This window comes from Mustela putorius, unplaced genomic scaffold, assembly GCF_011764305.1.
Source record: "Mustela putorius furo isolate JIRA1106 unplaced genomic scaffold, ASM1176430v1.1 tig00537301_pilon_pilon_pilon, whole genome shotgun sequence".
Lineage (NCBI taxonomy): Eukaryota > Metazoa > Chordata > Mammalia > Carnivora > Mustelidae > Mustela > Mustela putorius.
The window spans coordinates 625,919-770,097 of NW_025422439.1; positions in this window are offsets into that span (position 1 = coordinate 625,919).

Consider the following 144,179-nt stretch of genomic DNA (forward strand, 5'->3'; position numbering starts at 1 on the left):
CTAGAATACCCAACACATTTCCACCTACGTTTTATTGTCTAATCAAATTATATGACCACTGTTATTTGCTTTTTCAGCTTCTATAGAGGAGATGAGTGAGGGAGAATGCCACCAGGAATGTGTGGTAGCTTAGGCATTCCACAGTGTGTTCTGTATATCATCCTTGCTCTCCTGGGAACTTTATAAGTCATCACTGATACCAGTGTAGAGTACACTGTTAGACCCAAAGAAAGAATAACGTAAAATAGGAATTTCAGGAATAAATACATTCCGTTCATTTCAATAGGCATTTAGTAAGTGAGGCCCACATGCTAGGGACTGTGTAGGTACAGATCAAGCAACATAGAACCTGGGGGCTGGTGGACAGGTACCCAAAATATAATATCCCAGTTTGCTGTGGTACATGTTAGGGTATAGTACATATGGGGGTGGGTATTATTTCAGGAAACCTGAACAGGAAGCTCATGGCCCACTTGAGTGGGCTGGAGAAGGAGAGCAAAAAGAGCGTCAGAGAAAGCCAGGGTAGTTCAGATTACGCTCAGGTAACAAATGACCCCTCTGTCTCACTGTGCAGCCAGAGCTCATTTCTCTCTCATGCCATGTGGCCTTTGGCCGAGCTATAGCTCTGCTCTATTTTGGCCTCAGCCTGGGACCCAAGCCGAGTGAGCAGTTTCTATCTGGAGCAGTAACAGAGAGAACAGAGAACACAGTCACCACACTTGGGCTCTTACAAGCTTCTTCCTAGAAGTGACACATGTCACTTCCGTTCATGCTTCCTTGGCCAAAACCAAGTCACATGTTCTGCCAAAATTTACGGGGTGAGCGTGAAGAGTCTTCCATGCAAGAGGCACAGGGTGGTGAATAGTGCTGCTGTGGACCACAGGGGGCTGGGGCAGTATCTCACTGTGCTCTCTGTGCCTTCGGGGTCTACCTCCCCAAACCTCTCTTCCTCGTGGCTAGTCATCGATCTCGTTTTGTGTGGGAGAGCTGTGGTCTGAGCTGAGTGTCCAGAGAGGAGCTGAAGGAGCCAAGAGGCTGACTTCATCTCCACCTGGTCCAGAAAGGGAGACTGGGAGAAGAGGCCTATATCCAGAATCAGAAGATCCTGGCAGGAGGCAGCTTTGGGGATGTAGAAAAGTGAATTTTATCATCTGTATCTTTTCTAATGCTCTTGGGATGGGAGCTCTCCCAGGACACTGAAGCTCACAGCCCAGACCCCTGAGAAATCATTGTTGGCAGCCAGTACTAGGTCAGCAGGTGCCAGTAGTGAGGATGGACTCTTGTGACATGTCCATGGGTGTCTGCAGAAGCCAAGGAAAGTGTCCTAGGACAGTGACAATGACCAGACCTTGACATGTCGGTAGAAATAAACATGCAGGAATATGGATTTAGCACACAAAAAGCCAGGTTTAAACTCACTTTGACCTGAGTATTTGGAGATTTGGGGGAAAGACTGTCTTCGATTTTTTGCCTCCTTAGGTGTTTCCATCTCTCTTGCTTTTCAGTCCTGCCTCCCAACTATATTTATGTACCTTGCATTCATATCCTCCTCTAAAACTGCATCTGAAAAATAAGTTTTAGGCTTGTCATTAGGATACTCACAAACTCTGATTCCTGTCTCTAGGCCCCAAGAATTATGCCCTTGGACTCTAGCATGGGAGTAGGTAGGTCTGGTCTTTGCCAGACTATATGGAATTTAGTTTTGTTCCTGCATCTGGAATTTTCTTAAACCTTCAGGTACTCGTTAACTTCTCTGAGCCTCAGTTTTCCCATTTGTAAAATGGATATGCTCATCGTAGCTCTCCTGCTTGCCTCAAAGAGCCATCTGGGGAATCTAATAAGAGACTTTATTTATTGAATATCTACTGAATAACTGGTTTATTTGAGTGTAAGTTAAGTGAGAAGACATTGTCATTTATAATATTTAAGCAAGTGTAGGGAATTTTTGCTGCTTTAGTTATTATATTTGGGAAAATTAAAGTTTGGTCCACAAAGGTATAGGACTATGGAAAATACACCATTAACTCTGGCATTAGAGCTTCTGGTTAGGTTTTCAGAATATTCTGAAGCATCTCCAATTGTCCAATTTGGACCATGAACCTTCTGAAACTGAAACTGCCCTAACTTGGGTTGCCAACCCTTGGATTATGGAGGGGCTTTTTATCTTGTGTCTCTGACCCCAGTCTCAACTGTTCCAATCTGTTCTATGTGCAGCAGACAAGTGTAAAGGCATTTCACCTCTGCTGAAAATCTTCATAGCTTTCTGCTTTTCCAAGAAGTCCCCATTTTCACATCCTTCCATGGTCTTTAAAGGCTGGCCTCTGTCAGTCTGTCCAACTCATCGCTTGATACATCTTTCCCAGCCCCAGCAATGCTGTCTCTTCCCACACATAAGCCCACAGTCTCTGTTATAGTCTCTCTGATATTCACGAGCCCTTAAAGAGGTCCCAGAACCTTGAAACTTGGCATACTTCTGTGTAGAACTTCTTTGTTCCTGTAACTTCTGACTTAGGTTCGACTCAAATGGTGTCTTCTAGATTTCTGCTTGAAAGTCACACCACTACCGCTGGGGAGCCTTGAGTTACATATGTGTTTTTCTTCTTCCTTCATAACTGTGTTTGCTATTATGTATTGTCTGTTTCCTTTATAGACTGACGCTAAAATTTGGGCACTTTGAGGACAAGGACAGAGTCACACTTTTTTAGTTTTTCTCTCTCTCTTTTCTTTCCTTAGGTGGTACATGGTTTCCTACTTTGGGCCAGATGGTATTCTAAAGATTTTCACATCTTTAGGCAAGCAAGCAGTAAATATGAATGATGGCCTCAAGCAACCAATGAATCAAAGGTTCAGTTCAAGCAGACTCTGCCCTCCCTCCCATTGAAAATCATTTGGAATGGAATCAGGAATATCTACACCCTTTTTAACCTTTGCTTTGTGCCATACAGTTATTCTTTTTCTGATGTAGAGACTTACTAGTGGAAATAAACTGCCACATTTTTCTAAGATATATCATCTAACTGGTGAATCACCCAGGCCCTTCACCTAGCTTGTTAAATGGCGCTTTTTTTTGGCTTCTTGTTAGCTTGCTCTCCTGGGTAGTGGAAAAAGCATGAGCTAGAGTTGGAGGGGCTACCGTGCTCCTATTTAAAAGATGTGTCCTTTGGGCAAATCATTTATTCTCATTGAGTGTCACTGCCCTTATCTATAAAAGAATGATAACATGTAGTCTTGTGAGGAATAATTTGGAAGATATGTAGCAAGTACTGTGACACAGTCTATGGTAAAGAATGGATTTTTTAAACATGAGGCTGCCTGTGTCTTTCACTCAGCATTTACCCTGACAGTGTAAAACTATAAAGATCGTGGAGGGTGACTGTAAATCACGGTAAGTGGATATTACCTGCTGAGAAGGTAGAGAGTTGGAATCACTGACAAAGAAAAGTTTCATATTACCCTTGGAGTTGTTGGGCGAATTACTAAGACTTATTTTTCATATATAAAATTGATATATTTCATCTTCTGTGAGAGTGTTGCGATCACTAACTGAAAGAATGAATGCCAAGCCCTTTACCAAGGCACTATCACATATGGAAGCCTCAGTAAATTTTAGTGATGATGATATTATATTATCCATCTTCATCCCATCAATGTGGACAGCCAAACTGCACTTTAATTCTGAGATTCTTTAACTCAGATAGCTGGTCTACACTGGCATGGATCCTCAGGGAAATTGACAGAGTCCAGACACCCTTATGGACATGACCTGTAAATTAGGTACTTGGACAGAATGTAGTGAGACAAGAACCAGACCACACATCATTTTATTCTCAAGTCAACTGCAGGGCCCAGAAGAGTTTTCTGTCACTTCTGAACTTTCCTGGGATGGGCTTTCTGTGCGAGGTGCTGTGGTTTTGTTGCTCTCCCTCTCTCATGGGTCTTAAGGGAAAAACTAAGTCACTGGCAACAATGACAACAAAAATAGTGGTGCCGGGCATTGTTGAGTTTTTCCATGGACTCCAATTACACATCATTTCCGGTTATAAAGATGAGTGGAGGTGTTGGATCCTGTTGCTTAACCATGGTGAGAAGGTCCTTTTACCAGAATGCATTTCTCAACATTGTACAGTGGCCAGTGATCCGTGGTGTAACCTTGAGTAAGTCATATAACTTGGCGTTATCTTGATGCTCCCCATAGAGGGGAGAGATGGACACCATACGTGAGGCAGTTCTAGGTCATGATTAGCACTCAGACTCTGACGTGGAGAGAATCAGGCTTAGAGTGCAGTGCCACACAGACCAGTGTGTGACACTGGGCACACAAGTTGACCTACTTGAGTTTTGGTTTTCCCTCCTATTAAATGGGCATGAGAATTGGTCTAGCCATATAGAGTCAATGAGAGAATTAAATGAGATCATGTATGTACAAAGTTTTGCCCAACTACTTGGTACGTACTAAATGATCAACCCCCTTTTGCTACAGTTACTATTAGGAATACTTATTGGGGGTGCCTGGGTGGCTCAGTTGTTAAATGTCTGCCTTCAGCTCAGGTCATGTACCCAGGGTCCTGGGATCGAGGCCACATCGGGCTCCCCGCTCAGCAGGAAGTCTTCTTCTCCTTCTTCCACTTCCCCTGCTTGTGTTCCCTCTCTTGCTGTGTCTCTCTATGTCAAATAAATAAAATCTTAAAAAAAGAGAGAGAGAGAGATTCTACTGGGCTCAGTATTGTCTGAGTACATTATCACACTCAAATCCTCATAAGAACACTGCAAAGGGATATTATCCCAATGTCAAATATGAGAAAAATAAGACTTAGAGAGATCAAATAACTCATTAAAAGTCCAATGGGGTAAGTGGCAGACCTAGAATTTAAACTGAAGCCTCTTCAATGCCAAAGTTTATCAATGGTCTTCCTACTACAAGATACTGGCCAGATGACACTTTACTTTCCTTGACAAACACTGAGGGCAATGATTAATTAAATGGAATGAATTAATTTAATATCCACAAATATTTAGAGAGCACCTAGTTCCAGGCAATATTGTTACAGAAAGAAAAGGTGATGGCTTGATCCTTGGCCATAGTTTGTTATTTATTTGAGGATATAAGACAGGAAGATTGATGGGAGTGGTAAGTATTGCATAAGGCTCTGAACCTAGGTATTCCTGGGATCATAGATAGTGTCTTAGTTAACTCAGGCTGCTGTGACAAAAATGCCATAGACTGGGTGGCTTGAACAGTAAACTTTTATTTCTCACAGCTCTGGAGCGTGGGAAGTCCAATGAGGAAGAGCCAGTAGATTCTGTATCTGGTGAGAGCCCACTTCCTGGTTCACAGATGGCTGGCTTCTTCTGTGTCCTCCCATGGTGGAAGGGGCAGGAGATCCCTCTGGGGTCTCTTTTATAAGGACACTAATCCTGTTCATGAGAGTGCCACCCTCATGACCTAATCACCCTCAAAGTCCCTATCTTCAGATACCATCTCATTGAAGGTTAGAATTTCAACCTATAAATCCTTCAAAAGTGGACATAAACATTCTGTTCACAACAGACTGTGATTTCTTGATCATGTGATCAAAACATCTTCCAAGACTGGTTGAGGAGCTTGTTGGAGATTCTAGGAGAGTCAGGAATGCTGCTGTATGTGGAAGGCCAGTCACCCAGTCCTTGGTGATATGGAACCACTGTTAAACAAAAACAAAAAAACAACCCAGGAACCAGCTCAGGTGCCCCTTCTCCAGAAGGTCTTCCCTGATGCCTGGACCCATGCTTCCTGCATCCCTCTTTTACACACACACTGCTTCACCACTTGCACTTTACTAAACTGTTGCTTCACAGGCTGTGGGCTCCTTGAGAACAGTTGCTGGAGAAGCAGTTTCTTCTTTGCTACATTCTCTCCATAGCACACTGCCTGGCACAGAGCAAATGCTAAATAGAGTCTTATTCCCACAGACTACAGGGAGGAATGAACATCTGCTTTGCTGAATGAATTCCCTGAATCCAGGCTGGTGATTTTTAGGAAGACGTTTGCCAGTCATCCTTCTGGCAGAGGGATGACAAGGGCTGGATCTCAGAAGAAAGAGGCATGGGACAAGTCCTGAGCTCTCCCGACAGCTCTGAGGATAGTGACCCCACAGCCACAGGTCTTGGGAGCATTGCCCCCACCTTGTCACTCTTCCTAGATGTTGTTTCCTTGGGTAGCCAGATAGCTTCTTGCCTCAGGAAGGTCCCTGCTTTGAGTTATCCTGCAATATCTCTGGCGCTGTCAGAGATAGCGCCAGAGATATTGGTGGTTCAGAACTGGTGGTTCAGAACTAGGAGGTAGAAATACAAGCTGAAGTTAACACCCATCTTCATTTTTCAGAGCATGCTGTTTGCTCTAGCTCATAGACTCTTTCTCCTTTTCTTCCTCCACTTTGATTAACTCCAACTGCCCTCTTGAGCTCAGCATTAAATCTTCCTTTGGGAAGCCTTTGTACCCTTGTATGTCCCCTCATTGGGCCTCCCACATGATAGCCCTACTCGTATTACAGATTAATTGTTCAATTATCTTTCTTCCTACATTGTCAGCCACCTTTAGCTTTAATTAGTTTACCAGATGAGGTTATCACTTAGAGGACTTCGGAGACATGAGAGAAACCTTTCAGAGGACTGACAGTTCTTGATGGAGAACAATAGGAAGTAGAAGGAAAATGTGTCCAGTGGGGGGTCTCTGTGCTGAATAGCACTGAACAGCTTTATGAATAAGACCCAGGAGGAGAGGCCTAGAGAGAAGGAATGCAACAGTGGAAAACTTTAGTCACTTAAAAAACTTGTCCATGAGCCAGTCCTGAAATCAAATGTGATCTCATCAAAGCGTTTTGCCCCTTGATCATAGCCATATATTCTTGTGTGTGCGTGCATGCCTGTGTTTGCTTTTCAGACTACAAAGTGCTGTCATATAGTGTTTCAACAGCATTGTGTATTAAGCACAAGAGTTCCTCTCATTTATAAATGGTGAGCCCTACAGCACCAACATGTGCTCTGAGCCTTCTGACTCCCATGGCAGCTGCTCTAGTCCCTTTTCATGCCTCTAATCTGAAAGGTCTTCAGATCCTAAGGGGAAAAATACATGACTTCACTTCTTTCCTCAAAGAATTCAATGTGTCTTGCTATCTGAAATAGTACCATGAAGGTTTGTGATGGCATCCCACAGGAGGACAATATAGTATTCTTCATTGTGGTAGAAGATGGCAAAAACCCATCCTGTGAAAGTGTAATTAAAAGAATAAGGGAAGAGAAAATACAAATATGCAAACCTCATGTATCCACAGAATGGGTATATTTGAGCCAAACTGGGGGCTCTGACTTTGCCAGCATCCAAAGGAAAAAGAGAGACAGGTTTAGCTCTTTGTTCTTAGGAAGATAAGAGTTCCTGAGCCAAAGAAATCATTTGCAAGCACTTAGATGTCAGAGAAGTCTTTTCAAGGCGTTTTAGCATTTATTTGACAAATACATAGTTACCAGTTACCCTGTACCATGCTAAAATATGGGTGAGGGGGCAAATAATTGTCCTTGTCCTTGTGAAGCTGAGACCAGTGGGGAGAGATACTCAAAACCATATTCTTTATAGATCATGATAAGGGCAGTAACAAAACAAGATAAGGTGATGGGAGACAGTATGGGGTCATTTGGTTTATTTTGAGAGTTCTGGTGGGTCTTTTAATTAAGTGTTGTTTTAGCTAAGAAGGGAAGGGTGACTAGATTCTCCCAATATGGAGAGCTTGTGGAAGAATGGCTTCATTCTCTTCAGCAGAAACAGCAGGTTCCGAGGCAGAGAAGAGCTGGAGGCATCCCAGAAGCTTAAGCAGGGCAGTGTGCCATTGTAAGCCTCAGAGGACAAGGGGGAAGACCCTGAGATGAGCCCTGAGAGCATAAGGGGCCAGACCCCCAGAGTCCTGTTGACCTTGGCAGGACTTGGCCTTTATCCTGAGGGAGCCCCTGAAACTAGAAAGGATTTTAAGGGAGAAAGTTGAGTAACTGATTGGATTTACATTTAAGACAATCCCTCTGTGGCAAAAAGAAGCAGGTGGGGCAGGAATGAAATGCTGGAGACTAGGAGATTATGGAGCCGTCCTGGTCAGAAGTGAGGGTGGTCTGGAAATACAGAGAAAAATGGCTAGACTCCAGACACATTCTAAAGATAGGAACTTGACAAGCTGGATGCAGCCATCTTATAAGAGGGGTAGGGGATTGCTGCTGCCCAGAGAGAAATCATGAACAATGTCCCTCAACCCCTCATTCCCAGAAGTCAGGATCTATGAAAGAAGGTTGGGGCAGAAATCCAACTTTCATTTAAATGATTAATAATGTCCTTCCTGCCTCAACTTGCTGGCCACAGGGAGACATTTAGAGAGAATATTCACACTCTAAACTCAAACGTGCCTTTGCACACAGCCATTGCTGCTCACATCTGGAAGTCTCTAGCAAGTAACTGAAAACCAGCTATTTTCAGTTCTTTCATAGCTCTTTTTGTCCTAAGTGGGAGTTTGGTCCCACAGCTGCTGTGGTGAGAAGCAGGTTTGACAGCTCCTGGCACAGTGAAGCATAGACACTGTCCACCGAGTTTTCCCTGAGTAAATGTGTCTCCCTCCAAGGACAGATGCTGGCACTCCTCTGTGACTCACTTCTGAGGGACTCGGTCCCATCGTGGGTTTGAAGAAAAGAAGGCTGGCGCCAGGCCCGAAGCTGGTGACATCATGGCTTCTTGCCTTGCCTTTTAGTAGTTGCCCCAGTGGGCACATCTGTGCCCGGATTTGTTGGCTTGTGTCAAAAGACAATGAAGTTTTGTTGCCCGTATCGGAAACGATGACTTCATGGTTCTTTTAAGGCGGAATAACTCAGAATGGAGGAGGTGGGGGATTAATGGAGTTAAAGGGGAGCACATTACAAAGTTTTAGTTTTGTCTTGCATAGAATCTGGAAAGCTTCCTATCTGCAAAACTGTAAAGCCCAAAGCATTAACTGTGTTGGCAATAAGGACCCAAATTTCTGCCCATTTAGCTAATTGTCTAAGAAATTATGAGTCTCCAAGTCATTGAGGTGACGTGGGTCGACTTATTCTTTCCTGTGCTGAAAGCATGATGTAGAACTGTGGCTTTTAACATTTTTTGACAGTGATCTATAGCAAGAAGCCAATTTTATTTTGTCACTCTGAACATACAGGTATCCTAGAAACAAGTTTCATGAGAAATACCACTACAATGTGTATGTAACACACAAGGACAGTTTCTATTATAATTCAGTTGTTAAATCACTTTATTTATAAAAATCTGCTTGTGGCCCAATATGCTGGTTTCATGGTACCCTATTCAGGTTGTTACTTGCAGTTGGAAAATAGACATGTAGACGAAAAGACCCCCATAATGCGGTATTGGAGGTCTAGGTTCTATACCTAGCTCCCCACATAAGTGCTATGAGGGTTTTCTGAGCCTTGGTCTATCAGTCAGTGTGGGCCACATTTTGCTTCAGTAATAAGCCACAGCAATAAGTAATTGGCCACTTAAAATGACAAGATGATTTACTATCATGGACACCAGGCACGCTACAGTGTAATGACCCAGAGACCCAGGTTGCTAGGACCTCCATGTCAACTGACTTCCCCATTTGTTGTGAAAGAAATGGGACTTCCAACCAGGACAATTTCTTGCTGTCTCCTGGGACAGTCACATAAGCAGGGCTGGGTTCACTACTGTGTGGCCTCTGTAGTCACACAGGGCCCAGGGCACAGAGCGCTTAGCTTACTGCTCTCCTGTCACTGTGTTTAAGTTCTTAATAGTTTTTGAAGAAGCCCTACATGTTCATTTTTCAGTAGGCCCCCAGAATTATTAGCTGGTCTGTATACAATTGTTTTGAATTCCCATTTCCTCATCTTTAAATGGATTAATAGGGCAAAACTCACAGGGCTCTTAAGAGGACTAAAAGAAGGAAGGCAAAGGCACCATGCACGTTAAATAGAACTGTTGTTTTTAACTTGCGGACCTCATCTTTAACTTTCTGTACTACTACAGAAAACCTCTACCTCACCAAATTAGTCACCTCACCCTGAAATTCAGTACTTCTTTATGCTGCTCTCTTCTTCCCTTCAGTTTATCTGTTCATTACTTAAGACTCAAATCTGGTGGCTCCTTGGGACCATCATCCATGACTGCCCAAGCTCCTCTCAGCACCCCTACACCATTAATTATGGATTCTCCTGACCACCTCTCTTCACAGCCTAGGACCCCTTAGTTCCTGCTCAGAACATTTAACAGCTTCCTAATTAGTTGTCTCATCTTCAGTTGGCCCTTCCATGTCACCCTCCACAATGCAAGGGTCATCTGCCCATTATTTAAGATCCCGTTTCTATCATGCCATTTCCATATTCAGAAAACTTCAGTGGTTCCTGTCATCTTAGGATGACAGGTCTTTGTCCAGCATTCATGATCTATCTCTGAGGCCTCCTTCTGGTATGATTTCCTCTGTTCCCCCCATGAACGTTGTGCCCCTGGTCCACACACTGTCTCTGGAATAGAGCTTCTCCTCCTATCTTTGGTTCTTTGAGCATTCTCTTTCTTCTACCAAAGTGACCTGCCCCCAATCTTCTCACTGGGAAGAATTCAACCCACATTTCACTGCTTAGCTAAAATCCAGCCTCCTCAATTTCTTGCAGGCCCAAGATGAAATTCTGAATTCCTACGATATTTCTTGGAATTTGACATGATGTATTGGGCAATTCACTTAATTCCTGGTTGCCATTTCAGCTGGGTATGTGTTCCAGAGAATAGGGAGAATTACAAGATATGTCTATTGTGTCAGCAAGGGAGGCCCCTGGAGGTAAAGCCTCCAGCAGAGTTTGCCTGGGGCTTTTCCTGATCCCCTCCCCTGGTCTGAATCATCCCCTCCTTCTCTGGGCCCTCTTGGAACTTCACACATTCCTCTGACGTTTCACTTCTATTCAAATTCTTTTTTAACCAATCAATCAGTTAATTTTATTTATTTTTGAGAGAGAGAGGAGCAGGAGGAGGGGCAAAGATTAAGAGAGAATCTTAATCAGGACCCACACCCAGCATAAAGCCAGATGTAGGGATTGATCTCAAGACCCTGAGATCATGATCTGAGCTGAAATCAGGAGCTGGACCCTTCACCAATGGAGCCACCCAGGTGCTCCTCCATTCTAGTTATTTCTTGACATGACTAGCTCCCCACAAGGCATGTCTTATTCATTACTGCAGTGCTCACCAGGCATGGTGCCCAGTCAACACTCAGTGAATAAATGGATGGATAGAGTGAAAGCTAGAAAACCAGGTAGAAAGAGAAATTGCTGGCTACTGTGAATGTGTGTGGTGGGGAGGAGCCTACACATATCTCTAAGTGTAAGATCATCAGGCTAAGATAGCCATTGATTCCAAAATATTCTTGGCTCTAAGCAACGAAAAATTATTTATCATTCAAACTCGTCCATTGTGGGGATGATTACGATTCTACTCTATTCTTTCTTCATTTGGGGACCAAAGCTGATGGAGAAGCTGAGTCTGAGATGTGGCATTCCATGGCAGAAGAAAAGGAAAGATGGTAGAGGCTCTCAAAGCATCTGGGGAGAAATGACTTGTGACTTGTGCCATTTCAACTCACTTCTTGCTGACCAAACCAAGTGTCATGGACACGGGAAAGATAATAGTCTTAGAGGGATGAGACCAGTAGAGAGAGGTGGTGGGTATTTTGACAAAAATATAAACTGCTGCAGTGAGGGTAATACTCTATGTGGAGGGAATTCCACTGTGTAATGCTTATGGACTCTGAACCCACATGCATTCTGATTAGGGGGCAGAGAGGCTGATCCACTGATCCACTTACTCATCTTGGATCCAGGAACTGAGTGTGCAGAGCTCTGCATCTCCCTCATCTTTTCTCATTGGTCATGAGTTGCCTGTAGGGAGTGTTTCTATATATTCCCTTCAGGGATGGGTGGGGGGATGCATGGGTGCAGGGCTGCCTACAGCTTGGTAGGTCTGTCTAATCCTGGAGTCCCATCTAGTCATTGGTAGAAGCCACATTCTCCAACTGTAGAGGTACAAGTAACAAAAGGGATGTTTTGGCTTCCCTTTGCCTTATCCCTCTGTCTTATTTCTCAGTTGGTTTCAAGCTCAGGTGAAGAAGAGGGCATTTTTTGAGGCCCCTCTCGCACTCCAATACCAATATTTGCAGAGATACCAGGTTCTAATAATGATGTGTTTATTCTCACTGGCAGGAAGAGAGGCTTCAATGTTGCTATTGCTAGTACTGTTTCACTTAAAGACCTTCTCCAGATACAGAAGACTGATATTCTCGAATACAGTATCTAACATCCTGCTTCCTGTTCCAGGATTATCTTTTGCAGAAGGTGCTATATTCATCCTGAGTTAGTCTAGTTCATTTACAATCAGAAATCAGAGTACAGTAGGAAACTGACATGGGGGGACTGGAATAACCCTGAAACCTGACCAGTCACACTTATCTGGGCAGTGCATGGGGCACCTACAGGGTCTTCGTGAGGGGGAAATGTACTCAAAAGCAGAATACGTCTATCATTATGGAATAGGGTGTGCAGAGGCTGGACCTGGGATTCGTATATTTCTGGCATAGCAATACCACTCCCTACCAAGAGTTTATTTGCATAATTTGTTATCCATGGATAACAAATTTCCATGGAAATTTCAGTTTTTAACCAGAAGAAAGAGGGAGACATTCTGATTTGGGCAGGAAAAGGGCAAGAAAGAAGGGGCAAAGGTGAGAGAGGAGATGTCCTGATTCAGTAGATAGTGCGGGAATGATCTCTAAAGTAGGAGGACTCATGTTTATGACAAACTCAAAGATTCTGGAAGAAGCAATGCAACTTTGGGAACAGGCACCAAATCTGTCAATTCACTGCAAGGATTTCTCTCCTTATTAGTTCCAGAGCTCGGTGACACCATTGGTAAGGCTTGTGGAGCAAAACTGGGGTAAGAGGACAACCAGAGAGAAGCGGGGCTCTCGCTGAGAGTGCCTGTGTCCATGGCACTCAAAAACTTTCCTCCAAAAACCATTTGCTCATGGAGGATGTCAGAGAAACTGGGTGGGCTCCTTCTGGAGAATGTTTCAAGGAACAAGAGAAAACAAAAAATAAAAGTAAAAATGAGAATAAGAATAAAAATAAAGGCTACGTTATGGGGAACTGATGATGCTGTTGGGGACTAGTTAGGAATTGTCACATTTGCCCACTGATGGACTGGCGACCTCATGTGTATTCTCAGGCTCTGAGGCACCAGGTTATACCTACTTACCCTGTGCTGCAGGTTTGCCCTGAATGTGGGAGTGAATGCTTGTGATACACCCTAATGCATTAGTTTCCTGTTGCTGATGTAACAAATTGCACAAATTTGATTTTAAAAATTTATCATTTCATAGTTTGGGAAATCAGAAGTCCAAAGTCAGTCTCATGGGGTTACAAAATTTCAGCAGGCTATGTTTCTTCTGAAAGCTCTGGAGAAAAGTCCATTTCCCTGTATTCTCTAGATCTTGGCAATCACCTACGTTCCTTAGCATGTGGTCTTTCATTCATCATCAAAGCCAGTGATGAAGCACCTTTCATTCTCTTTCCCCTGACTCTGACACTCCTACCCCGTTTCATAAGGATCTGTGTGAAATTATTTCCATCGCAACATCTTTAGCTTAACCACACATACAAACTCCTTTTTGAGGTGTATTTGGCCTACTTTACCCTCCAAATAGTTTTCACTGTCTTTGGTTCAGCCTTATCAAGAGGAGACAAATTCAACCTTTATTAAGCACCGCTTCTCTGCTAGAAATATTTCCCACTTGATTTTGTTGAAGCCCCACAGTGACTCTACAAGGGAGGCATTTGTGATGTCTGTTCCATAAATGACGGAGCTCAGGGCCACACAAGTGAATGACTCATTCCTTTTGTGAGAGATGGAAACAGGGTTGAGTGCAAATCAATCTAACTTAAAAACTCCCTTGTCCCTACAACTTCAATCTCCAGAGCTACTCTTTCTTCATGTTTGAAATGACTGAATGAGTGATGCCATGACAGCTCAGGTCCATACTCTCTTGGTGGCTACAGGGGAGTACTTGAGGGGCCTTTCAGTTACTTCTTGATAGACGGACACATTCTCTGTTCTTGGAGTAGGGAAGACCCCTGATTCCTTCTGTCTTCCTCCTGGGACTCCGACCAGGATAGCCTGGCTTTGTGGAAGAAACACATCCAAATGGCCCAGATGAGTCACAGATTCTGCCCAGAGCTAAAATGTGATGAGGAGGGAAGGCTTTTGCTGCCCCAGCCTGCGAAATGGTTTCCATTACAGTATTTCTGCCTAGAACAGCAATTCTGTCCTTTGATCCTCCTCCCCATGACTACAGAGCCTTCAGGCCAGGGGACACAGAGGCTTGATTCAGCATTATAGAGCATTACCACTGACTGGTCCTTTGACTGAGTAAGCCACTCCCATCTCTGGGTCTTGGGTCCTATTTGGACTAAAAGTCTTGGGCCTTTTCTTCTCTTACAATTTAGAGTATCAACTGCTTGGCCAAGGGATACCATTCTCAACAGAACAGACAATATCAGAAGGACTCTGGATACCATACATTTGCAGAAAACTTTGTTATGTGCTGCACTCTCTCTCAACAGGTAAGACAGCAGAGTGCCTAAGGGCCTGGACCCTGTGTTACAAATCCAACTCTGCCCCAGGTGGTTAGATTTTCTTGGGCAAGCCTCACTTTCCCCACCTATAAAAGGGGGATAATGATCATCATAATGCCCTCTTCCTGGCATTGTTGAGAGGCCTGCACAGCAGTTAGAACAGCGTTGGCAATCGTGCAGTCTTCTGCACGTGTTCCTTTCCTCTACTTCCCTTTCCATTCTTCTCGAAGCTCCAGTAGAGGAAGGCACTTTGGTTCTAGAAGCGGAACCACTTGGCTTTTCTGGGGGGCTCTGCCACCCATCAGATGGACGACCTTAGGCAACTCAGTCCAACCCTCTGATTCTCGGGATTTTCATCTGTAAAATGAGGATAACAGTAATAGCAACTTCTTAGTGGAGAGATGAGGATTAATAAATGGGCTGATCCATATAAAGTTCCTAGCAGAGTGCCTGGCATATGGAAACTATTTATTCCCTTTGGATGCTATCCTCTTGTTGTGTGATGGACTTCTTTAGTATTTCTAGGATGTTTTGAATTTAATTCCATTTTCTAAGGTGTCAGGAAACATATTTAATATTTTGGACAAAGTTAAGCTTTTATATTGAGCTCACACACTTGTAAATATGTGTACTCAACTATGTCCTGATGCAGAACAAGTGGCATGGATTTTTCTAGCACCCTCCACCCCTTAACTCATAGCCACAATGTCTGCAAATAATTAATGCAAAGAGGAGGTTTGCAGTTGGCCACCCAAATGCATCTTAAACATTTAATTTAAAAAACTAAAAGGATGAACCCAGCAAGCTGTTATAATCTTCAAAGGATCTATTAAGGACTGAGACATATGGTGTTACAAGATATATTCAAGACTTCTGGCATTTGGCATACTAAAAAATTGTGGAGTGGCTGCTCCTGTGTGAATATCAGGAAAGGGCTGCAGAGGCTCTCTAATGCCCTGGTTTCTGACCTGGACTGACCCTGAGAGTAGAATCATATAACAGGAGACTTAGCTCAACTCTTCGCTCTTCCCGATGGAACTGAAAATTCAGAAGGTTTAGGGCAGTGGAACTATATTGCACAGAGAGCTGCCAAGAGATGGAGAGAGATTAGATTTGCTTTGGATTTAGGTCCTTTCTACCAGAAACAGAGGTAATGGAAACTTATGGCAACTAACATTTATTGAACAGTTGTGATTTACTGGATGGCTTTATATTACATTTATTTGACATCTTATAATAAACCTTAGAGGAGATACTATGATTATTTCCACTTTACAGGTAAGGACACTGACACTCAGAAAGCTCACATAACTTGCTCAGAGTCATAGAGCTCATGAATGCAAATCCAGAAAGTGAACACAGGTCTATTGGATGGATGCTGGACTATTTCTGTGAAACTGTCAAGGGGAGCATAACATCTAATATGAGTGGTCCAGACACTGATCTGCTTAAAGGCTGAACAGTGGGTCAAATGCCTTCTTGGGCATTCAAGATTTGGTAGACAAAGGCTCCCTCCTTCTGAAATGAAGACTTTATGCCTCGACATGGGTCCTTCCATTCTGCTGCTCTAAATCCCTGGTCTATTGATTCTATGACTAATGCCTCCCCTTGAAAGCAGGTCATTGACCATTATCCACTCAGAAGTTACTTGCTGCTTACTGAAGTCAATTTCCTCTTATACCAAATTCTTACTAAACTCTTAAGTGCACACAAGAACCAAGATATGTTTTTAAATTGATAACAATATTTTCCTGATTTTGATGAAAGGAGGAACAGGAATGTTCCTTACTGATTCTATACACTGAGTATTGCTACCAGTGTGATCTCAGGACCAAAGTTTGGGGATGGGGTTTTCTGCCCTCGGTCTTCTTGGTTTGTGATGTTCCCTAACATGTGGCGGCCTCCCCTACCCTGCCACCATCCACTACCCATCCATCATGGCCCAAATCACCACTGTGCTTCGCCTAAAATACTGAATGACCTAAGTGTTCCCCCTGTATAGAGCTCTTCCCTCTCCAATTCATTTAATTTATAAAAAGATTTTTGTATTGTAAAATAATACAAACATAGGGAAAAGTATCAAGTAGTATAATGAATAACTGCATTACTTAATGTTAGCAACTTTTAAAATGACATATAGGCATCCATAAAAGGAATATAAAGTATTGTTTTACATGCATTGAAACTTGACATAATTGTATCACACAATATGTATTCTTTTGTAAGTTGCCTTTTCTCAGTACAACACTGTATTCTGAGAATTAGCTATGTTGATACATGTAGATAAAACTTATTCATTTTGAATGGCTCTATGGAGTGCTTCATGTGAATATCCTACAATTTAATATATCCACTCTCCTACTGGAACACATTTAGGTTGGTTTCAATTGTTCCTAATCACAAACAACACTGCAATTAATAGGGACCCTTGTACACATCTCTTTGTGTAGAGTGAACACCCAGATATGGAATTTCCAGGTCACAATAGGCTTATATTTATATTTACTAGATAATATCAAATGCGTTGCTCTCTGACATTGCTGTACAAATTTACCTTTTTAATAGCACTCCATGGAGAATTTCCATTTTTCTACATCCTTATCCATGATTGATACTGATATGTAACAACAGGATGGGTTTGACAAGTGTTTCATTTTCTATACTTGCATTTGTTAGAAAAAGATTCAGATTTATTGGTTATGTTTGAACTTACATTTATTAGTGAGAATAATTTTCTTTTTATGTACTTTTTACTGAATCCTGGTATTTTCTCTCTCAGAACTTGCCTGTTCATGCCTTTACTTTTTTTTTTATTTTTTAGTATTTATTTTATTGATGTGGAGAAATTTTTACCCTGTATATTCTGCATATTAATATTTTGTCAGTCAAAGCTAACAAAACTTATAAATAACTTCTCCAAGACTATGACATATTGTTTACATTTTGATATCTTTATCATGCAAAAGAATTTTAGTTCTACTGAAAAATTTATCACAATTTTTGGGTTTTATGGCTTGAGCTTTTGAGGCTGATTCAGTAAGTCCTTGATTCGGAGTATTTTTTAATCATTATCTTATAGAAGTTTTACTTTTTACATTGTGATCTTTAATCTACTTAAAATTTATTTTGTTCTAGTGTTCTAATTTTGTTTCCAGATGGAAAGCCAATTGTCCTTGTACCATTTATTGAATATTGAATAGTCTATCCTTTCTGCATTTGTTTATAATCCAAGAGTCTCTTTCAATGAGCTTGATTCTGTTACAACGATTTGTTTTTCCCTCTTATATTAATAACATATTGTCTTGAATATTATACTGTTAGAATAAGTCTTGATATCTGGTTTTGGCACTCTGAATTATGCTTCTTCAACAATTTTTTGTTTCTCTATTCTTCCACAGAAGGAGTGCAAGCTCTGACTTCAGATTTTCACTGAAGTTGGAATGACTATACAGATTTTGATGGAAGAATAGAGACGTTCTCAATACTTAATCTTCTCTTGTATAAATATTTATTTAGGCTTCCTTTTATATCCTTCAAAAATTCCTTACAATATCCTCCTAAACATTTATTTACATTTTGGTTAGAATTCTTTTTAAGAGTCCTACAGCTTGTTTTGCTATTATGAAAATATCCTTAATTTCCACTACATTTTTTTAAACAGATAGAATGTTTTCTGGGAACACTAGTAGATTTGTGAATTGATCTTGCAACTTGTAGAATTCTCTTTCTTTTCTCATAGTTCATCTGTAATTTTCTAATGATATTGTCTGCAACTTAAGGCCATTTTTATCTCTGGTTATTCTTTTTTTTTTTTTTTTTAATCATGTGTTTGTTTGCTTTTCTTATTGCATTGGCTAGGGTTCTTGGACAGTGTTGAATAGTAGGGGTTACACCAGGCCTTCTTGGCTTCTTCCAGATCTTAAAGGGATTGCTTCTAGTGTTCCATCACAGAGAGGTCACACAGCATAGTGGTTAAAAATGCAACTCTGGAGTCAAGTGGATCTGAAATTAGGCTCTGTCACTTGAAAGTTGTGTGACTTGGGATGTATAGATATCCTTATATTCTTCTTTCTCTCTCTGTGTCTATAGACAGATGGATAATAGTTAAACCATGCCTATCACAAACTAAATGTTGAAAAACTAGCATAAGGATGAAAAACAGTGTTTATTGTATATTTTTGATGAAGCTTTTATATACATTTCTTTGTATTTCTACTTTTCCTGACCTTCTCCTCATAACTGAAGGTTGAATTGTATCAAATGTTTTTTCTTCACTTAAGAGATGATATGTCTGTTGTAATTAATATTCAAAAATTGTGGATTAAACTGATAGATTTTATTCCAACTAAAACATCTTTGTATTCCTGGGCTAGCAGTAAACATAATCTGGATGTGATATTTCATTGTTATTATTATTGCTGTTGTTGGTACACCATATATTAAAATATTTAAATTATTTTTTTGCATCCCCATTTATAAGTGAAATTGAGCTATATGTTTTATTCTTGCACTGCCTTTTTATATTTTGAATAAGTGAAGAGTTCTTTGGTCCTTGAAGATTAGTAAAAAGTGACCATGAATTCATTTAGTCGTTTTTTTTGGTATGAAAACATTGATTACCAATTAAATTTATCCAATAACTAATTTTGTGCAGGAATTTGTTTGTTCTTGAGTCAGTTTTCATAATTTGTAAGATTCCCCAAAAGTTTTTTACTACTATTACATTTTCAAGTTTGTGTATTTGAAAATACACAAACTTGAAATATCTACAAAAATAGTATAAATTTTCTATTAATTTCTTATTATTTTAAAAATATTATTTTATTTTTATCTATGTCTGCACTTTGTTACTACATTTTTGGGATTGTTCTCTCTCTCTCTTTCTCTGTCTCTCTCTCTTTTTTTTTTACTCCTTCATTCTTGCTGGGGTTTTATTTGTTATTTTATGAGCCAGAGTTGAGTTTTGTTTGATTCTCTCTTTTGATTCTTTGCTTTCTTCTTCATTAATCTCAAATGTTTACCTGTACTTTCTTGGGTTGAATGCTTAACATTATTTTCAGTCTTACTTAAAATTTATTAGGGAATAAATTTTCTTCTAAGTACCACTTTTTTGGCAACTCAGAAGTTCTAATATTTAGGAGTATTTTCAAATTTTCCAAACATATTTTAAAAACTATCCTTTTAATTGTTGATTTTTGTATTTGATTGTTTGTAGTTTAGAGGTACTTTGATATAATCCCTAATTATAATCAGTGATCACAAAAGCTACAAAAAGGAGTTACATTCTCTAAAAGTATCATAACATATACACTAATCAGTATATTTAAAACTGTATAATATAAATCTAAAATATTTGGTCTTCTCATGTCATATTAGACACATTTATAAAGGCAAAAATCCTAAAGTAATAGTGAGAAGGGAGGACATATGTTTGCCCTTTGGTTTTCTCAATCAGCAGCATCCCCCTCCCCACTCTACACACACAACAGGTGACTTCCGAGTTCCCAAGCAGCTGTCATTTAAAGTTCACAACATGTGTGATCCAGTGGCATTTTTTAAAGAATCACTTTGATTGTGGAATAACATACACACAGAGAAGTATATACATCACAAGTACACAGATCAGTGAATTTTCTCAAAGGTAGCCTTCCGTGGAGCCTGCCTCTCCTTCCCAGATGGAGCAATTGGACATTAACAACAAACCCAAGCCCTCTACTATCCTTTCACTCTACAGCTCTGCCCAAACCCTGGGATAACTGCTATCCTGACTTCCAACTCTATAGACTAATTGTTCTTGTTTTGAACTATGGGTTCTTTTTATCTGTCTTCTTTGGCTCATCATTATGATGTAAATTCATCAGTGTTGTGTGTAGTTCAATATAGTATCTGTATATATCCATATAGATGGATGATTAGAGACTATATATATATATCCCCTTGTTCAGATAGATAGGTGAATGGATATAGGTGGAAAGATTTGTTTATTGTAAGGAATTGTCTCAAAAATTGTGGGGGTTGGCTAAGCAAGTCTGAAGTCCCCAGAAATGGAATTTCACAAGCAAGCTGGAACCTCAAGCTGTTTAGAGTCTCTGGACTGAAGGAGCTCCTAAGCTCTCTTTTAAGGGAATCACCTGATTAGGTCAGCCCATCCAAGAGTCTCTCTTATGATTAATTTGTAATTGACTGATGAAAGACTAATCACATATGCAAAATCACTTCACAACAGATTCTAGACCAGTGTTTGACTACATGGAGACACTATTGAGGTCTAGTCATGTTGGCATATCCAAAGTTCATGACCTCAGCAAATTTTTTTTAATTGAACATGAAATAAAGATGCATCTTAAAATTGATGGTGTCTTGAATCTGATGAAAGACATTATCTTTTAATTGACTTTTCATTCTTCTTTTTACTCTACCAGTCTAATATAGATATATCCTATATTAAGTTATAAAACTCATTTTAATTATTTTTTTAATTTACAAATTTTCTATTAGATTCCTTTTTTCATTCACTATTTCTGTTGCCACTTACCTACTTTTGGTTCAGAATTTTTTGTTCTTTATTATCCCTTTGAGTATTACAACCCTACTTAATGAAAGTCCTTTAATAGATTAGAAAATTGTCCTTTGTTGTTTATTTACCTCCTGGTTATCATTCCATTCTTGACTTTAATATGGTTTGGTGTTATTTTTAATTTTTACTTCATTTTGGTTTTGAATGATGCGCTTTCTTTTTCTAAGATTAGCTCCTTCACAGGGGCGCCTGGGTGGCTCAGTGGGTTAAGCTGCTGCCTTCGGCTCGGGTCATGATCTCAGGGTCCTGGGATCGAGTCCCTCATCGGGCTCTCTGCTCAGCAGGGAGCTTGCTTCCTCCTCTCTCTCTCTGCCTACTTGTGATCTCTCTCTGTCAAATAAATAAATAAAATCTTTAAAAAAAAAAAAAAAAGATTAGCTCCTTCACATGTTTTGTAATTTGGTCCTGCAGGACTATCTGAGGAAGGAGTTCTGTTTTGTTCTGATATATTTCCCTCTTCTCCAGAAGATTTGTGATGTTTCCTTCGATCAGAACTCTGTTTCCATTTGAGATTCCTGCTCCACAGACACACTGGATATATTCTGATCAGTTACTCAAGGGAGCGTACAGTGTGGTTCAGCTAGATTCCTGGCTGGAGGGATGGATCCCCACATGCCACTCTGTTTTGATCAGGCACTGGAGACATCACCATTGAATCTCAGTCTCTTCCCTTGCTTTTGCTTTTTGGCAGGGAGCCTGACTGAAGTCTTGAGCCTTTCCTCCTATGGAGCTTTATTCCCTGTTCATCCCACAGGAGTAGAAATCCTGAATGGCTCTGCCTGCTTTGGACTGAGGGCCCAAAAGGCTGTAGCCTCAGCCCATTCCTTACCTTGATTTTATTCTATTTCTCAACAAAGACATTTATGGTGGGTTTGAGGCCAGCTATGTGTTTCATTTCCTACGTGGCAGGACTAGTGGTATTCCCTAAACTCCAGCTCCACGTGTTACCCCCCCTGGTGATAACATTTCACTGTGTTCCCAATGGACTTAGAAAATACATTACCAGACCTTTTAAGACCTTTATTCACCTACCCTCTTCCCCCTATTTGTATGGAGTTGCCTTTAATTCCCTAAATGCATCCGAATTGCTCTCACCACCAGGCGTTAACTCTGGCTCTTTGTCTGATACACCTCCACTCCTCTGTCCATTTGGTACTTAATCCTCCTGATCTTTCTCATCTCCCCCTGCACGGAGCACAACATAGAATGTGATAAGGAATAAATGAAGGGAGATACAATTTTCTAATTCATTTCATTCCTTCCTTGCTGCCCAGACGTAGCTCTGACTTGCACGTGACTTGGAGGAAAGAATCCTTCTATCTGCACCACGCCTAGCTGACCTGTCCCCAGGGCTCAGTCCTGAACTCCACGGAGGAAATCCAAAACTCCTTGACGTGAGGTAGGGGGAAGTGCTGGGATTTTGGTGTGGAAGTGAAGGGATGAGGGTCCAGAAAGGTGAGTCAGCATGCCCAGTGCTCTGTGACAAACATACCTTTTCACCCTTGCCTCATGGTGCTGGGGAGCAGTGCGCTGGCTCCCCAGGTCTGCCAGGACTCCTGGCTCTGTGGTGGAGGTCAGAGGGCACCCCCACCTCTTGAACTCACCAATCCTTGCAGATTCACAAGTGAAACCTGATCTGAGCTCCGGGGCCTGGGAAGCAAAATCACCTCCCCCAGCTCAGGGCATTTGGACACAAGCCCGTGACCTTGGCAGAAGCCAGTTGGTGCTGGGGAATCTAAATTCTCTGTATTGATCACCAGAGCAGCTGTTGAGACTGGCTTTCATGATCATCTCTCACAGGGAGTTTTCAGTGTGCCAAAATCTCCCTCATTCCCTCTCCTCCACCATTTTTATATGCAATTTACTTAAAACACTTGCCTTTCATGTGTAGGCCAAGATGGTGACTTCATAAAGGTCAGGAAATGGGGAAGTAAGAAACTTCCTTGAAAGATTTAAAATAACTTATTTTTAGTAATAATAAATGGCAAATTGAAAGATTTAAGATGAAGAGCCTGGTAGTTGGATAGTTTGGAATCTGTGATGTGTAGGGACTGTTGCCAATTATTTCCCAGGACTTGAGTGGTTTCATGTCTTTGCATTTTCTCTCTCTACTACGCTTTATTTGCTATCCCTCCTTTAGAATGGAGATATCTGTCAACTTTAAAATCTCCTTTTCCATACTGTGGTAATGGGTTGAAATTGAGCTGCATGATTCCTCTTTCCTGAAATATCCCCCGTTCAGCAGTGCAATGTGAGACCTTCTTTAGGCTAAAAGCGCAGTGAGAGAAAGGGAGTCACGTTAGCTGAGTAATCTAGAATATCTGTGGGTATTTTGAAGCTGATTTATGAGAAATGCAGAGGAGTATCTTGGGAAGAGCGTCAGGAACATAACCCACCATGATCTTTACCCTACTGCTCACCAGCCATGTGGCCTTGGGAAAGTGGTCTAATAAATGTAAGCCCACCAATGGTCAAGGTGTCAGTTTAGCTACCTATAAATGGGAAAGTAGAGAATAGTCAGTTCAATGGCTTGTGGAAAATAAGAAAGGAATTTAGGAAAGTAGAGGAATGGCAGGGACCACAGTGCATGAGGGATCATGCATAGCCAAAAACACAGCCCTAGCACAGGGTTACTGGGGAGGAAAAATAGACCAGGCATTGTCAGCACTTCTAATTATTTCAAGGGAAACCTCATATCTAGATTTTTATGTGAAATATCCTGATTTCACAACCAATTAACAACTCATTAAAAAAATTAAAACAAACTAACAATGCCCTGCTTAGTCCAAGCAGATGTATCTGAGGCTGAACACAGCCTGTGGATAGTTAGCTTGCAATCTTGGGGTGGGGGTGGGGGGCAGATGACCTTTGACCCCAGATTCACTATCTGTCTTCAAAATCAGCTAACATGCCTGGACCCAGCCCCAGATGGGGTGTCTGAGAGCCCAGTAATTGGCTGCAGCATCAGCTTCCTGTTGGAGGCTGGGGAAAAGTCTTGCCCTGAGAGAGGGTTAGATTTCTCCTAGAGTTTGGAAGGCCAAAGGGAATGTCTGCTTGTGCAATATGGAGGGGAATTACACTGTGCTGAGGACCAGGCCCTCTTGATCCTAACCTTCACTCTGCCAAAAATGTTTGGCTGGCCTTGGTTATGTTGTCTCCCTTTCTGACACTCAGTTGTTGCCTCTCTGTAAAATTGTAACTTTAGGTTGGATCAATATTTCTCAAACTTCAGTCCCTGGTTTATGACGGTGTAGAAGCCAGTCACTTGGGTGATCTTTGTCTCCTCCTACCCACCCCGTGTGGAAGTCCCGTGTGGTAGTCCCGTGTGGTACCCCTCCCCTACTGAACAGGGCTGATTCATGTGACTGACTAGATGCCGTGAAGGTGACAGCATGTGACTTCTGGGGCCAGCTTCATAAAAGACACTGTTGTTTCCACCTTGATCTTTCAGCTCAATTGCTGTGGGGGTGGGGAGGGGATTGCACCAGCAGACCTGCCATAAGGACACTCAAGCGGCACTGTAGAGAAACCTACCTGCTCACGAACAGCCAGCGTTGACTTGCCAGCCATGTGAGCCATCCGCCCCGGAAGCAGATCCTCCAGCCCCAGCCGAGCCTTCCGATGACTGTAGCTCTGCCTGACATCTTGAGTGCAATCTCAGGAGAGACTATGAGCCAGAATCCCCCCACCCAAATTCCTAACCTTCAGAACCTGGGAGAGGTAAAAACATTTACTATTGCTTAAGCCACGGAAGAATAGATTACCTCATACACAATCATGATCAGTACTACATCTGCCTACCATCAAGTCTATGATATATCTTTCCAGCTTTATTGAAGTATGACTGATGAATAAAATTGTAAGAATTTAAAAGTATACATTGCAGTGATCTGATATATGGATACATGGTGAAAATATTCACATGATCTAGTTTATTAACATCATCAGCTCACATATTCATATATCTGTGTATGTGAGAGAACGTTTAACGTCTACTCTCTTATTAGATTTCAATTTTATAATATAATGTTTCAACTGGGGTCAGCATGTTTTATATTTGATTCTCAGATTTTATTCATCTTATAGCAGGGAGTTTGTATCCTACTAACCCCCATCTCTCCTACCCTCTCAGCCTCTGGTAACCCATTTTCTACTCAGTTTCTTTGAGGTTAACTTGTTTGTTTGTTTTAGATTCCACATATAAGGGATACATGAAGTATTTGTCTTTCCCTCTCTTGCTTATTTCATTTAGCATAATGCCCTCAAGGTCCATCTATGTTGTGACAGATGCCTGTTACATATTAATGCATTTCTCGAAATGGTTTATTCTTTGAATTTGCATACACTTATTTTAAAAAGAAAAGTTTTTATGGTGTAAATGGACAATAAATATCTCTAGTAAAAAAAAAAAAAAACAACTCAAAATCTAATTTTCTTTCAATCTAACTTTTATCTAGACTATGTGGCCTGTAGAAAGTTCTAAGCCTCAGGCATCTTGTTTCTTTGTTAATAAAGGATATGAACAAGAGTTTAAGGGACACTAAATTAAGCCTGTGTCTTTGAAATAAACCAAAGGATTGAAAGGAAACCAAGCAGAGAATAACTTTCTTTTAATGAGATTTAATATTAAAATGCAATGTCCTCATTCCCCCAAACATCTTTCAGGCCTGCAAAGGAATGTTGTTGGTGGGGGTTTTCCTTTCTTCTAAGAAAACTTAATAAGAAGATCTATGCTTTTATCCAGTTCCAAAGCATCCCAAGATAGCACATAATTTCTATTTATATAAAGTGAGATCACTTACGATAAAGCCCTTTATAGGGTTTATAGCCCACCCCAGTCTTAAAAGTGTTACTACCAATATAATACCTTTTGGTTATTAAAAGATGTACCATTCTAAAAGCCCTGGCCCATTCACTGAACTTTTGCAGTGACCAAGAGAGTAGGCCTGTCCAAAGACCATCATCCCTAAATTGGCAGTTCAGGAGGCTGAAGCCCTGAGAAGGGATGAAAGACATCCACAGCTTCTGGGGTGTTAGGAGGACTGGGGTCAGAACCTGTGTCTTCTGACACCTCGTGCCTTATGCTGTCTACACAGAATTAATTTTCCGGTCTCTTCACACGTGGGGTTTGCAGCCCAGCTGGATCTTTGAGCAACTACGGCACATCAGGGCCTGAAGAAAGGGTGGCATGGCAGAGTCAGGGATGGTCTAGAGGCCTGGCGCATGGTTATAAGGTAAGGATTTTTAAGGGAGCTGAGATGCTGAGAAGACAGCAGTGCAGGCGGGAACAGACGAGACCAGAGAAGCAGCCGTCTCTGCATCCTGGAGGCTGTGGCAACTCAGAGATCCTATCTGCCACATCATAAAGGAAAGAGCACATACAAAAGTGTATGAGCACACACAAACACGCATATATACTCTAATACCCCTGGGACAGCAGATGCACCCAGCCAATGCTCCAGCCCCTACAGAGATGCTGTGGCCTTCAAATGAACACACATCTCTTGGTCTCTTTAACATCTTGGGCAACTCTCCAGCTCCTATTTCACCACTCCACTGTATAATACCTTTCAATTTCTATTAAAAAAAAAAATAGTTCTGAGTCTTCGTAGGTCTTGGATTTGTCCAGGACTAAAGAGAGAACAGTATATTTTGATGCACAGGAATGCATGGAGTCTTATTCTCTACCACGTCAAGTAGAATTTTTATAAGTATTGGGTGACAGAACCGTCAGAGCAGATGGAAAGAAAACATGTTAAAGCAGTTTGATGAAATAGTGTGGTAGCTATTTCTGGACCTAAAAAAAAAAAAAAAACCAAAAAACAAACCACTCCTGCTTTCTCAATTGTGTTCTCTGTGCCATTTAAACACTGATTACTAGAGGTAGTAATTAATTGCATTTTCCTAAGACGTTTTGCAGGTCCTGGAACACAAGAGTGAAGACTGAAAGGTTCTGATCTTCTTCTTTAACTAGAGAAGAGACCAAGGTGCAGAGAGGACCAAGGCACAGTGCAAGTTATGTCAGTAAGTTATTAGCAGACAGGGAGTAGTTGATTGTATATAGGAAGTCACATTTTGCAGAGGACACACATTTTGGGACATTTGATTGTCTTTTTTTTTTCTTTTATTAGTTTTAAATTGCTAAATGCATCTCTCTACCACTCTACCTCCCTTCAAATTTGGAAACCAGTTACATTGGAGGGGGACAGAGTTCTGTTGAGAAAGGGGTTGCATTAGGGTTCAGGCTTGAACCCATTTTACAGTTTGCTTATAAAACTGTAAATTAGCCTTATGGACTAAGATTGATGCTGTCAAATGTCAAGGGACATTCAGATGTCTCTGAGCCTTTCCTCTCCTCCTGACACCCAAAGACATAGGTCTTTCTTGGCAGTAGTCTCCTCACTACTTTCTGAGGTCAGCACGCGGATCTGCTTAGCCAGTTGTCACACCTGCTGACAGTGAGTCAGCAGAGCAAAGTGGCTGGGCCAACACTGTGTCAGCCACCAAGAGGAGAGCAGAAGCAGGGCTCTTGCACCAGATGCCAGGGGTCAGGAGTCATGCAGAACCATGGAGTTCCTAAAATGTCATCACCCAGAACCCAAATCAGAGACAAAGACCCAGGGACATCATTTCATAGGCTGTTTCTGCTTCTGCTCTTCTTCTTTCTTATTTGATCTTATCCGGATAAATCAGCTGAGCCTTGAGAGGGGAGGGTATGGGAATGGATCTATTACTTTTAGTATTTCTCGCCAACCTGGGGTAGAAAAGCTAGCTCGGATCGTAACACCTTGCCTGGTACAAACTTATTTCAGCACCAATCAGAGTAAAGAGTCAAATCATTGAATTCTAGCCAAATCCTAAAGAATGGGTCTTTCTTAACAACTCAACTATATAGTCGATATCAAGAAAAATGGCTTTTGTCAATGGCAGCCAAAATCTAAAATAGCAAAACAATTGAAAGTACCGTTTTAATGCAATATTTCAGATTTCAAATATGCGTTAACATTCTAACAGAATAGCTAAATTTTACCAGACATTTATGAAGAGATGGTAATGATGTCAAGACTAATGTGTTTATACTGGCTAGCATTTATTAAGCACAACTCTCCTGAGCACAGCACAGCCACACTGCTGAGAAATTCCCTTGCTATGGATACCACCTCTATGGCTCCATCAATTCTAGATGAGTTTGTTTTAATTTTCAGGAGATTTTATAAGGTAGTTATGACCATCTTCAGAAGCACTGATTAATTTTGCAGATGTTTATCCAGGTCTGTTACACTCTAGGCAAGGCTCTAAGCCTTTTGGATCTAAAAATGTTGGATAAGACATATATATCTCCTGTACTTGTGCCCCTGTAGGGGAGGAAACATTTAACCACAAATGATTGTTAGAAATGATACAAAGTGATGAGAAAAAGAATAATGAGGGAATTGAGTTCTTCAAAGATGATATGGAGGGATGGACTCTTTCTATAAGGTGAATTTGCCAGGTGAAAAAAGGTGTGATGACTGTCCCAGGCCAGTCTCCGTGGTGGGCAAGATGTTGGCATGTTGCAGAAGCTGAAAGACAGCCTGTACAACTAGGTGGAAAGAGTAAGAGGTGAGGCTGATGAGGTCAGGAGAAACCAAGCTGACAAGGGATCTCCTCTCTGAGCACTTCCTTTACTCCTGGCACTTGGTATGGGGTCCTGTAGGTTCTCGGGGGAAATGAGATGAAGAAACTGAGGCATGGAGGCATCAAGTCTCTTTTCCAAAGTCACACAGCTTATAAGAGCTAGACTGGGTTATCTATCTAAGTATCTATGTCTGTCTGTCTGTAGGTATGTATGTATGCATCCAGCTAGCTAGCCACCTATCATTATAGATATTAATATATATCTCCATTTATCTATCCATCAGTTACTATGAGTTAGGAGTTCAAGATTCAAGATATATGACAATAAACACAACTGTCAAAGTTTCCATTCTCTTGGATCTTCCTTTATTAAGAGCAATAAGACAAACTAAAGCATAGACAAGAGATGTAGAGTGAAGGGGGCTCTTTTAGATAAGATGCCTTATACAGAGGATACCTCCTTAAGCAGAGGTATGAATTCATCAGGAAGAAGCCATCAAGTCTATGTTCTGCTTTTTTTTTAATTAAAATTTTTATTTATTTATTTGAAAGAGCACGTGAGTACGCATGAGCAGGGGGTAGGAGCAGAGGGAGAAGCAGACTCATTCCTGAGCAGGGAGCCCAATGTGGGGTTCAGTCCCAAGACCCTGGGATTATGACCTGAGCTGAAGGCAGACACTTAACGAACTAAGCCGTCCAGGTGCCCCTGCTGCGTTCTGCTTTGAGAGAGTTTGTTGATAGTGTTGTCAAACTAAGGAAAACATGATTGTCTTCATGGGGTAGTTTGAAACACACCATGATTACTGTGCATGTCTACATGTCTTTGTGTGTGCGCCTTTGTTGGTCAAATCCTTTCCCAGATCAGAGACAGCAAGAAAAGGTTAGCTTAGGCTGTTTAAGCAAGAATTATTTGTTGGAGACTTCAAATTAAATTTTTTTTTGCTAGGTTTGGAGAGTCACAGAGACAGTGTTCCTAAAGGGGAAAGGATCTAGCTGGATAGAAGTTCACGTGTGTTTGAGACAGAGAGAGATTCAGCCTTTTGTGCCTGCACACCAGGCATCAGTTATGCCTGGACAGACTATTATGGCATTTTTGGTAGAACAGTCTTTTTTCTCATTCAGAGCAGACTTCCACAAAAGAGTGAGAGAGACTGATGAGCCCAGCAACAGTCAATAGAGATTCACGGGGAAGACCAAGTGTTGTTCAGTACTATGGGTCTGGATAACTGTACAATACTGCCATAAAAGACTGAAGATGAAGCCATACTCACCTCCCTCTTCATTTCATTCTTTCTCTCTTTCTCTCCATATTTATGTAGGTAGATGGACAGAGATATATCTTTTTTTCTCTTTCCCACAAGATTTTCTGTTGCTTAAAAGATTTAATATAGAGTAGAATGTTGGAATTGGTTAGGATTATCTGTGATAATATAAGGTGATTAGCAGAAGACCATTTGTCATGTTAAATCTTTGCAATAAATGAAAAAATAAAAGACACAATTTTTCTTTTTAATGGCTGTCCAGTGGAGCAAACCATTCAGGATTAAACTTGACAATGTACAGGTCAATTCCAACCATTTCAAGCTTCTTCATAGCCATGGCCAAGATATTTCACAGGGTTCTAGATGATTTACTGGGTCTTTTGCAATTATTATTCAGAGGAGAAAGATGGTGTGCTTTTGACCTATTGTTCTGGAAGCTGCTCTCACATCTATCTATGTTTCTGTCCATCCATCCTGAAGCCATTTATGGAATATTATGAATGACACAGAGAAGAATAAGGCATGATCTCTGTTCCCCAAAAGCTCACAGTCCACTGACACACAAATTAATAGGAAATTACAAAAAAAAAAAAAGTAGAGTAAATGTGTAATGGCAGTAAGGATCACATGTTTTGGCACTTGTGGCAGAGAGGGGAAGCAATGGAAAGAACCTCAGATAGGACTAGGGTACTTGAGGACAGTTTTTTATAAACACGGATGATTATGCTCATCCTCAAAGAAGAATGTGTGGGAGTTCAACAGGCAGAGAAGATGAGAAGCTTTCCAAGAAAAGAGAATTGTGTAAGCCAGTGCCTAGGCACGTGGGGACAGAAGAGCAAGACTTATTCAGGGACCACAGGAAGTTGGTTGGCACAGCTGGGGTCTAGACTGCATACTTGGTCAATGGTAAGGGTGAGTGCAGAGAGGGAAAGAGCAGTCAGCGGTGGGGCTTAGGAGTATTCAAGGTGAGGTTATGAGAGACAAGGGCATAAGTGGAGTGAACTTGGATTTGTTGCTGATAGCTATATGACATCAGGACCATATTTTAAATTGAAAGTATCTGGCCAACATTTCTGGAGTTGCACTGGGTTCTTAAAGAATAGTTGTTATCGAGTGGCCATTTGTTTGCAATGATTATCCCTGTAGAGTTGGGCTAGAGTAAATTATCACTTTGGGGTTTGAGGATGCCACCTAATTATTTGTATGTTGGTCCTAAAAGTATGAGTAGTCCTTTTACGGATGCTTCCTAGATAAATAGTCTTCATGAAATTTTGCAGATAACTGGAAAAGGAAAGGGGGAGGGACTTCAAAAACTAAAAGTCTCCATTATACCTCTAAGTCCTGTGAAAATTTCTGTCATATATCAGTTACTCTGGAAACACAGCCATGGCCTGATGTTGCTTCTCTTTCATGAAGGGAATGCTTTTGTTTTGAGTCCTCAACTGTGCCTGGCCCAGTGCCTGGGGCAGAGAAGACCCTCAGTTAATGAACAAGAAGCTGATTTGGGGGCACCTAGATGGCTCAGTTGGTTGAGGGATCAGCTCTTTATTTTGGCTCAGTTCATGATCTCAGAATGGGACTGAGCCCTTTCTGGGGGTGTCCATCCTCAGGGGGAGTCTACTTCTCTCCCTCTCCTTCTGCCCTTCCCTTTACTCTTACGTGTGCATGTGCTCTCTCTCTCAAATAAATGAATAAATAAACCTTAAAAAATTATTTGATAATGACCCAAACCAAGCTGTAAAAAGGCCTGTTTGAACATTTAGTAAGTCACATGTGTTAAATATGAGGAGTATCAGAATTAAGAGCAAAAAGTAGGTCATAACAGCAATATAGCAACAGGTTATCCTTTTCTGGGGATCTACTCTAAGTTGAGGCAGGTGTCAGACTCTCCATACATCCCTGACATAATTCTCACCATTCCCTCACTGCTCAGTATTGCTTTCCCCCACTTCACGGATGGGAACACTGAGGCTGACTGCAGTGACTGTGGTGATTCAACAATCTCAAGGTCGCACAGAGGAGGAAGAGAAAAGTGAACCCAAGGCTACTTGGGCAGTAAAGTTTGTGCATTTTCTCTCCTATTGCTATTGCCACGTATTTCCAGGTGTTTCTTGTGAAAGGGGAGAAGCACATTTGTTCATTGTTTCTGGAGTTGCGCCGGGTTCCAGAGGAGAGACCATTTGTCATGTTAAATCTTTGCAATTTCTAGATATAAATGAAAAAATAAAAGACACAATGGCTCCAGAGGAGAGAAAGCAGACCACAGTATCTTCCATAGTAGGAAGCGGAGGCCTTTGGCAGGACTTTATGACCACCACAGCTCTCAGAGAACAGAACTGACTTTTCTGTAAGGCCATGACCCCTAGCCCTGAAGATGAGACCTTGATGTGAAAAGTGGACAACCACCACCACTTAGGGAACCTGTAGAATATTTTCTGTTTTGGCTGGTCGAATAAAGTATATATACTTCCATCTCTCAGATCTTGAGATATTCTTTGGATAGCAATAACAGTTCCTGATCTGGATAATATTTCACATTAGACAAAACACTTGCAGAGAGCATCTTATTTGATCCCAAGTGGGCTCCATTTGGGGATGATGTAGCTGTTGCTCAGAGAAGTAGTAGGACTTGCCCAAGGATACAGACAGTGAGTGGAAGACTTGGAAAACAAACCTGGCTCAAATTATTCCAAGACTAGTGCTCCTTCCACTATGAATGTTGTCTACTACATTGGGGCAAAAATCCAGGTCTGTTGTAAGTATCATACAAAGGGTATAGTTTCTTCCCATGATGAGCATGGGACACACACTGAGGCTATTTCTGAGACATTTGTCTCTTTCTATGAGGGTCAATATCCCTGAGGTCTGGACTCCCCTCTGGGAACAAAGCATTCTTCAGGGTCTTCCTTAACTGTCCTCATCAGTGCAATATGTTTTTTTCTGTCCAACTGCCCCATTTCCATTGGCAATTTGTGCTTCCAGAGATGCCTAAGTGCTGATTCTGACCCCAATTATTCCATGTCTAGGTTATTCTTCCTGACATGTGAGTATATGACACAAGTCGAAGTTCCCCACTTAGGCAGCCTAGAGGGGCCAGCCCTGCTTGGCCAGGAGCACGTGGACTCCTGACTATGGAAAGTCTGTCTGTGTGCTAAGTGTAAACAGATGTCCCCAGCTGCCAGATCGCGTGGCCATATGAAACCAATCACCCACTCTGCACAAACATGTATCATCAGGTCAAAGTCTGAAGGTGCAACCAACTCACCCTGCTTCCCATAAAACAGTGAGTGAGTAAGGGGTGGGGGATTTGTGGAAACTGGCCAGAGCACTCCATCTAAGGGCAAAACTTGTGTGGTTTGATTGTATAAGAATGGTGATTTGGGGCCAAAGAACTGCAGCTCAAAGTTATGGTGGACACTCAGCACACTCAATGCTATACGTATGGGGGTACCAAGGTTTGAGGGTTGGAAGTGACTTCCTCAACATCTGATAGCAATCTAGTGGTTCCATCAGGGCTTTATCAAAGGTCAAAATGCCAGCCTAGCATCTGTTGCATTATGTCTGGTTGTCTGTGCCATTGGCTTTCTGGCTTCTGTACATGTATCTTCTCGTCTCTCTTATTTTGAATCCTGGTGGCCTTGGGGGTGACTTCTCTAAGCCATGTAATGCTATTTACTGGGGGTTAATACTGGGCCAGGCTAAATAGTCCATGTACTGTATTGTGCATAATAATCCCCAAATACCAAGAAAGGTCTTTTACTCTCCTATTTTAAAGGATAATCAGAAATGGAAAGAAAGTTGCCCATACAGTTTGCAGGTGGCACAGCCTAGGCTTACATCAAGATGGACTCCAAAGGCTTAGTTTCAAGGAATGGGCAAAGTCATAATCAATTGATAAGCAGTGGAAGATGGCTGGGTGATCAACATTCATTCACTGGAAAGGAACTTTCTCAGCATCTATTAAGTGCCTAGCAGCATTTATGGTTTTAAAGATGCCCATGGCATTATTCTATCCCTCTAATAAACAGTCAGTGTTGGAATCAGAAACACAAACTCTCTGTGTGGAAGTGATGTTAAGGAGATCACAGATCAGGTACAAGTGGAAGAGAGTCGAAGGTCCACATTAATTTGCTCAAAAGGTAAGAGGTGGTTTATCAAAAAAAGTGCTACTTTTCTGTCAAAGAGTAGTTGACATTCAAAGCAAAAGCTGACATGTGTCGAGAGATGGACAGGAAAAATTGTGAAAACTTAGGGAACCACATACCGTTAGGTATTATTGCTGGCTTGTTAAAAACATGAATGGAAAGCTTAAACTATGGTATCAAATATACAAGTTATAAGGACTTTGAATGTTTTGCCAAAGGAGTGGCTTTTTTTTCTTTTGCTTGTTTTTATTTTTGTTTTGTTTTGTTTTTACCTGAGGCCAATTAGGAACCATGGATAAGTTTTAAGCAAAAGAGAAACACGGCTGCCATATCGTTTAGGATTAGGCTTGACGGCTAATAATGGAAAACTCCAAATTAATACCAGCTTTAAAACAACAAAAGTTTATTTTTCATGTAAAGTCTGGAGTCAGTATAGACCAGGACTACTCTAGTGGCTCTTCTCCAGAATTCATGGTTTTTCCAACCACTCCTATATGTGGTTCTCAAATTCATACTCCTAGGCAGCAAGATGGGAGCAGAGATAAAGAAGGAAGAGAAGTGTCTTTATCTTTTTGAGCTGCTGTCACAAAATACCAGAGACTAGTGACTTACGAACAGCACACACTCATTTCTCACAGTTCTGAGGGCTGGAAGTCTGAGATTAGGGTGCCAGCAGGGTAGAAGTATGATAAAGGCTCACTTCCAGGCTGCAGACAGTGGACCTCTTCCTATATCCTCACATGGTGGGAGGGCTGGGGAGCGCTATGGGGTCTCTTATAGGAGCACTGATCCCATTCACGAGGTTCCACCCTCAGGACATAATTGCCCCCACAAACCACCCCCCGCCCCTGCCCAAAGACCCACCTTCTAATACTTTCGCATTGGACATTAAGATTCAACTTATGAACACTGGGTGGACATAAATATTCAGACTATGGTAGAAAGGCTTCATCACTCTCTCCCTCTCTCTCTTTTTTTTTTTTTTTAAGATTTTATTTCTTTTTTTTGACAGGCAGAGATCACAAGTAGGCAGAGAGGTAGGCAGAGAGAGAGGGGGAAGCAGGCTCCCTGCTGAGCAGAGAGCCTGATGCGGGGCTCGATCCCAGGACCCTGAGATCATGACCTGAGCTGAAGGCAGAGGCTTTAACCCACTGAGCCACCCAGGTGCCCGGCTTCATCACTCTCTTAAAGAAAAGTCTCCGAAGCTTATACAAAACACTTGTTATTTCATTCCGTTCATCAGGAATTAGCCACATGTCCATATCCAGCCACAAAGAAGACTGGAAAATGTCTTTACATGGACAGTCATGGGCCTATGTTAAAAATCAGGTTTTCTATTTCTCTACTAGAACTGGAGAATGGATATTTAGGAAACTTAGACATCTATGCCACAAGTAGATCTGAAATTTAAAGATCACTCCATTGTCCTTGGAGTAGAAGGACAAGGATATAGGCATATGGCTGAAGGTGTAAGACTAAGGCTGCTGGCATCTGCAGGATTGGGTAGATGCTCTCCCTTCCCCCTTTCAATTACTTAAGCTTTGACTAATTAAGGAAATAGCTGTCTTACCTTTATTTCCCCAGTACTGAGTCAGACGTGGATATATGCCTCTTTCAGCAAATGAGTCATGCTCAAGGTTGGGCAAACCTGCCTGGATATGCAGAATGGACCATAATATGAATGTGGCTTGGACTGCATTCTTCATTGACTTGAAATGCTGCTCATTGTACTTTTGACCTCAAATAGATATATCAGATTTCTTATTCTCATTATTTACAGAGCCAGGATAGGAAAGAGGACGTTTCTTCATTCATGTCATTCACATAAGCAGTGTCAACATGTTTTGTCTTATGGATATTCACGGGGTTAACTTGTTAAGAGCATGTGTTTTAGAACCAAAAATCTGTGAATTGGAAATTCACCTATGGTCCTCATCTCAGGCTGATTTCAGAGTCAGACTTCTTTTTTTTTAAGGATTTTGTTTATTTATTTGACAGACACAGGTCACAAGTAGGCAGAGAGGCAGGAAGAGACAGAGGAGGAAGCAGGCTCCCTGCTGAGCAGAGAACCCGATGCGGGGCTCGATCCCAGGACCCTGAGATCATGACCTGAGCTGAAGGCAGAGGCTTTAACCCACTAAGCCACCTAGGGGCCCCTCAGAGTCAGACTTCTTAACCACCATGACATCTTGCCTTCTTTCTGAGTATTTGTTAATTTTTATCTCTTTCCTCAACAGTCTGCCTTCAAATAAGTTGAGAGAAGTGGTCATAGCAGTTTTGATGAGTATTACTAAGAGGTGTGGCAGAACAATGGACTTGAAGATACCAGAATGCAGCCTGGGGCCCTGACTGCACTCACTTGTCTACCTACCTTCATGCAGCCCTTTTAGGGATTGACTCCTACCCTGGGAAGTATGTCCAGTGTCCCACAAAAGAAAAAAGCACAACCCAGATCAGTGTTGGATCACCCAGTTCTCACCACCCTCAGTCCACCTGGGCTTTTTTTCTCATGTTTTTTCCTGATGTCCTTGTGCTCCTTTTCTTCCAGAATCCTGTCCTCTCCACCTTTCTCAGTTTGTCCTGGTCCTACATCATGGCTTGATTCCTGGCTAGAGTGCTCCTAGAGATATGAAATACTGGGTTTCCCCACAGAACCACAAGGTTGAGATACGCATCATGTTTATTGGCAGAGCTGTTGAGACCAGACTGGCCTGGATTTGCTTCTTTCCTCTGCAACTACTACTTCTGGACCTTGGGTAAATCATGTAGCTATCACAAGTCCCTGCTTTCTTATTTGTAGGACAGAGGATAATGACAATCCCTATTGTGTGTGCTATTGTCAGATCCAATAAATTAATATATAAATATTTGGTCTAGTGTTTGGGATACAGTAAGTGCAAAAGCAATATTAGTCACTCATGTTATTTTTGGGATTGGGGGATTAAGAGATAAGGTTGAGGAGTTGAAGGGTGTATATCATGAAGAGCTATTTTATAAAGAAGCTAGATTTGGGCCAAAAGGAAGAAGGGGTTCAGTGAGGAGAGTATTTTCATATCCTATTGCCACCGTAATGAATTTCAACAAATTTTGTGGCTTTACTTAAAACAACACAGATTTGCGATCTTGAAATTCTGGAGGTCAGAAGTTGAACATGTATTGGCAGGGATGTATTTCTCCTAGAGACTCAATGGGAGAATCTGTTCCCTTGCTTTTTCTGGTTCCAGAGGCTGCCTACATTTTCTGGCTCATGGCCCCATATCACAATAACCTCTGCTTTCCTTGTCTCATTACCTTATCTGACTCTGACCTTCCTGCTTCCCTCTTATAAAAGCCTTCGTGACTACAGTGGGATCAGTCAGGTAATTCAGGATAATCTTCCCATTTCAAGATCCTCAATTCAATTATATCTGCAAAATTCTTCTTGCTATGTTAGGTAACACATTTGCAGGTTCTGAGGATTATGGTATGGATATCTTTGAAGAAGAATTATTCAGCCTGCCACAGAGAGTAACATGGTTATTTTGGAATTTTCCAGAATCGTTCTAGTGAGAACAGAGCTGGGGACACTAGTTAAATTGCCACTTTAAGATGGAGGAGAAAGGATATGAACAATTAAGCATTAGAGGCAGTAGGGTTGCTTAGGACAAATGGGTGTTGAGGAACTAGTCTCCCTAGGACTTGGCTAGTATTATGGACGGAATGTCTGCATCTTTTTTCCAGGTTCTTCTGTGCAATCCCTAACCCCCACAGTGATGATATTAGGAGGGAGAGCCTTTGGCAGGTGATTAGGTTAGGAGGGTGGAGAACCCTGAATGGGATTAATGTCCTTATAAAAGGGATGGCTATGTGAGGACACAGAAAGAGTAGGCAGTTGCATCTGGGAAGAGGGTCCTCACCAGAACCCAACCCAACGGGGCTGGCCTCTGACCCCAGACTTCCAGCATCCAGAACTGTGAGAAATAAATGTCCGCTGGTTAGAAGCCATCCAGTCTGTGCTATTTTCTTACAGCAGCTCAAGCTGACTGGGATTGTTGTGAGGCTAGGAAAGGGTGATTTCCGGATTTCCAGCTCCAGGTTCAGGAAGGATGGTGGAGACATTCAGAAACTGGCATAAACAGGGGCGGTGACTGACAAAATGACCAGGGCTTTCTGAGAAATCCTGTTTGCTCTAGCTTGTGGCCATTCTTCACAAAAGACAGAGGGCAGCCCGGCCTAGAATGGCATTCCCCACACATTGCACATTCTTTGCAACTTTTTCCATATCAGTTTCAAATTCTGAATATTCTTCTTTAAATGGTCTCTGGTAAAAGTCACCCTTGTCCAAAGCAATTAGTTTCATGAAACCACAACTCCGATATGCCTGTGTATTTTGATACACAGACAACTCATACATAATCACTGAAATGGGAATATGTACTTTCCACTTACCACCAAAAATCATCTCACACGTTGTCGGTGCTAAGCATGCCACATGTAGATGAATACTGGTGTAATGCTAAGAATACAGACTGAGAAATTCAAACCTAGACCTGAATGAGTCACTAGAGCTCTCTGGACTTTTCTCTCCTGATACATGAAAGGAGATAACGACTGAATTATAATGATTTGGTTAGTCAGTAGGAGGGAAATGTGAGGACCAGTGCTTCATAGTAAGGACCCAAGCTACGTGTATTTATATCATGATCTTCTGATGATTTGTCCTCATGTCTTTTAATTAATTCCAAGCCTTTTCATGAGGTCGGCCAGTGAAGTCTGACAAGCTCACTAGAAAATGTATTGTCTTTGTAGTAGAGATGGCAAAGTTACTTAAATGTAAAGCTATTGTTTGCCTCATGAGTCTCCTTTATCTCTGGCTCTCCTGCTTTGCTGGGGGAAGAAAACCTGGTTTTCTTTAAGATTCAAAATAGAAGTTTGAGATGGGAAGCCCTATTGCTTTCTGGACTATATTGGACTCATTCCCCTGCTTGTGGTTCTGGGTTTTTTGCTTACAAAGTTCTGGTCTCATGACCCACTTGGGAACATCACTGAGGGTCCAAAGATAGAACCAAGTGAATTTTACTAACCCGTCCAGGATCTCTCTCCACTGCACCCCCAGCCAGTATAGCAGCATTAGACTCAAAGCAGCATTTGCTGAAGATAGCACGGTTTTCATGAACTTTCCATTGATACATCTGGTTTTCCTTTTGAATAAGGCTCTCAAATCTCATAAAACTGAAGTCTTTTGAATCAAACCACAAATTCCTTATAGCTAACCTCAGCAAAACTTCCTACACACGCTGTATACTTGGTTCCTCTATCCTGACCCCATTCTTCTTTTCTCTTCTGTCTTCATTAACTTAGTGGAGCCAAGTTCACAAAGATAAATCAGAGTTTTTTTTTTTTTTTAATTCACTTCATATTAATAAAAATTATGGATAAATTTTCTGCCTTAGACCTTTGATTTAGAATAGCTGCCATTTATTGAGCTCTAACAATGTGCCAAGTCCTTTACATAGTATTCCATTTAATCCTACAACGGTCCTGCAAGGTAGGTGGTATTTTTCCAGTCATGCCAATGAGGAAAGAGAAACCCAGAGAAGTCAAAGAACATGTTCATTGTCTTGCTCCTGCTGGGTGGTGGATTTAGTCACCTTAATCTTACTTGTCAACTCCAGTGTTTTCACTTCCCATAGCTGTCTATCTATATAACACATCCCCAAGACTTAATTTACAAATATGATTTGATGTTTAAAATAACTCCTCAGTTACCTCAGGCAATTATTACCCTGATTATTGAATTCATGGTGATGCTGATTATTGCTAGGGCTAATAACAGCTGCTGCTGCTTTCTGAGTGTCATGGTAATGGCTCACTGTACCTTACATTCTTGCAATAATCTCTTGAGGCAAGTATTGTGATCCCCATTTTATAGATGTGTAAATTGAGATACAGAAACGTTTGGCAACCTGTCCAAGTACACAGTCATCGACTCGTTGCAACTGCAGATATTAATAGAAAGCAAAACTTTGTTTATGCCAGCACCTTTGAAATGTTTCATATGGTTAACACATTCAATCCCTGTGACAATCTTGCAAAGTAGATGGCATTATCAACTACATTGAACAAGTGGGGAAATGGAGGCAAAGAGAAAGGAAGTGACCACTCAAAGCCACACAGCTTGTCTGTGGGATGAGGGGCTCAAATGGGAAAGAGTATAGTCCTGGGTCCTGATTCAGAGCTTGTCATCACACCCCAATGCTGCCTGACTGTCTGATTTCAGAACCTCCTTTGCTCTGGACAGGTATCTGTGTGAGCAGATTTAAACTGTATCTTTCATCCAGTTCTTTTAGTCTCTGGTGACCTCATTGTGTCCAAAGGACAGGAATTGATGCGCACCCTGTCAGTGGTGATCATAGTTATTGAGATGGGTCTGCACTGATGTCTGGGGCTTTGGGCTGAATCTTAATGACATGTGAAGGTGACCTACAAGGACTATGGGGCTCTGCCCGAAAGCTGGCACTCTGCTAGGAGGAAGGAGCCCTACAGACTGATGGTTCCCCGTCTGTCAGGCCTTTTTATGGACAGTGTTCATGTGGTCAAAGCTAATCTAAAGGCTGAACAAAGCACGCTGTAATCTTCTGGAATGTTGGAAAAGGGGAAAGTAAGTGTTGAGTGTGAGTGGTGAGGTGGGGGAGGTTCAGCCACAAGTTGGAAAATTCACTAGAACTAAGAGGAAGTTGGCATCAGACAGTTGACTTTTCAGGAACGGAGGGCCAGGAATCGTAGACAAAACAGAGGCACTTTTCTTTAATTGCAGGCACAGGAATAGAGAAGTCAACATCCAGAAGAATCCCAGTGGCAAGACTGGGCTCTAGATAGGTATTATCCTATGTTTGATTTTTCAACTTTTTCCTTCAGTATTTCTGCAACCAGAGGGACAAACACACAGTAAGGCCTAAAGTGGACTGCAACACATTGGAGATTTCTTCAAAGCCACATGTTTTAGTAATCAAATACCTGCCAGATGTGAATTTACATTTGTGTTTGTTTTAAAGTGAAATACTTGTTTAAATCACTGTTTAGTTAAATTTCTTAACTTATGGTATTTATCTTTCTCACTCTGTGTTATTTCACTTACATATTACCTCGTAGGTCCATCCACATTATCACAAATGGCACAATCCCATCTTTTGTTATGGCTGAGTAATAGCCCTGTGTGTGTGTGTGTGTGTGTGTGTGTACCACATCTTCCTTATCCATTTGTCTATCAATAGACACTTAGGCAGCTACAACCAAGTAAAGAAAAAATTTAATCAAATAATAAATAATAACTTTCTTAACCTAGTCTAATTTCCAACTAAGAATGATACTTGATGTTTATCCCTGGATATGTGTATTTCCAAGAACACTGTTTCCTATTAGTACTCAAGAAACACTTTCCTACGTTGGATTTATGGGAAGGTACCCTCCAGCAACACGGAGGGGAAAGGAAGAATATTGGAAGGTGATTAATATTTATCTGTCACCTATGTTGTATCAGGCACTATGTTAAGTGTTACATATATACCATCTCATTTAATAATCACAACAGACATGCACAGTTGTTACTATTAATCCCCATTTTACAGAGGAACAAACCAACCTAGAAAGGTAAATCAAATTATACCAGGTCACAAAACCACAAATAATCCAATTAAAAATGGGCTGAAGATATGAACAGACAATTTCCAAAAGAAGACATACAAATGGCCAGCAGACACATGGAAAGATGTTCAACATCACTGATCATCAGGGAAATGCAAATCAAAACCACAACGAGATATTACTCTCAACTGTCAGAGTGGCTAAAATGAACAACACAAGAAACAAGTGTTGGTGAGGTTGAAGAGAAGAGGAAATCCTTGTGTACTGACGGCAGGAATGCAAACTGGTACAGCCACTCTGCTAAACAGTATGGAGGATCCTCAAAAAGTTAATAATAGAATCCAGTAATCACATACACTAACTCAGAGGGATACTCCTGTGTTTACTGTAGCATTATTTACAAGAGTCAAATTATGGAAGCAGCCCAAGTGTCCACTGACAGATGAATGGATAAAGAAGACTGGTGTACGGAATATTACTCAGTCAGGAAAAAGAACGAAATCTTGCCATTTGCAATGACATGGATGGAACTAGAGAGTACAATGCTAAGTGAAATAAGTCAGTCAGAGAAAGACAAATGCCATACACTCTCACTCATATGTGGAATTTAAGAAACAAGACAAGCAAAGGAAAGAAAAGGAGAGTGAGAGACAAACCATGAAACAGACTCTTAATTACAGAGAACAAACAAATGGTCATTGGAGGGGAGGTGGGGGGAATGGGTTAAATAGGCAAAGGGGACTAAAGAGGACACTTTACCATGATGAGACGGAGTGAGATATGGAAGTGTTGAATCACCATGTGGTACACCTGAAACTAATACAACATTATGTTGGGACACCTGGGTGGCTCAGTTGGTTAAGCATCTGCCTTCAGTTCAGTTCATGATCCCAGAGTCCTGGAATCAAGTCCCACATTGAGCTCCCTGCTCAGCGGCAAGTTGGCTTCTCCCTCTCTGTCTATAATCTCTCTCACTCTCTCTCAAATAAATAAACAAATAAATAAATAAATAAATAAAATACACTATGTTAACTATACTGGAATTAAAACAAAAAACTTAATATAAAAAAATTCATACCAGGTCACATGACTAGAACATGCAGGAACCAGAGCTGGAAGCTCAGGCTGTCTGACTTTAAAACAAATGTTCTTTTGGGGCACTTGAGTGGCTCAGTCAATTATTATTATCTCCGTCTGACTCTTAATTTCAGCTCGGATCATGATTTCAGGGTTGTGCCATCAAGTCCCCAGTTGGGTCCCCTGCGGAGTGTGGAGACTGATAGAGATTCTCTTCTTCTCCCTCTGCACTGTCCCACCTGCACTCTTTCACTCTCTAAATAGATACATGAATCTTAAAAAAATAAATAAATAAAACATAAACTCTTTTGAGGAGAGAAAAATGGCGGCAAAGTAGGAGGAACCTAGCTTCACCTCACTCCACCAACACAACTAGGTAACTATCAGTTCATCCTAATACCCCAGAAATTGACCTAGAGATTGACAGAACAAACTACACATCTAAAGGAGAGAAATGGTCACACTGAGAAGACATTTTTGCAAAGAAGATATACAGATGGCCAACAGGTACATGAAAAAATAATCAACATCGTTAATTATCAAAGAAAAGCTTTGCACAGGGGTAGCCTCATAGTCAATGAGTTTAGATGAGGCATGATTATTGCTGATTAAGAACTAACCACCAGAAATATGCAGTTCAAAACCACAATGAGATTTCACCTCACATCTGTTAGAATGGTTATTATTAAAAAGACAAGAAATAACAAGGGTTGGAAAGGATGTGGAAAAAAGGGAAACCTTGTGTACTGTGAGAAGGGATGTAAATTGGTGTAGCCACTAGCAAAAGCAATGTGGAGGTTCTTCAAAATATTAAAAAGAGAAATACGATATTATCCAGCAATTCCACTTCTGGGCATATATCTAAAGGAAATGATTAACACCAACTCAAAATATATATATACCCCCACATGTTTATTGCCACATTCTGCAGCATTATTCATAATAGCCAATATATGAAAACAGCCTAAGTGTCCAGTGATAGATGAATGGATAAATAAATATGGTACATATATAAATAAAATATTATTCTGGGGAAAAAAAAAAGCCAACCAAACAAACAAACAAAAAAAACATACTCTTTCACCAAACCATTTATACTATCACTCAGGGCAAAGCAGAGAATTAACACTTAATTTAAATCCATGCAGAGGATTAGGTCAGAAGATGCTCTCCCCACCCACCACCACCTCCCCCCGCCCCAGAAAACCAAACTAAAACAAAAACTATGATCTTCAGTATCCCGATCTGGAATGTCAACCCTTTTAAGTCCCATGATCTGGCCTTTGCTGCTTATAGACCTTGTGCTCTCGGTTGATGACTTCTATCCCCTTATTCCAAATTAGAAGGGGAGCTATTTATGAAGGAGGCATAAATTTGAGTGAGAAAAGAGATCCGTTATCCTATTTGGACATGTCTTGCATTTCATCCATCACAGGTACTTTGTGGCAGGTTGAAGAAATGGCCCTCAGTCTGTATGCATCCCACATCCATTGCTATGTGACACTGTGGCTCTTTCATGAAGAGGATAATCTATGACCCCATGCCTTTAACATGGGCTGCCCCCATGTCTTGGTTCATCCAACAGAACGTGACAAAAGCCATAACGTGCCGGTTCTGAGTCCAGCCTGTAAGAAGCTTCGTGTGTTTCTGTTTCTCTTGCTCAGTCTAGCCTCCCTGTCATGCTACAGGAATGAAAGTGGTCGAGTGTAGGAGGAAAGACACAAGCGGACAGCCACGCTCAGGAGCAGAGCTGCCTAGTTGAACACAGCAGACCGCATTCTCATGAGGAAGCCCAGCAGGAACCAGGAGAGCCACCCAGCCATGCCTGCCTTAAACTGCTGACCCACAGAACTGTGAGCTAAATACATGGTTGTTGCTTTCAGCCACAGAGTTTTGGAGTGGCTTATCTGCAGCATCAGATAACTGACATACATTTATTAAAACATGACTGAGTGCCAACATAGTGGCACACTGTGGGGACACAGAGGGGATTAAGTTATGGTCCCTGTTCTGAAGGAGCAGCTAGCACTCCAAATGGGAAGTCAGACATGTAAACCAGTAATCACACACGTCAAGCTATGTGATTAATCCTGGTAACTTGTGAAATCCTTTTAGTGGGAATAGTTCTACTTCCTCTGTAAAGAAGCCACCGTTCCAAGGAGCACAGTAACAGTTGGTTCCAATACTTTTGTGATAGCGTCATCCAGACCTCAGACTGCAGCAGTGGTCACTCAGCAGGGAGCCTTAAGGATTACCCAATCCTATTTGTATCTATTCTAGGATCCCAATTAAGGAACCTGAAATGGGAGCCAGGAGCTTGGGGTCAGAACTTTTTGGAAAGACTGCTGTAGAGAGATGTTATCTTCTGTTTAAATTTGGAATAGCTAGATATTTGGGGGTATCAAGCAAAAATGTCAGTCCCTTGGACTTTTAATGAATGAAAAAATTAATAGAGCTGTCAGAGACTTTGACTACCTTTGGCTTTCCAGAAAGACAGCTAAGGCAGAGGCAGCTAGTTTAGCATAGAGAAGCTGAACCTGGGTTTGAATCCCAACGGAGGCTTCCACTGTTCAGTTGTTAGCTTGTTCCAGAATCTCCATAAACCTCACCAGTTTATCTTTATTTTATTTATTTATTTATTAAATTTATTTGACAGAGAGTAGGCAGAGAGGCAGGCAGAGAGAGAGAGGAGGAAGCAGGTTTCCTGCTGAGCAGAGAGCTTGATGCGGGGCTCGATCCCAGGACCTTGGAATCATGACCTGAGCCGAAGGCAGAGGCTTTAACCCACTGAGCCACCCAGGCGCCCCCGGCTTGTCTTTAAATAGGTAAGGTTCTGAGGAGGACTAAATGGGCCCGGTACATAATTAAAGTGAATTCCTTTTCCCATTTCTTCCATTCTTAACCCCCGCTTTTGCTTTCTGTTACCTTCCTTCTCCCTGTGGCTCCAGCCAGAGTCCCAAGACATTAAGCTCAATGAAACTGGACCTTAATTATCAGCAAAGTAGATGTGTCTGAAGGCTTCCCCAATGTCTGTCTGTAAAAGTACCTCTTCAAAGTGGTTTTCAGTAACTGCCTGAGTAGTTGTATCTATCCATGAGCATGAAGGGCTGAGACAAAAGGCAAGTCTGCTTGGAACAAACTCTTTGCATTGAATGTAAATGCACGTGTCAGCCTCTGGTCTGTCACTTTGGTCCACAGAAGGAATGGTGGTTTCATGGCATCCTTTGCACCACAATGGACTAACTCTCAATTGGCTGGAACATTAAACATGACTAAGGACATAGCTAGATAGGCTGTCCTCGAATTTTTCCTTCAAATGTAGCACGTTCGAGATTCTTGTGCAAACCAGAAAGGAAATGGGGAAGTTCTTTCCTCTTCTTTTTCTTTGCTCTTAACCTCAATCACATTATTCTTGCTTTAATTTCCTTCCATAGAATGAATGTCTAACAGAAAGCACATGTGAGAATCACATAAAAGTAGCGCAGAGTGAAAACTGAGTCTGGCAATCTATATATCAAGACTGGGTCAATGAGGTGAAGGGACAGCCTCTTGGATGCACAGTTTCCTCATCTGTGTGGGGGCAAGAAGCATTTCTGGGGTTAGCCTGGGATTATAGGAAAGCCCTAAGAAATGGATGTGAAGAATGATAACGTCTCTACCAAAGCACTTTGTCTCAGGACCTTTGCACTTACTGTTCTCCCTGCCTGGAGATCCTTTCCTTTCCTTCAGAGATGCTTGTTGGTGTATCCTTCAGTTCATTCTGGCCTCTGCTCAAATGCTACCTCATTAGACTTCCCTTGATTGCTTTACCCAGTATTAGCCATCCTATCACTATCTCCTTATCTAGGCTGAGTTTTACTTTGGAGCACTTACCTGAAGTTGTATCATATCATATGTCACTTGATTAACTGAACATCTCTTGCCCCAGAATGCCAGCTTTGGGAAGGCAAGGGTCTGATCTGTCTTGTTCACCTCGGTAGCCCCAGCACCTATAATCCTGCGACATGATAAGCATTCAATACAAACATTTGTTAAGTGAATGCATAAATTAGTGACTGGGCAAAATTATATTATTTTTACATGAAAAAAAAATCACAGGCACAGAGTGGGCATCCTATATGTGCTGGCAGAATCAATGAGCATGCATACTCATGTATGACCAAAATTGGGGAAGCAGGATGCTCCAGCAAAGCCGTGTCTCCCTGATTTAGAACCCCTGCAGATTGCGTAAGGAATGTCCAGACGCCTTCTCTTTCCAGCATGACGTAATGTGGAATGAGAAAACTTGCAGACCATGCTGCTCACAGACGAGACAGATGATCTCATCCCCTTCCTGGGCATTCCCAGGCTTTGCTGTTAAAAATTAAATAAATAAATAAGTAAAACCTACAGTGTTCCATTCACAGGTGGTTGTTTCAGGCCTCACTGTTTGTTGGCAAAGCCCTGGAACTCATCTCTTAGCTCCCTGGTGACTGTGGGGGAAGAAAGTCATGTAGGATATTGTCTGGCCTGTTCCTTAGGCCAAATGGAATGGATTTTGCCTGAGAAATGAGGACATAAAGGGAAGAAACACATTTCAGCATCAGCCACAGGGGACAAGCTGTGAGCAACTAGCTAAGGGTGATGGGAGTTTAAAAAACAAAGTATGCAAAGTGGTTCATTGACACCAGAAGGCTGAGGTTGTTCTTGGGACTGTTTCAAAGGCTTGGGGCCTGAAGAAAGAATGTACCCAATTTCTTTAACGTGGATCACTTTCACTTACAAACTTCTTTGGTTTTGAGGTCTGAGTAGGCATTAAGATGATCATAATTCTAATTTATCATATTTGTCGCTCTACAGTGTGCCATCCCTTAAACATGCAGATCTTCACAAGAGCCTCGAAAGGGAGGGACACCAAATGATCCCCGTGTATGGTTGAGGCTTAGATTCAAGAAGGAATGTGAACAGGGGTGTCTGGGTGGCTCCGTCGGTGAAGTGTCTGACTCTTGATTTCAGCTTAGGTCATGATCATAGGGTTGCGAGACTGAGCCCCATGCTGGGCTGGGTGGGAAGCCTAGATAAACTTTTTTTTTTTTTAAGATTTTATTTATTTATTTATTTGACAGAGAGAAATTACAAGTAGATGGAGAGGCAGGCAGAGAGAGAGAGAGAGAAGGAAGCAGGCTCCCTGCTGAGCAGAGAGCCCGATGCGGGACTCGATCCCAGGACCCTGAGATCATGACCTGAGCCGAAGGCAGCAGCTTAACCCACTGAGCCACCCAGGCGCCCGGGAAGCCTAGTTAAGATTCTCTCTTCCCCTCTCCTTTCTTTCCCTCTCCCCACCACTTCTTTCTCCCTTCCTTTCTAAAAATAAAAGGAAAATGAACAGACCACAATCATGCAGTTAGAGTGCAACAGAGCTGATAGCAGAACCCAGACTTCGTAAACTGGTTATGTGCCCCAATCTCTACAATGGAAATGTCCAGACTTAAAAGGTGATCTCTATTTGTCAATCACAGAATCTGTCTCCACCTGATCGTTCTGTATCCCTTTCTTCCCTCATCCGTCACTAGACACCCTATGGAGCCCTATTTCAGACACTAATGTGGGAAAGGTCTGTGTACAAATCAAAATCCACCTGGGTATCTCGTGAACAACATCCAGATGGAGCTGTTGATTCCGTCCTCCAAACAGGCTGCCCTCCCCCCCCTTGGCTATCCCTTCCCACCAATCTATGTCTTTATCTAGAAACTAGTATCACCAGTTGCTTGAGTTGTAAATATAAAAGTTATCCTTGGTTTTTAGCTATCTGTAACCACTTTCTCCACCCAGCCCATGATAAAACTCTTCCAATTGTCACTTCCAAACTATGTCTTGACTCCATCCACTTTTCTCCATCTTTGGTGCCACCACCTTAGTCCTAGGCCACCACCCCTGCTCCCTGGTCTTTACAACAGTCTTACAGCTGTTGGCTCTTCTTCCACTCTTGTTTCTCCCATTCATTTTCTTCAACAGAAAAAAAGAAGTGATTGTCCTGTCATATGCCTATCTTGGGCTTATCCCCCTGCCTCCGCCTCCATACCCAAGGCTTCCCAATGCACTCATAAAATCCAAAATCTTTAAGGTGACCACCCAGCTCTGCTTAATCTTGTCCTGGGCTTTCTCTACAAACTTATTTGTGCTCTCTGTGCTCTCTTTACACTAGCTTATTCCATTTGAGGAGCTCTTAGTGGAGACAAATGTTTCTTGAGAATAAAATCTACAGAGAAGAGAGTGGGAACTTGAATACTAGGATAGAATTCTGGTGATACTGTTTGAGCTGCTGGGTCCAGCTGAGCCTGAAGCACAGCCCTGAGGTACTGAGGTAATACATCTCCTCTCCTGTTACTTTTGCAAATTAAGGTCAAGTTGATTTGAGTTTACTTTCATTTGCAACAAGATATTCCTAGATTTTTAGAAACTCACAGACATGTGGGGGGAAAGCTGACACATGAGTAGGCGAATTCTTTACGAAGAGATGGTTGGTATGAAGCTGGGAAACACCAGAGACTTTTAGTCATCTTGGATGGGGAAAAGGGCCATGGGAGTCTTCCCTGCAGGAGACAATATCTAGTCTGAACCTTGAAGCATGTGAAGCATTTGACAGGATGTATCTACCAACCAGAGGATGGTAGAGAGACTTCCAGGGATCAGGGAAATCATGACTCAAGGCATGGTGTGGAACAGTGTGATAGGTTTAAGCAACCACGAGTAGTACGGTATAACTTTAATGCAGCACAGGGGAAGAAATCAAAGAAAGAGAAGCTGGAAAGGGAGGCCAGATCAGGAAGTGGCTAATGCAGTATCCTAGCAAAATGAACAGTAACCTAGAAGTTTTGAGGAGACATTTTCTCCACTTTTAAAATGGGCATTCTGATCCCTGCCCAGCAACCCTAAAAGATTAGGGTGAAGATTACTCAATAAAATGGCTGTGAAAGTATGCTTTGAACTGGGTAATTAACTAATTCTACAAAGGAAACCAGGAAACTGGAACCTATTGGGCATTTCCTCGGGGCCAGGACAGAGACTCAGGACAGGCAGGAAAAGCTGAGGACATGCTTAGTGAGTTTGGTGAGTCCCCTGAATTTTCTGTTCCCAGCAGCAGATAAGGATAGGGCACGTGGGGGGTGGGGGGTGGGGTGGGGGTCTAATTAAGAACATGGCCTGTTTCACAACCACCCAAAGCAGGATTTGCCCCCTTCCCCTCTGAGCTCCCTTCTCAGACCCCAGCAACACAGGGATCTCAGAATGGCTTTTCAGATGTTGAAGTCCAAACAATACCAGCAATCAGAAGCTTTGTTTCCAGAAACTGAGCCCCCAACCTCCCTTCCTGTCTTACTTCCTATGTATGTTAACTCTTTCCCACCCAGGCCTGTGTCATGACACAGCTGGGCAAAGCTGAGAAAATGCCCTAGCTGCAGGCTCTTAGACAGATAGTGCCAGCTCCAGGGTGGGGAGATGGACGCTTGGAGGACTGGAAAGTAGGGTAACTGACAATGCACCAGAACAAGGGTTTGTTCTTCTGAGTCGGGGGTGGGGGTGGGGGTGGTGGTGATCTCATCCACGAGACTAGGAACTCTGAAGCCACATTCTTGGCATCAGCCTTCCCAGACCATTTACTATGACCACTAAGTGTTGGACTGGTTATGGGCTGATTGCTTCCACGATTCCACTTTTAAAATGGGATGAACTGGGATGGTGGGCCTGAACTCTCAGATATTACAATCTGGTTCTGCCCAAATAAAACCACAGAGGATTGCCACGAGAAATGAAAGGATGTTAAGATTTACTCACTAGCTGCTGAAAAGCTGTTCAGTGTCAGGTATCACCTGAGCACCAGGATAAGATCAATAAGATCAGTAAGAACTGCCCAGCCCATTCATGGCAAGGAGCAGTGGCATTAGCTCCCTACCAGAAGCCAAAAGACTGCAATCCCTCCCCAGCTCTGCCACAGAGCCCTGCATACCCACACAAGCAAATGGCTTTTTGTCCACAAAAATTCTATCTTGGCAAAGAGGGACCATATTATAAACAAGGCCTGACAAGTTGTGCAGATTTATAGACAAATCTCTCAGTTGCTTTGTTTTTCATAACAAAAATATTACTCAGAGAAAACACACTAACCTATTAAAATCAATGCAGAGTGTGTAGATTTATAGAGATTATCTGACCAAATGGTAAGACAGGAGGCAAAGCTATCTATTACATTTTGCAATGTTTCCTGGTGGACTGTTTGTGGTATTCAAGAATATACATGTCTACAGAACAAATTTCAAAAGAAAATAAACAGTGCTCTATTGTTAGGCAAGTTAGTCCTTGTGGCTTGGGGATTAAAGAAGGACTAGACCTAAGAGGGGAAAAAAGGAGTAGAATTCAGATGAATTGGTTAAAAACAAAGGTAATGGGCTCTGGAAAGCTGTTAAATGACATTACTATTGATGGATCCATGCCGGGGGTTTGTATAAAACAGGTTCGTGGGAAGTGAGAGTTGGAAGAAAAAGAAATGACAGAATATATGTATCATTTTAGGACTTGATATATACATGGGAACTGACCCGACAAATTCCATAGTGTAAGTAGACATTTCAGTGCTTCACCCGCATCGCCCATGTTCAAATATCTAAATTGGCCAAATATCTTGTCTCTCGGAATCTTTCTGGAAGTATGAGACAACCCTTGGTTAGATGCTGTCCTGTGCCTCAGCACATATGGTAAGAGGCTGACGAAGCTGCTTGGTTTTCACAAAGGTACTACTTCCTCCCACCTCTGAGCCTCAGTCTCCTTTTCTGAGAAGTGGAAGTGATGAAGAACGTGCTTCCTTCCCTCCCTGGAAATCATGGCAGTCCGCAAGGCAGAGCGCTATGGAAAGCCATACATCTGCACATTGGCTTGATTTTGGATTTGACTCCCAGCTAATTGAGTTGGAGAGCCTCATTAAACAAATGCATGCCTAGAACTCAACATCCCTTCTCTTATCTGTTGTACAAATTTAGGAATTACAAGGCACCTCAGGAAAAAGGACACGACTGTTGACTTTATGATATTTGGTGCCTTTCTTGCCCTCATCCAGATGGATCAAAGCCCTAAGTGTCGTGTAAGGAGCATAATGATATTTAAGGGAGGGAATATGAGAAGTAAATAAAGTTTTGCAAACTCACTTTCCTGAGGCAAGTTGATCTGAGACATTAGCTATCCCATGGGATATCATTCCAGAGATTTTTTGGTGTTAAATGGCCTCTGACATTTCTATACTGACATTTTTTTTTTATTCTTGGAGACTAGAAATATAGTTCAGCTGTATTGGTGGGCTCTGGCTAGCTATACAATCTTTATATAACTTGACTGGACACATCTATAGAAAGGAAGAGAAGAGACTTTTTCTTTAATGTAAAGTCTTCGTAACAGAACTTTGGGCACTCTGAATTTATGTGTAGCTCTTAGCTGCTGCTTCTCTCTGGAGAAGGAAAATCATGTTTAATTCCTTGGTTTAAAGGCTTTTGCTTGTTCCAACCTTGTTGCTGTAGAGCCTAGTTCAATCTGTGTGTATTTAAGAAAGAGGAAACAGGCTGGGAGCAAAACTGTGTGCTGGTCTCTTCCCAAACCGCCCCCACCACCCAGCCTTTTTTTTTTTTTTTTGCAAATGCTGAGAGCCTTTAAAAAGCTGCTTTGATTAGCTTCCACACCACTCCCCCCACAAACACAGAGTGAGATGCTAGTTTGTGGCCCAGGATGAGAGAAAGAGAACAGCCACGACTCTCACGGGACAGCTTGGCCACTCAAGTCTTCCAAACCCAAGAGACTTTACATAAATTGGAGATGCCCTGGAAGGGGACCAGCAGTCTTTTGAGCTCTTTACCCATCACTAATTCTGGCTCCAGCTGGACTCCGGCTCGGGTGATGAAAGGGACTGAAAGCAGCAGGCTCAGCGAGCATTTTGGATGGGATCTATTCAAGCTGCATTTACTCACACGGCATTATGGGGTTTCCATGACAACAGGTGTATGTTTCAGTGTGTTACATGTGGAGGGGCTGTACCTCACAGTCTCCCCTTGTCGGGAAAATCTGATCATGTGCTACTTCCTTCCTACTTGTCTGAATGGGCTCTACCATGAGTCAGTCCCCTCTTTCCATGAGATATGCACAGAGAGAAATGCCCAAGGCCAGAGTCCAATATCCTGAAACCACGGATCCCACTGGAGACACAAGAGAATGAAGTCTGCTTTAAAGGCACTTGGCATGATTGTGGCAGATCAGAAATTGAGGCCCAGCCCCTTTCCTGTTCTCACTTGGCTCCCAGCCTTGGCTAGGTTTTGAGGGCCATGAGATGAAAAGATCATCTGGACATTGTCCATTGTGATTCTTTTCTTAAAGGGTGCGTTTCATGAGGCAGATGGTACCAAAGAGAACTCCATGCATGAGGCTGGGATAAGACATCCGTCTACTGGTCATTTAACAAGCCTGAGAACTGGATGTTTGCAAACAGTTCATGGGATCACAGAATTGTATTCAGAAGGAATCCAATTTAATGTCATTATTGTAGGAGGAACCATCGTCTCTTGGGCCATAAAATAAGAACCTCGTCCATCTGAGGACTTTCAGGGAGGAAGAATTGATTCTTCTTTCTATTCCTGTCACCTACCCAATCCCAGAAGAGACAGTATCACTTGTCTGGTGGGGACAAGGATCTGAGTTCTGTTTGTCCATATTTCTCTGCAGGGTGGGTCTATGTATTAAAAATTGTGCGCCATGTGACTTCTCGAGTTCTCATGTATCTTGGTGCTTGTCTTCCAGGCTCTCAGACTATAGTTTAAATTTATTTATCCAGTTTAGTGATTTTATTTTTGAATACTTATAATTCAGTGTTGAAAAATCTGTAACCCTTAAGATAAATCTGATCTTTTGATGCATTATTCTTTCATTTGTATAGTAACTGTGGGGTTTTGATTTAGATATGCAACTTTAAGAACTAAGAGATTATACAGCACAATTCTGAACTTCCAACTAACTAACCTTGGAAGATCCGGCAGTGTGGCCTCTACCTGGCAATCATCAATCCCCCACCCCCAGGTGGGGCCAGGCTTTCCCATCTGTTGGAGGGCCCTGGATACTCCCTTCATACATTTGCAATAACCAACTAATAGTGTGCAACTGAGTGTGCGCCCTCTGCTAATGTGAGGTTGACATGAGGAGAGAATTCCTGATTCTCTCTAGAGAGATCATTTGTAAAGTTTGTATGCCACGTAACATGTCCTTCAGTGTGTTACTGGGGAGTGTGTGGGAAGCCAGGATGTTCCCCACGGCTGGCTGGGTTAGAGCTTGCTCTCCTCATGTCACAGAGCTGAGATCTAATTGTAGCACCAGCTGTCTAGGCCCGGAAGAGCCGGCAGAAAGGGGGCGGAGGGTAGCCTCACCTGGGAAGAGCAGAACTGGGTTCCAGAGAAGGAACAGGATTTCAGTAGGCAAAGGAGGAGAGAGGTTTTCTAAGCTGAAGGGTCATCGTGTGGGGGAAAAAAAGGGAAAAGCTAATTATAAAGCATATGAAACCTTCCAAGATGATAAATACTTAGGTATGCTTAAGATAGAGGATGCTTAAAGAGATAAATACTTCGGTATGCTTAGAGGATGTGTGACAGAGACCCGGGAAAGATGAGGCAGAAACCAGGTAACAAAGGGTCCTCCCTGGTCAATGGAAATCTGCTGGAAACTAATTTTTAATTACATAAGTGCACAATTACATTTTGTCTGAAAGTTCTAAAACATTACAGATAAACTTCTGTCTGACATCTGTCTAATCCTTCTGTCCTCTTCCTCTACCTAAAGCACCAGGGTTTCTCTAATTGGGACTCTGGCCATTTGGGGCTGCATAGTTGCGTACCGGAAATGGCTGTCCTGTACACTTCCCTGACCTCCACCCACTTCACTAGCACTACCGCGCTTCCCAATGTGCTCTAGACATTGCCAAGTGTCCCGTGGGGGCAAAATCACTCCTAGTTGAGAACCACTGACCTAGCACTAACTTGAGTCATCCATCTGCTGTAGAAGCCCATGGACCCATTTTGATACAGTCACCTGTCCGTATATGTACCATGTTCTATTCTTTTTCACATATGTATGATTATGTTACATGCATCCGTCGTTATGATGCTTTCACATACCTGTGAGTTTGGGACCACTAACCATGCTGGTACATAGGAAGCTGTCAGGCTTTCTCATTTAATGGCACGATATTCTGTAGTAGAGATATATCACAGTTGACCTACATCTATGTTGTTGAGCATTTACATTGTTCTTTTTTTTCTTTCCTTTTCTATTTTAAACAATTTTGCAATTGACTGTGCTAACACACATTCCCTCAAGCACACAGAAGTCTGTACCCAGGATACAAGGCAGCCTGGCTGTTTTCATCTCCAAAATGACTACACCATTACCTAAATTCTTTGTGCTTCTTAGAGAAATGCTTCTGTCCTATTGAAAACAACCCTAGAGGGAAAGAAAAAGGAGGCAAGGGAGAGGAGGAGAGAGGAGAAAATGAAGAAAACAAAGAGCCACTCCACTGACTGAACCACAGCGTTGCTGAGTATCAGTTCCGAAGGGGGAAGAAAAGTGTTTCTGGTGAGGAGATGAATAGCGCGACAGGGTATTTCAAATGTCAAAGGAGGCATCCTGGCACAACAGGAGGGAGAGAGAAAGATGAAGTTTCCAGATTTGTTTCCCAAAGTTTCTCAAGACTTTGCCCCCCACCCTCTGATTTGATCCACAGCCAAAACCAACCAGCCTCCAATATGCCTTACCCCAAAGAAATGCTTCCCTTCAATTCCTGCTTAAGCCAATTATCTGACATATGTCTTATGTTTTTAGAATATATATGTCCCCTCAATAGACCCCTTCCTTCATAGGCTGATAGGTTGGCACAGGGCTAGACTCCCCCATGGGAAATTCGTTTATAACGTAGTCCTTGTTCATGGCACTGCATTGGTGGATGTTTAGTATCCCACCGCCTTCCCTGTACTATATCCGGAGAGAGGAGGGCCAGAGCCTTTGGGATTAATCAGCTCTGTTCTGGGAGAAGCTGAACTTTAAGGTTCTCATTTTGTAAGGGCCTGTGGCAGGCCTGATGAGCAATTTCCCTTCCACCCTTTGAGATCCGGCTTCTGGTGGGAAATACTTGAAACTCCTTGTTCTCCTGACTCACTTTTTTGATGCCTCCCCCTATTATATCTTATATACTTACTTAGAACCTCTAATGCTTCATGTCCCATGAGCAGTACCTTGAGGACATCTACAACTAAGACGGTCCCATGTTCCAGACTCTATAGAGCACTGCCTGGCATTGGGCAATGAGTCACAGAGCAAACCCAGATCAGGAGGTAGAGAGGACACCACTTCACAATGGGAGAAGCCATAAAGCGTTATTGCAAAGATGCCTGGATACAAGGAGGGAATTATTGCAGCTATTTCTATAAACAATCTACGTAAGACAGTTTTATTAAAATTAAAAATGCATACACTCAGTGACCTGACAATTCCACTTTGCTCTACCTGAGATAAAATTTACACCTGTATGTAAGGAAATATATGGAAGGACATTCACTCCAAATTTGCTTGAAATGCAAAGCAAATAAACTCAAGGTCCAATAATATAGATAAAATGTGCTGTGATAGATGCACACTAACAGAATACTATGCCATGTTAAAAAACAAAACAAAACAAAACAACCTGACAGCTACCTAGGTACCAGCATGTTTAAATATCTTCAACACATAGTCATGTGAAATATGCAAGTTAAAAATTGATGCATATAATGTAACAGTACAAATGTGAAAAACAAAACAAAACAAAACACGTTCTGTTGATAAATACATGTATGGGTAAATCCAGAGAAATGGGTCCAGGAACTTCTATTGTGAATAAATAACACTGGTTACTGTTAGGTTGGTCGTTCTCAACTGGGGAGGGGGCTATTTCGCCCCCATGGGACATGTGGCAATATCAGGAGACATTTGGCAGTGTTAGGAGACATTCTGGTTGTTATAATTGGGGTGGTGCCACTGGCATGCAGGAGGTGAAGGTCAGGGATGCAGCTGATATCCTATGGTATGCAGGGCAGCCACCTCCAGCAAATAACAATCCAGCCCCAAACAGTAACAGTACCAAGGCTGAGAAGCCCTGCCGCACTAGGCAGATAGAGATCAGAGTAAAAAGAAGTATGTCAAAAAGAAGTTTATCTGGGGTGCCTGTGTGGCTCAGTGGGTTAAAGCCTCTGTTTTCGGCTCGGGTCATGATCTCAGGGTCCTGGGATTGAGCCCCACATCAGGCTTTCTGTTCAGTGCAGGGCCTGCTTCCTCCTTTCTTTCTCTCTCTCTCTCTGCCTGCCTCTCTGCCTACTTGTGATCTCTGTCAAGTGAATAAATAAAATATTAAAAAAATAAAGAAGTTTATCTGTACTGTTTTTGACCTTTTAAAAAAAAATGTAATTGGTGAATTACGTACGCAATTATAAGATGACTGAAAACTGACCTTCAATAGATTTCTGTTGATCCTGGAGAACCATCTGTAACCTGGTCTCTGCCTTGTCTCTCCCAGGGTCCTAGTATACACCCCCCATTTCAGACATGCCAAATATTTACACTCCTTCAGACCTTCATGGCTGTCTTTATTTCACAGGATGTTCTAAGCTCTGGATAGCTGCAGTGTTTATTCCACATCTCTACTTGGATGTCTAATAAGTAGGCCAACGTTAACCTGCACAGAACCGACCTTGTGATTTCTACCAACCCCAAACCTGCTCTTCTATTCATCTTTCCCTTATCAGGGCTTGACAGCTCTCTCCCTCTGGCTGTCCATTTCCCTCCTTTCCCACAATCATTTCATCCACAGCCCGTAGCAGCTGTACCTGCAAACCATATCCTGAACTGACTATTTCTTACTACTTCCTGTCACTCTCTTATCACCCTAAGTAAGCCATCTTTGTGTCTTTCCTAAGCCACAGAAAAGGACCAGAGGGGATGTAGGGGACTGGTGCCACACAGCCAGGAAAGCAGGTCACAGGGATTGAGAACAGACCTGAAGAAAGTATGGTCTCTAAGAGGGTGTTACAGAGCATCAGAGTATGGATATATGCCTTTTTTGGTAATAAAAGAAAATGCTAAATTAGCAGAATAAAAAACTTTAGTCATGAAGACAGCTGGCTAATTTTGCATGGAGTTCTTCCCAACTGGGCTTGCATGTCATAATCAGACTTTGGGAAAGGATTTAGTCAGAGGGCACAGCAGCCCTTTGTTAGCGTGGCCACATGGCCCATGGTTTGCCATGGCAACAGAGGAGGACTGCCAGTGTCCTGAAGAGGAAGAGAGCAGGAATATAGATCTGCTCAGTGAGTAGACAGAGGAGCCAGTCCACGTTGGAGCCTGGGGTTGAAATTTCACCTGTTGATGGGGTTGAAGTGGAAGAATGATTATGTCTGATGAACCCTGGAGTTTAAGTCAGAAACCAATATAAATCCCCACTTTCAACCCGTACTAACTGAGCTTACTAAACCACTGAAGGTCTCACTTTCTTTATCTACGAAGTGGTTTTAATAATTTCTGGTTAACTTCCATTCGACAAAATACTGGAAGTCCTAGCTAGAACAATTAGACAAGAAAAAGAAATGAAAAGCATTCAAATTAGAAAGAAAGAAGTAAAAGTATGTTTGCAGATGGCTGATTATATTTTAGAAAACCCTAAAAGCTCCACAAAAAACTGTTATTAAACAAATTCAGTAAAGACACAGGATACACAGTCAACATATAAAAAATTAGTGCTAGTTCTATATACAAATCATGAATTATCTGAAAGGGAAATTAAGAAAGCACTCTAAATTACAATAGCAATAACAAAATAAAATATTTAGGAACAAACTGAATAAAAGAGGTAAAAGATTTGTACACTGAAAACTGTATTACATTAGTGATGCAAATTAAAGAAGATAAAGATAAATAGAAAGGCATTCCGTGTTCATGCACTGGAGGAGCTAACGTTGTTATAATATCTATACTACTCAAAATGATCTCCTGATTTGATATAACCTTGATCAAAATCCTAATCGCATTCTACCAAAAATAGAAAAAAAATTTCCTATGGAACCATAATGCTCAAAGCAATCTGGGACAAGAAGAAAAGAGCCAGAGGTATCCCACCACCTGATTTCAAAATATACACAAAGCTATAATAATCAAAACAGTATGATACTGGAATAAAAACAGACATATAGACAAATAAAACAGCATAGGGAGCAGAGAAATAACTCCACATTTCTATAGTCATCTGATCTTCCACTAGGAAGTCAAGAACACAAAATAGGGAAAAGATAGTCTCTTCAACTAATGGTGTTAGAAAAACTAGGTATCCATATGCTGAAGAAAGAATTTGGATCCTTATCTAATACCATGTACAAAAATCAACTCAAAATGGAATGAAGCCTTAAATGTAAGACCTGAAGCCATAAAACTACCAGGAGAAAACAGGGAAATATCTTCTTGACATTGGTCTGAGCAATGATTTTTTGGTTATGACTCCAAAAGCATAGGTAGCAATAGCAAAAGTTGCCAAGACTGAATCAAATGAAAAAGCTTCTGCACACCAAAGAAACAATCCACGGAGTGAAGAGACAATGTATAAAATAGCAGATAATATTTGCAAACCATATATCTGAGAAGGGCTTAATATCTAAAATACATAAGGCACTCAACTCCTTTAGCACACTTATTTTTTAAATATGTATTTATGTGTTTTATTGAGGTATAACTCACATATCATAAAATTCTTCCCTTATAAGCATACAATTCACTGGTTTTACCATACTCACAAATCTGTGGGAACCAAAATTACTACCTAGTTTTGGAACATTTACATTACTGTAAAGTAAATTCTGTACTCATTGGCAATTACTCCCCTATAACTTCCACTGGCTTTTTGTCTCTATGGATTTTGGCTGTTCTGGATATTTTATATAAATGGACTCATACAGGGGCACCTGGGGGGCTCAGTTGGCTGGGCGGCTGCCTTCGGCTCAGGTCATGACTCCAGGGACCTTGGATGGAGCCCCGCATCGGGATCCCTGCTCAGTGGAGAGCCTGCTTCTCTCCCTCTGTCTGCCACTCTACTTCCTTGTGCTCTCCCTCTATCTCTCAGTCAAATAAATAAATAAAATATTTAAAAAAATAAATGGAATCATACAAGATGTGCCCCTTTGTGTCTGGCTTCTTTACCTCACCATGATATTTTCACAGTTCATTTATGTTGTAAAACGTATCAGTACCTCAGTCATTTTTCATAGCTGAATAATATTACAACATATGTCCACATATATATCCAACATAAGTCCACACAAAAACGTGTACACAAAGGTTCACAGCATAGTATTATTCATAATAGTAAAGAGGTGATATAACCCAACAATTTTCAAATGATGAATGAGTTTTTGATTTATGGAGCTGGGATCTCCCTGGTGGCAGGAACTATGTCTTTTTTTTTTTTTTTTTTTAAGATTTTAAAAGTTTATTTGACAGACAGAGATCACAAGCAGGCAGAGAGGCAGGCAGAGAGAGAGGAGGAAGCAGGCTCCCCGCTGAGCAGAGAGCCCGATGTGGGGCTCGACCCCAGGACCCTGGGATCATGACCTGAGCCGAAGGCACAGGCTTTAACCCACTGAGTCACCCAGATGCCCCAGGAATTATGTCTTATCTAAAGTTTCATACATAACATAACAAAGGTGCATAACAAAGGTGAATGTTTGGTCAATAAATAAATGAATGAATGACTACTACCACTATAATAATTTGTAATAATTGACTGTTATATTAATTATGATAGGACAATAACATTGAAAATGAGGCAAATTATTACTAATCAAGTAACAAGCTTGGTTAGACTTCTGACTCTCTAGATTTTGGTCCCCTTGTAATAAAATGGGCTGATCGTGATGATGTAAATGAAATCAGGGATGTGATTATTGTTCCTATATGTAAACGTAATACCCCACTCTTCCTTCTCTCCTTTGCCAGGCCTGCCATATATATTATAACAAGAGGCAATCGCTGGGCATTTTTTAGTAACCAAGTAGTAGAGGACCCACTCCTTAAGAATTTCTTTGGATCATATGCTTTCACTCATATGTGGAATTAAAAAAACAAAAACAAAATCAAATGAAAAGATGCTTCACACCCCTAATCATCAGAGAACTGCAAATTAAAAGCACAACGAGATACACTTTATACCTTTCAGAATGGCTAAAATGAAAACACAAGAAATAACAAGTGTTAGTGAGGATGTGGAGAAAAAGGAATCCTTAGGCTCTATTGGTGGGAATGCAACTTGGTACAGTCACTGTGGAGAACTTTACCGAGGTTTCTCAAAAAATTAAAAATAGAATTACCATATGATTCAGTAATTCCACTACTGGGTAGTGGAAAGATGTATGCATCCCTGTGTTTACCGCAGCATCATTTACAATAACTAAGATATGGAAGCAACCGAAGTGTCCATTCATAGTTGAATGGATAAAGATGTGATACACACACACACACACACACACACTCCCACACACATCTTGTCATTTGCAACAACATCTAGAAGGTATAATGCTAAGTAAAATAAGTCAGTAAGAGAAGACAAATACCATATGATTTTATTCATATGTGGAATTTAAGAAGCAAAACGAATGAACTAAACAATAAGTGACAAACAGACTCTTAAAAACAGAACAAAAGGATGATACTAGAAGGGAGGTGGTGGTGGGGATGGGTGGTGGTGGGGATGGGGGAGATTAAGAGTACACTTACTGTGAAGAGCACTGAGTCATGTAGAGAATTGTTGACCATTATACTGTATACCTGAAGCTAATATAACACTGTATGTTAATTATACTTCAAAAAGAGGACGGAAGGAAGGAAGGAAGGAAGGAAGGAAGGAAGGAAGGAGGGAAGTTCGAAGGAAGGAGGAAAGAGAAAGGAAGAAACTTTTCAGACTCAAAATGAAAAAAAAAAGAATTTCTTTGTATCAAAATTCCCTTTCTTTCAGAGCTAAAACTATACTTGCTCTCCTGGATAGTATTAAATTAGTTTTGAAATGTTTATGAATCTCTGAAGAAAGGTTGAGGTTGTGGGTCATGTATTTTAGGATTTTAATATTTGTTTCATGTTTTCTCAATTTCAATTAAAAAAAAAATCACTGAATCCGATGCTTCCTAAGGCAGGGCCATGTCTTCACCATCGTGTCTTTAGTGACAAGCAGAAGGGTGGGCACATAACAGGTGCTCCACTGATGTTTTGTGGATATTTGATATAAAATGGTGTCAAAACTGGTCTCTGGCCTCAGTGTGAACAGGTGAACTTAGTGCTTCCCAGATTCGACTCCCAGACAAGCACCAGCGACAGTGAACTTGGATCCATCCAAGGAAATCATGCCTTGTGGACATGACCTGTTTCCAGCCTAACTTGTTGGGAAAGGGTCTGACCTCATGCCAGCCAACTGGGCATGGCTTGGTGAAGGACAAAGTCATGTCATGGGAAATCAAATATAGAACCCAGGGCCTTTCACAGACTGAGGGACAAAGCAGATTATTTGTGGTGGAGACAGAGACAGTCATTTTAGCCCATATCTCCAGACTTAAAAAACAAAACAAAAAAAATTCTAGCCAGCCTCTGTAGCTGAGCCCTGGAGAAACTAACCTCAGAGCCACATGGCTGATGGGAATAAGGTTAAGGAGACAAATTTCATCTGTAAAATGATAGGTCTGAACAAGATAATGATCACTCATCTCTCCCAGCTCTGATGTGTGGTTTTTTGAGAAACCCTTCTGAGGGGGATGTGGCATCCCCCTGAGTACCCATGGCTGGGAGAGCATTGAGAAGCCCACATGGCTGCCATGGGGGTCCTCCTGGGGGTTTTCTGACTTTCTCTGAAGCTGCATACATCCAGCCCCTCTTTCTGCTCACGTGTTTTCTCCTGTGGTGCACACACGTTAGCTACACAACAGAGATGCTCACCCTCAGTGAGGAAGGCTTTCAGCCACACTCTCGTTTCTCGAGGCATCACAGTCACTGGTGTGTTTCTAAAACAGAAACCTGACTTCCCTCTGCAAATCGTACCATAGCATCCATTGCACTGATGAAAGTCCAAATTCTTGGCACAGCACCCAAAGACCCTAGAATGTGGTAGGTAGGGTCTCAATCTCTCTGGGATCTTCCCGGGCTACAGCCTCCTTCAGCTGGACTAGGCGGTTTTCTTTTTCTTTTTTTTTTTTTCTTGGTTTTTGTTTTTGTTTTTTTTTCTCTTTTTCCTTCACATGGACCATGCCTTCTCTCACCTGGAGCTTTTGTGGATATTGCTTTTTGTAGTCTTACAAAAGCTCATGATCTTTAAATATGCAAATCAGACTGTAAGTCTCCTCTGCTTAAAACTTCCAATGGCTTCCCTTCACACAGAATATAATTCAAACATCTAACCATTCTCTCCATGGTTTTACAAAGCTGGCCCTGTGCCCCTTCTTCCATTCATATCTTTGTTACACTCTCTATGACAGTCGTGACTGACCTCCTTCCGTGTCCAGAACATGCCAAGGACTGAATGCCAAGGACTGAATCTAGCACCTTACTGCTCGCACAGAAGTAGTCCCCATCACTGTACTGCTGGCTTCTTCGCCTCCCTGGGTTTCTTTCCACTGAAATGAAACTTCTTGGAGTGGTCTTCTAAGATCACTAAGTCTAAAATAGCTCCTTTCCCCTGAAATCTGTTTCATTTTTTACACAGTCTGGGTCACTTTCTGATATTTTTAAAATCACTTATTATTGACTAATTGACTGTAAGATCAAAGACCTTGGCTGTCATGTTCAATACCAGAGCTTCAGTTTTTAGAATAATTTCTAGAACATGCTCAATACTCAGGGCTTTGTTGAAGGAAGGAAGGCAGGCAGGCAGGCAGGTGAGCTGGAGGGAGGAAGGAACATCTGTCATTATCTTGTCCTTCCTTTCACACATCTAACTTCTAATTCCTTACTTATCCTCGCTTAGACCTCACTTTCTTCAGGAAACCTTCCCTGACCGTGGCAGATGAGGTAGGTGACTCTCATCTGTGTTCCCTTAGAAGTTGCTACTTTTACAAAGTACTTTTGATGCAGAAGGCTCTTTGCCTCTGTCATTCTCCCCCTGACTATGTTCTTATGGGCACGACCTTTAACCTAGACACTGCCACTGCCACTGAATAGTTTTAAATCTCAGAATAAATAATTTACTCTTTCGCTAAAAATATGAAGTGCTTCCCAGGGAGCTATCCTAGGTTGCTATGTTCTGGGTTAATTCACTCAAGAATGACAAGAGATTACTATTTTGGGTTGCTGGACCCAATTCCAACATAGATGGGAACTTCCCACACAACACCAAGCAATTCATAGACACTATCTCAGAGAATTCAACTCGATTTTGACACACTCTACCCAGAGATTGCATCAGGTTCCACAGGTGAAGGGGTCAGTCCCACAAGACTTCCTCTCTCCATCCCACCCACAAGCCCAGTCACAAGCCCAGGTCCTCAACTGTTCTTCTCACCCACAGGCTATAAAACAGAGGTTCTTATGATCTCCCACTCCACGGGTTTGATTAATGTGCTTCAGCGATTCATAGAACTTAGAGAAACATTTTGCTCATTAGGTCATCAGTTTCTTATAAAAGGATATAACCCAGAAGAGCCAGATGGAAGACAGGCATAGCGCAAGACACAAGGAAAGGGTGTGGGGCTGCCATGTTCTCCAGGGCATCTCTCACTGCCTCCACGTGTTCACCCATACTGGAAGCACTCTGAACCCTTAGCTTTGGGTTTTTATGGAGCCATTGGTGATTGAACTTAACCTCCAGCCCCCTCTCTTTCCTCAGAGGCCAGGAGGTAGGACTGAAAATTCCAACCCTATAATCACTGGGTTGGTGCTTCTGGCAACCAGGCCCCACCCTTCTGTTACTTGTGGACTTTCCAAAAGTCATCTCATTAACATAACAAAAGACGGTTCTCCTCTCCAAGGAAATTCCCAGGGCTTTAGGAGCTCCCTGCTAGAAACGGGAAGACCAAATCTATATTTCTTGTAATAAATCACAGTATCCCAGGGACTATTAGCAACTGTCTGCTGTGTTGGTGTTCTACTTAAATTTGCTCCTCTGATTCTCACAAAAGCCCTCAGTGGGAGTAAAAGCTGATTCCCATTTTATGGAGAATTAAATTTATTAAATTTGTGTGGGCATTAAGGCATGGGCAGAGCAATTGCTTGAGCAAACTAAAATAAAAAATAGTGCTCTATCCTAAACTCTATATTTTCTCCTCTTTCCAACCTCTGTGCTCAACACAGTAGGGAACCTGGAGCTGGCACCCTTGGTGATTTTATTAGCCACTCTCCAATTAACAGCTATCCTTCTGGCTTCTCAGAAAGGAGGGAATAATCAGAGGTCTAAACCCAAAGCTCCAAGCGCCCTCTGGGGAAGTGGCTGATTGGAGCCTGTATTATCACCTGACTAAGACCCCGTGTTGATCTGCCCCTTCCCTGAGATCTCCCACATCAGACCCTAGCTATGTTTCCTGGCAACACTGTTCTGCAAACAGATAAAAAAAGACAATGGAGGGGCATTCATGGATGGTTGGTGATGATTTGCTTTTTGAAAGAAAGATACTGGATAAAATCCTGAGTATTTGGTGCCAGCCTCTTCCCCCCAGGCACTGAGATTGCTGGCAGGACTGACAACTGATCACCCTATGCAGTCACCTCCAGTCTCAATGGTACCTGCTCGGTTAGTTCCTTTGGCTCCTTGACACCATGCCCAGTCTTGCTGAGTCCCCTACAATCCTGGCTTAGCATCTTCCGAGCTCGTTGCAATGGATTCATGGGGAAACAGAGGCCAAAACTAATTGGGCAAATAAAAGCTCCACATTTTGGACAGGTAACGTCTGAACTGCTCTGCAGGACCTAGGAACAAGCACACTTGTCACCCCTCAGCCTCCTCTGGAAAGCTCAGTGTGAAAACCTCTGCTGTGGGGCTCACTCTTCCACTTATCACGTAGTATCATCCTATCTCAAGAGCCTCCTCTGGCTTTTTAATTTTGTAATTTTAAAGATGTGCTAAACTGACAGAGAAGGCTGCCCACCATGTATTAAGTGGCATAATCAAGTGCCAGATGGCTACAGAAGTGGCAGAAGAAAGTGTAGATTAAATTAATTGTTCTTAGAATCTGTAGCCCATTAACCAATACTTGAGGCGGGCGGGGTGTAACTTTCTTCTGGGAAACTCCCAACTGCCTTCAAGTGACTACCTTGCTAGAGGCAAAAACTACTCTAGTTTGACAATGGCCTGGCCTCCAGTATCCTGTGAGTCTTCTTTAGCATAGGAAAATCCTTTTGGAACTTCTCTTTGTCTTCACTTCTCTCCTATCCCCAAAGTATAAGATCATTTGTTCCTCACAACACTGGAACAGCTCTTTCTGTCCACAAGGACCTATCTATCTCCATGCTTTTGTAAAACTACCAATCCTAGCCTGAACCCTACCCCCTGCCCTGGATCCTGTCTAGTTTAACATACAAAAACTCCTTTGGAAACTTCCTTTATATCTAAAACTCCCAAGATACATGTTGGCCATCACCCCCTCCCCAAAGCATATGACCCACAGATACACATCTGAAGGGTCTCATGACTGAGTTTCTACTAAACAGGAGTAAATGACCTTTCTTAATAAGAGCTAGCCCCCCTCAGGATCCTGGAAACCTTGTTTCCAAAAAACCTGGGAGGTGTACACTATCTCTAACCACCTTGCAACTTGAAGATATATAATCACCACCTCTCAGGACCCCTTCACACCTCTTTCTGCCCCAGGGTACGGCCCCTGTGCTTTAAAATAAACATCAACACACTAAAAGCAACCTTTTGTAAATTTATCATTTCAACGGTTAATCAATTCATTTCAAAGCCTGTTTTGATGCCTACTTGGTATCAGACTTTGGGATACGGAAGTGAATAAAATAGAGTTGTTGTCCTGGAGGAGTCTAAAGTCTTGGGAGTTTGGGAAGACTCAAGATTTACTTTTAAAAGATTCTTACAAAGTAATTGCCCCGCAGTGGGGGCTGGCCTGCCTCCATGTCTGATAAATAGAAAGGGCACCAGCAGCCTCTTTTCTTATGACAAAGGGTATATTATTCATATTCTCTTCAGTGTCACATCCTCTTCTTAGTGTTTCCACTGAACTTGGCCTTCCTAAACTACCCAACCTTGAGTTTGTGCCAATAATCTAGTACTTGTCACACACATCTCCTTTCCCTATTTCCACCTCCTCACCCCCTACTCCCTCCTTAGCTCACTCCAATAAAGCTCTGTCCCCTCCATTCCACTGAAAATTTTCTTGTCAAGGTTACAATGCTATACGTGTTATATTGCCCACATGCGTGCACGCGCACACGCATACGTAGACAAAAATGCACATTCTCAGTAACATCAAGTGGCAGGTGGACTGTTGACACCCACCTGACACTGCCTCCTGGATCTGGTAGATTTTATGTGGGTTCTCTAGTGACTGGCACATAACCTTTCATCCTCTGGTTCTTATTTATGTTAGCAGCCTCACCCTTACTTTGCTGATTCAGGATTCTATGCTCCCTTAGTGATGTGGGAAACAGAGGAAGAAGAAAAATTGTTAAAGACAATTTTGAAGCCCTTGAAAAGGCAGAATGACATTCCTCTAGGGACCAACTGCCTTCACCTTAACACTTCACTAAGGGCAAAGGGCAATCCTAGCCTGTCTGACCTCTAGCCCCTACCAGGATCCTGTAAGTCTATGTTAACAATTCCTTGGAAACTTTATCTCTAAACCCTCCAAGATACATGTTGATGATCATTCCCAAGCATATGGCCCACTGATACACATCTAAAGGGTCTCACACAAAGGTTTTATTACTGCTAATGAATAACCCTTTCCCAACAACAGTTAGCCCCTCAAAGTCCTGGAAACCTTGTTTCCAAAATTCCTTAGAGACTTACACCATCCCTAACCCCCTCCCAATTTGCAAGCATATAATGGACCACTCCTCACAGCCCAGGGGCAGCAGATCTTTCTGCCCATGGGTCCTGTCCTCATGCTTTAATAAACCACCATTTCGCACCAAGGATGTCTCAAGAATTCTTTCTTGGTCATTGGCTCCAGACCTCACCCCACTGAACCTCACTTATATTCTAAGACTTCATCATTAGTGTGTCTTTCCACCACCATACCTTTATTCATGCTGGTCTCCCTGCTTGGAATGACCATCCTTTTCTTATCTAACTAGAACATTCCTACTCATCCCTGCAATGAACACCTTTCTGCTTTATTCCTCTCACTCTTTTTTTTTCTTTCTTTTTTTTGATTTAGTTATCTCTGTTCCCTCTTCCCAAAATAACTTAATATCCCTTTGGGGAATTATGTCTTTCCTACTGTGGGCAGAGATGCCTTCTAGATTCTTCATCTCCCCTATTTGGTACAGACATGGAATGGGCATTAACCTAATCTCAGCCAACAGGACTTTCTCTCTAGAAGAATGTATAGAACATATAAATTATTTTATTCCAGCAATATTTATGGGTCCAGACCAGGAAATACCAGCCACCAATGTGCTCTAGAGCTGCCTGGTTCCCATGCATTTCAGTCTCTTTCTCTGGCCTTTTCTCCTGACCTCAGAGCTTATTCTTACATTCCCAACATATGCCTTTCCAGATTAGGTCATTCAAAATTGGTTTCTGTTCCTTGCAAAAGAAAAATGACAATGATAACAAGAAATACATCATTTAAAACTCAGGTGGTGACTCTCCCTGCAAAGTTTACTTTGTCCTTCCTTGGCAACTTGTTGCTCTAGTGGACCCCTCTCCTGTGGCACTATAACTGACCTCTTCTTCCTACATAGGCTCCCTGGGGGTAGAGGTCACAGCTCATTAGGTTGCGTACCTAGAGACTAGGACACACTTTATCTAACATGCTGTTGGGGTCCAGGTGAAGAATCCAAACTGTTGTACCTACAGAGCTAGTATATTCTCTCTTCTTGACCAAGATAATGACTTGACAGGGTAGTTTCCTTTTAAAGAATTTCAATTTCAACTCAAGTGTCCATAAACAGATGAATGGATAAAGAAGATGTGCTGTATATATGCAATAGAATACTGCTCAGCCATAAACAAACGATGAAATCTTGCCATTTGCAATAACATTGGTGGATCTAGAGGGTATTATGTTAAATAAAATAAGATTCCCAAAGCACACCAAGAATTTTCTTTTCTTTTCTTTTAAAGATTTTATTTATTTATTTGACAGAGATCACAAGTAGACAGAGAAGCAGGCAGAGAGAGAGAAGGAAGCAGGTTCCCTGCTGAGCAGAGAGCCTGATGCGGGGCTTGATCCCAGGACCTGGGATCATGACCCGAGCCTAAGGCAGAGGCTTTAACCCACTGAGCCAACCAGGCGCCCTGCACACCAGGAATTTTAAACAGAGAAGCCTTAATATAAGAAGGTGACTACATGTGTGTTAGAAAGTGGGTCTAGCAAACAGGGGATGCCAGGTAATCCAGACATTAGTAATTACAGGTAGTAGCTGCTATCCCTTGGGCAGGCAAAGCAAAAAAGGAAAGGGACAATTAGAAACTAAGAAAAGGATCCTGCATGACTGATTCTCCTAAATCTGCCAGGGGGGTGTGTCTTGTCATGGGTGCTTCAACCTCTGAGCAGGGCATCCTGTGACCAGTGCTTAGATATCCAGTAGGTGCCCCAAAGCTGATGCTCAGACTTTAGTCTGGTATACTTGGGCCAGTGCCAGAACTCTGAGAATGTGGGCTTCTAGGGAGGAACCCCACAATGGTACTGGAGGTGCTGAAGGAAGCTGGAGTCTGGAACTACCGCCATCTTGCTTCTGGAAGATGTCTGACAGGATCTGGGAAGAGGAAGAGAAGCTTCGTCCCGCTGCCTCCTGGTCCCCTATCAAGGGACCCAAATGAGACATAAGCCTGCAAGAACTCTGGGAAATGCAGTTTGCAGGTTCCCAGCTCTAGCATGACTCTATAGAACACAGATGGCAGTCAGGGAAGCCTTGGGGCTGACATACATAATTCCCATAAAAAGCAACTAAGTAGAGTTGGCCTCCAAGGTAATGTGATAAAATACAAACTCCCTATTTTGTAACCCATATCCAACATGGTTCCCACTAACACTTGAGTAAGAAATTACAGCTTGGGATAGGACCTTTGTGGAAAATTCTGGTGCCAATATAAAAAGTGGCTCCAAAGTCAAAGCATTCCTGTGAGCCCTGACACATGGAGACCATGATTTATTTTAGCTTTTCCTTTTTTTTTTTCTTTTCTTTTTTTCTTTCTTTTTTTTTTTTTTTGCCTCCTTCTGCAGTCCCTGGTTCCAAGAACGTCTTCTGGGCCAGATGCCCCTATGGCTCAGATACTTGGAAAAAGGGCCATTTTCTACAAAGCCTGAGGCTGCTCTTCAGACCACCCTGCCAAACCCCTTGCTGTGTGCAGCCACACCCTGCTCCTCCAGGGTTGCATTGCTCCACGTGTCCCCACCCTGCATGTCACCACCCTCTTCCTTCAGAAGAGAACACCATGACTTGACACATCCCATCTCCAGACTCGGTTCCTTTTCTTCTTCACTGTCTACCACTTATGCTCATTCCTTCATTCTGAGGTTGGACAGAAGTTCCTGTATCTCTTTCTAACTATTATGCTCTTCTCCTTGGATACTCCATGTAAAGAGTGCCCTTTCCAATAGTGACAGTGATATTTTGAGGCTGTATGAAGCTTTAATTGCTTCATATAACCACAAATTTTGCTTTCATCTACAACCTCACTGACCCACTGTTAGGTTTTGGGATCCAAATTATCATATTTAAATCCTGACTCCAGGCGTGCCTGGGTGGCCTAGTTGGTTAAGCGTATGATCCTTGATTTTGGCTCAGGTCATGATCAGGGTCATGAGACTGAGCTCCATGTTCAGTGTGGTATCTGCTTGAGACTCTCTCCCTCTCCGTCTGCCTCCTGCCCCCACTCTCTCTCTCTCTTTCAAATAAATAAATCTTAAAAAAAAAAAAAAATCCTGACTCCTACTTGAAAAACTACCTACATTCTTCTGAACATTAGTTCTGTCTACTTTAAAAGAGGACTAATGCCTACTTCTGGGATATTAAATGACACAGGCTCTGTGCTACATCTGGCACACAGTATGACAAAGAGTAATTTCATTCTCTTTCCTCAAGTGAGAGCGGTACTGTTCTCACACACATATGGGGACAGGAGGACAAAGCATTATGTAAGTCTAGCCTGGGCCATATAGTGGATTCCATAATAAGAAAGGATTTGAGAGAAAAATCTGAGCAATGCTATGTGGAGAATTATTTTTCTGTTCTTATAAGAAGACAAGAATGATATTCTGACCAGATGAGTTCCTACTGCAGATGGACATCCCCCTCTCAATGCTACCCCTGTGCACATCTGTTATTTATGTAAGAAAAGGAATAAAGGGGGAGGGCTGGGAGCAAAAGCATGGGACTGGAACAATATGGGATAGTTTTAGGGAAAGAATGGCAGATTAAGGGCTAGAAAGATGACTTTGAATCCCACTATATAGATCCTTGAATGCCTGGCAAAGGGGTTTTGCATTTTATTACTTAGGTAATAGAAAGTCAAAACCAGAAAGACTAAAAAATAAAGAACCTTGTAAAATGGATTTGATATTTTATATATAAGAGCTTTTACTTAAGGAATGGCAGGCAAAGGGATTCAGAAAAAAATGCAAGATCCAGGGTGATTTATTTTCTGCAATTCTTTCTTTTCCCCCCAAATGATTTTAGGAAATATATACTTAAGGCAAGTGCTAGAGGCTGAGCTGTTTCTGTCATTTTATTTCCCTCTTGTCCATTTGCATAGGACACGACTCACTGCTGTGTGCTTCAAACACAATAGATTACACTAATGGGCCAATTGTGATTCTATGCAAGGGAGGTAACAGGTCTAATCATGGGTCTGTTCTGGTAGAAGCATTTGGTCTAGAACAAGATCATTGCTGCTTTTAAGGACCTAATGTTCCGGAACAGATGCGTCAAGTGGTCAGGGTAATCAACATGGTAAACATAATGGAAACATGGGCAAGAACTGGATCCTCCAGGTAGGGCTTGTAGGGCTTCAGGGAAAGTTCCCTGGAAAACACATAGTATCGAAAGGGATGACTAAGCTTAGTTATCCCTTAAAGGACGAGGAGGATCAACCATTAGGAGGAAGAGCAGGAGCCAGAGAATCAGATGGAGGAATGATCCAGCGAACAAGCAGAGATGAGAAGCGTCACAGTGCACGGGGGCAGACCACAAGTAATCTGGGGTCCTAGGTGCTGAGTGGGGAGTGAGGCAGGAGCAGAAGGATTAAGCCTTGTGTGCTTGAACCAGAAGCTTGTACTTCATCTTGTAGCTGACGTGGGTATGTTAAGGGGCTCTGAGCAGAAGAGTGACACTGTGGGCTTTATGTTTTATTCTGTTCTAGTGGCTGCATGAAGGAGAGAGTAAGATGAGAGACACCGGATGGGAGGTGTTGACAGTATTCTAGGAGGGCACAGGGGGTGGGACCACTGGGGTGTCTAGGAGAGTATGGAAATAGGGTCTGTGGGAGTTGGCAGTTGATTGAAACAGGGAGATGAGACGTCCCGGATGTCTAGCCATGGACTGGTAGACACTGCTGCCCATCACAAGACAGGGGACACACGAGGAGGTGCCACTCTGGGGAAACACAATATATGCAGCTTAGAAGCCATGAATTTGAGGGGCCTTGAGGAAGCAGAAAGCTCATCCTCTCAGTTGGACCACTGAGCACCAACTTCATATCTTACTGAAGAATGGGAAACTTGAGGCTCCTGGGTGGCTCAGTGGGTTGAGCCTCTGCCTTCAGCCTGGGTCATGATCTCAAGGTCCTGGGATTGAGACTGCATCAGGCTCTCTGCTCAGCGGGGAGCCTACTTGCGCCCCGCCAACCTGCCTTTCTGCCTACTCGTGATCTCTGTCTGTCAAATAAATAAAATCTTAAAAAAAAAATGGGAAACTCATATTTGGTCTTCAGGGAAAGATTAATTTGCTCAAGGAATTCAAGGTGTTGTTTTTACCAGACTCATTTCAGTAGAACTCTCTTTGCATCAACTTTAAGGAAAAAAACAAACTTCTGTCTTCAAAGCAGACACAAGCTCCTTTCTGAATCAAAGGTTCTGCTTCTGTTAGTCATATTAAGCCTTGGACAAACTCCCACCTGTAGGACTGGCCCTTGGGTTTCATATGTGTCCCTGTGTGAAGTTCTTTCTGGGTAGCATAGTAACAGATGACAGCATGAGGATCCCAGAAGTGGAAATGTCCCTGCTCAGAATACACATCAAAAAATTCAAAAGTCTTGAGAAATAAAGATGATCCAGAAAGAATTTTGAAATTTATGAAAGCTTTTAAAATAATCTTTGTTTTATATTTATTTCCCTCATGTATTTCCAAAGATTTTAAAATTCAATTTACTCTTAAATATTGCCTGTTTCTGTCAGAGTAGGGATACATAATTTTTTCATCTCTATAAAAGCCATCTGTTTTGAACCCAAAGATTTTTTTCCAGTGGCAAGATAGAAAGGGGACAGAACAAAACCCTCAGCCCACATTTACTACTAGTAAGCCATGAAATAAACAAGTCTCACTATCCTCACCACATGTGTTCCTGGAACAAAAGGGATTTTGGTGTGACGGATCCAATTTTTGCTATTAACTGTGAACTAGCATATTTTTAACTTGGCTTCTGAGGTTGATGAAGGGAGCTTTCTTGTCTTTCCCTAATAAAATGCAGATGACTCTCCTTTCCAAGCTCCTAAATCCCCAAAGCTGTGTCTGAATATGAATCTCATCTTCTTCAAGGATAAGAACAGATTTGCAATTCAGTAAGTCACATTGTGCATCAACAGCATTCTTCATTCCAAAAATATTTTTGGAATGGAAGGGCTTGACATATAGTAAGCAAGTGTTCACTAAATATGTATTAAATGAAGGTGCAAGAGGACGTTAGAGTTAGCCCTTGAATATGAAGACCTAGTTTTAAATCCTGGCGTTGTGACTATCTAGAGTGGGAGGGGTCCTGGGTGCCAGTTTAGAATAATGACCTTTAAGTGAGTTAGGTCAGGATCCTGGTTCCATGCTTACCCAGCCATGAGTGGGGAGAATTTGGGTCAAATTTCATAACCTCTCTGTAATTCAATAGAATGCAATAGTTGAGTTTAAGGACCCTGGGATTGAATCCTGCTTTTGTCATCTATTATCAAGAGGGTCTTGGTAATTTCTTCAAATGGCCTAATTTCCTTACCTGTAGATTAGAGGAATGTTGTGAGCACTTATGAGTTAGTACATGCAAACCATTTAGAGTAGAGCTTGGCATATGGTGAGCACTGTGTGTGTTACTCTATTATTTTTATTATACTACCACTTACTCTGCTATTCTGACTCTAAGAGGGGCTCCATAGCACTCAACACCTTGGGGTGGTGTTAGGATGGTCATTTGACCTTGGCCACTCTAGGTTTCAGTTTTCACCCATGTCATTGAGATAATGCTCCCTCCTTATCCCTTCTCCCCACGCCTTCCTTCATTTATATATAGCAAAGGTTTTTGTGAGGCTCAAATAAGATCTCAAATGTGAAAACACTTAGCTAGCTCTCAAGTGCTCCATAAAAGTGAGTTTATTAGTTGGAACTCTTTCCACTACAAGTGACAAAAACTCAACTCAAATCGGTATGCCAAAATAAGAAGATTTATTGGCTCTCACAACTAGATTCTAGGGTAGCTCACAGTCCCAAAGGAAGAACCGTAAAAAGCAGACTTTAGGAACCCAAACTGATGCTCATTATAACTCAAACACACATTTTACACCTGTATGTCATCTCTGATGCCTGAGACTCTTTCCCCTCTCCATACAGGCCTTTTCATGTAATGAGGAAGATGGTGTCATATCCCAGCTTCATGTTGTTTCAGTATTCCAAGCCAACAAAAGAGAAAATCTCCCTTGTATATCACACCCTCTCTTGTATATCTACTTCAGGGAAGGGTTCTGATTGACCCTGATTTAATCTCTTGCCTAAACTTGAGCCAATCACTGGGAATGAGGGGATAGATTATTAAGACTGTTCAACTTTGGTCATAATCCTTTCCATTTAGTGTGGGACGGAGGTATATTGTAGTAGGTTTCTCTAGAGAAACAGAATAATAGGACATGAATATGTACATGTATATGCATATGTATAATTATATCTGTATCTATTATTTATAAGGAGAGTTCCTTCCTTCTTTCCTTCCTCCCTCCTCTCCTTCCCTTCATTCCTTCCTTCCTCCCTTTCTTTTTTAAATAAGGAAATGGCCAATTATGTAAACGGCCAAGTCCCAAGATCTTCAGGGCAAGTCAACAGTCTGGAGAACTAGGAGAGCCAATAATATAATTCCAGTCCAACTCTGAAGTCCTAAAACCAGGAGAGCCAATGGTGTAGTTCTAGACAGAAGGGCAGCAGGCTCAAGAACAAGCAGAAGCCAATGTTCCAGTTCAAAGAAGGTCAGGGAGGAAGAATTGTCTTATTCAAGGGAGGGTCACCCTTTTTGGTTCTATTCAGGCCGTCAACTGATTGAAAGAGGCCCACCCACATTATAGGCTGCCGTCTGCTTACTTAGTCTGTTGACTTAAATGTTAATCTCATCCAAAATACCCCTACAGAAACACGCAGAATAATGTTTGCCAAATATCTGGGTACCCCAGGGCCCAGACAAGTTCTCTCAGAATATTAATCCCAAGAGATATATTACCAGAAGGGAAAAGTAAAAAACAAAGATACCGAACAGATTAAAAAATATTATCACAGATTAGCATTATTAATAGTTTATTTAACTTCTGTAGAGATGACTACAATGAGCCTCTGTGTATCTGAAAGCCAAGATTAATTACACCCCAAACACTTGAGTGTTGCTCAATTTCTGGCAGCGATAGTTAGCAGGATGTTGATCCCGTTAGAAGCTGTTTTGGTAGGAGAGAAATCCTACTACTACAAGGTCTTCAACCTTGGAAATATTGACATTTGGACTGGAAAATTCTTTGTTGTGGGGGACTGTCCTGTGGCTTGTAGAGTGTTTATAACATTCCTGACCTCTACCCATGGGGTTTCAATAGCACTTAGTCCCCCTGCATTCCACCTTGTGATAATAAAAAATGTCTCCAGGTGTTGACAAATGTTCCTTGGGGAACAAAATCTCTCCCCATTCCTGGTTGAGAAGAACTATGCTACTGAATCCCAGCTAATAGTAATTTATACCTCTCCATTCTTTACCCTTAGTCCCAAAGGATGGAGGGAATGTTAGTTGGCATTACAAACAGATAACCTTCTCCTAGCCTCTCTATACACATTTCATTACATTGAAGTTCCCCATGACTAGGGCACTTAACTGTTAAAAAAGACTGCAGAATATATGACTCGAGATATTTTGGGATCTAGTCTCTCCTCTGTCACTGACTTAAGATATATGGCTGGGCATCTTCTTCTTCTCCAGGCCTTGGTTTCCATATTGGCAAAATGAGATGTCCTATAATCTTTCATGTTATTCTAACATTTTATGATACAAATTGATCAGGAACTGTGAAATGGGAAATCACCAGAAGGTATTCACCAGTTGAATAATTTGTAGCTAAGACCCTAAATTTTCCAGAAGAATCTCTTTGTTTCTCAGAAGTTTAGATTGCATTGGCTTCCTTGGGATGTACAGGGAGTTGGGGCAAAAGAAAGAACTAACCTATGTCAGGATCTCTGCTGTTTCTTGATTTTTGGGGGGGATTTCTCTAATGATTCCATCTCTGCATAGGCAAACAGTGTCAACTGGAGAATCATTAATAAGGCTGAACCATAATGTTTGTGAGAAATAAACTGGGGACTGTGCAGAGTCTGGGATGCCAGAATCATGGGCATGATCCTATTACCCAAAGTGGAGAGCAGTATGATGCACATAGAATACCCATACAACTGGGTGAATTTTTTGTCATCTTTGTGTTTGAAGTTTAGATAGAGTGAAATTAGCCAGATGCAATTTGCAGTAGACAATAGCTTTGCCTCTTTATTTTTCCCATCATAATTATTACAGCACAAAATAATCAGTTTATTGATGAAGAAAACTGAAGCTCAAAAAGGAGGGGTTATGAGCAGTGAGTTGGTGACAGAGTCTAGATGGACAGACAGCTGGGGCTCAGGACATCCAGTCCAGCAATGTTTCCACCATATCATCCCCCCAAGGAAAAGCCTTATGGGGAAAAAAGTGTAGGGGGGGGGGAACCCACCATCCCTTCCCCCAACCCAATATTAGAGCTCAATAAAGCAGGTCATGCACATTATACGTTTTCCCTCTTCCTCTTCTTTCCCTGCCCATCCTTAGGTGGGTTTTCACAAAGACTTCAGTCTTATGTTTGCCATTTGTTCCTAACTACCAGCATATCAGAGCTCATACGGGGACCAAGAACTGAGCTTATGGAGAAAATGGTTCATAGTCCCATCCCCCTTCCTGCCTTCCTGAAGAAGAAGCAAACAGAAAGGATGAAACGCATGAGCTATGCTTCCGTAATGAACTTGCTGGCAGATGGAGATAAGAACCTATGCAGAGCTTTTGAACACTTACTACATTCTAGTTTCCAGTTACTGTATAGTTTTCTGTGGCTGTCAACAAATTGCCATATGTTCCGTGGCTTAAAACAACAGAAATGTATTTTCATACTGCTCTGGAGAATAGAAATGTGAAATCATGGTGTCAGTGGGCCATATTCCCTCCAGAGGCTCTGGGGAGAGTCTGCTTCTTATGTCCTCTAGTTTCTAGCGGCCACAAAAGCCACTTCATTCCAGTCACTACCTCAACCATCAACTTTTCTCCTCTTCTTTGTGTGTCTCTTATAAGGGCACTTGTCACTGGATTTAGGACTATCTGGATAACTCAGGATTACTTCCTTATCTCAACATTCTAAACTTAATTACTTCTGCAAATACTCCCTTTCCAAATAAGGTCCTCTTCACAGGTTCTGGATATTAGGTCACAGAGGTATCTTCTGGGGCATCATTATTTAGCCCACTACTTCTAGGAACTGTGTTGATTTTTCTACCTGCAGTATCTCATGGACTTCTCACAGGTTTGTGAGTTATGAAGGAACATTCCTATTTTACGGATGAGGAGAATTTGTAAAGGGACACAGAGTTAGAAAGTGCCAGAGGCAGGATGCACACTTGGTATTTTTTAATGAGTCTATATTCTTCCCCAGAGCTTTGATCTTCCTTCTAAGAGCACACTTATATTACTTTGGTTTTTAATAAATATACTTTGGGATGAGGGTATGCAGAAGAGGAACCAGCATCTATAGAGGACATAAGTATCAACATCGGTCGGGTGGGGGATTCCTTTTGGAGGATTGTTAACCTCCTGCTGATTTAAAGGAATCTTAATTCAGTTCTCAGATTCTGGCCCTGTCTCTGTGTAGCCGTGAATGAATGTTAACAAGTCTGTTTACCTCTTATCCCTCAGATTTTCCAACTATGAAATAAGGAAGTTGGACTTCGAGCTTTCAGTTTATGAATCAAAACTTCCATCAACATCAATCCTTTGGACCTACTTTTTGAGGAAATGATGCCGTCTTTACAAGTATAACCCTGCTGAAAATATTCAAATTCTTCCCACCTACTCAACTGGTACAACAGGACCCCAAATGCTAGGAAGCTTTAGGATTCACTCTGGTGAGGCTCATTGTCCCTGAAATACTCTTCCCTCCCAGGCCGTATCTCCTTCTCAGCCCTGAAAAACCACTTCAAAAATTCTTCCTGCCCTGATCTTGCTAGGTAGAATTACCTACTCCCCCTCTCTCTCTTCCTGTATCTTAGCTTGCACACACTTGAATAATGACACTTACCTTTATGTGCAATTATTATTTTCCTTATCTTAGTCTTCTAGAGTGTAACAAACAAATGAGGGAATCTAGATCTTTTTTTGAGAAGGTGTGACAGAGGACCTGCATTCTTAGAAGTAAGAATTAAAAGTTGGACATTTGATTGAAAAGTGCCAGAGCCCTTTGAGGGAGACAGCCTGTGTTAGTGAGATAGGGAACACATTTTTAAAAAGACTAGAATTTGGTTCTTTGCAAGATAGTTATTTCTTTTGTTCCTTTTCTCCTGTTCCTTCTTTCCTTCACCCTTTCCTTTCCATTCCTTTCCTTCTTTTATCAAAAACACACACTGAGGCCTTTCTAATTGCCAGATGCTACTAGTTCCAAGAATATAATGATGAATAAGTCGCCACCCTGTAGTCAAATAGCTCAGTCCTGTGGTCAGTGCAGGCAAGGAAACAAAATTTACAACATCACATTATTATATCATATCACATCATATGTAATATATACTACATAATATAATATATATAGTACATATCATTTTTTTCTTCTTTTTCTTTTTAAGATTTTATTTATTTATTTGACAGACAGATCACAAGTAGGCAGAGAGGCAGGCAGAGAGAGAGAGAGGAGGAAGCAGGCTCCCCGCTGAGCAGAGAGCCTGATGTGGGACTCGATCCCAGGACCCTGAGATCATGACCTGAGCTGAAGGCAGAGGTTTTAACCCACTGAGCCACCCAGGCACCCCAAAAGTACATATAATTTTGTCATATATTTTTGCCTATCTTTTAAAGCTATATATGCACCATCTTACACACTATACGGGAAATGTAGTAAATGCTTTGGCAGTTTTCTTCATGGCTTCAGGGGAAGCCATGCAGAAGAAGGGTTAGAAAATGAAGGCATATTCATCAGACATAAAGAAAGATGTGTAGAATGGAGCATTTTTAAAAGCTCAGAGCCTGTGGGCCTGAATGGCAAGCTCAGACACATACATGATAATTCAACAAAATTTTCTGTGGCCATGGACACATCTTTTAAGGAAGATTATTTTGGGGGCCTACTGGGTCTTCCAGTACCCACTGTAGAGCTTGTATCTTGTTCTACATAGCAGAAAGTTGCACCAACATCACCATCTGCCCACGGTCCAGAACCCCATCCAAACCAGACTATAGGATACCAGCAAGCAGAGACCGGACACATGGGCTTCCTCACTGAGTGCTCAGCCTGGGTCTCATTAGCCTTTCTCTCTCAGCTACTTTGGACTCCAAAGAAACCATGTGTATTTCCATTGCTAACTTAATCTGCAAAGCATTCAGCAAACTTCTCAATTTTCTTTTACTTTCCTGTAATCTGATGTTGCAAATAAAAACAAATTATATAAAGGGAGGGAAATTAGTGAATGAACTAAGTTATTGATTACTGTACTTTAATACCACAAATAGTTCTTAATTATTAGGTCATGAAAGTACAAAGCATGAGCTGTTTTATCTTGATAACGTATGTCTCTAACAATGCTTGCCATAAATTCAGTATTCAGTAAATGTTAATTAAATTAAGTTCAGCAGTATGGAAGGACAGAATGAAGCTGGCATTATGGACTCTCTTCATATATGAGAAAATGGATCAGAATTAACCATGAAGGGAGATGACACTCATTTTTTTTGTATGCTCATTAGCTCAAGAACTATTCTTGCCTTCAGTGCTAAACACTCATGCTATCCTGTTGGAGTATTATTGCTGGTGACTTGAGAGAGGTCTGTATGCATGGCCTTTCTCTTTTTCAGCCGTCCTCTCTTCATTCTATCTTTCCATGCTTCTAGCTGTGAGATCTTTTTGAAATGCAGATCGGATGACCTGTCTGAAATCCTGCCTGCATCTACAGCCCCATCTCTCACACTCAATCTTGCATGTTCCATGTTTGTGCTGCTCGCACAGAATCTTGTGATTTCTTGGTCCTCCCTATCTGCACATGCCGCACCAGTTTCCAAGAAGATGTCTGCCCACCACTTCTCTGTTCAGTTAGCTGGTATTTCAAAGCCTAGCTCAGACTACACTGCCTCCTGGAGGCTTTCTTTGAATGCCCTTGACTTAATTGGGGAATCAATCTTCTCTTTCACACCCTGCTGTATTACCACCCGAAGGCAACTAATACGTGTCTGTATTGTTTTTCCAGCTTAGCTCTGAGCTCCATGAAGATAGAAACCATGTCCTCCTTCTCTGTTATGTTCTCTGTTCTAGTCCCAGGATTGAACATTGATCAGTTGCTTGAAAGAAAGAAGTGAGAGAAAGAAAAAAGGAAGGAAGGAAGGAAGGAAGGAAGGAAGGAAGAAAGAAAGAAAAGAAGGAAGAAAGGGGAATGGAGGAAGGAAGGAAGAAAGGAAGGAAGGAAGGAAAGATATATTGCCAAGGACAGTGTCACCAAATGGCAATAAAAGACATTCACGGTCTTATGGTCAAGCTCAGCCTGAATTATTTTATGTATAAGCCCTTCAGGAATAATTTGCAACAGCTGCCCACTATCTTGGTTTTGGGGGACCAGGGATATATGGTCTCCATAAACAGTGCTGGGGAGCAAAGGAGGACTTCACTGTTCATTCGTGGAAGCCAATAGATTGCTTTTGTTTGTTGTGTTTCTGCTACCATGGCTCCCAGATGACACCCCATCCACACAAGCACCACTGCAAACAGATATGGAGCTGCCAGGCGGGTTTTCTCAAACCCAAGAGCCTCAGTAAACCAGCAGCTGACAAAAGCTAGGAGCAGGCCCCAGACACAGGGGAAGGAATGCGGATTTGTCTTGATCTGCCTCATCAGAGGGGAAATGATAAAGAAGGAGTCATAAAAGACTGGCAGCAGCTCAACTATTTGGCACCATAGGCTTCTTCCAAAGAACCATTTTCTAAGATGGGTCTGCAGCCCTGTAAACGTGCTCACATTCACATGAATGTTATGGTTGTTTTTTCTCCTTCTCTTTTTCCTCATTTCTTTTTTTTTTTCCTTCTATCTTTTTTTCCTTTCTTCTTTTAAAAAGTTCACTGGTCCCTCAGTGAAAAGAATTAGTAGAAGAGTCAGGTCTCCGGCATCAGGTAAAGACCGAAGCAGAAAGAAAGGGAAGGGAAGCGAATACCTCTCTGGAGAGACACAGTTCTGTCTGAAAGGAGAGGTTGGCTCTCTGCCCTCAACTGAGGCTCATTCTCTCAGGATGTTTCTGGACCTGGGAGCTATGGATTCAGAGCCCATTGAGTTCTTCTGCCTATTGTGGTATGGACCCCATCCCTGAAATTCTGACCTTGTCATTTTCCCTAATGGCTTTTCTTCTCCAAGTTCTGTGGGAAAGAAAGGACACCTAGACACTCTTTGTCAACTTTTCTTTCTACTCTCTAAAGTAATTCACTGCAGACAAGAATATAACTGCACATTCTTCCCCTTGCCAATTTTCTTTTATGATGCTGACATTTTGTCCATTCATTCGCTCATTGCTGGAGGGTCAGGCCCCACAGGTCCTAACTCTTCTGTTTGCAAAGATCATGTTGTTTGTTACAATGAAGATATACATGGCTCAACCCCCCATTTCACAGATGGTGAGGTCCCAGTGTTCTGTGATGACCTGTAGACCTCAAGAGGTGACCTTTTGTTTTACATCATCTCCTCTGGCTTCAGTTCTGTTCTCCATCTTCTTGCTTCCCCCAGCCAGCTGCTCCCATTCATCAGTTTGCCATTCATCAGTGCTTGGAAAACAGTTTTAGTTTATCCTTTTAAATATCCCTCCCAAAACTCACGTATGGGGATTGCCGATAGATTTTTACTTTTCACTGATAATCTACCTTCCACATGTGTGTATGTGTTTGTAACTTTAGAGCAAACGATGCAGCTTCATCATTTCTCTTCCTCCCTCCTTTCTAGCACCTTAAACCTCCCTCTCTAATACTCTGGTTTATATGCTGGGTAGCACAGTTAAGCTGGTTTCTCCTATCCTGGCCAATGCTACCTTAATAACAAAATAACCCTCAAGCCAACTTGTTTGAAAAGGGATGACACTGGTAGGCCCTCTCAGTCATGTAATTTCAGGGGTTGACAAACTTGCTTTGGAAAGGGTCAGAAAGTAAACATACTAGGATCTGTGGGCCAGGTGGTCTCTGTCCCAATGCTCAATGCTGGCATTAAAGCATGAAAGCAGCCCTAGATAATATATAAATGAATGAGTATGGCTGTAATTCCAATACAACTTTAATTACAAACCCTGATATTTAAATTCTATATTATTCTCATGGGTCATGAAATATTCTTCTTTTCTTTCCCAACCATTCAAAAATGAAGAAACCATTCTTGGCTTGTGGGCCATGTAAAAAATGGACAGCAGGCTAGATTTGACCATAGTTTTTCAATCCCTGCTACAGATAGAGAGCACATACCTACCCACTATTCTTGGAAAAATTAAATGATCTCCCTCACTCCCTTGGAAGTCTGTTGGGGTTGCATTCAGAGTTGCAGGGCATCTGTGAAGATTCCTGGTGGGGAGAATGGTCTCTGAGATTGGACTTTCAAAATAACACTTGTTACATTTAGAGGCAGCAGCTACAGGAAGAGCCTTCTAGACTCCTGGGGCCCTTGCAGCTCTGTGGAAGACAGCTGGGCTCAGCCAAGCTATGATTTCAATGATCTCATGGGCAGGTGAGGAGGCCATACCAGTAAGATGAAGGTTAGCAGCTGCAACTTGGATGAAATCATCTTGGTAGAGAAAGAAGTGACCTTCAGGAAAGCAGATGGTGGTCTGGAGACAAATGACTACTGTATACAAAAAGTGACAACAAGGATAGATTTGCAGAGTGTAAAGTGTCCTGGAGATTCCCAGAGATACTGTGGAGTATGGAAAAAAAAAAAAAAGAACTTTCTATATTTGAGTTGCTTGGGGGATAATGCCACTATAATTTAGAAATACAAAGAAGTGCAATGTTTTTTGTATGGTCTGGTTTGTGAGATGTATGTTATCATAAACACACTCGGTTGCCAAGCAACATCCATATGTCTATGCTTCCTCTTTTTAAAAATTTTCTATTTTGAAATAATTTGAAATCCTCATAAAAGTCGCAAAACAGTACAAAGAGTTCCCATATTTCTGTTACCCAGATTCCTCAATTAGCATTTTTCCACATTAGTCTTAGCATTCTTCCTCTCTTACATATACAATCACACACATGACATACGTGCTCATATACACTATTGTTTCTGAACTGTTTGCAAATAAGTTGCATCAGTTTGTATTTCTTAAAAGCAAAGACATTCTACATAATGATAACACAACCACCCAAACCAGGAAGTTAGCAGGGACGCCATATTGCTTTCTAATACCTGTACCAACTGGAATTTTATTGATGTCTGAATAATGTCCTTTTTATGTTCTGGCTCCAAAGCAGGAACACGTGTGCACCTCATTGCCATGTATCTTTATTTCCCTTCAATATAAAACAATTCCTCAGTCTTTATCTCTCATGACGAACATTTTTGGAAAGAAAAGGCCAGTTGCTTTGTAGGCTGTCCTTCCCTTTGAGTTTGTATGCTGTTTCCTTATGATTTACAATAGTTCAGCAGTAACATCTAGCAAATATTCCTTTCATGGCATCTTACTGTTAGGCATCAAATGCTAATTTGTCACATTACCAGTGATATTAACTTTTATTACTTGGGTCTAAGGTTTCTCTAGTGTGAGGCTAATTAATAAGTATTCTGTACTAAGGACTTACTGATTAATAAAAATGTATTTTGAGGATTGATACTTCAGGTCTTCTACTGTAAGTGAGAGTTTTTCCTTTTCCCCCACTTATTTATAATAGTATAGATAAACTGGATGGATTTCTACTTTACTCAAAACATTATAGCTTGTAAATGTCATTGTTTTTGATGTACAAATTGTCTTAGATTTGGCCAGTGGAGCGCCTTCAAACTGGCAGCATTTTGGACTGTGGCCATCAATCTTGAGGAAATTCCTTGCTTAAGCCTACAGCAAGACATTCTAGAGCTATCTGCATTTTCCTTTCTCCAGCTCTGGATAAGCCATTATTTTTAAGGGATCTAGTTTCTTTAGTGGAGAATAGTACACAGAAACCAAGGACTGGACATGATTATTGTGAAAAGGGTATCAGTGTTTCTAGGTCCTTTTAATGGATAGAGATAGAACACCTACACTTACAAAATCTCCATTTACTTAATTAGGTAAATTAAAAACCCTGTGTTTGGGGCACCTTGGGTGGCTCAGTGGGTTAAGCCTCTGCCTTCAGCTCAGGTCATGATCTCAGGGTCCTAGGATCAAGCCCCACATCAGGCTCTCTGCTCAGCAGGGAGCCTGCTTCCCTCTCTCTCTCTCTGCCTGCCTCTCTGCCTACTTGTGATCTCTGTCTGTCAAATAAATAAATAAAATATTTAAAAACCCTGTGTTTGCCTCATCATTTTCTATTTAAATAGACACCAGGCAATTATTAGAGTCTTATCCTTTTCCATATTTGCAAATCCCTCCTCCATCAGTGAAATCCAAACTCACAGCAAGTACTTTCTTCCTTTTTCAATTCCTCCTGTTTATAACCCATATTGAAACATGCATGAGGGAAAGACCTCTCATAGGTGCCAGTCCTGATAACTTCAGGGGGCTGAGTTAATACTAGCAGGCACCTAGTTCTTGTTATGTGAAAAAAATTAAACCCCTATTAATTTAACTCCTGCAAGTCAAGTAGTTACTCTTAGCTGAATGCATTCTCAACCGAATTCCAACTTGAGCACTGTCTGGTGTTGCAGAGGAAGTTGGCCCCACCTATATTTCCAGGGATAGATCTGACTGATTTTTTTTTTTTTAAGATTTTGTTTATTTATTTGATAGAGAGAGATCACAAGTAGGCAGAGAGGCAGGCAGAGAGAGAGAGAGGGAAGCAGGCTCCCTGCTGAGCAGAGAGCCTGATGTGGGGCTTGATCCCAGGACCCTGAGATCATGACCTGAGCTGAAGACAGAGGCTTAACCCACTGAGCCACCCAGGCACCCCAGATCTGACCGATCTTAAGATCCATTCCATTTTATAGTAATTGACTTAGGGATGGGCACATGGCCCAATTCTGGAAATGATGTGGAAGGCAAATCTGGCCATGGGGAAAATGAGTGTCTCTTCTATGAATTACTGTGTGTGGGCCTAAGTCTCATGATTCTGTGGCCAACTAACTACCTGTCTGAAGATAAAAGAGACACACGGAGAAGAATCAGAGCCATAACCTCAGCATTAAGTCAAAACTAGAGTCTGCCTCACCTTCTACTCTCAATTATTTGAATCATTATGTTTTCTTATTAATAAGAATTTGATTTGGATTTTCTGTCTTTTGCTGCTAAAAACAACAGAACTCATAGATGTAGATAACAAAAGTATGCATTGGGCTCAGTTCTTGGCAATGAGAATACAGAGAGAAGTATGGGATAAATTTGCTTTCAATGTGCTCAAGCTAAATATTATGAAGACATAGGACACAGTAAGAGTTCAGAGGAAGTCTAGATGAGGTGTTGCCTTACCTAACCAGAAGTTTATTGTGCACAGAAGATATAAAGGGAATAAAGGCCATTATAGACAAAATCTTCAGTACAAAGGCCAAAACACTAAATGGTGAGGGAGGATGGTGGTGGGGTTTTAAAATTTTAAAGGAAAAGTATGAGCCACTATTGATTTCATGAAGAAATATATGTTGGTTACATGCAGGTAATGCAAAGATATCTCTGCCAAGTAATTGGGGATAAATATGTGTAGAAGTTCTATGGATCTAAAGATATAAGGCTAATGGCACCCCAGGTGGAGGGAAAATAAATTATGAACCCATGCCTCTGAAATGCTTCCTCTTATGAGAATGAACTATGGGTGGACCCTTCTTTGAAGGCTATACTGAGTTTGATCCATGAACTGAATTCCCTTCATTTTATGGACAAAATGAACCTATGTCTCATGGACCTGAGAGTAGAGGCCAGGAAGCTGTGTCTACCTCAAGACCTGAAGCTGTTCATACCTCTAACCCCAAATGGTGGCTATACCTACACGTAGATTTTCTTCAATGAGATTATGAAATAAAATCCCCAGGACAAAGCCCTACCCTGCTCTGAACTAGCAGCATTTCTGCACTGCAACTTCTTTCTACTTTTTCAGAATTGGCCTTTACTCAATGGCACAGATCTGGTGCCGTCCTGATTTGATGTGTTGACAGATGCACCATTTGAGAAAGGACAATAGAAATCTTCCCTCTTTAGCTATCACCATGGAAACTTAGAGAACCAGTCAAATCACTATGTTGTTTGTCTCATGTCAAAGAAAATGTAGCTTGTCTTATCCGAATTAATTAGAATCTAACAAGAGGACAATGATGTGATGAGGAAAACAAAAAAGGAAAGAAATATTGTAAAAGAGACAGAAAATAATTACCATTTTAGAGAATGGGTTTTTATATCTGGGGAATCAAAGATAATTAATAAAAAATATTAGAACTGGTAAGACAATTTAGAAATTGGCCAGATACAGGCTAAATATACTAAAAACCACTAATTTTTTTGATACCAGCATTATAGAGATAGAAAATTTAATAATATACATTAAACAAAACAACCAAAGCAAAATCCCTGATGAAGAGACCCAGAATATCCAGCAGCCCTACCATCTACCAGATAACCAAATGTCACTGTTGAATGAATGGAATGGAGCACAGCACCCCCGCTCCCTGCCACCACATTCACGTAGCATATACAATGTCTCTTCTTGCTGCCAAGCACTCTCATGACTTGTAACATGATCCTCCCAACAATTGTTCTGGTATAAAATATGAGTCCCATTTTGCATATGAGAAAACTGAGAGAGGGGAGAGCTCCAAGGTCACAGAGTTGGTGAACAGCACAGTGGAGGTAAAATTCATCTCTGGGTGACTCCTGAATTCATAGTTTGTTTTGTTTTTTACTGTTTTCATCATAACATGCCATTAGGTTGAGTTCTCTCTTAAAGACAGAGAACTCTCTCTTTAAGCCAAAGTGGTTCATTTTTTATGGGAAGACCCTCAACTCCTATTTTCCTCTTTGGCTTTTTCATACTTGTAGAACAAAACATGGTTTTATATTTGGCTTCCATGCAATTTCCTTCCCATTCCCACCGCGGAAATGCATCCACCTGAAGTCAGTAGCCAATGTCTGATTTAAAGTAGAACAGCTGTTGGTTGGGTTGTAAAAAGGTAAAGCAGAAGTGTGTAGCCATTTTCTTTTCAAATCAGCCCTTTTCTTTTAAAAGTCAAATGTAGAGAATTCATAGCATTTTGTTTTGATTGTTCACATTAAAACTTGAAAGAGTAGGAGAAGGAACTGTGGAGGTCCTGTGTTTTTCTAGAGTAAAGTTCTCAGGGAACATTCCTCAAATGAGTCCCTAAATGTCAGGAACTTAATGATCAATGCCAAGGCGCTGTATCCTTCCTGCCTTGACTGTAACAAAATTTTCCCCGGGAATGGGATCTTTCCATTGTCCTTTCTTTTGAGAAATATATCTGTGTATAAACTGGAATGAAAACATGGGAGAGTCTTTCTGAAAAGACTTGGCTTTTGCCTAACATAACAAATGTGAACTATCTTGGGGAATTATTCTACAGAGAATATTTTTAAAAAGGAAAAGTAACATGAAGTCCAGAAATTGCCTTCAATATAGGATACTGAACTTTAAGAAGCAGATCTCATTATTCCTTCTTGATTATTACTTCACACTTGGTAGACTAAGAATAAATGAGTGAATGGGGAGGGCACGTGATATGATGACCACTGGATGTTATACACAACTGATGAGTTACTGAACTCTACATCTGAAACTAATGTACTATATGTTGGCTAATTGAATTTTAAATGAAAAAGAATAAATGAGTTGGAATGCTGTTAATAACTATACATTGGTGAAGTTTCAGCTATAAGTGGCAAATAAGATATGATATAGTAGAAACACCACTCATTCAATACCTGGTTTTCTCACAACGTGTACAAAATAGAACATGGCTCCTTTTGTTTACACATAAAATATAAAGTAAGAAACCATAATTTGCCAGTCATCACTTGTTCATATGCTTTTTGTCTTCTCAGAATGTCCTCTCTTTCTTAGATGTTTAAATAATGTTTCCTTAGACTTCAAGACTTAGCTCAATGTTCATATCTCCTGTAAAGAATGACCTCTCCCTTGGCTATTCCTCAGAGTTGTTTTGTTTTGTTTTGTTTTGTTTTGTTTTCTGTGGCTCCCAAGTTACTTCACGGTATTATAAACATCACACTAAATTAAAGATATTTATTTTCCCAGGTGTGTCCCTGATCAGAAGGTGCCAAGACCTCGTCTTCTTCATCTTCATAACCGTAATGCCTAGCCTAGTGTCTGATGTCCTCTATTAGAGAATGTTTGGATGACATAGCTTGTATACATTTTTTCAGAATAAGTTTACTTTTGTTTGCACATCCAGATAATCATCCCCATTAGCACTGGTGATAGACTTGCAGGGTCAGATGTTGGACTCTCAGATCTAACCCCTCCAAACCCTGTTGTTTGCGGTCCACTTTTGGTGTCTGTCATATGAACATACCCCCTCTGCCAGTGTTCATATTTTCTAATGCCAATTCTCTAAAAACTAAATTATTTACTTTATGCTCATTCCAATCAATTAATTATGTTACACCAAGTATTTGGTAGGATAATTATTTTTTGTGTATAGTGCAATGATTCAAGAAAGCTGAAGTGTTTACAAGTTTGTCCACGTAGTGCCTGTGACCATTTCACTTACTGCCAGGGGTCCACAGACCCTCTTTGGCACACACTGAGCTTTGGATCCTTCTCATTTATAAGTGAAGACTTAGCATGCTCAGAGAAGTACATGTCTAATCCGGGGTGCCACAGAAGCAGAGTCTGAACAAAAATCCCAGCCTTCTGAGCTGGCAGTCAATAGAGGTTCCATGAATTAAGCCAAATATGTACATTTCCTTGGAACTCCAGCACTTTGAGCAGCCTTTGTCATTGCTCCAGGCTTTTGTGGCTAGGGTGAAAGCAAGACACTACATAGCGCTCTGCCTGTGCCCTAGCAACCAAGCACAACACAGATGGCCAGCCTGGCAATCTGCCCACCAGACGCTGATTGCATACCTGGTGGTGAGACACAATGGCAGCTTCTCCCCTACAGGGATAGCGTGTATTTGCACAGTGCGGCTGGAGTTTATACTGATATGCAATAAAGATTATACCCTGTGCCTTCAGGCCAATTCGCTAGTCTCCAGTCTAGAGGCAATAACTTTCTGCTGCTGTAATGACAACTTGTCTCTTGCAGCTGGATCATGTTAGGACAGTAGGAATTTGCTTTTTTGGTCCCTTTTCAATAGTGCCTTGTAATAAGAGGGTAGCATTTTCCCAAGATGTTCCTTGGCAGTTGCACATATGTATTGGCTCATGAAACCTTAAGTGATTCCCAATATCAAAGAACAGGGATTGTCCATATCCACAAGAGAGAATAGTTCCCGTTTTACAGGTGGAAAGCTCAAGGCCCATTTCAATTCAAGAAGAATTTATTATGTACCCATTGTTACTTGATAAATTGAATGAATGATTATTTTATGTAAGCCATTCAACCAGGCCCTGGACATATAAACAATGCACAATGTGATTCAGTAGACATTCAGACAAGCAGAGGAGACAGATATTTACACTAATAACTATAATACAACATGGTGAGTGGGGTAAGAAAGGGGTGTACCCAATACTGTGTGAGGAGAGGAGGGGGCAGTTAATTATCCCTTGAGGAGGTTAAAAACGAAAGCTAAATTTGAGCTGGACAAGACCTCCAGAAAAACGCATTTTGGCAAACTGGGGAGAGCTTTTGCTTTTCTGCCTGATGAATCTGAGCTCACGTTTCTACTTTACCACTTACTCGTTCTGTGACTTTAGGCAAGTCACACTAACATTCCAGATCTGTTTCTTTATCTATAAAATGGGGAGAAAAAAGAGGTCATGCCATAGATATGTATATAGAGTGAGAACAAAATGAAATAATCATTATAAAGTGCTTAGCTTCTTTTCTGGCATCTAATATGCATTCAATAAATATTAGCTTTTGTTGTCATTCTTATCATTATTATTATGATGTGATGATGATGTGAGTTGCTTTGGAGGCAGACTTGTGATGTGGTATTATCGTTGGCGTCAGAAAGCACTAGCTATAAATTTAGCTCTGAGTTTTACTCCCCGTTTGTCCTTAAGCACAGTCTCACTATTCTGAAGTAATTTATACCAGTTGACCAAGATGGAGAAGTTAGTCACTGTAATAAATAAGATATATATATTTGGTCTTCGTTCCTGATTCCTGGCACACAGCTCCTAAAATTCTTGGAATCTCTAGAGTGATAACAGTATCTTTTGTATGCTAATGAGACATTACTGGCTTGGAGCCTCAAGATAGCTTCAGTATGGGGACTGGCTCCCAGAAAGACTAAAACATAATTTGTAGGTTGGGACTTTCAGTCCCATTCCTAACCTCTGCAGAGGAGAGAGGGCTGGAGATAGAGCTAATTACTGATAGCCAAAGATTTAATCAATCATGCCTATGTAATTGAACCTCCATAAAAACCTCTAAAAGATGGGGCTTGAAGAGCTTTTGGATTGGTGAGCACATCAAGGTGCTGGGAGAGTGGTGCACCTGGGAAGGGCACAGAACGTCCTGGAACCCACCCCTCATACTTTGCCCTATGCAACGCTTCCATTTGGGTGTTTGGGTTTTTTTTTTTTTTTTTTAAGATTTTATTTATTTATTTGTCAGAAAGAGAGAGAGAGAGAGAGAGAGCACAGGCAGAGTGGCAGGCAGAGTCAGAGGCAGAGGCAGGCTCCCTGCGGGGCAAGGAGCCCGATGCGGGACTCGATCCCAGGATGCTGGGATCATGACCTGAGCCCAAGGCAGCTGCTTAACCAACTGAGCCACCCAGGCGTCCCCATTTGGGTGTTTCTGAGAACCTTGTATCCTTTGTAATAAACCAGTAATAGTAAGCAAATGCTTTCCTGAGAATGTGAATCATTTTAGCAAATGACTGAACCTGAGGAGGGGGTTGGTTGTGGGAACCTCCTGAGTTTATAGTTGGCTGTTCAAAAGTATTGATGACAGCCTGGGACTGGTATTTGAATTGGAGACAGTCTTGTAGGACTGAGTCCTTATGTTACGAGATCTGATGCTGTAGGGTCAGAAGTGAATTGAATTGTAAGATATACCCAGCTGGTGTTGGAGAGTTGGAGAAGTGGTGTTAGAAAAGACATGAAGTATTTGGTGTAAAATGTGTTGTGAGTAAACATCAGTTGAGAGCTGCTTATCTTCATCTACTAGGTTTCATTCCCAAAGCAACTCTTCTGTACAAGGTGGCATCTTTAGAACTGTGGTCCTTTGAAACATCTCATTAAGAGGTCAGGGACACTGCCTGTTAGGTTTTGGAAGCCACATTTTCTTGGAGAAACAACACACAATGATCAAGGCACATTGCATTTTTCTGGTATAAGAGATGTGTATCACACTTGAATTCTGACGAAGCTGGAAAAAATGGACCGACTTTGGAGTGAAAACCAGGAAATGAGGAAGGCTGTGTGGAGAGGAATTGCTTCTAGGCTGGGAAAGCTTATAGCTCATGGGGACCCAATGCAATGGACGTTCTGCAGGGACGTGACGTGCAGTGCATTGTGGGAGCACAGATGTGAGTGTTTAGTCCTTCCCAGGGAGCTAGGAGAGTGAGTCTGGCAGAAGGCTGAACCAGAGTCACCAGGTGGAACAGATGAGAAATGATAGCCTGGGCAGAGAGAAGAGAATTATAAATACCGGGAGGAGTCGGTGTTTGCAGTGTATTTGGGGAATAAAGAGATATGAGTCGTCTGTTGTATCCGGAAGGAGTGTCAGACTAGACTAGAAAGCTTGGTTGAAAAATGAAAAACAATGAAAAACTGCTCGCAGCTGAGTGCCCTTAATGCGCTTCCCACCCTCCACATCATTCTCACCCCCACAAATGCAAACAGTCAATAATGAATGTCATCTATGTGCTATGCTGAATGCTTTATACACTAAATATCTCTTAATCCTCACAAAACCATAAGAATTAGTGTTTCAACTAGGGTTAAATTTGGCTGAGAATAATATTTGCATTTCTCCCATCCCTCAGCAACAATGACATAAACAAGATACACATGTGTTTTTCTCATGTGCAAATCTGGAGTTCAGGGGTATGACGGTGGCTCTGGTATAAGACTGTGTCAGGTACCTGGGCTTATTTTTCATTGAGTCTTCATTTTCATGCCCCACGCCATGTCATCGCCCAAATTCAGCGACTCTAGCTCTAGGTATCTTGTTTGCATTCTAGTCAGTAGCGAGGAAGAAGGGATAAAAGAAAGAGGGTCATGGGAGTATATTAGAAGTTTTCTAAGAAAACTTTCTGGGAACTAATCCACAATATTTCTGCTTATATCCTGTTGTCCAGAAGTTAGTCACATGGCTGTATCTAGTTGCAGAGAATGTAGTAGTTATTCTGTAACTAAATGCTAGTTAATAATGTGGAAAAGAGATGAAAGCATACCCATACCTACTAAAGGCAGATATTCGATTCATATTTTCCAGATAAGGAAATTAAGGTTTATAGAAGCAAGGTAACTTGCTTCAAGCAACATAGTTGTTAAATGCCAAAGATTCCATCTGATTCCAGTTCTGGTGGTCCTAATAACAAGACTTGCTTTCTAACATGGCTTAATATATCTTAGTATGGGCTCCTCCCAAAAGCAGAGCTCAAGACAATGACTTGGGTGAGACTATCTGGAAGAGAATCATAAGAGTGACCAACAATTCTGATTTGGCCACAACAGAGGGGGCTCTTGGGATGCAGGACTTCTGGTTACAAAACTGGGATACTCCCTGGAGAACCATCCTGAGAATGGGATGGTCAGGGAGCAAGCAAAGGGAGGCAGGCAAGAAAGAAAAGCTAGTTCCAGGGTACATCATGAGTCAGAGGGGCTCCATTTCATCAGGGCCTTTGAGAAATTTGCAGAATTCCCCTTACAGATGGGTGCCTGCAGGATGTACCCAATAGCACCTTTCCTCATCAGCTGAGGGTTGGTCCAGAGGGTAGTATTAGGTGAGTGGGACTGCTCTGCCATGGTGACAGCTCCAATTACAGATGAGCTGAGAGGATAAGGTGGGCCCCAGAGCCTACTATATCATGCGTGTTGCCTTACTTGAGAACTATGAAAGCTCAGGTATTAGCCACAGGATAGTGACTTTCCAGCTGAACTCCTTTGAATCCCTCAGCTCCCTGGCAGCTGTTTCTGTACCAGGCCTCCTGGTGAGTGTGTGTGTGTGTGTGTGTGTGTGTGTGTGTGTTTCAGTTGAAGGGATGCTTTAGTGCTTTGCTTCTCTTCTTTAACTTAAACCAGAGCTGTTCTAATTTTATGTCTTTCCATTTGTATTTTGTATCATTGTAACTTTCACTTGAAGGAGAGGTTCCACAGTGTAAAAGTTTGTACTGCACTGCACTGGGTAATGGAGAGCCACTGAAGTATTTATGGAGGAGAATGAGTTGTCACACAAATGCTCTGGAAATCTCATTATGACTGCAGCCTGGAGAATGGGTAGGACGTGCAAGTGTACAGGCAGCAATTGCACAGTCAATGGATGTTGCAGGATGGGCCAGGGAAGAAGAACGGACCAGAGGACGAGCTGGATTTGGATGGTAATGGAGAGGAGCCTGAGAAGGCACCATCCACAATGGATTTCTGATTTGGTTAGCTTAGGATCAGAATGGTGCCATTCAATGACAAAAGATACACAGATACAGTGGAAGGAGCTGACTTTGGGAAACAATAATTCATCCACATAGTGAGCAAATGACCAGCACCTGAGACTCCTTTTCCTATAATATGGTGAGTCTGTAGTTGGGGAGTGCAATGATAATTCTGAGATGATCCCAGGCTATTGCCTTCTCTTGGGAACCCAGAAGAAGGATCATCCATTCAGAGTGTCCTTTGTTCCCAGGGACCATGGAGAAAAATGATCAAGTCTTCCTTCTCTGAATAAACTAATCAAGGTGTGCTGCAGTTGATGCCTGTGGTCCTCACCTCTCCACCCATTGAATGAGCTCTTAGATATGAAAGGAATGAAGACTGGGTTTCTCAAAATTTGAACCTCAGTCATGTGTATGGTGGTCATTTTGACTTTTTAAAGATATAATAAGAGATGGCTGAGAAATCTTGAGATTACTGAATAGAGAAGTGTCTTTCTTTTAAGGCCATTCCCTGTCACAGAATTCACCCTTATCCTCTTTTTTTTCTTTTTAAACAATGGACATTTTAGGGGTAAATTTCAAGAGGTACAGAGATATAGAAAAGTACTTTAAAATAATCTCTGTGTTAAAAGAGAATAATAAATAATATTTTAACGATAATTCATTCTAACTTATACCAACCAGCTATACCAGCAATGTCTGTCAACCAAGCATCTTTGGAGCTCCAGATATATTTCCCTCCATTAGACAAAGGCCACCAGGAAATTAGCTGCAGAGCTGCTGTTCATAAAGAGAGTGCTGAAACTATCAGGTTATTTAGTGCCCCACTGGGGGTGGTGAAGTCTTCCTCACCCAAGCTATCCCTATGTTCCTTCCCAATTGAGAAGAATCACCTGTTAGTTCCACCACAAATAGGGTCAGACCTTGTACAAATTAAGTGAAAGACAACATGGTGTTAAATATGGTGGTCGTTCCCCACCAGTCTGCGGTCCTAACTGACCCAGCTGTGTCAGAACCCCATGAACTTCTGTCTCATGAAGCACACTCTATCTAGATCAAATTACTTAATGCTTGTCAGCCACAAAATCCTTTATTTAAATGAGATCTCTTATGAAAATTCAACGTATAAAAGTAGTAAGAGCAACTATGAAGATATGAATATGTAGACCATAGTCCATATCATATGGATTATTTTTAACATTTGGGAGCTCCTAGGGATCTGCAGAACCTAGTGTGCAAATACATGATATAGACAATTCCCGCTCTTAAGTGCTCACAGTAAACATGCCTGAGTAAGATTTCCTGGGTAGGAATCCTTGCCCAAATTCTCTCTCTGTGTGACTTTGGAAGACATTACTTAACTTCTCTATACCTCAGTTTCCCCACCTTTTGAGTAAATAACAGTGTGTTCATTACCAAGTAGGGTGACTGTGTGGATTACATGACATAAGACGTGAAAGTACTAAGAAGCAAGCCTGTCACATAGCAGTCACCCAGTAAATATCATATGCCATTATTTTGATTAGTTATTACTTTAATATAAGTTCTTAATTATTACTTAGTATGAGGAATCAATCCATGCCCATGTGCCTATATGCTTTCTGAAATGTTACTACTAATAATTGTAATTACAACAGCCACAACCATACCAAGAATAATATCAACGTCAGCGATAAAAACCATGAAACCGCCCAATAATCACGGGATCGCTTTGCAATGATTACGCTTTAGCCACTGTTGAAGAATGTTCTCTGACCTCTACAAGGTACCCCTACTTCTTAGATCCACTTCACAGATCAGGAAATCAAGACTCTAAAAGCTTATGCCACTTGCCCATAACCAGAGAACTAATACATGTCAGAGCCAACGTGCACAGCTAGAACTGTCTAACTCAAAAGCCCAAGATATTTGCCTTCCACCAATGGCTCCATGCCCTTCCATTCTTTCCCCCCCAAGGAACTTTTCAGGAAATGATTCTGGGGATAGTTTTCAAGTCCTGATGCCTATACATGTGGATGATGCTCAGAGATCAGTGGCACCTTTCTCATCCATGTCCTGTAAACTTGGACACGTGGGAATGGCAATAGTCATGTACCCTAGGGCTCCAGGTCATTCTTTTTCACTGTTAAAAATGGAGTGACCTCAGGGTGGTTCCATGTGGAATCCTAACTCATGAACATGCTCCTCCAATTTCTCCATCCTGAATACTACTTTGTTTTAAACTGGTCTCATGGCCCAGAGCTTCCTTTCCTCAGATACTGAAAGATGAGACAGTGTAATGTGAACTTTGTTGGCAGGCTGGGCTTCGAATAATACCTTGGCCATGTCCTATCTATGTGAGATTTGCAAGTTCTTTTTTCTCCGAGACTCAATTTTTTCCTTTATAAAGGTAATTACATCTATCCAGAGTGGCTATGAGATAAAATACAGTAGAAAGCTCCGATCTCCGTGCCTGGAGTCCTCAGTACATAGGAACTATTAGTATAATTATTAAGTTTAACATCGCCCTAAGTTTCAGAAATCTGTTTCCAGCTACATAGTTCTCCCCAATGCGAGTTCCTTTCCCAGGAATCTGTGTGCTCTGCATGGTTGAGAAGGCACCAGGCTATTCTCTGCTTTCTTGATAAAAGCATTTTCACCATCAAATGGCTCTGCTGAATCAACCCAACATTTCCCCCGCCCCTTCCCCCTCCCTGCTAACTATGTTTTGGCACTTCTTCAAGGGCCTTTCTGTAATGAGCAGGTTCCCAGAGAAAGCTGTTTCCTGAAAGGCTTATAGCATTTGAAAGAAAACAAGTTTAGGGTCTCAGAATTCTTGCTTTTGAAGAAGGAAAGAAAGCAGCTTAATCTGCAGGCCTGGCAGCGATAGCAGGAGCCGCAGGCTTTCCTGATCCCAAACCTAAAGCACCATCATCTCATCTTGCATGCTTTCCCAGCCCCTTTTGCAACTTCATTCTGGCTTGCCCATGTGCCTGGGAGGGTTTGGTGGGAAACCCAACCTCTCCCCTAATTCTTTGTTCATCAAATTAGGGCTGAGTACTGTTGCCATCCTGATCAGATCAGCATAAATAAGCCCTTTCCTTATAGTAGCACGAAATACAGCAGCGTGGGTGTGCACACTGTTTCGCAGACAGGCTTAGAGACTTGTGGTAGAGTGGTGCAGAGAAAGTACGTGCAAACGAGCCAGACGGCCTTCGGTGCCAAGCTGGCCACCAACTGTGGCACCTTGAACAAATCACCGATTCTCTACGAAGCTCCATCATCTTTCTTAGTTTAATTGGAATTACTGTGTCTACTTCACTTGTGTTCTGTAGACTACTCCATAGGCAAGGCACATTTTATATCTGGAATAGTCTATGTGTTTAATAAATGCTAGTCCATTTACAAAGTAAGTATTCGTTCCTTTGATAGCTTCTCAGCTCTTCTTTGCATGTCCCACAGTAATAGACATTGGAATTAAGGAAGGCCTACATGGTATCACTGCTTTGATGGTGGTTCCAGCTGGTGAACCTAGGCTTTATACATCCCATGAGGAGAGTTTGGGATAAATGGCTACTATGATATAGTTCATCATAAAACCGTTGCATATTAAAATTGTATCGGGCCTTGGAGACCAAATAATCTTTTTATAAATGAGAACAAATGGTGTAGCCAAGAAGTGATCTATTTAAAATCACATGGAAAGCCACTGGGAAGGCTGGACTTCTCTCATAGTTCCATGCTTTTGCCCTTTTCTCTGTTCTTGAGAAGCTTATAGATTTACTGACACATAAAATGATTTGCAAAGACAGTATGTCAGTATGTATTAAATATGTTGGAAAGCAAGCAAGCAAGCCCACCCACCTGGAAAGAGCTCTGCAGTTAGGGGGATATTTAAAGAAGACTTCTATAGGAGGGAGATCTAATCGAGGTCTTCAAGACTGATGACACGAAATAAATGAAAAACATTGCCATTTTAAAACTCTGAGAGGCTAAAATTAGTTTTGTGTTTTGTTTTGTTTTACAGACTCTTAATATCGAGGGTCTTTTCTCCTGGAAGCAGCACTGCTTAATGTAGGTATTAGGCTTAGTGGGTGAAAAATTACAAATAAATGGGAAATTATATGCATAGATTTATGTTTCCATGGTGCTCTGGATTATAAAAACATTACCCCACAGAAAGATTATACTAGATCTCTGATTTTTTTTTTTTTCCTGAGGGGCATTGAAGATTAAATTTACTCCAGCCGCAACATGAATATCTTATTAAAGAGCCATTTTTAAAAAGCATCTTTTCTATCTCTAAAATCTGTGAATTGGAAAATAAATGCTTCTTTTTTTTTTTTCTTTTTCTGATGGGACCTCTCCCATAGACTTTTATTTATAAGTCTTTTTGTGCTTCAAGAAAGCATCATTTGTCAAAAAAGAATATTAGTTGCTCAGGCTAAATCTACTGGAAAGATGTGAAAGTCAACAATCGACATGATTCATAGGTATTTGAGCCATAAGGAGAATCCATAAACATTGAAAGAATTAACTTAGATACAGAACCATGTAGCTTCTTGAGTAAAGTTTCCTGCTGATCCTAGGATTCTCTTAGGGCAGGGGATTCCTTCAAGTATAACTATATGCCATAGGATTCGTATGATGGCAGTTTTCTTAGAGACTAGAGTCCAAATTACTTTGGATACGAGGAGAGCTCTTGGAATCTTCTCCCTGCTTGTCAAACAGAGCAAATTTGCTCTCTTTTGGAAAGTCTGTATCCAGGTGGACTGAGCCAAGGTATCCTGGGCATCTCTAATGCCTTATGGGCTTTGTCCATAAGGACAACCTGCCAGCTTCAGCTGATTCTAGAAGCTGTTTTCCACTGATGAGTGAAAATGGAGTGTTGGAATTGACCTCAGCTGGAGCTTTCACAGCTTTCCATTCAAATGCTGAAATATCTTTTGACAGGTTGCAGAGTTAGATGGGCAGTGTGTAACTAGGTGGGTATAGGTTTTCTAAAACCCAGAGGTAAAGAAAGAGGGCTTTCATAATTCAGAAAATTTCCTTCTGTTTCTTGCCAAAAGAGAAAATACAAGGAGGCGAGAGAACTAGGTGTAGTGGACTTGGGGAGTGGATTGTTGGTTGTATCTTTTACTGAGTTCTTGACGTTTACTTGACCCTTTGTGTCATCTGTAAAATAAGAGACACTGATACATAACTTAAAGGACTGTGGTGACGCTCAACTAAGAGATGACATGCAAAGCACCTGCCAAATAAGAGACTTAGTGTGGTAGTGATTTAAAAAAAGAAACAGGGGCACCTGGGTGGCTCAGTGGGTTCAGCCTCTGCCTTCGGCTCAAGTCACGATCTCAGGGTTCTGGGATCGAGCCCCGCATCGGGCTGCCTGCTCAGCAGGGAGCCTGCTTCCCCCCTCTCTCTCTGCTTGTCTCTCTGCCTACTTGTGATCTCTCTCTCTCTGTCAAATAGATAAATAAAATCTTAAAAAAAAATTAAAAAAGAAACAAAACAACTCACCAGATTGAAAAAAAAATTTTAGGGGTGTGGAAAGGGGGAGCATTTAAATGGAAAGGCCATCTAAGAGGTCCACTGGAATGAAACTTTTCAATGCCTGTTCTATTTCGTCAGCATATGTAGAAGTTACAAACTGAGCACACTCATCCCCCACATATCTGCAGGTGACTACAGCCTAAAGCAGAATAGCATTCTACTCACTCACACCCAGAAAGAACTATGATTACCCCATGGGTGTGAGTGCCCATTACGGCTGAAACACTTCTCTCTTCTTCCCCCTCCCTCCCTTTCTTCTGTTCCTAACATCTTGGATGAGTAGACTAGGTGCAGTACAATCAGAAAGTGACAGTATTTTGGGCACCTGGGTGGCTCCGTTGGTTAGATGTCTGCCTTTGGCTTAGGTCATGATCCTGGGATTGAGCCCTGAGTCAGACTCCCTGCTCAGGGGAGAGCCTGCTTCTCCCTCTCCTGCTGCTCCCCTTGCTTGTGCTTTCTTTCTCTCTCTCTCTCTCTTTTTCTCTATCAAATAGATAAATAAAATCTTAAAAAAAAAAAAGAAAAAAGAAAAAAAGTGAGTGTATTTTTCCTCTTCTATCCCTGTCTCCTTGGATGAAAATCCCTGGTAACCCAACAGCTGATCTGCTCACCCTTAGAGAAAATGTGACTTCTATCCATTTTAAACCACAATATAACTTTGAGTAATCAAAATGTCCTATCCCCTTTAGTGGTCAAAATACTATACTTTACTAAAATTTAAGCTTTTCCCCTTCTCAGATCAGGAAGCCCATAGTAGGTAAGGGGTGTAAATGTGGGTGTTCTTTGATGAGTTTTTTTTTTTTAATTCTATTTCCCAACTTTATACTTTTACTTATCCTTTCAAATATAGAAAATTCTGTTTCTGATTGCTTCAGGAGCAAAACTGAGTCAGAGTGTAGAGGTGAGCTGGGCAGAGAAAGGTTCTGAGATTAGTACTGTCGTGAGTTGACATCAGAGAGTGCTCTGGCCCTAGCAGCTGTTTGAAGATAATTCTCTTATGAAGTGTTCTGTGAATTCATGATGACCTCCCTTGGCCCCCTTCTCTGTTCTGGGGCTGTTTATCCAGCATCAATGACAGGGAAGGATGCATGTCCTCTAGCTGGCCATTTAGGAGGTCACCACTTTCTGTACCACCTCTGCTGGGTTTTCACCACTGAGCCTGGTACCTCTCTTAAAGCCTGTTTAAATGGTTCTTGACTGTCTGGGTTGCTCCCTTTCTTGGACCCATCATAGCATTTTGGAAGAAAATGGAATTCTATGGGAAAACAGAGAAAATGAATCTAACACTGGTCCACATATCAGATAAGGCTACTATTCTCTAGAATGCCTTGTCTATACTGAGATCTGACAAAAATCAATAGAATTTGTTAAGGCCAAAGATTTGGGATGAGGGGAAGCATTGAGTGGAATGGGGAACACATGCATGTGCGGGAAGGAAGTACAAAGATGGCGCATTCCAGACACTAAAGGAAATTCAGTTTAACTGAAAAAAATTTTTCTGGAGTGTGAGATGAGATTAGAAGAAAAATTGTGGCTCAGTCACAAAAGCCTAAGAGGAGTACAATGGAAATATCTATGCTTTTGAGGAAGGGAATCTGTTTACACAGTGTAGATGAATTAATTACATGTGGTTGTGTTTCATTTCAGAGGATCTATCACATTCATCTTGATTAGAATGGAGAGCTCCTTGAGTCTCCACAACCCTATTTCTCACTTACCATCTTCTTCTCCCATTAATTTGGCACGCACACATTGAGTCCCAGCTTGGATCCAAGTCATATACAAGGACCTACGGATTCATAAATGGGACATGTTCTGTCCATCAGGGCTAAGGGAGGGACACAGTAGGAAGTTGATTATATCAGCTTTGAATTATATAATAGAGCATCTCCTCTTCTAAATTTATTTTTTATTATTATGTTATATTAGTCACCATATAGTACATCATTAGTTTTTGATGCAGTGTTCCATGATTCATTGTTTGCGTATAACACCCAGGCTCCCAACAATATGTACCCTCCTCAATATCCATCACTGGGCTCAACCATCCCCCCACCCCCTCCCCTCTAAAACCCTTAGTTGTTTCTCAGAATCCACAGTCTCTCATGGTTCGTCTCCCCCTCTTAATTCCACCCCCTTCATTAAATTCAATAATAGATGTTTTCCATGGTGGGGTGGAGGCAAGTGGAAGAACAGGGGAGATTAAAAATAAAGCCAATTTGGAGGTAGGTGACGGTGGTGAACAAACACTTCCAAGTGTGGGCGATATGCCTGAGCCAAGGATGGAGAAGTGTAGGTGTTTCCTTGCTGAGTGACGTGCGGGAAGGAGCACCGAAAGCAGAGGCCACACTTGCGAAGTGACGGGACACATGAAGGCTCGATGCCTTCAGGGAGGTGTAAGTTGCCCAGATTGGCTGGAAGGTAGCATCTATGCATGTAGGAGTTGCAAGAGATGTGGCTAGAACGATAAATAGGGTCCAAATCAAGAAAGCCTCGTGTGTCTTATTAATAAATGTAAGCTCATAAGCTCTTGTTTTAGTGTAGTTCTGAAGAGTTGATGCGGTCTCTGAGTTTCGGATGCATCCCCTATACCCGGGCTGTAGCAACAAGGCTTGGTTATTGCTACTCATGTGAGAAGTGCAGATGGTAGAAGGTAGATCATGGCTCTAGGAGTTACAGAGGAATAACAAACTTAAAACTGCCTGGCAGCAATTAGCTGAGGTTGTCATTTAGAGGAAAGGTAACACGGTAAAACGAACACAGATGGAAGCAGATCATTCACCAACACAAAAGGTAGTTCATGAAATTTGGAGTTGTGCGTCCTAGGAAAGTGTGGGGCTTGGAAAGACAGGCTGAAACCCAAGTTTGCCTAAAATGTTGCCGAGTTGTTCGTGTTCTTCTGCATGAGAATTAGGGAGATCAAGTTAGCCTGTGAAAGGCTGGTATTCTGAGATGCAAATATAATGGGTTTATTATCTAAAGATTAGTGTTCTCCAAACATTCCAACTTGGCACACTATTGCTGCAGTTGTAGCTTTGCCATGAGGAGCTGGTTTTTTTTTTTTTTTTTCTTCTTCCTGTAGTTGTTCCTACCCACTCCCTTTCCCTCGGGCTAGCAACTCCTTGGATGCCAAAGCATTACCTGTTGCCCTCAAGGGCAGGGGACTTTGATTTTGATTCTGACTTTTAGTAGTATGCACTTTAGTGTACAGATGTGTATGAATGAATGTGTGTGTGTGTGTGTGTGTTTGTGTACATATAGATAGTTAGTTTTACATGATACCCATGGAGTGAAAAACAATTACATTTGTCTCATTTCAAATATGTATAAGAAGTATAGTCCAGAAAAAAAAAATCACCCAACTGTCACGATGTTAGCTTATTTTGTTAACTTTCTATTTTATTATCCATCCTTTAAAAAAAAAAAGATTTTATTTATTTGAGAGAGAGAGAGATCACAAGTAGAGGGGAGCAGCAGACAGAGAGTGAAAAGCAGACCCCAATGAGTAGGGAGCCCAATGCTGAGCTCAATCCAAGGACCCTGGGATCATGACCTGAGCAGAAGGCAGACACTTACCCACTGAGCCACCCAGACCCCCTTTATTATTCCATCCTTTTAACTATAATTCATATGCATACCTAACATAGATTACATCAGAATTTAAAATTTTCACAAAGTCAGATTTATTTTGGCATGAAATTGAACTATTATTATCTTAATAGAGAGGTGAGAAACAGAGTTCCTATAATCTTGTGATCTTCTGACCCTTGTTTTAATTTCCAAATTTCATTTTAAATAGATGTTGTCTTGTGTTCCCTTCATTGTGCCCTTTCTTTCAAGATGCTTAAAGTAAGCCTCCATATTATGTGGTGATATAATGAAATGGCCTAGCGTCACCTCTGGTAATGCCAACAACGAGCTTTTTTGTGACAACTGTCCCTGAAAGTATTTTCTTCTTCCATGGAGTTGGCCAAGCCTACTCCACCATGATATGAAGCATTGGGTCCAATCATATGGCCAATTTTGGAGGCTCAGTCCTGTCCTTAAGATGCCCCAGGGCCACCATGATCTTATTAATGATCCACAATGATCCACACTGCCCGAGTCTGACAGAATTCACTCACCTTTCTCACCTCACTCAGGAACCTTTCACTTCTATCCACCTCACAGCTTTCCAACCCAAGTCTCAATTCACTGGATTCTTTTCCTTGCACCAAGCCCTAAGGCCTAAACTCTATATACTTGATCAAGTGTTGATCTCTTATTTCCTTCTTCACTGGCACTCTACATTGTTCCAAGAAATAAGTCAGGACCATATATAAGGAACTTATTAGCACAGCCTAAGCAATCAATACATAGAAGAAAAAAAACCCTGTTATTTTATTAATATGTGCCACCAGCCTCAGGATGGAGTTTTGTGAAATATAGCCCCCCTGAAAACCCTATCAAGATCAACTATGACTGGAAAACCCTTCAAATGGGTTGCCAATTGCCTATCTACTTTTTTTAACCCCCATCCACCCTCCCCCACCTGCTTGCCACTCTCAATGTGTCACTATAATGCAAAAACCAACTACTCTCTTCCTGGTGAGAGTGTTCACCAAGATCCCTGAGTTTAAATCCGGGTTCAATTACACACTAGCTTTGTGACACTGGATAGGTTGCTTCTCTGTGTTTTTGTTCACTCCTCTGTAAAGTGAAAATAATAACAGAGCATATCTCTTAAGGTTGCTGCAAGGATTAAAGGGTTAAAATATGTAAAGGAATTAGTAAACTGTCTGGCCCAAGGACTCAGCATAAGAGAGATATTACTGCTCGCATAATTCTCACTGCCTTTGGTCCAGAATTCACCTGAAGCTCCTAAGAAAGGAAAAGTCACACAACGGGTTTCATGAAAGGTCTGCAGAGCTGCACATCTATCCACAACGATGACCAACTTTATGCTATTATGCAAATAACAGTTTATTTTTTTGTCATCTTGAAGTAAAATGGGATTTTGACCTTATCTTTAAGAAACAAAATATTCACTAAAGCATTGGATCCTCCCTCCCTCTGACGAAGGCACAATCAGTGCTCAAAGGTGAATTTAAACATCCACTTTTAGATAAACTTGAAAAGTAATTCATTTATCTTTAAAGTAGAATATATACTGCCAAAATAATTGGAGAGCAGTTGGAGCTAGGGTCCCTAACGCCATATGAAATGCATGTGAGATGTGGTAGATTTTCAGAAAATGCAGCCAACTCTCAAATAGGATTTGTCATGGTAACAATAGACTGAATTACTTTTATATAAATGTTAAAGATTAGAATATATCACATTACAATCCCAATACAATAATTATATATTTTATATTCATGTGATTACCTTCATTAAATAGTGAAGAAAAGTCTTCTATCCTGTGTTGCACCTGGGGCTCTCATTTGTGCTTAGGTCATTTCTCTATACACATGTTATGAGCAGCCTTGATCGATACTAGAACATCTTTCTAAGGACATGAGATCTGCACTTCGATTTCACAGGCAGCTTTCACAATAGGATGAATAATGGACTTCCCTGCTGTTTCCTCTCTAGCTCTTTCTCTGCTTCTCTCACACACAGACACACACTCTCTTTCTGTTCCTTTTCATTCAGTACCAGTTCTGCCTTGAAACCTACACCTGAACAGGGGTGAAAGGATCTGGATAAACATAAGATCCTCCTGCATCACATTGCTGCCAATTTTAATTTTAGTAAAGTAACAGGGTCCTTATAAACTTTCATAAGTCAATTGCAGCCATCAAACAAACAACCTCTAAATATTTTAAGATACATTATATCAAAGATATAAAACCTGTTTTGTCAGTAGGTACACAAAGGGATCTAATTGTCAGTTCTGTGATGAAATGCATGTGAGACAGGTTTATCATACATACTCCAAGGCTAGCAGAACTGGAGACTTCCCTCCACAGTGAAAACTGCATTATATTTGTCTTTAAAGCTTAATTATCCAAATATTTCTGACTTACCTGCAGTGACAATTCTTTACTTTTGATAATGTTGATAGCATACCATAGGAGAATGGCATGTAAAGCCTATAATAAAAATGTAATGCATTAAGATCTTTTTCTTCCATGATAAGGTATAAAGAGAGAAATCATAGGTTTCTGTTATGGACTGAATCGTGTTCTTCTCTCTCTCCCAAATTCCTATGCTGAAGACCTACCCTCAACATGATTGTATTCCTAGGGAGGCAGTTAAGGTTAAATGAAGTCAGAAGGTAGGGCCTTAATTTTGTAACTGGTGTCCTTAAAAAAAGCAAAGAGACAGCAGGGATCTCTCCCTTTCTCTCTCTGTGCATGCAAAGAGAAGAATCCATGTGAGGACACAGTGAGAAGGTAGCCATCTGCAAGCCATGAAGTGAGACCCCAGTAGAAACAAACCTAATGACACCTTAATCCGGATTCCTGGCCTCCAGAATTGGGAGGAAATAAATTTCTGTTGTGTACGCCACCCATTTGTGGTATTATAAAGGTAGCCTGGGCAGACTAATACAATCTCATTCATGAATCATTTTAATGATTAATTATACTATTGGGAATTAGACCCTGTGCCAAGTGCTGGGACAGAGAGGTAAGTGAGACATGGTCCCTTACATTGGATGGGACCCTAAATTCATCTTATATTTGGTGAGGGAACAGACTCCTAGAGGGGACTATTAATCTCAAGGTCCCAGAGTTAGTCATAGTAAAGTTGGGTACAAATGCAATTCTCCTGATTAACTTTAGTTAGCCTGACATTGAGGCCTGTGCCTTTCGTGGAAATGAATGGTAACTTCCAGTATGACAGGGAGGTATTAAAAATGACATTTTGGAACGTTCAAAAATCCACCCAAGAAATGCTCATTTGAATCATAGACTGTTTCTTTCAGTTTCCTATTTCCAATTCTTGGCCTCAGGATGTGCACTAAGAGCTTGATAATGTCTTTGGGTCCTTGAACCAATTCAAGGCACTTGTTCCTTTCCACCAGCTATGGCCAAACAACAAGGTGTGCTGTCTTGTAGGGGCAGAATTGGAACCTTTAATTTCCTTTCAGCCATGACCCACACTAAATTTTCGCAGAATTTTCTGGAGGCAGAAGGCTGACACAGGAAGAAAACCATAGAATTCAACTGGAAACCATCCAAAGTTCCTCATTTTTAGCTCTACCTCAGACAAGCCTCAGTCAAAGAGAAGCAGACTGCAAAGCTGTGGTGTAATATTTCTTTGTCTGCCAAAAGAGAGATAATGATGAAGAAGAAGACTTTTAATTGAAAAAAGACAGCTTGGATGATTTTTTTTTTTTTTTTAACTTAGGGAAATGGGATTCTTATCCTAGGATCTGTGAGTGTATAATTTATATAAGTATGTTAAATCCAAGCAAATAGAGATGGGAAAGTATCAAAGAAAAGAAGCTTTAATTCTTGGTGTTTTCTTTAGGTAATGGAAAAAAAAATCTGTCTGCAACACCATAATTTATGTTTTAGGTAAATGCTGGGGGAATGGGGTAGGGCCAGGAGGGAAACCCAGGTATTATACTACAGACCTGAGCTAAAACGTTTATGGGACTGTTACAGATTTGAGAAGTGATGATAATGTCAGACCTTCTGATTGTTTTTTGTTTTGTTAAGAGTGGAGACTTGCCTTAGATGACTCTCTTGCTGAGGGAACAGGGCTCATGGCTCTGTGAAGTGTCCACTGAGCCGTCATTTGCTAGTGTTGCCGATACTCATTTTCTCCTTGATATGTCCTAGCCTCCTCTGCACTTGGCTGGACCATGTGACTCACTCTGACCAATGAAATATGAATGGAAACAATGTGATCGCTTTCAGGGGAGGTGGTTAAGTCTCACATGTGCTTCCCCTTAGCCCATCATCCCCGCAGTTGGAAGGGGAGGCTCTGTGTTGGCAGAAACATAGACTGGGAATGGTCTGGATTCCTGAATTACTGCTTGGGGCGGGGGAGCTACCTAGGAGGGCCACCAGGCCTACATCAGACCCTGAGTAAGTGAGAAATAAACTTTTCTAAAAACAAATTTAATAAAAAGGTCACTAAGAAAACACAAAGTCACTAAGATTTGTGGGTTGCTACAGCAGCTAATGATGACTATCGATCAACTAAATACATCGTCTCCGTTTTCTTGCATCTACAGTTCTGATCTTTTTCAGATGTCCCTCCTCCTGCACAAGGCTAGGGAGGGGGGCCCTATCTCTTGGTCTAGAAGAAAATCCTTGCTGTTTTTTTTTTTTTTTTCCATTCCCTTGATTGGTTGGGGTGGACATGGGACAAGACTGTGAAGCTTTTGGGGGGCCTCTGAAAAGCTTTTTTTTTTTTTCCTAAGAAGGAGCAACAGATTGAGATTTTTTCCTTTTTGATTAGATATGAAGAGCTGGGGGGAGGGATAACACAAAAAAGCAACCTAAAGTGATTTGCTTACTAAAGTCAGGTCATTTTCATCATTTAGCTGAAATGTCCAAATCACTAACTAGATTTGATGGGGGGGGGTCCCAGAACTGAGGAAGGGAGGAGAGGTCCCCGCAGCACTGTGGTGGACAGGGTCAGGGACACAAAAAAATACAGCTCTAGGGAGGGTAAATGGCCTATGACCTTTCACAGCAGTGATATCTACCCCTGACTTTAAGCGGCTCTATGGGTGATCATGTTCTTCTGTTACTGCAGATTCTTGTGCACTCAACACGCTTGTAGGGGTAGAGATCGGGCTATGGATGAGAAGACCAGAGCAAGCAATAACAGCAGGAGAAGTAGTGATGAGGTGGCCAGAGCCAGGGGGCAGAAGCTGGGAACAGGAACATAAAGCGAGAGCTGAAAATAACTATACTCAGAGCAAGTTAGCACTCCACATCTCTGCAGTCCAGATGGGGAACACAGTATTAAATTTAAAAGTTAACAACAATAAAAGAGTATGGAGAACACTGTTGTTGGTGGGGGTGGGGGGGAAAGCAACCCACCCATTTCATGCCAGACAGACTTAGTTTGAGATCTTGGTTGTGACATTTACAGGTTTTGTTTCATTCAGCAGTTTATTTCACTTTTTGAGTTTCAGAGACACTTCCATCGTACTTTTATTACTAAGCATGCTTTTTAAAGCATTTACATTTGTAAAGTCTTGTCTAGAATTCAGAAGTTGTGCAACTTGACATGCTCTGCATTTAGGTGTTGGCATTACGTTATCTCACGTGTAAACCGAGGAGGACGGCATTGTCATTCCCTATCTGGCTGCCTGGAGCACCAAGGGGACGCACGACTTGTAAGCCCTATTGAAATACACAAATTATTATTGAGGTCTTTGTGCCAATTTAATCTGAAGACTCCTGCTTTGCATGAAGAATGCACTAGTACTTCTTTTCCTTTACAAACAGCCACGCTTCACTGTTATTTTTTTTTAAAAGATTTTATTTATTCATTTGACAGAGATCAGAAGTAGGCAGAGAGAGAGAGAGGAGGAAGCAGGCTTCCCACGGAGCAGAGAGCCCAACGCGGGGCTCGATCCCAGGACCCTGGGATCATGACCTGAGCCTAAGGCAGAGGCTTTAACCCACTGAGCCACCCAGGTGCCCCACTTCCCTGTTATTTAGATAAAATATGACAAAGTCAACCATAGTTCCCAGCAAAACCTGGATCATTTTCCTTTGACCTTGTATGTGGACTGGCTTTTGGGCCCTCAGGAGCTGAGAAACCTCATTGTTGGAAACTCTGAGAATGCCCTGTCACCCACACGGCTTTGCCCTTTCTGGCTTTTCAGCCTTCCACCCACCAGCCCCATCTGGCTGAGGCTTTGGTCAGTGTGGGAGAAGAGAAAGGAATCTGTTCGGCTGAGTCATGACCCAGGCCTAGCATATGGTACAAAACCAATTAAGGCCCCCTTGTTTGTGCCCCGAATCCATGACACAGTGGCATGGAAGGAGGTGAAACCCCAGCTTCCTTTCTCCTGGTGGCCCCTGTGCCCTCTGAAGGCAAAGGGTGGGAGCTCCTCCTAGTCATAGAAGACGAATAAGGTAAACTGACAAGGGGGTTAATTGCTTCCACTTCACCCCCACTGCCTCCCCCAGAAATGTTCTCTGGCCAAACCAAACTCAAGGGCTCCCAGAAGACCCAGTCTCCCCAAAGCCAAGAGCAACTCCCACTTCCCTGCCGCCACTTACCGTCCCCAAAGGCCTATCCCGAAGATCTGGTCAGGAAGCCTAAAAATAGCTGAGTGTGTGTGGTGACAAGCCTTGTGCATTTGCTTTATAAAAATATTCTGAGTGGGGAAATGAACCTTTCAGCAGCTTATTTTTCCACTACTCTGGGGAGCAGCTCCCACCTTCTGCTGCTGTAAGCACTTTGAGTACCTTGCTGGTGGGGGTGGCTGGAGGGGAAGGGCAGGACCAGCTCGGGGCCTGAGTTGAGGGTTACTCCCTGAAGGGAGAAGTGTCTTGTCAGGAAACCAGGCGTATGAGGGGGACCAACAGCTTCGAGGATCCAGAGGGACAGGGTCCACACATCGTAACATTTCTGTACATTCTGCACATGGAGGAAATATGATCTCAAGCTCCTGAGTTGCTCCTGGAGTGCAAGGCTCTTCTGGGTTGAGTCTGTCCACCCCCTAACACCTCTCCCCGACACAATGAGGTCCAACAAATATAAGTGTAAGCAGTTGCCCTCATCATGATGCTCCATGCCCACATACCTTCCTATACCCCACTCCTTCTGCCCAGAAGCTCCTTCTCACCTCTGGACCCTCACTACCACCCCTCACCCCATCCCACCTCTTCCATTATTAAAATCCAGGCCCCCGCCTGCCTCCTTGAAATCTCTCCTGACTCCCTTCACAGAATATCACTGTATTTCGTAAGCAAGAACTCTGCCATCATTGTGTCTATCACATGGTGGGGTATTCCCTCGCAGGGTCTGTGTTTTATTCATCTTGATTTTTCTTGCAGCTTCTCATGGGATCTGGCAATAGCATGTGTTGCCAAACAGGTTAACTGAAGAAGTTAAAGACTGTAGTATTTCTGCCAAAGAGAAGAAAGAGACTGAACTGCCAGTTTTCAGGGAGGCTGAGTAAAAATCCAGGACCTTGTGGGGTTGAGAATTTATGAAATGTTCATGTCCGCTTCTTCCAAGGGGGCATTCGCTTCAGTAAATCACTCTGTTTGTTGTCACAAATAACATGGGAAAGGACTCTGAAAACTTCTGACTTGACAGAGAACCTTAACATCATCTTTTTTCCTGTCCAGCACTCCCTTAAGATGCTATGAACCTATTTTTACAGGTGAGAAAACAGTTTCCACCCAAAGAGGAGCTGGGCCTCAACTCAGATTGGCCGTTTCCAAGAATTTTCTTTTCCCACAAATGGCTAAAACCTACTGAAAACAGAAAAAAAAATGTGAAAAATCTTCTGATAGTTAATTATTAACATTTCCAAAAAATATAAAACCCATCTAAGATTTTGTTCATCCAAATTCCAGAAAACCACTGAGGGACCATGCATAGGGCAGCAGAGACTAGGATCTGCCCTCACCAGGATCCTGAATTCAGAAGAGTTTGCCCAACCTCCTTGGGGTGGTGGTGGTACTGATGCTGCCATTCCTTGGTGCCATTATCGAGAGGTGGGGCAGTGTGGTCATCAGAGGTCAGGCTCTGCAGCCAAGCTGTCCAGCCTCAAATCCCAGCTCCCCCCAGTGACTCTCCATGAACGCTGGTACATGTTACTCAAATCTCTCTGTGCCTCAGAGTCCCTTCTTTAAATTGATAGTAACAATTAGACCTAACTAGCATATAAAATATGAAATGATCAGTGTGACCTCTTATGTGCTGGGTATCACACTGAAACCATCGGATTCTTTCTTTCATCCGCATAATAGCCCGTTCGAGTATTATCATCTCTGTTCTACCTAGGAAATACCCAGGGCTCAGAGGCAGGTAGTTTTCTCAGTGGGTGTTCTGGATTTTGAGTCCCAATCTTTCTGAATTTAAAACTCTAGGTACCTTGTCTCTGTGTCTCTGAAACTCCTAGAGTCAGAAACTCCTAGAGACAACTTTGAGAGTGTGTTAGAAGGAGTCACGTGGCCTGGATCAATGGGGATCCGAAGCTGGAAAAGCTGGGATGCCCTGAGCTCTTGACACCTCCCCAAGACAGAGTTGATGCTGAATGTTCTGCATGGAGCATGGGTGTAGCATGGATAAACACCCAGAGGCTGGGGAGGTAGAGTGAAAATATTTGAAGCTGGCAAGTCTGGTCAATTAATATGTGCTTGTGAGGCATTTTCAAAGCTGAAAGATCTTTTGTAAGTGCCAAGTGATATTAATTATTAGTATGAGGGCAGGTCCTGCCAGCAAAGTAAGAGGCGCCCGTATTTATGTGTGTGCCTATGAGTTACCTGCTGGTGAGGCTGTGTGTGCCGATCCTCCAGTGGGGAGGGCAAAATTCAGTAAATGGGTGTTAGGGAGAGAGGCAAGAGAACCTAACATCTCCTTCGCATGGTGTAGGCATCTGGTCTTTCAGGAGAGAATCGCTCTCAGTCTTGCTGGAGTCCTGCTCAGAAGGTAAAGATCTCAGTGGGGCCACCCATAGGGAATGAGCGTGCCAATGCATATAGCCTGGGCTGAATCAGGCAAACTGGGAGATGCATGGTTAGTGCTTTGCCAAAAGGTAAAGCAGGGCCATAAATGGGAGAAAAATGAACCCTGAGCTCAGAGACGGAAACAATACACAACCTGTCAGAAAGTAGAGTCCAGGGTAGGTCTGGAAAGTGGTTCAGAAGAGAGTGATGAATGGTGTGAGGGCCTGGCAGCTGTGTGAGTGCTGGATGCCTCCTGCTTAGCGTGGAGTGACCTGGTCTCTTAAAAGCTCTCAGGAGGGGTGCTTGGGTGGCTCAGTTGGTTGAGCGTCTGACTCTTGGTTTTGGCTCAGGTCATGATCTCAGGGTCCTGAGATCTGGCCCTGTGGCAGGCTCTGTGCTCAATGTACTCTGCTGGAGACTATCTCCCTCTCCCTCTCCCCTGATCTTCTCCCTGCTTGCACTTTCTCTCTCTAAAATAAATGGGTAAAATCTTAAGAAGAAAAGAAAGAGAGAAAGAGAAAAAGAGAGAGAGAGAGAGAGAGAGAGAAAGGAAGAAAGGCAACCTTTCTGAACAGTCAGGCGAACCTAAAATCTTTTGTGCCTTCTCAGAAGGCACATCCCAGGCATGTTTCTGAGTTTTATTGTTTTTGTTGTTGTTGAGAGGGGGTAATTTTGTAAGTATACGATCTAAACTTGAACTTGTGTCAATTCAGCAATGAACTTTCTATGGTTGTGAGCAAAGTACTTCTTTTCTTTTGTCATCAGTTGTTAATCTAGAAAATGAGGAATGGGTTCAAAATGTTGCCTAAGTGTTCTTACAGGGTCAACTTTCTGTAATTTAGAGAACTGACAGTTTTGTTTTTTTGTTCATTTTGCAGAACTCAAGGGTCTTTCTGAGATGTCCTGTGGGCCAGTTTTGTAAAGTTGGAGATACCTAGAAGGTAGGGCTGTATTCAAAAGAATAGCTCTGTTTTTATCTGTTTTACGCATTCATTAAAGTTTCATAAGCTATCCTATAGGGAGAAATGATGCATACATACACATTTATTTATGTGTATGGTTTATTCTTTTTGTGGGATTTGCTTTGGGTGAGCTTCATTCTTTAAAATAAATTTATGGCACTTTGTATAGATAACTTTTGCAATATGAGTAGTAACTCCCACTTGCTGTTTTGGAATATCAAATTTTGTTAATAATAATTTCATTTTATATCTATGAAGTATGTTAGCGTTCATAAAAGCTGGTTTGCATAATCTTAATGGGCCCTCAAAACCACCTGTGAACTAGGCCTTTTTAAAAAAGATTTTATTTATTTATATTAGAGAGACAGAGAGAGAGAGATGTGAGAAGGGGGAGGGGCGGAGGAAGAGGGAGCAGGAAGGGAAAGAATCTTGAGCAGACTCCACGCTGAGCATGGAGCCTGAAACGGGGCTTGATGCCACAGCCCTAACATGGTGATCTGAGCTGAAACCAAGAGTTGGATGCTTAACCACCTCAGCCACCCAGGCACCCCAGGCCTTTTCTTTTTACTATTATTTTTTGATAGTCTTCTTGCCTTTTCCATTGTAAAATGAATGTGTATAGCAGGGTGCTGAATTAAATGTTTAACTTATTTTTTTTTTCTTCCAGTGAAGAAAATACAGAAATTACTATGGTCATTCTTGGAAGGATGATTCACTTTTGAGACAAAAATGTGACTCCTTTTCCCAAAATGGAAGGAGAGGTCTGCCACCAGAGACAATCAGTGCTCCTTGATAGGGGGAAATGAGCTTGGCAAGTCTTGTTCTTCTCTGTTATGGTGATCTGGATTGTCTCAAAGAGTTCAGGGAAGGAAGGAAAATGAGCACTTTTATTTCTGAGTATTTACGTAGGAGAAACAAACAGGACTCCTGTGAGGAATTGCAGAGGAGAGAAGACTGCATCCCTGGGAAGCCAGATGACGTGAGCAGCTGCTTTGGACACTGTGCCCTTGGAAGGGTTTGGTCCCGGGCTCCAGATGGAGCTGAACAAGCAGAACTTAGCAATCTCTGGGCCTGAAAACCTAAAGACATCACATTACAGTCACAGGCTTGGGACTGAGGGAGTAGAAGCCCTGTCCTTTGAAGAAGCATATGAGTGACCCAATGACGTTTTCATAACTTTGTAGTGGGCATCCACAGATGTCTTTTATAAAGGCCCAGATAAATCTGGGGGCTTTGTGGGCCACATGGTCTGTGTTGCAATTCTTCAACTCTGCCCTTGTAGCATACAAGGAGCCATAGGTGATATGTAATAGAACAGGTGGGTGGCTATGTCCCAAAAAACTTTATAAATATAGAACAGATTTTCCTGTGAGCCCATAGTTTGAGGATGCTTGGCTTATGAAAGTACCAGAAGTAGAACTCTAAGTCAAAAGTATGCATGCTTTTCTATGTTTTTCCAGGTGTTATCAAGTCATCCTCTAGCAGGGCTATACCAAATCCTTACCACTCACGCACAAAAGTCATTGTTTCCCTCCATGATCCTCAGTTCTCAGTATTTTTATTTTTTAAAAGAACCAAGAAGGAAAAGTTAATTTTCTTTTCTCATCAAAAATCACAAAACAAGGTACTGACAAATTTATGACTAGAACCTAGATGTTGTGACTTTAAACTATATTGAGTGTGGAGAATTTCTGCAACATGATAATGGGCTATGTGGGGCTTGGCGGGGGAGGGGGGGTGCTCCAGCAGCAGAAAAAAAAGGACAGGCTATGGGGGTCACGTGAACTGCAGTTGAAAATAACCTTTGTTCAATGCAAACTGGTGTAGCTACTGTGGAAAACAGTATGGAAGGTCTTCAGAAAGTTGAAACTAGAACTACCTTATGATCCAGCAATCACACTACTGGGTATTTACTCAAAGAATACAAGAACAGTAATGTACGTGGATACAAGCAGGGGTGCCTGGGTAGCTCAATTGATTAAGTGTCTCCTTTGGCTCAGGTCATGATCCCAGAGTCTTGGGACCAAGCCCCACATCAGGCTCCACGCTCAGCAGGGAGTCTACTTCTCCCTCTGTTTCTCCTCCCCCTAGTCATGCTCACGCTCTCTCAAATAAATAAAATCTTAAAAAAAAAAAAAATCAGGTCCTTCAACTTATTTCAGGAGAATTTGTTTTGGTCAAACAAATACTTTAAGTCCCCACCATGCTTGTTTGTTTCATTCTTGGAATGGACCAGGAATGAACTCTGGTGCTAGGGAGCCTTATACCACAGAAAGAAATATAAACAATTAACATGAAACATTTTTAATATAATCTGACAAACTGATAAAAGGTTTAACGGGGGAATCATGAAATACTACAGAGGTAAAGAGAGAACGTCAGATGCCAGGGATTGAGGAAGACTTCCATAGAGGACACAGACTTTAAGTCTTCTAGAATAAAGATTTGGGGTGTGTGCGTGAGTGTGTGTATGTGAGACAGAGATCAGGAATTCATGGTGCATAAAGGGAATTAAATAGAAATTTTGTGCTGCAGGAGATGTGAGTTCATAGTTGGAGAAGAGCACAAAATGAGCTCAATTATGAAGGCTGGTCAAAGTCTTAAAATTGTCATTCTCTGGAAGCTGCTGAAAGATTGCATAGGGCAGTGACGAGGTCAGATTCATGTTTTAATGCCTTACAGAGACCCTCTCGGCTTCAGTGTGGAATGGATAAAGTGGGCAAACCTGAGGCCGATATACCAGTTAAGAGGTTATTGCAGAGGTTCGTGTGAGAGATGGTGAGGGTTGAGCTGGGAAAGTAAGTAGGGAGTGGGTAAGGGACCTATACAATCAGTATTAATTAGTAAAATTGGAAATACTGGGCACGAGTTTCATGTAGAGGATGAAAGACCATGATTGTAATTCCTGGTGTCTGACTGCAGCTCTGGGTGTTTGGTGGGACCATTCTTTGAGATTGGAAGGATGGAAAAGATGAAGATGATGGGTTTAGAGAAAGGAGTGACTTCAGCCAGGGACCTCTGGCTTCTGACCTGCATGGCCATTGAGGATAGGTAAATCATCATCCCTCTTTAATTTGAGCTTCTCCAATTGTATTATGAGGGTATCAGATTCTAGAGTAGTTCCCCAGCATGCATGTGTAGCCTCATCATTGTAGACTCTGATTCAGTAGGTCTGCTGTGTATTCCAGGAATTGGTATTTCCAGAGAAGCTTTGCAAGTGACTCTGCTGTTCTGCAGGTTTGGGGACCTGTGGATCAGGAAATCCTGGAGGATTCTTACAGCTTAAACATCTCAGAATGGACTTTCCCCCCGTTCTTTCTCCTTCCTGCTGACTCTGCAGATCTAAGTTGGCACTGACATCCAGAGTGGCCTCCAGTCACTACCACTGCATTCCAGCAACCACAGGAGCCTCACTACCGCCCCATGCCCCTCCCACCACCCACACACAGGTTAGGCAGGCAGAATTAGCCAAGATGCTTGCCCCTCACACAACTGGCACAAAGGCAACTCCTTGCCATGTTTATTTAAGGACATGTGGTTAATCTTCCTCCAGGGTACTCTATAATGAATTGCTTTTGCGGTTCACTGGGATGAAAACTTGGTTATTTTTTTCCAAGTGTGGTGGTGGTCAATGCAAGAAAAAAGTTGGGGGGAGGGACTTCCTTAAACTCAAAGTTTTAGTAGAAAGAACACATCCAAAAATTGAGTTTTATTCTTCCAGCTATGCTCAGAGGATACATTCTCTACCCTGTCCCCTGGTGCTTTCACTGATCCCACTTCCTGCTACAGATGAGCTCAGCAGACACTGCATGTGGACACATGAGGAAAAATAATTCAACACATCCGAAAAATTCATCAGGGCCTGGCCATCAACAGGGTGGCTTTAGGTGTTACCTCTTGCAACTTTCAAACATTAATTGCACTGAGACCTCCAGGCAGGACCAAGAAGGGGATTCCTTTATATCACACATGAGAACCTTTGGCTAGAGTGAGGCGGTGCCGGTCTTTTCCTTACTGCAAGGCTGTGATCAATTCTTGGCCCCCAAATCCAAAAGGGATGTGGGAAACTGGTGGGAAATGCAAAGGCCTGGAATATATGACATATATACAAAAATAAAAAGCAGCAGTCTTTTTCAGCCTGGAGGGGACTGTAAGATGGCTTAATTATAGTCTCCCAGTATATACAGGGTTCTTATGTCTTGGATGAGGTAAGCCAGCTACTGGATCCCAAACTATTCTGCAGAAGAGACCACACCTTATTTATTTTTTTATTCTTTCCATGATGTCTGGTACGAAGCTCTGAACGTGGTGGCTGAAGAAGTAGATTTAGCAACTGTTTTCCCTGGTCCTTTTACAGAGCTTAACTTTGGGGTCATTCAAACCTGGGTTTGGACTCCAGCTATACCAGTTACAAACTGTAACTTTGGCAAAGCTAATTAATTGTGTGTGTTGGAATTTTCTTACCTTATAACATGAGGTTAGCATACTGACCACAGAGGGCTGTCTTGAGGATTAAGAGAGACAAAGTGCAAGTTGGTGCAGCCACTTTGGAAAACAGTGTGGAGGTTCCTCAAAAAATGAAAAATAGAGCTATACTATGGCCCTGCAATTGCACTACTGGGTATTTACCCCCAATATATAGATGTAGTGAAAAGAGGGGTCACCTTTACCCAAATGTTCATAGCAGCAATGGCTACAGTCGCCAAAAAGTGGAAAGAACCAAGATGCCATTCAACAGATGAATGGATAAAGAAAATATGGTCCATGTATACAATGGAATATTATGCAGCCATCAGAAAGGATGAATACCCAACTTTTGTATCAACATGGATGGGACTTGAGATTATGCTGATTGAAATAAGTCAAGCAGAGAAAGCCAATTATCATATGGTTTCATTTACTTGGGGAACATAAAAAATAACATGGAGGACATTAGGAGAAGGAAAGGAAAAGTGAACTGGGGGAAATCAGAGGGGGAGATGAACAATGAGAGACTGTGGACTCTGAGAACAAACTGAGGGCTTTAGAGGGGAGGAAGGTGGGGGAATGTGTGAGTCTGGTGGTGGTTATTAAGGAGAGCACAGATTGCATGGAGCACTGGGTGTTGTACATAAACAATGAATATTGGAACACTGCATCAAAAACTAATGATGTATTTTATGGTGACTAACATAACACAATAAAAAAAAGAGAAAGTGTATCTAACACACTTACTAGGGAGCTTGGTAAATTCATGAAATACCTGTTGAAGGTCTGAAGAGCATTCAGAGAAGATAGGTAAGCAGGGTGATCTGAAGTGGTAATTTGCCTCAGACAGTGTTGGTGTAAGCAGGTCAAGCAGGCATACAAAGGGATCCCAAATGGAAGGAACAAGGTAACATCCCTCTAGTCTTGGGAGAACCTAGCTCTATGGCTTGTGGCAATTTAGCACTACAGCTGTGCACAAGCAGGGTGTGTGTGTGTGTGTGTGTGTATGTGAGTGTGTGTGTATGCATGTGATGCCTAATGTCTACTACTCTGATGTAATTCCCTCTATCCTGGAAAGGCCCTAGGTTTTAATACCTGTGAGAGGAGAAGCAGCAGTGATTAAGTGCCTTCTATAATCTGAGAACAGAAAGAAAAAACAACTACTCTCTTCCTCCTGCTGCTTACCTTCAAGCAGCACAGTCAGATTTCGCTCTGAAGTCCCCCTTCACACCCAACCCTGCCCCAGCCAGTTATAATGTTTAATATGTACTCACCACAGGATTGATTCTTTTCTTAAAATATAGAACATTACAGATAAGGCTGAAGTTCCATTTTCCTCTATTATCATCCTTAGAGGCAATCCCCAACATGAATTTTGCAGCCCCTAATTTCTATGTTTATTATGAAATGTATCCATACATAGTACATGTAGCTTCTGTTTATATTATTTTACATAAGATCTCATACTAACTACCTATTAATAACTGGCTCCTCCCCCTCCTATTCTAATGAAGACTGCATTCTTTTTTTTTTTTTTTTTTTTTGAGATCCATTCCTGTCTACACATAGGTCCAATTAACTCATTTTAATTTTTATTATTAGAGTAAATGTGTGAAAATATCACAGTTTATTTGCCTATTCCCTATTGAAGGACATAAAGGTTGTTTCTAATTTTTCTCCATTGCAAGCAAATAATAATCCTGGATCCCCTGGTACTTATGAGCAAGTGTTTCTCTAATGTAGAATTGCCAAGTCACTGAGAATGCACATTTTAAATTTCATTGTCTACAGCCAAATTGCTCTCTAGAGTGATGGTGCTAATTTACACTCCCACCAGCAGGGTATGAGAGTTCAGTTTTCTCATGCCTTTACCAACATTTGGTGTTGACAGACTCTAAAATGCCTGTCAAACTATTTGGTGTGAAATGGTGTTTCACGGTTGTTTTGATTTGCATTTCTTTTATCACTAGTGAGAGTAACGATCTTTTCATTCATTCATTGATTCTTCTGCACTGTCTGCACCCATCATATCCTTATTTTGAAGTTATACTGTTGGTTTGTTTAAGCTGATATGTCACTTCCTTACCTGATCAGGATTCTAATCCATGTTGGTTTTATGTATTATGGATATCTTTTCTAAGCCTGGCATTTTTTTCTTTAGTATGTTTGCTGGTGTGTTTTGTAAAGAGCAGTTTAATATTTATGTAATCAGTTTTTATCAATGCCTTACTATAAACTTATGATTTGAGAGTCTTCCAAGGAATCTGGTTCTTCTCTTCTTGCCAAAATCATTATCCTACATTTTCTTCTAATTTAAATTTTTTTTCCATTTACAATTTTGATTTATTTTTGTGCATGAAGTGAGTTCCAAATGAAAAATCATGCCAATGACTGAGTTTTCTTTTTTTTCTCCCAGTGATTTATAATGGCACCTCCACCGTATGTCAGTTTTCTCACATATATTTGAGCTTACTTAAGGGCTCCAACTTCTGCCATTGACCTGGCTTTCTCTCACTCCTCCAATATCACTCGATTTTAATTTCTACAGCTTTAAAATGTCTTAATGGATAGGTAGTTAAGTATTACCTCTTCTCTTTTTCTTTTTTCCCCCATAATTATCTCAGCTAATCTTTGGTGTTCTCAGATACAGATGAATTTTAGAATAAGTGTATAGAGTTATAGTGGGCAAATCTTGCTGGGATTTCATTTGAAACAACATTGACTATATTGATAATTTGGGTCAAATTCATCACTTTGTGATTTTTAACATTTCCATTTGGGAAATGGCACAACTCTCCATATATTTTGTTTTCTATTGTGTTTGTTAAGAATTTTCTCCATAAGATTTTGTAATTTTCTCCATAAGATTCTACACATACATATTTTAAAATTTATTTATAAAAATCTTATTTTTTTGCTATTATGACTATATTTGTGTTACATTATTATTGCTCTACACACATTTTTATATATTATTCAACCCTTCCAAGGTTTCAAAGCTGTTCACTTAGTTCATTTATAGTTTTTCTTGATTTGCTATCTCTAAACTTGTAATGACAACTTCCAATTATATGTGTCATTTTTTTTTTCTTGTTTCATTGCATAGTTAGGACATTAAGATGACTAGTAAGGGTGATTGTGTTACTCTGTACTACTATGTTTTCTTTAACAGAAATGTTTCTAAGGCTTTAAAAATAAGTATTCTATTTGCAGTAGACTTATGATAAGCTGCTTATTATCAGATGAAGAAAGTATCCTGTTGATAATTTGCTAAGAGTTTTATCATTAATAAATTGTAAACTTTTATGTATCAATTGAGACTTTTTTTTCTTTTTTAATTTGCTTGTATGTTGAATACATCATTTTTTTTTTCTTAATGAAGCATTCCTGCCTTTATATGATAGATTCTACTAGGCCATAATGATGTTTGTTAAGTCTTAAGTAGTGCTAGATCTTTATGATTTTAAAAGTCTTATTTATTTAAGGAATTTTTTTTTTTAAGATTTTATTTATTTATTTGACAGAGATCACAAGTAGGCAGAGAGGCAGGCAGAGAGAGAGGAAGGGAAGCAGGCTCCCTGCAGAGCAGAGAGCCGGACGTAGGGCTCAATCTCAGCACCCTGGGATCATGACATGAGCTGAAGGCAGAGGCTTTAACCCACTGAGCCACCCAGGCACCCTATTTAAGGAATCTTTAGTGCCACGTGGCACTTGAACTCACGACCACAAGATCAAATGTTTCATGCTCTTCTAACTTAGTCATGAGCCAGTCAGATGCCCCTATTTAAGATTTTTTAAAGTATTTTATTTAATATTATTATTTTATTTAATATATTTTTTTAAGATTTTATTTATTTATTTGACAGACAGAGATCACAAGTAGGCAGAGAGGCAGGCAGAGAGAGAGAGGAGGAAGCAAGCTCCCTGCTGAGCAGAGAGCCCGACGTGGGGTTCAATCCCAGGACCCTGGGGCCATGACCTGAGCCAAAGGCAGAGGTTTTAACCCACTGAGCCACCCAGGTGCCCCTATTTAATATTTTTTTAATTCAAGATTTTTTCAGCCAATAAATTTCTTTCCTTGAACTTTTAAATTTTAGGGGTGGGAGATTAGTGTCTAATGTCACTGTCTTTTCTGACATTTTTATTTTGATCTATATAGTTTTTCTCTACTAGGTATCCCACCTATTATTTTCCCCATACACCCAGATATTGAAAAAATCATATTCTATCTTGAACTGCACTCTAATTGTATTAACTGCATGTGCACTTTTTTTCAGTGTAAAACAGATTATATTTTTTGATGTCTACTTGTGCCAGTTGTGCTTTCAGAGAAAGAACTAAAATACTTCAGTAGAAAAAATCAAGGTAATCATTTAGTCTAATCATCTTAGCAATGGCTCATAGTGAAATTCCTAGATAAATCAAGGAAATATTTCCTTTCACAGTAATAATTCATTAATGATAATTAATAAAATTGGTAGCTTATGGTCTGTTGGAAACTGTGCTAAGCACCTTGTGTACATGATATTGTATAATATTCACAGAAATCATATGGGATAAGTAGTGCTACTCTGAGAGATAAGAAAATTTGAGTATGAGGTTTAAATAACTTAAGTGTGCACAGGTGGTAAATGGTGGTTTTCATCCACTCCTGATGCCAAATCATACACTTTTGGCCACACTGTGTCTCCACCAAGGTTGAAGACTTTAATCTCATCCATGATAACTCCATGTTGGCACATAACAAGAGTTTAACTCAACTGTTTACTGATTAACATATCCCTTGTACCTTAGTTCTCTGATTAACAGAGAGGAATTCAGTTCTAAGACATACCCATTTTGTTTGTTTTGTTTCATCTTATTTATGTCTCATTTTCCTGTCTCCTTACACTGTATCAACGAAATCTATTTATGCTCTGAGATCTTTCTTCTATTTCTTCTTCTATATCTCCAGTCTTCTCACTATCTAGTCATTAATGCTCATTGATTTTTCAATATCTTATACTAGAAAAAATAGATTTCAGGGAAAAAATTTAAAAAAAGAAAAAGAGAAAACTGTTCTGCGTTAGACTATTGTGCCTCTATAGAAGGCAGGAAGCAGATACTGAATTCTCTGAGGTCCCTGAGTATGATTGGTGACTTAAGCTGAGAGAAGTCCAGCATTCTTGTGAACTAACTTGGATCCTTCCATATCCTGGGCCTCTCTGACAGGCAATGTGCCTCAGTGTTGTCAATGGGTAAGGGTTTCTTTGACTAGCCAGGCATAAGACAGAACATGAAGGCTGAGCTGCTTGCCCAGTGGTAAATGTTTTCCTGTTTCTGTAACCTACTCACTGTCAACTCTCTCTTTTCCTTTATGATATTTAATTGAAATCACAGCATAACGAGGTCTAGTCAGTCCCTTTCCTTTGGCTGAAGACTTGGTGTTACTGCCAGCAGTCTGAGTAAGAAGAGAGCAATTTCTGGAGAAACGGAAAGCTTCAGGAGCTATTAAAGCCCATAGAAATAAACTGTTTACATGATGCATTTCCCCCTTATGTTTTAACAGATTAATTTGCTATTAAACTGAAGTTTCCCTCAATAATGATGATAGTTTTGGAATATCCCTGGGACTCCAGTCTAGCCAACAAATCTAGCTTTTCATTAGTTGGAGTTCAGGATCTGTGATTTCACCTGAATTAGTTCCTAGGAGTATTCTTGGAAAGCTAAAAATCCGTGCTTTTATGTTTCCCTTTTCTTTTAACTCAGCTTGGATGCCACATCTCTGTGAATTTTTCCTTAATTGCCAAATTGCAATATTATGCACATCCAGAAAACTTGTATTTGAACCATTTCATTTGATCCTATGCAATGAGACCCAAGCATTAGATGAGAAGATATAAATATTGGAGCAGGAGGGATGTGTTTGAATCCTGGGGCAAGTATTAACCAGCTGAGTGATCTTGAGATCTCAGTATTTCATTTTTTTTAAAACGATAATATTCAGAATAGTCACGATCATAATAATACTTGCCTTATCTAGTTGTTGAGAGAATTCAATGATGTCACACATATGAGTTGATACACAGGAGAGACAGTCAATAACTATGATTTTCCTATTCTTTATCTCTATCATCACTAGTACATGCAAAGAACAGCACTTGTAGAAAGGATGAATCTACTTTTCCATAACACTACACATGTGACCTAAGAGATTTTTATCAGGGTACTCCGTCTCATCAATGAACATGATTTTTTTTTTTTTTTGGCACTTGGCCAACCTAGTAGACTTTATTTGAGTTAACCTCATAAAATATTATTTCCTTTCACACAGAGATTTCATTTTTGAAAGCCACCCAATGGCATTTTTAAAAAAAATCTTATTTTATAGGTACTGGGGTGGGGGAACTCACTATTAAACTGAATCACATGGTTAATCCTTCTGTATAAAGTAAAGGAGGCTCTTAGGAAAGTGAATATCCCTTGTAATATATCATGCTTATATTCAGGTAACATGTGTATCAAGTATTCAGTACAATCTTACACTTCTGAAAAAAAAAATTGCCACAAAAGCCAGGGATGGCAGTATGTGGATAATATTCTACCATTTTGTAGAATTTGTTCTACAAATGTAGAATTCTCTATGTTGTTATGAATTAATGTAGAAATGGGTTAGTACACAGGTGAATTCTCCACAGCACAAACTCCTAAGGCTTTACTTTTAGGACTACTCATAGAGCCGAGGGAAAATGAGAAACAAAACAGTATTTATTGATATCTGTATGAAAGCATTATGGTAAGCAGTTTCACCAACATATCACAATTATTCATCACAATATTATGAAAAGCATTGTTCTCATTTCACTGGTCAGAAAAATTAGGCCCAAATAGGCTAAATAATCTATGCAAATATCAAAGTCAAGATTTGAAATTTTGATGCCAAATCCCTTTCCAACTGAAATAAAGTAATTCCTTCTTGAGAACAACACACTAAGTGAGGCAGGAAGCAAAATTTATGATTTGTGTGGCCATTTACCTTAATTTGGGGGTACTTAAAAATATCTTACTATGCATTACCTTGGGGCCTCATTTTTTTATTTGGGTACAGAACACGGGCCTAAACCTCAGGGTTTAGGCCTCACGGGCCTAAGCTGAGGCAAGTTTCAGTGGGGTTTTGAAGGAGTTAATGCTTTCCCTTTTTTGATAGAAGATGAAACATGGACTGAAGTTAGAAGCCACAAAGTGGAGTATTTATTAAATACACTTATTTCCCTTTCATCTAGTTGGCCAACGTTCCCAACCATAATCTAATTTCCTCTAAAACTTTCCATGGAGCAGGATGGTGGTTCCAAATCCTGAAACACTGAAGGAACCGTTTAATGATCAGTGGTGAGTTTCTATGAACTCATCCCAGAATTGGTAATGAGACATTGGAGAGGGCACATGGGTAGGCTCCAAGTTTCTCCAAAATGATCCTGCTAGCTGTAATTAAGAACTTTCTGGGGGTATTTGAAAGGGTATTCTAGACAACCTTTAAGGAAGCCTATTTAGTTCAGTTTGAGAATGTGGTATTATTAAGCCCAATGGTCTGAGCCCTTTGTTCCATTCTAGTGCTTCTAGACTATAATCCTCACACTGGACAACCAATTAGCAAATAAATGATGTATGTTGTAAATAGGCAAAATAAAACAAAACAAAACCATGGAGATGGCACAGTGTGTACCATTAACTCTGTATACTCATTCAACATGAATTTGCTAAGAGTTAATCTGGTACTAAGCTCTACAGATACAACTTGACCATGGATATCCACTGAGTAAATCATAGACTAAGGGGGAATACATAAATAATTATGCAATATTACAATGAGTACCTTGGTAAAGGTAGGTATAAATCACATCTGTAAGACTAGCAGAGGAAGAGTGTTGATTAATATCAAGTAAAGTTAAAGTATAATGAGTATTTTAATGGTATTTATAACTATCACCATTAATTGATCTCTTCAAGCAAATCCCAGTACTAACATCTGTACCTGAATTATTTTATTCAACCCAACAACCTTGAGAAAATTGTAATTATGATGATAATGATAAGGAAAATTATATGATAAAAATGTAATACTAAATAATAATTTCAAGACACTAGGTTGAGCCTTTAAAATATTTTATTGGATCATGCCTGCAGCTCTGGGATTAGTACTACATCACCATTTTGGAAAGGAACAGTCTGATGCTAGGGCAGTCTCCAAAAATTCCCCAAGAACATACAATGATTAGGTAAAAGGTTCAAAACTTAGGCTAACTAACTCCACAGTTCATATTCCCAATATACTAAGCCAGACTATTTTTTTGAGAAAAATAAACATAACAGGATACTAGGTAGATATAAAAGGAAAAGGAGAGTATTTCAAGAAGAGGAAATTGTATGAAAATAGAAGCATACAGATATATATATATTTTTAAAATTTATTTATTTGACAGAAAGAGATCACAGAGAGAGAGGAGGAAGCAGGCTCCCTGATGAGCAGGGAGCCCAATGCGGGGCTCGATCCCAGGACCCTGGGATCATGACCTGAGCCGAAGGCAGAGGCTTAACCCACTGAGTCACCCAGGTGCCCCTAGATATTTTAAAATAATATATTAGATAGGTCATTTTGTGAAAATATATTGCACAAGAAGGAAAGAAGTGATAAATCCCAAAATATAGATGAATGCCAAATTATAAAAGAGTTTGCATTTACACTTTATCTTACAGCTAGGGATCCAAGGATAGGTTCTTAAGCTGGGGAAAAAAGATTCAAATCTTTGATTTAAAAGAAAACTGCAGATGAAACAAAATATGAATAAAACTTCTTGGTATAACTGGAAAACTCAAACTCTGCTGTGATTATGCAGGGCTCTGAAAATTTGATTTGAAAAGAATTGCCCTTTATCTCTGAAAACCCACATAGTTCACAGATACAGGCAAATAACTTCTATCACACAACATTCTCTGGGATTCTTTATCTCTATGGTTTGAATTCCTTCCCATGTTGGTTAGTATTAACAGATAGCATTTGGAGGCCAAAAACATACTGTACTGAGTGGTGTCAACATGAAATTGATGAAATTAGGAAATCAGTCTTTGACAAATATTTGAGTAGAAAACACCCTTTGAACCCTAGGTAAATCCACCTTCCCACGTCCCACTTTCATAGATGAGATTAGTGAAACAGTATAAAACTTCTCTCTCTGGAATGGTGCCTTTGGAACATTTTAAATTTATTATTTCATTCCTCTATAACTATCATTTTATTTTTTATTCCAACTTTGCATTTTCAGCTTTCAAAAGAATTATCCAATGCCAAGAAACTCATCTAGTATTATTTTCAAGTTGTAAAGAAGGACTAAATTTCTAGAACTATAGACTCCTAAAGTTGGCTTCTTCTGAATAGAAAGATGAAGATCAACCTTCCTTTCATCTTTCCTTATTCTCCCTTCCTTCCTTCCTTCCTTCCTTTCCTATTTGTCCTCTTTCCTTCCTTCCTTGCTTCCTTCCTACTTTTATATTTTCTCTCCCTCTCTTGACCTCTCTTCATCTTCATTTCTTTTCCTATCTGCTATATTATTTTTTTCACTTTGGTTTTCCTAATTCATGTTTTGATCACTGAAACTATGCCATTCTCCTGGGAACCAGGAATCCAGAAACAAGCAAAATCCAGTCTCTGCCTTCCTGGTGTTCATGATCCAATGAGAAAAAGAAATAAGGAACTATATATAGTACACTGTTGTAGGTGTTGTGATGAAGATGTGCACTATGGAATTACAAAGGTGGGGCACATTGTCCAGGTTCAGAATCAATGAAGTCTCCTTGGAAGTGGTGACTAGACAAGAGTTTTAAGGTAATATTTATACTCAGAGAATACTGAAAAGCTGTGAAAGGTGACATCTAACATTAGTAGGATGTATAGGGGGTCTGCTTCAGTGTTAGAGAGGCAGAAACTAAGGGTACTTGTGGAGGATCTGGGCAGAGCAGATGCTCTTTTCTTGTGAAGTGAGAGTCTTTTCAAAGTTTCCTCTTGAGAGCACAGGTCATGTCAGTATTTCCAATGCAAGCCATTGTTATCATTTCACTGGCATGAGCTAGAGGCATGTGCCTCCAAATGGCTTGTTGAGCTGGGAGCTCAGCTGACTTCCCTTCAATGGCTGCTATTACAGGTTGATCTAGTGTTGTCTGTCCTTTCCATCTTAGTGTAGAATGAAACCAGCCCACAATGTAAACAAACACAGACGCAGAGGAAAAGAAACTTTCAGAGCATTCAATTGTGACAAAGCTGTGCTCTGGGCTTTCTTTTTTCTTTTTTTCTTTTTTTTTTTTTTTACATACACAGTCTCACTTCATCTTCAGGGTACTCCATTGTGTATGGAAATAGCCCTTAAAGAAATTAACTGAGCTGAACAGAAATCTGGTTGTTGGCCTCAAACACAACCACACAGAAAAAACCCCCACTGTTTCTGATTGGTTCTGGTCTTCCCCCCTTAATTGATGGTCTATTGAGGTTCCTGGACCTGATTCCAATGTGTTGATGAGGAGGCTTCCCCACACCAATAAGCAATTCTTGGACATCAGCAGAGTGCAAGAGAATTCAACTCAACCCAACTGAGCTCAGACAATTTCTACCCACTGGCAGCATTAGATTTCACAGGTAAGGGCTTAGTCCCACAAGATTTCCCTCCACTTCAGATACTACCATGAGTCTGGGTTGTGCTTGTGACCAACCAGCTACAAATTGGAGGTTCCAACAAACTCCTCCAACTTAAGATGCCAACTGCAAATCCAGATTGGTACCCATACTTCTGATTAACTGGCTATAAGTCAGAGATTCCCATGACCCCACCTTGGGTTTGATTAATTTGCTAGAATGGCTCGCAGAACTCAGGAAACCCATTTACTCACTATATTACTGATTTATTACAAAGGATATTAAAGCATATGAACCCACAGCCAGTTGAAGAGATATATAGGGCAAAGTCCCAAACAAAGGAGCCTGTCCTTGTAGAGCTCGGAGCCTGGTAAGAGGCATGTTGAAGTGTTCTGTTTACCCAGCCTGAAAACTCCTGCAGCTCCTCCTTCTGGGTTTTTATGGAGGCTTCATTATGTAAGTTTGATTGGTTAACTTACTGGCCACTGATGATTGATTCAACATCTAGACCCTCTCCCCTTCCTGGAAATCAGGGCGTGGAACAGGAAGTCCCAACCTTCTATTTGTGGTTGGTTCCCTTGGCAACCAGTCTCCATTAATAAGGGCTTTCCAAAAGTCCCCTTATTAACATGAACTCAGTTGTGATGGAATGAAGCTCCTTATGAATAATAAGACACCTATTTCACCTTTATGGCTGGGAAGCATTTTAGGAACTGGGGACAAGAGACCAAATAAAATAAAGGATGCTCCCATTGCTCTTATCCTGTAGGAAATTCTGAGACTTTGGGGACCTGTGAAGCAAGAACTGGGGAATAAGACCAAATATATATGAGAAATATCTGAATGACCAAATAGATGTATTTATTATAAATCATAATATCATATAGGGGCACTGCATATGTGAGAATAGTTCTAAATATGACTGCATTAAGCAGTTGTCTGTTATTTAGGAATTACTTAAGGCAGCTACCAGGGAAACCTGGGAAGGGATAGATCTTGTGGTCTTCTTAAGAAATCTGAGAACTTTTGTCTTCTTTGCAGTCTTTTGACAAGGTGACGGACATCCTTACCTTGGCATTGGCATACCTTGAGGTTTTATCTGGTACAAACTGAATGTACAAAATTTTTAAACTGGAGTCTGAGGTTTAAGACAAAGAACTTTGTTATTCCTCTTGAGTTGTGCTTTTGGGTTGAAATGACATGTATATCAAAACATATGAGGCCCTAAGAGGTGAACTTAGCATGCTTAAATGAAGACAATATACTGGGACAGAAAAGGGCTCTTTGAAACAAAGTGAAGAGAGGGGGGAATCATGGGGTTTAGTTCCAGGGTCTTTTGGCTCGATTTCTAGGTTCTCACAGTTGTGATACTCTGAGTGGTAGGTTCTGGAGACGGATGAGGCCAGGGCTGAGAGATGAATGCTGAGGGGCTGAGTACTGTGGAGACTGGAGTTAGAAAAACAGTGTTCAGCAATGGGATGTAGGTCAAGGCTCTAAGTATAATCCCAAATATAACCTTCAGAGATAAAAGCACAAGACAACAAAGACATTCAAGCCAAAGCATCAGTTTGAAGTGTACTGGAAGATATCTGAATTTAATTATGAGTCAGTGGGACAGAAACTCTGGCCCAGAGCAAGAGTATGTAGAGAAAGGAATGGGAGAAGGAGATAAGAAATTTCAGGGTCTTAGGAACAGAGCCACAGGGGTTTTTCATAAGGACACTGAAACAGTTTACAAAACACTATGTAAATTTACATGAGTCAGCTACCTTCTCTGAGGTTTAATTTCCTCATTTGTAAAATATGAGTCATAATATGGCCTTCCAGGATGATTATACAGTTACAAGGAATATATTATATATAAGGAATATGTGTGTGTGTGTGTGTGTGTGCATGTGTGTGTGTAGCAAAGAAGATATAGCTAAATTCATCATACTGATTCTCCTTCTTATTGTTTTCCATATAAAACAAATCAACTGATTCTAATCCACAGTAATTTAAAACTTAATTTGACTAAATAATATTGATCAAATAATAAATAAATAAATAATCGATCAAATATATAAATAGCTTCTGATATTTTTTCAGTCTTTCTATGATATTTACTGTCCTTTAGATTCCTCCAGTTCCCCCCAAATTCCTCTCTTATTTAAGTTCATAAGGGAAAACCTAATAACTTTGAAGGAATGTATTCTCGTGGCCTCAGAGCAAATTTTAGTAGTATCTGGACTAGTATTCACTGAGGTAGAATTTGTTCATTATGTTTTGTGGTCTTCTAGTGGGTATTCTGCTTGTTCCTGGTTTTTTCTTATATCTAATGACCTCATTCTTGACACAGATCTACCCCCCAAGCCACGCATACTGCCCCTGACCCCCATCGCTGACTGAACTTCTCTTTATCTCTTACAAGTGTACAAGTGTACAAATACACTTCTGAGACTCTCTCATGGCTTTCATTTGGATCATGATTTACACTATTTACTCTACAGTCTCTGCTTTGGAGGCATATTATTCTGAATCCCTGTATCATGACAAGTCTATTGACTTTCACTTCAGTGTTCATACCACATAGAAAAGAGAGAAATCAGACAGTGCACCCTAGATAATCTTTCATCCTACAGAGCAAGGACTCTGGAACACTCATACATTCATTCTTCTTTCTCTTCCACACTCTCTCCTCTTTTCCCACTAATCTGTGGTCCAGAAGAAGGATTTCCCTTTCTCCTCTGCTCTAAGTAGAATGTCTTCTTATATTATACTCTTATTTTTTCCCCAATTTCTCTTACCCCCATTTTTTGATCTAGAAGAAAATGTCTTAGTCTCAGGGAACTTACTTAAATTTGGAAGTAGTTAAAATATACTAGTACTTCTGAGAGAGTAGTGGAGTCAAGAATTACTCTCCTATCATAAATAACTAGACTACTGGACAAATGTAGAAAACAGCAACTTTTAGACATTCAGTGCGGAACTGTGATTCCTGAAAGAAGGGAGCCAGATGATATAGGCCCTGAAATCACCTAGGCTTTCTGCCTAGAGGAAATTTCCAGAATGTACCATAGGGAGGGGCAATCCAGAGAGCAAGAGTGGTCTTGCTGAGTAGATAAGACAGAAACTGGAGTTTGGGGAGGCTAAAGTGGTTAAATTTTATCGGTAAGTGTTCCAGAGAGGAGATAGCTTAACTAAGAAAAAAGTATGAGAGAGCTACAAAGAGGTCCCATGGAATCCTGGCCTGAATACCAACCTGCCTAGGCTTAGAGTAAAGGCTTCAAGTTCAGACAAAGAACAACTTCTGGGCAAAGAACTTACTGTGGAATTTCAAGCCAAAAGATTCCTGAATACATCATTCGAGTTCCCACAAGCCATAGAGGAGGGGCCTTGTTGGATGCATGAGGCATTCATTAGAGATCCCAGAATTGTCACATCATAGAAGTTAAGTTAAATTAGCTCTAAAGTAAAGACTACTCTAGAGTCACCCTAAAAGAGTATAAAGCAAACCTCTTAAGAATCAAACCAATCTACAAGTAGCTTAACTACCTGCCATAAGAATATCTAGCACTCTTGAAAGGAACATAAAAAAATATAGTCCTCAAAAATGTGAGATATTTGATACACTATACTTAACAGAGAAAAGGCTAACTGGGACCCATAATCCAGTGAAAAATCAATTTATGGAAACAGATTCAGAAATGATAAAGATGATGAAGTTAGTAGATAAGCACATTAAACACATTTTCATAAATATGCATCACATGCACAAGTATTGAAAAAAAGCATAAATATAATGAGAAAAGAAATATAAGGCATAAAAGAAAACCAAATGGAATTTCTTGTAGTAAAACATGTATATCTAAAATTAAAGTTTCACAGAAGGGGATAAGCTGAAGATTAAAAACTGCTAAAAAATTTAGTTAGCATGGAAACATAACAACAGAAACTATTGAAAATGAAGTACAAAAAGAAAAAAAAAGTGAAAAAAAGTGAACAGAACTCCATGACCTGCTGGAAAGTATCAAATGACTTAAAATATGTGTGATTGGGATCTAAGAAAGGGATCTGAAGTAGCAAGGTATGGAAAATTTCCAAGTTTGACAAAAAATACCAACCTATTGATCTAAGAAATGCAGCAAATCTCAAACAAGATAAACATAAAAAAGCCACATAGAGGAACATCATAATCAAATTATGAACATAGTGTACAAAGCAGGAAAAAAATGTACAGTGTGAACAGAACAAGGGTAGAAATAACTGCAGGCATCCAGTGAGAAATTAGGTGAGCAATAGAAACTAGTGGAGCACCATCTTTAGAAGGCTGAAAGAAAAGACAATAACAGTGTATTCTTTTATACCCAGACAGACTATGCTTCAAAAATGAAGGTGAAATAAAACATCTGCAGAGAGGAAAAAAAAAAGTCAAGAATATTTGTTACTGGCAAACTGATACTATAATAAATGCTACAGGAAGTTCTTCAGGCAGAAGGAAAATAGCCCCATCTCTTAGTAGTCATGCTTTGCATAATTTCCTCCTACATTGCATCAAGTTTGGTCTGTATCACTAAGAAAGCAGGATAGATATGATGGTATTTTTATATCCATTTGAGATTAGGCTATAAAAGACAAATTTCTCTCCCTCCAATGCCAAATTCCCCATCCATTACTCTGTAGGAAGCCAAAATCCATGTTCTGAGGATACGCAGGGAGCTTATGAGAAGGTCTGCATGGGATTTCAGCCAGTCTTGGGTGTGAATAAGCTGAGAATGTGAATGAGCTGGGATCTTTAGCCCCAGATGACTAGATCCCTGGAAGACAGTTTGACTACTTCTTGAGAGATTCTGGAAGAACCATGTAAGTTACTCCTGGATTCTTAACTGTAAATAATAAATATTTGTTATTTTAAGTTGCTAAGTGTTGGAGCAATTTGTTATGTAGCAATAGGTAAATAATACACTTCTAAACTAATTCTAATACACCAGCATTTTGTGATTAAAAAAAATATTCCTTATAAACAAATATAGCAGCAATGGCCACAGTCACCAAACTGTGGAAAGAACCAAGATGCCCTTCAATGGATGAATGGATAAGGAAGATGTGGTCCATATACACTATGGAGTATTATGCCTCCACCAGAAAGGACGAATACCCAACTTTTTTTTTTTCAATTTATTTATTTTCAGAAAAACAGTATTTATTATTTTTTCCACCACACCCAGTGCTCCATGCAATCCGTGCCCTCTATAATACCCACCACCTGGTACCCCAACCTCCCACCCCCCCGCCACTTCAAACCCCTCAGATTGTTTTTCAGAGTCCATAGTCTGTCATGATTCACCTCCCCTTCCAATTTACCCCAACTCCCTTCTCCTCTCTAACACCCCTTGTCCTCCATGATATTTGTTATGCTCCACAAATAAGTGAAACCATATGATAATTGACTCTCTCTGCTTGACTTATTTCACTCAGCATAATCTCTTCCAGTCCCGTCCATGTTGCTACAAAAGTTGGGTATTCATCCTTTCTGATGGAAGCATAATACTCCATAGTGTATATGGACCACATCTTCCTTATCCATTCGTCTATTGAAGGGCATCTTGGTTCTTTCCATAGTTTGGCAACCATGGCCATTGCTGCTATAAACATTGGGGTACAGATGGCCCTTCTTTTCACAACATCTGTGTCCTTGGGGTAAATACCCAGGAGTGCAATTGAAAAATCCAGAACACACCAGCTGTCTCTACACCTTAAAGAATTGGAGAATCAACAACAAATCAAACCAACTCCACACATAAGAAGGGAAATCATCAAGATTAGAGCTGAGATCAATGAGGTAGAAACCAGAGATACAGTAGAACGTATCAATGAAACTAGAAGCTGGTTTTTTGAAAGAATCAATAAGATCGATAAACCATTGGCCACACTAATCCAAAAGAAAAGAGAGCCCAAATTCAGAAAATTATGAATGAAAAGGGAGAGATCACAACTAACACCAAGGAAGTAGAAACAATCATCAGAAGTTATTATCAACAGTTATATGCCAATAAGCTTAGCAACCTAGATGAAATGGATGCATTCCTGGAAAAATATAAACTACCAAAATTGAACCAGGAAGAAATCGACAACCTGAATAAACTGTTATCTAATAACGAGATTGAAGCAGTGATCAAAAACCTCCCCAAAAACAAGAGCCCAGGACCTGACGGATTCCCTGGGGAATTCTACCAAACCTTCAAAGAAGAAATAACACCTATTCTCCTGAAGCTGTTTCAAAAAATTGAAGCAGAAGGAAAACTTCCAGACTCTTTCTATGAAGCCAGCATTACCCTGATCCCCAAACCAGGCAAAGACCCTACCAAAAAGGAGAATTTTAGACCAATATCACCAATGAATATGGATGCTAATATTCTCAACAAGATCCTAGCCAACAGGATCCAACAGCACATTAAAAAGATTATCCACCATGACCAGGTGGGATTCATCCCTGGGCTACAGGGATGGTTCAACATTCACAAATCAATCAATGTGATACAACAAATTAATATGAAAAGAGAGAAGAACCACATGGTCCTTTCAATTGATGCAGAAAAAGCATTTGACAAAATCCAGCATCCGTTCCTGATTAAAACGCTTCAAAGTATAGGGATAGAGGAAACATTCCTGAACCTCATCAAATCTATGTATGAAAGACCCACAGCAAATATCATCCTCAATGGGAAAAAGCTTGCAGCCTTCCTGTTGAGATCAGGAACACGACAAGGATGACCACTCTCACCACTCTTGTTCAACATAGTATTAGAAGTCCTAGCAACAGCAATCAGACAACAAAGAGAAATAAAAGGTATCCAAATTGGTAATGAAGAAGTCAAACTCTCTCTCTTCGCAGATGACATGATTCTTTATATGGAAAACCCAAAAGACTCCACCCCCAAACTACTAGAACTCATACAGCAATTCAGCAACGTGGCAGGATACAAAGTCAATGTGCAGAAATACCCAACTTTTGTAGCATCATGGATGGGACTGGAAGAGATTATGCTGAGAGAAATAAGTCAAGCAGAGAGAGTCAATTATCATATGGTTTCACTTATTTGTGGAGCATAACAAAAAGCATGGAGGACATGGGGAGTTAGAGGGGGGTGTTGGGGTAAATTGGAAGGGGAGGTGAATCATGACAGACTATGGACTCTGAAAAACAATCTGAGGGGTTTGAAGTGGCGGGGGGTGGTGGGAGGTCGGGGTACCAGGTTTGAGTATTATAGAGGGCATGGATTGCATGGAGCACTGGGTGGTGGTGAAAAAATAATGATACTGTTATGCTGAAAATAAATAAATGAAAAAAAAATTAAAAAATTAAAAAAAAATTAAAAAATAAAAAAATAAGCAGAAATCTCTGACAGATATTAACAAATTTAAAAGAGCAATTTATAAAAAGGATTGTAGCCTGATCAAGAGATATTTAATACAGAAATGCCATGTTTATTTTTTGATCAAAATACCACAACAAAATTTACCATATTTACAAAGTAAACATTAAAAGAAACTCAAGGGGCGCCTGGGTGGCTCAGTGGGTTAAGCTGCTGCCTTGGGCTCAGGTCATGATCTCAGGGTCCTGGGATCGAGTCCCGCATCGGGCTCTCTGCTCAGCAGGGAGCCTGCTTCCTCCTCCTCTCTCTCTGCCTGCCTCTCTGCCTACTTGTGATCTCTCTCTGTCAAATAAATAAATTAAATCTTTAAAAAAGAAAAAAAAAAGAAACTCAAAAGATTAACTCGACTTAATAGAATAAGGCCTTGAAAAGACTGAACATGTATTTTTTATAAAAAACAAACAAACAAACAAACTAAGAATGCTAGAAATAGGAGAGAGCTTGCTCAACCTGATCAAGGCAATTTATAAGAAAAACCTACAGCTAACCTCATATTTAACGGTAAAAGACTGGATGGCTTTTTTATAAGATTAAGGACAAGGCAAGATTATTTACTTTGATGACTTCTATTACATAATTTCAATATTGTACTAGAAGTCCCATACAATGAAATAAGGCAAGAAAAAAATATAGAAGGTTGTATTGTAAAATTTTAAAACTTTGTATTTTCCTGATGCTTCAACATCCCCACAAACAGGCTATGAACACACTACCCATGTGATCAGTGCACTGGTGTGATAAGGTGGGTCCCTGTTACAGAGTACCTTTCTTGCTTTCCCCTGTCTATGGGTTAATGACATTCAAATGTACCAGTAAAACCTCCTTGTGCCTTTTGCTTTTGTCTTCCACACTGATCCTCAATAAAGGCACTTGTTCATGGGTCTGGATCCCCACCTGCTTGGCAGAGCCTGCCCCCTTGGAACTCTTTCCATATGGCCCCCTGAGTGATGAGCCATGCCTCCCTCTTTCGGGATTTGCAAGTATAACAAATCATTTCATTTAATATGTCTCTCTGTGTGGTGTTCTTCTATGTCTGTACCTGACTGAACATCAAAAAACCCCATTTTAAGTAAGAGAATTATTCCTTACAATGCAAAGGTGAACTTATTAAAATAGGAAAGGGAACCTTTTTTTTTTTTTAAAGATTTTACTTATTTATTTGATAGAGACCACAAGCAGACAGAGAGGAAGGCAGAGAGAGAGGGGGAAGCAGGATTCCCACTGTGCAGAGAGTCTGATGTGGGTCCCAATCCCAGACCCTGAGATCATGACCTGATCCGAAGGCAGAGGCTTTAATCCACTGAGCCACACAGGTGCCCTCCAAAAAGAAGAAGAAATTTATATTTTTAGGCAACATATGTGAGTATGCAGATTATTTTAAGAAATCTGTAACAAATGGTGCCAAAACTAAAAAGCAAATCTAGTAATGTTGTAAGATAACAAATAAAAGGTTGGGTGATGGACATTGCAGAGGGTATGTGAAATGGTGAGTGCTATAAAGTGTGGGAGCCTGATGATTCACAGACCTGTACCCCTAGGGCAAATAACACATTATATGTTAATAAAAATAATAAATAAAGGAAAAAAGATAACAAATGGTACTTCTTTGTAACAACAATGAACGGTTAGAATTTGAAATTCAAAACTATCACTTATGATAGGATCAAAACCACCAAATACTTAAGGATAAATGTAACCTAATATGTGCAAGACCTGTATACTAAAGTTACAGAGCATTTTACATGACAGGACACTAACTAGTAAATGGAGAAGAATGGTATGTTAATAATCAGACATTTTTCTAAGATGCCAATTCTCCTTAAACTGACCAATAGATTCAATACAGTCTCAATCAATATCCCAGGGTTTTGTTTTCCTTTTTTGTAGAATTTTACATGAAAATTATAAACTTCTATATTAAAAAATGGAAAGCCTAGAATAGCCTAAATAATTCTGAAAAAGAACAATGGTGATAGAGCTATCTTGCCTGATTTGAATACCTATTATCAAAAACATTATATTCCTGGCATGAAGAGAGAGGCACAAAGGTCAATGGAACAGAATTGTGCCCCCAAATACACCCCAAATAAATAAATATGTCTATTAATTGCTTTTTCAAAAAAGTGCCAAGATAATACTGAAGGAAAGAGCAGACTTTCAACAAAGGATCAAAAAGATAGTCACATGGGAAAAAATGAATTAATGTTCTTCTCATACATTATACAAAAACTAACCAGAAATGGTCACAGACCTAAATATAGTAGCTCAAAGTATAAAATTTTTAGAAGAAAATATAGGAATTAAATTTCTACTACTGAAGTAAGACACTTTTTTTAGACCCAAGGGCACAAAATGTTTGAAATACAAACAAATTTGATAAATTGTACTTCATCTGATTCAAATATTTCAGCTCTTTAAAAGGTACTTTGAACAAAATAAAAAGGCAAGCTATAGCCTGAGAGAAGATATTTTTAATAAGTATGTCCAACAAAGGCATATATAAAGAACTTTTATAACTGAAAAATAAGAAGATAAACAGCTCAATAAAATAGCAAAAAAAAAATTAAAACACACTTCACAGAAGACACAAATGGACGATAAGCTTACAGAAATATGCTCAATGTCATTAGTCACCAGACAAGGACAAATTAAAACCACGGAGAGATCATCACTACACAACCACTATAGAGGCTGTAGTTGAAAAGATTGACATCAAGTTTTAGTAAGAAGTGCAACCACTGGAATCTTTACTGTGTCTAGTGGGAAGGTGTTCTATTTTGGAAAATAGCTGGTAGTTTCTTACAAAGTTAAACATACATCTATCACATGATCCAGCACTTCCACTCCTATGTGTTTGCCCTAAAGAAATGCAAATATGTTTACCAAAGATTTGTACTTGAATGTTTATAGCAGCTTCCTTCATAATAGCGTCAAATGGGAATGATCTAAATATTCATTATCTGGTGAAGGGAAAGCAAATTGTGGTGTATGCACATAATGGAACATTATTCTGCAATAAAAACGAATACACTACTGATATGATCTGCATCATGCAATGCATCTTAAAAACATTATGCATAGCAAAAGAAAACAGACTCAGGAGACTATACAGTATATTATTCAAATTTTATGAAATTTTAGACAAAGCAAAACTGTACTGATGGAAACACAGAAGTCACTGCCAGGAGTTTTGGGGGAGGGGAAGTGACTGATTACAGAGGGGCATAGAGGTATTCTTTGAAGCAATAGAAATTTCCTATATTACACTGTAGTGTTGGTTATACAATTATATATATTTATCAAAACTTATTGAAATTTGCACTTCATATGGGTGAATTTTATAATAGGTAATTTATAACTCAATAAAGCTTTTTAAAAGAAGAGTCATCAGGTATATTCCTAGGTATCTTATGGTTCTTGGTGCTGTAGTAAGGGAATCAATTCTCTAATTTCCCTTTCTGTATTTTCATTGTTAGTGTATAAGAAAGCAACTGATTTCTGTACACTGATTTTGTATCCTGCCACATTACTGAATTGCTGTATGAGTTCTAGTAGTTTGGGGGTGGAGTCTTTTGGGTTTTCCATATCAAGTATCATATCATCTGTGAAGAGAGAAAGTTTGACTTCTTTCCAATTTGAATACATTTTATTTCTCTTTGTTGTCTGATTGTTTTTGCTAGGACTTCTAACACTATGTTGAACAAGAGTGGTGAGAGTGGGCATCCTTGTCATGTTCCTGATCTCAACTAACTGAGGGTTTTGGAGGGGCCGGGGGTGGGAGTTTGGTGAGCCTGGGTGGTGGGTATTGTGGAGGGCACGTATCGCATGGAGCACTGGGTGTGGTGCATAAACAATGAATTCTGGAATACTGATAAGAAATTTTAAAAATGAATAAAAATTTTAAAAAATAAAAAAATTAAAAGAATAGTCATACACTCTTTGAGTAATACATGCTTCTATGTCACTAAAAGAAAATAAAGTTATAGTTTAAAAGTAGATCATTCATTGAATAAATACTGAATGACCACTTACACATGCCAAAGTCGGGGCTAAGTGTTCAAGACAGAGTTACAAACTAGATAGTGGGTAAGACAGATGAGTGAACACCATTAAAATACCATGTAACTGTTACGATGAAGATAATCACAAGAAACTGTAGGGTGCACAAAGAAGAGACACCCAATTCAGTGCTGGGGATATGAAAGGCTTTTTATTAAAGGTAATATCAGAGTGCAAATCTGATGGAAGAAGATGAGCAAGCTAAGCAAATGAGGGTGTGTGGGCAATAGTCAAACGGGAGGGGGGCACACAGCTGGAACTTGGAGTAAGAGAGCAAGTGGTTTTCTGTGAGTGGAATTGAAGCTAGATGTAAGTAGGTATATTCAGGATATAGCTAAGAAATAGAATTTATAAGACTTAATAATTTTTACCTCTGGGACCTGAGGCAAGGCAAGAGACCAAGGCTGTTTTTACTTTTCTAGCTTGAGAAACTGGCAGTATTCACTGACACGGATATGTGGGAGTAAAAAGAATGGGTTTAGTGACAGGTTGAGGGGGGTTGTTTCATGAATGTTGAGTATGAAGTGCTCAATCTGTAGCAGCACATTGAATATAAAAGTGTGTGGCACACAAAATGAACCAGAAATAAAGAGGCAGATCTAGAGGGCATGAACAGGCTGGAGTTATCGCAAGAAAGGATGAGATTAATCAGGTATACAGGGACACACGAAACAAGATAGTCCAAGAGAGGGAAAGGAATGAACAGCCAGATGACTGAGGATGACTAGAATACCAGGGCCCAGAAGTCAAGGATAGATAAAGATAATGCTTTGAGTGGCCAAGAAAGAAGTCAAATAAGACAAAAGGTGAAAAGTGCACATGCAATGTTGCAAGAGGGAGAAAACCATACACTTTTCCAAGTGTAGTCCCAGTGATCTGAAGGTGGGGAAGCCAGAAACAGAGGTCTGAAGAGTGGATGGGAGGTGATAAAATGGAGATATTAAATATAGACCTTCCCCATGAAAGAAGAGAGAATGAGTGTGGAATCTGGGGGAGTATCTGGGGATGGGAGGCTGGGCCGTGTCCACAAGCTAATGGGGTGCAGTCAGTGGAGAGGGAGGGATGGATGGAGTAACATTCCTGAAAAGCGTAGAAGGGAAGGGATCCAGAGAATGGGATCCATTTTTCAGTAGATAAAGAATGTTTGTTCTGGTCCCTCAGGATGGGAGGAGGAGGGGCTGAGTGCAGATACTATTATGTAAGTCCTATGGCAGGTAGTTGAGGGAGTTTGACTGATGTCTTCTATTTTTCTGTGGGAGGCAAGGTCATATGGAGACTAAGGGAGAGACAGGGGTCCTGCCTTTTAGAGCAGAGGAGGCAGTTTAAGTATTTAAAAAACAAATATTTTATTTATTTATTTGACAGAGATCACACGTAGGCAGAGAGGCAGGCAGAGAAAGAGAGAGAGAGGGGGGTGGAAGCAGGCTCCCCGCAGAGCAGAGAGGCCAATGTAGGGCTCCATCCCAGGACTCTGAGATCATGACCTGAGCCGAAGGCAGAGGCTTTAATCCACTGAGCCACCCAGGCTCCCCCAGAGGAGGCAGTTTAAAACAGCTGCCTCACAGAAGATGAAAACTGCCCATAGACACATCATGGGACTCCCGAATGTCATTAAGGGCTGAGTTAAGATTAGGGACCATGAATTAATACTGTTTCTAATTCAGAGTGATTTTTTTTTTCTCTCCACAATTACCCAGTAATCCAGGATTAAGTGTGGAGCAGGTGACAAGTTGAATTCATTTGGGTTTTGAGTTCCACACAGAACTCACCATAAGATCATTACAAAATAAGAAATTAAGGATTTTGAGAAAAGTAGTTGCTGTGATGGTTGGTGTCAGCTAGATGAGGAAGGACATGAAAAATGGGAGTCCTGGGAGATGAGAAGAAAATGGGTTGATCTGTAAACTGGAAGTTTCTAGAAGGCCTAAAAATGGTATATTGGGGATCAGTGAATTGAGGTAATGTGGCCAACATGGAAAGATGGAGAAGATCATACAAAATAAAAAGGGCAAGGAATCCTAAAGATCAGGATGTCAGAAGGACTATCTAGTCCTAAAGAATGTTTGTTTTGGTCCCTCAAGATGGGAGGAGGAGGGGATGCGTGAAGATACTATTATGTAAGTCCTATGGCAGGTAGTTGAGCGAGTTTGACTGATGTCTTCTAAAGGCATCAAAGATGGTAGCAATACAGGCATGGGGAGAAATATGGAAGACAGAGGTGAATCTTTAAAGGATTAGGAGGAGTGCCTAGGATAGGAGGTCTTAGGCAAGAGTGCAAAGAAGGAGTATAGCAAAGCAGAGCCACAAGACAAATTCTTAAATGAGAGAGAATTATATAGGTCTGAAGAAACTTAATCCAGAATCAGTTGTTTTAAGCAAGGAGGACCAATTTCCAACTTTTAATGGCATGCAAATGGAGGAAGAACAGCCTCTACTTGAGGTATTTTGTGTGGCTAGGAGGGGTAGCATCCATGAAGCTTCTGGGCTCAGTGCAACTGACATGGATAAACAGAGGCTTTTGGTGATGGGAAGTCTTGCAGGGTGGATGAATGAGCAGACATCCTGGTGGTGGAGGCAGTGACCTCTGTTGCATTCTGCATCAATGGGAATGGATATGTCTCAACTAGGATGATCAGTGAGGTAATTAAAGCTCCAGAATCAGCCAGACCTGGGCTGGGTCCAAGTTCTGTCACTCACTGACCATGAAAGCTTCTCTGAACATCTGTTTCTTCCACTACAAAATGAGGATAATATTATTAACATCAGAGTTGTCTTAAAACTTCCACAACATGATGCTTGTCAAACAGCATGGTGCAGTCAAATAGTAAGTACTCAATAAAGACTACTGTTATTTTTATTACAATTCTGGGTATACGCAATGCTGGAGCCCAAAAAGAAAGGGCTGTGCTTAATGAGATAACCTCTCAGTGAATGTGGGTGGAAGGAAAGTTGGGGGGTATGAGAGTTTGCCAAATGGAAAAAATGAAAATTGTTCAGTGGACAAGACCTTTATTTCTCAAGACAGATCATTAAACAATGTGCAATGTCAAAGAATCTGATTATCAGATTGATTTTCCTACTTTCCTATAATGGTGGGTCTAGGGATTCAGGATGATTTAACTTTTCCTTTGTTGACAAGAGCAAAGTGTTTAGAAAGAGTTGCTGGGGGAGAGAGCTGTCACTTCCACACCTCATTTAGACACCCCAGCCCTGCTTACGGAGTCTGCTGAATTCTGATGAGAGAGTTGTATTCTTACAACAGACACCATTGTCCACATGTAGACACACCACGGTAGTTCCCAAGTAGAAGACAAAGATCACTAGGAAGTGGAAACTTTCTTGAGTTTATTCCTCTGATGAAGGGCCCTTCCCCTGCAACAATGTGAATCTCCATGCAGGGGAGGGGGATCTCTCCTCCTGTCTCTTTACAACCTCTATCCCAAGGGCTTTCAAAAGGAAGCAGCCTGCTCAATGGTTGTGGTGCTTTTCCTGAGGGTATGGAGGATAGATTATATGATTTAAAACACAGCCCTTCCATGACCCAACTTAATCCCAGCACATAATTTCCTGGAGCCTGATTAAGGCTCCTGGTGGTCACTGGCCCTGGTGATATGCTCCTTCTGAAACTATCCTCTTTGATCTTAACTTTTTTTTTTTTTTAACCCTGAGAGCTTTTGGCCTACTTTTTGTTGTTTACA